This window comes from Alligator mississippiensis, chromosome 1 (assembly GCF_030867095.1).
Source record: "Alligator mississippiensis isolate rAllMis1 chromosome 1, rAllMis1, whole genome shotgun sequence".
Classification (NCBI taxonomy): domain Eukaryota; kingdom Metazoa; phylum Chordata; order Crocodylia; family Alligatoridae; genus Alligator; species Alligator mississippiensis.
Genome location: NC_081824.1, coordinates 484,622,179 through 484,763,240, shown reverse-complemented (window position 1 = coordinate 484,763,240; position 141,062 = coordinate 484,622,179). Strand labels below are relative to the sequence as shown.

At 52.3% G+C, this 141,062-nt stretch overlaps 5 protein-coding genes, 1 long non-coding RNA gene and 1 pseudogene across 7 annotated transcripts; 2 read left to right on the top strand and 5 right to left on the bottom strand.

The window, feature by feature from the left end:
* Positions 1-34,305: 34,305 nt before the first annotated feature.
* On the bottom strand, positions 34,306-35,370 carry LOC132249305 (pre-rRNA-processing protein TSR1 homolog). Its single transcript, XM_059724032.1, has 3 exons — positions 35,184-35,370; positions 34,734-34,808; positions 34,306-34,605 (listed from the first exon to the last, which is right to left on the bottom strand). The coding sequence occupies exons 1-3, from the start codon at positions 35,320-35,322 to the stop codon at positions 34,427-34,429; spliced, it is 393 nt and encodes a 130-aa protein (XP_059580015.1). The 5' UTR covers positions 35,323-35,370; the 3' UTR covers positions 34,306-34,426.
* A 14,277-nt stretch (positions 35,371-49,647) lies between these two features.
* LOC132249310 (uncharacterized) lies at positions 49,648-51,939 on the top strand. The gene is made up of 2 exons (XR_009460722.1): positions 49,648-50,358; positions 51,382-51,939. It is a non-coding gene; the product is annotated as an uncharacterized LOC132249310 (long non-coding RNA).
* LOC132249307 (delta-1-pyrroline-5-carboxylate synthase-like) lies at positions 51,720-80,298 on the bottom strand. The gene is made up of 16 exons (XM_059724041.1): positions 79,893-80,298; positions 74,178-74,301; positions 72,200-72,322; positions 70,055-70,278; positions 69,350-69,499; positions 69,141-69,245; positions 67,752-67,910; positions 67,201-67,291; positions 63,494-63,642; positions 60,216-60,360; positions 57,305-57,378; positions 56,446-56,545; positions 54,913-55,133; positions 53,842-53,979; positions 53,510-53,705; positions 51,720-53,348 (listed from the first exon to the last, which is right to left on the bottom strand). The coding sequence occupies exons 2-16, from the start codon at positions 74,278-74,280 to the stop codon at positions 52,954-52,956; spliced, it is 2,373 nt and encodes a 790-aa protein (XP_059580024.1). The 5' UTR covers positions 74,281-74,301; positions 79,893-80,298; the 3' UTR covers positions 51,720-52,953.
* Positions 80,299-85,713: 5,415 nt separating this feature from the next.
* LOC132249635 (zinc finger protein 585A-like) lies at positions 85,714-115,749 on the bottom strand (annotated as a pseudogene).
* On the bottom strand, positions 98,494-104,331 carry LOC132249302 (zinc finger protein 446-like). 2 transcript variants are annotated; one of them, XM_059724015.1, is made up of 4 exons: positions 103,653-104,331; positions 103,346-103,556; positions 99,483-99,655; positions 98,494-99,048 (listed from the first exon to the last, which is right to left on the bottom strand). In XM_059724015.1, exons 1-4 carry the CDS (start codon positions 104,004-104,006, stop codon positions 98,830-98,832), a joined length of 957 nt encoding a protein of 318 aa, XP_059579998.1. In that variant the 5' UTR covers positions 104,007-104,331; the 3' UTR covers positions 98,494-98,829. The 2 variants fall into 2 exon arrangements, with proteins under 2 accessions (XP_059579998.1, XP_059580008.1); XM_059724025.1 differs by having other exon boundaries at positions 103,451-103,556; positions 103,653-104,326.
* A 917-nt stretch (positions 115,750-116,666) lies between the features above and the next one.
* On the bottom strand, positions 116,667-127,043 carry LOC132249634 (uncharacterized). The gene is made up of 5 exons (XM_059725208.1): positions 126,740-127,043; positions 122,920-123,197; positions 120,859-120,985; positions 119,532-119,648; positions 116,667-116,740 (listed from the first exon to the last, which is right to left on the bottom strand). The coding sequence occupies exons 1-5, from the start codon at positions 127,041-127,043 to the stop codon at positions 116,667-116,669; spliced, it is 900 nt and encodes a 299-aa protein (XP_059581191.1).
* Positions 127,044-127,861: 818 nt separating this feature from the next.
* On the top strand, positions 127,862-133,368 carry LOC132249298 (zinc finger protein 883-like). Its single transcript, XM_059723984.1, has 2 exons — positions 127,862-128,260; positions 130,961-133,368. The coding sequence occupies exons 1-2, from the start codon at positions 128,110-128,112 to the stop codon at positions 132,664-132,666; spliced, it is 1,857 nt and encodes a 618-aa protein (XP_059579967.1). The 5' UTR covers positions 127,862-128,109; the 3' UTR covers positions 132,667-133,368.
* Positions 133,369-141,062: the final 7,694 nt, after the last annotated feature.

Here is a 141,062-nt window from a genome sequence, read left to right as displayed (position 1 = left end):
AATTTGTGGGCGGGTGCGGGCTCTTTATGGAATGGCTACGAGCACGGTGCTGGTGAGGGGCTTCCTGGGGCTTCCGCTGGCTTCTTCACTTTTCAGTCCATCCAGGAAGAGCACGCACCAACTGCTGAAACTTCCTTAGCCTGACGAAGGGTTTTTGAACCTGAAAGCTTGCTTAATAATTGTTTTCCAACTCTTTGGGTTGGTCTAATAAAAGAGATCAGATTCCCCCAAGGAACCTTGTCTGCCTATGTCCTCAGACCAACACGGCTACAACCTACACTCCTGCAACACCATCAACGAACACTTTCAGTGAAAAACCAAATTGCAAAAAACACAACACCCAAACGAATATATTACATTAGATCTTGTATTTTGATTCCAAAGTGAAAACCTTTACTTGGAAAATGCCCCAGATTTTATTTAAACTCAATTTAAAAAAAAAATGCCATTTTGTTATTCTGGATCTGAGGAAGCAGCAGGAAGACTCTTTGGCCTCATTAAGTCTTTATTGTAACAACTGATCCCTGAACCAAAATGGCTGACTGACCTCTTCCTGTGGGTGACATCAGCCTTTAATAAAAGAGTTAACCCTAACTGCATCCCCCTTTCTCAAGGGAAAACCTGATACACAGTTACAAAAGGAACCTAAACAAAGCAGAAACATTGGTAAGTCTATTTGTTTAGACCAAACTACTTGACAGGTCTAATCTCTTTGGTCGAACTGACGCACGTCCAGACCTAACGGGATAAAGAGGTGCGATTTGGTGGAGATGGTCTCGATTCCTATGGAGAAGATCACTAGTTTTCTCCACCCAGTAGGCACGAGGGGTGTCTGCCCTAGCCTGGATGGTGTCTTGGGCCCCTGGATCTGGGATCCAAACTTCTTGCTGAGTGGAAAGAGCAGGTACATGTCCTGAAGCATGCCGGGTGTCATAGTTCTGTCTATGCTGCTCCTTTATCTGTTTCTTTCTCATGAAATGCCTGTGGATAGACAAGTGATGGCACCAAGTCATTGATTATACTTGGAAGGGTTGTACAGAGTTGACAACTCATAAGCAACTCAGGTGGACTCCTCCCGTGCTCTAATGGTGTTAAACGGTAGATCAAGAGTTCCTTGTAGACATCTTCCCTCTTCTGGAGCAAATTCTCCACAGTCGACACCACATGCTCTGTTTCTCTGTTACTTCAGGGGAAATATGGACTGCTGGTGACATGCTGAAAGTTTCACTGGGCTGCAAACTGCTTAAACCTGGATCCAGAAAATTGTTGGCCATTATGAGCTCTTAAAACTGAAGGTATGCCATGGCATGCAAACATGCTCTTCAATGCCATTATCACTCTCTCTGTTGTGGTGCGCTGTAATTGTGCCATCTCCAAGTAACGGGAATAATAATCAAAAGCAATGAGGTAAACAGAACCCTTCCAGGTGAATAAATCAGCTGCCAACATCTACCAAGGAGCGTGCCTTGGACTGCAGGAGGTTGGAAAACACAGCTCTAGACATTGAATTGTCCAAGCTAATGACTTGTATTAGTCCATTTGGATGTTACCGGTTTAAACAGCTACCTTTCCAAATTTCCTTAGCATATACAATCATAGAAGTCGGGTTGGCAGGGACCTTGTAGATCTTCAAGTCCGACCGCCTGCCTGGGCAGGAGGGAAACTGGGCTCAAGTGACCCCAGCCAGGTAGGCATCAAGCCGCTTCTTAAAGACCCCCAGGGTAGCAGCCAGCACCGCTTCGCTTGGAAGTTGGTCCCAGATCCTAGCCGCCCTGACTCTGAAGTGGTTCCTACGCATGTCTAATCTAAACCTGCTATCCAACAACTTGTGGCCCTTATTCCTTGTTATCCCGGGGGCCACTGGGGGAAACTAGGTCTCCCCCAAACCTTTCTGGTCCCCTCTAGTGAGTGTATAGATGGTCACCAGGTCCCCACTCAGACTTCTCTTGTGAAGGCTGAACAGGTAAAGGTCCCGTAGCCTCTCATTCTAGGGCCTGCCCTGCTGTCCCTGGATCATGCAGGTGGCCTCCTCTGGACCCTCTCAATGTTGTCCACATCCCTCTTCAAGTGGGGTGCCCAGAACTGGACACAGTACTCCAGCTGCGGCCTGACCAGTGTCGCGTAGAGGGGGAGGATCACCTCCTTGGCCCTACTTGAGATGCACCTGTGGTTGCACAATAAGGTCCAGTTGGCCCTGTCGACCATGACCTCACATTGTCGGCCCATGTTCATCTTGGAGTCAGTGATGACTCCAAGATCCCTTTTCGAGAAGGGAGTTTCCCATCTTACAAGTGTGCTGCCAGTTACTACTGCCCAAGTGCAGCACCCTGCTCTTGTCTGTAATGAAACACATCCTGTTTTTGTTAGCCCACCCTCAACCTATCCAGGTCTTGCTGCAGTCTTTCCCTCCCTACTAGTGTGCCCACCTCACCCCAAATTTTGGTATCATCAGCAAATTTGAACAGGTTGCTTTTCACCCCATCGTCCAAATTGCTAATAAAGGTATTGAACAGTGCAGGCCCAAGGACCAAGCCCTTGGGGACTCCGCTGCCCACTTCCCCCAAGGTCGAATATGACCTGCCCACCACCACCCTCTGAGTATGACCCCTCAGCCAATTTGCAATCCATCTGACTATGTAGGCATCAATGCCACAGTCACCTAGTTTTTGAATGAGGATGGGGTGGCAGACAGTGTCGAAGGCCTTGCTGAAGTCCAGAAAGACTACATCCACAGCGACACCTGCCTCCAATGCTTTTGTGACCTGATCGTGAAAGGCAATCAGGTTGGTCTGACATGACCTGCCCCTAATGAAACCGTGCTGGTTGCCCCTGAGCATGAATTTGTTCAGTTTCAGATGTCACAGATATTTCATAGATTTCATAGATATTAGGGCTGGAAGGGACCTTGGAAGATCATCGAGTCCAGTCCTCTGCCCCAGGGGCAGGAAGTCAGCAGGGGTCATAGGATCCTAGTAAGATTCATAGATTCATAGATGTTAGGGTCGGAAGGGAACTCAATCGATCGAGTCCGACCCCCTGCACAGGCAGGAAAGAGTGCTGGGTCTAGATGACCCCAGCTACATGCCTATCCAACCTCTTCTTGAAGACCCCCAGGGTAGGGGAGAGCACCACCTCCCTTGGGAGCCCGTTCCAGACCTTGGCCACTCGAACCGTGAAGAAGTTCTTCCTAATGTCCCGTCTAAATCTGCTCTCTGCTAGCTTGTGGCCATTATTTCTTGTAACGCCCGGGGGCGGCTTGGTGAATAAAACCTCACCAATTCCCTTCTGTGCCCCCGTGATGAACTTATAGGCAGCCACAAGGTCGCCTCTCAACCTTCTCTTGCGGAGGCTGAAGAGGTCCAGGTGCCCCGTCTCTCCTCGTAGGGCTTGGCCTGCAAACCCTTAACCATACGAGTGGCCCTTCACTGGACCCTCTCCAGGTTATCCACATCCCTCTTGAAGTGCGGCGCCCAAAACTGCACGCAGTACTCTAACTGCGATCTGACCAGCTCCCGATAGAGGAGAAGTATCACCTCCTTGTATCTGTTCGTCATGTATCTGCCGATGCACGATAAAGTGCCATTGGCTTTTCTGATGACTTCATCACACTCCCGACTCATGTTCAACTTGGAGTCCACTAGGACTCCAAGATCCCTTTCCACCTCTGTGCCACCCAGCAGGCCATTTCCTAGGCTGTAGGTGTGCTGGACATTTTTCCTCCCTAGATGCAGCACTTTGCATTTCTCCTTGTTGAATTGCATTCTGTTGTTTTCCACCCACTTGTCCAACCTGTCCAGGTCTGCTTGCAGCTGTTCCCTGCCCTCTGGCGTGTCCACTTCTCCCCACAGTTTTGTGTCATCCGCAAACTTGGATAGAGTACACTTCACTCCCTCGTCCAAGTCGCTGATGAAGACATTGAAGAGTATCGGTCCAAGGACCGAGCCCTGCGGGACCCCACTGCCCACACCCTTCCAGGTTGATACAGACCCACCCATCCACTACGACTCTCTTGGATAAACATCCAAATGTCTCTTGAAGGTGTTATAAGCAGGAGCTTGATCAACCTCTAGTGGCAGTCTATTCCAGACCTTGGAAGCCTCTTGTTCTGGCCACACCTTCAAAATGTGGACATGATCATCTTGTTTTTTCTTATCTGGCTAGTGTATCTCAAAGTCTATGGGTCCCACTTGACGTATAACTTTGTAAGGTCCCTGCCGTTGTGCAGGTAGTATACTCACCTGGTCGGGTAACAAAATTAACACTCTGAACCCCACCTTGAATTTCCTGTCATGAGCTCTTCTGTTATAATGGGTTACTTGTCTCTTTTGGGCTTTGCTCATATTTTCTTAAAGCTTCTCTCCTCACCACCTCTAGGTGCTCCCTTAACTATACCACGTATTGGATCCAATTCTTATCTTTCCTTTGCTGTTCTTCCCAGCCTTCTTTAATCCAATCTAGTAGTCCCTGCGGTTGATGTCCATACAACACTTTGAAGGGGAAAAATCCTGTTGAGGCTTGGGGAGCTTCTCATACCGCAAATAACAAAGGCAGCAACATGCGGTCCTATTTTTGTGCGCTCTCTACCACAACACTTTTTAGCATATGTTTAAATGTTCTGTTACATCGCCCCACTAGCCCATCGGTTTGTGGGTGGTAAATGGCAGTCTTTAGGTATCTAATTCCCAAGGTCTTACTCACCCCCTCAAACACTTAGGATATAAAATTTGTCCCTTGATCCATCAACAGCTCTTTAGGGACTCTCACCCTGGCAAATATTTTTAGCAGTTTTCCTGCCACCCTTGGGGCTGACACTGTTCGCATTGGCACAGCTCAGGAGATCTTATGGCATAGTCTAGTAAGACTAAGCTATATTGGTGCCCAGCACCACTTCTGGGCAGTGGCCCAATGATATCTATTGCCACCCATTCAAACGGATGATTAGGGGTCGCTCTATGGCATGCGGGGCACGAAGCACAGTAATTCGCTACTTCGCATAGTAATCCCATCCAAAAAAAATCTTTCATGAATATGGGCTTCCATTTTGACCCTCTCCAGGTGTCCACCCATAGGGAGTTCATGGGCAACCTTCAATAGGGCCATCCTGTAGCGCCGGGGTACCAGCAGCTGTACTGTCTCCTCTCCCTTGGTTTTCCACTGCTCAACTCTATAGAGGAGATCATGCCTCACCTCGACTCTTCAGGTTGTCTTCATCACCTCCAGATGCAATATTCCACTGTTGCGTTGAGCCAGATGTTCCTGAAAGGCATACCGGAAACCTTCCTCCTGGCTCTGCGCCAATCAAAAATGGCCTTCGTCACATAGTTGGGCGATGTCTATCTCCTGCTTTTCCTCTTCCTTATGTGGGAGAAGTTCACTCTCCGCGATGAACCCTTCAACCATGGGTGTTGGGCTGTGGTTATGAGGTGCCCCTACCTGCCTTTTGCTGGGTTGGTAAGTGGCCTGGCATTTCCTGGGGACTCCCACACCACCAAGACCAAAATCTTCCAAACTGTCTCTCTTTCTGGTTTCTCTCTCCTGACGGGTGTGGCCATGGGAGGGCTTTCTCATCTCTTCATTCTGTCTTTTCCAAACTACCACTGTCAATAACTCTGGCCAGTCATAACCTGTCATCAGTGGATAGGGTGAGTGCTCCCTTGCCCCTACTAGTATCTGGTGGGGTTTATCGCCCACATGCAAAGTGACCCACACTCTGTCATTCTGTAGGAACTCCCTGCACCAACATCGAGAGGATATCTGATGGATTACCTCTCTCTCTTTTCTTGGTAACGTGTCTCTCTGCACTACCATCTAGGATGACCCTGTGTCTAACACAGCCCACACCCACTGTCCTTCTATTCTCACGCCTGTCATGAGTGGAGGTTGTTCTTCTCTCGTTTAAGTGTCAACCCTTGCTCCATAGCCACAAACCCCTTCTGGCATTGTTTGTTGGTTTTACAAGGCTCTGGCCACCGTCTCTAGTAGTATCTGGTGTCTTACTATTTCATCTTGCAATCCCTGTACTGCCTGTCCCATTAGCTGTAATATCTTTTGCTGCATCCTCAGCTCCGAGGCTAATCCCGATGTCTCTTTTCCTGATTTCTCTTTGGGCCCAAGGATTCTGTCTTGTGGTCGGGTTTCTCACTGTCTCCAGTTACACACTGCCATAGGAAGTGTCGCTGCCAATGCACCATTGTGACAGGGGTCCATCCCTGAGCCTGTCGAATGGAGGTCTGACCCTCTGTGTCTGGGCTACCCACCCACCTATCTCCCCTGCCACACCTTGGTGGAACAATATTGATGATGTTACTCAGGTGGGAGGCTGCCCATTTAATACCCCCAATAGCCGAGGCACCGGGGGGTGCATACACAGAGGGTGATGGGACACCAGTGCCAGGGGTCTCAGCACCACAGGGGCACAGAGACAAGGGATGATTGGACCCCAGCACCAGGGGGCATGGAGAGAGGGGGTGATTGGACCTCAGCACCAGGGGGCACAGCATCAGGTGGCGCAGAGACAGGGGGAAGACCCCAGTGCCAAGAGGCACAGCAACAGAGTGAGCTGACACAATGCCCTAGGATGCAGTTTAACATTGGTATCACCTGCGAGGCATGGGCCACCATGCAGAGGAGGTTTGGAGCAGTGGACAGTAACCCCTAGTACTGGAGTATTAAATGGGCAGCCTCCCACCTGAGTAACATCACAATTATTGTGCCATCAAGGCATGGCAGGAAGGATAGGTGGGTGGGTAGCCCAGAGACCGAGGGTCAGGCTTCCGTTAGACAGGCTCAAGGATGCACCCTTGTCACAGGAAGCCTATTGAAACTTGATTGACTAAAACTCGGTTGCTGGGTTCGGGAATGCTGAGGCAAGAGACTGAGTCAGAGTGGGTATGGGTGACATTTGAACAACGGTTCAGGGTTCATCACAACATCCAGACCGTTGGAACCCTGACCACAAATGCTGTTATAGTTGTCCCGGGATGACTGGTGGAAGTCCTCCCCACCACGTTTCTGAACACTCCAAGTAATCAATCCCCTTAAGTCTGTTAAAAGACTACAGTAAGGTCTGAAAGTCATGCTAAGCTGAGGCTTATTCACAACAGGGAAAATACAAAACACTGATGCTGACTTCACAGTGCAAGCATAGCTAGGCCATCTGAGAAGAAACTGTTAGGGTAACAATATGGATTTTGGATGTTGGGGTAACGATATGAATTTTGGGGAGTACTGAGTGTGCAGCTAAATGAAGGCTTTTTCCTGTGTCTCAGCAAAAGCTTCTGGTCACAAGACTGGATGATATACTAAAAGGTAACCTCAGCAAAAGCTGTTAGTTACAAGGCTAGCTGATATATTAAAAGCAACTAACTTAGGTAATGCTTAAGTAAGTGGATTTTTAACAGTGGGGGTAGGGTGCAAAGTGCATGATGTTTTAAGCAACTAGTGCCAGGAGACAAAAGCAGAGATACAGCCTTGGAGATGGGGAAGTCAGCAAGAAAACCAGCAAGAGACAACGAGAAATGCAAGTGCCCGGAAGAAGATGGGGGTCAAAATCTTACGCATGCTCTCTTAGCAGAGAGGCATGCAAATGAATGAAATGCCTGGGCAATTCCATATTAAGGAAGCAAACAGTAAGCAAAGGTGGAGCTTGAGATAGGAGGAGAAATGGGTAGAACCATAGGAGGGACGAGGACAGAATAAACGTTAAGATGTATGAACCAAGGTGTATAAATCTTTATCCATGTGGGCACAAATGATACGGCTTGGAGTGCTCCCAGCTGGGTCATGAAGTGCTACAGCGATTTGGGAGCGGGGCTAAAGGGTCTGGGGGCACAGGTGGTGTTTTCTTTGATCCTCCTAGTCTTAGGCTACAGGCGGAGGAGGGAGAGGAGGATTGAGATAGTGAACCAAAGACTGTGGTGCTGGTGTCATCACGAAGGCTTTGGCTTCCATGATCACAGTCCACTCTTTGGTGAGAGAGGCAGTGGACTGCTGGGAAGGGACAGCCTCCACCTCTCTCTGCTGGGGAGGAGCGTCTTCTCAGCCAGACTGGCGGACCTGCTCCACCGGCGTTTAAACTGAGTCTGCTGGCGGATGGGGGGAATACTGCCACTGCTGGCCTGCTGAGCAACCCTTGCAAAGCCAGCAGGTCAAGGCACTTAAGGGAGTCCACCCCTGCCCCAGCCCTAGAGCGAGCTGTGGGCAAGGCAAGGGCCCCAAAAGAGGGACACTTGCCCACCTGTACACAAATGCCAGGAGCTCGGGAAATAAACAGGAGGAACTTGTCCTCCTGCTTAACACAAACAACTATGATGTCATAGGAATAACGGAGACCTGGTGGGACTCCAGCCATGACTGGACCACAGGTATAGATGGATATACCCTGTACAGGAGGGATTGAGTGGACAAAAGGGGTGGGGTTGTAGCTCTCTCTGTCAAAGAGAGTTACGTGACGTTGTAAGCCAACATTGGCACCCAAGGTGGACAACGGGAGACCCTCTGGGTTAAAATCCATGGGGAACATGGCACAGGGGACACAATGGTGGGAGTCTAATATAAACCTCCAACCCAGGATCAAGAGATTGACCAGGAGTTTGCCAGGGAATTGGCTGAGGCCACATGCTTCCAGTGCATGGTTGTCGTGGGAGACTTCAACTACCCAGACATCTCGTGGAAAGAGCGCACGGCCAAATCCGGGTGGTCACAAAGCTTTCTATCATGCGTGGATGAGCTCTATCTGATGCAAGACGTCTACAGACCAATGAGAGGTAACGTGCTGCTCGATTTGGTTCTGGCAATGGGGGACAACTTAATCAGTGACCTAATGATTGAAGGGAAGTTGGGCGAGAGTGACCATGAACTGATCACCTTCACCATCTGCCATAAAGCCGGCAAGTCATTCAGCAATACAGAAGACCTCGACTTCAGGAAAGCTGACTTTGACAAGCTCAGGAGGTTTGTGAGGGAGGCTCTGAAGGGCCACAACCCAAAGGGGAGGAGAGTTAAGGGTGGGTGGTTGCTCTTCAAAGGAGTGATCTTGGATGCACAAGCAAAGTCTATCCCAAGTCGGAGGAAAGGCAACAAAAGGGCACAGCATTCCCCTTGGCTCTCCAGGGAACTAGCAGACCCTCTGCATCTAAAAAGACAGACCTACAAAGGATGGCGTACTGGATCCACCTCCAAGGAGGAATAGTCTGCTCTGGTCCTGACCTGCAGGGAGTGAACCAGGAAAGCCAAGGCTGCGACGGAACTCAAACTACATACAAGTATCAAGGACAATAAAAAGTCCTTTTTTTAAGATATGTGGGGAGCTGTAGGAAAAGCAAGGGCAACATTGGACCCCTGCTGAACCAGATGGGACAACTGACAACCAGCACCCCGGAAAAAGCCAACTGGCCAAAAGGATCTTTCACCAGTCCCATGGGACACCCATGGATGAGGGAGATTTCTTACCCCCTATCAATGCTGACCTTGTGAAGGAACACCTTGAGAGGCTCGACACCTTCAAGTCAGCCTGCCCTGACAGTTTACACACCAGGGTACTAAAAGAGCTGGCTAACATCATAGCTCAGCCCCTGGCATGGGTCTTCAAGAACTCCTGACACTCTGGTGAAGTGCCCAATGATTGGAAGAAGACCAATGTGGTGCCTATCTTCAAGAAAGGGAGGAAAGTGGATCTGGCAAACCATAGGCCCATCAGCCTGACCTCTATCTTGGGGAAGGTCTTAGAAAAGATTATCAAAGAGGCCATCCTTAACAGACTGGCCGACGGCAACATCCTGAGGGATCACCAGCATGGGTTTGTTGCGAGTAGGTCCTGCTTGACCAATCTCATTTCCTTCTATGACCAGGTGACCTATCACCAGGACAAAGGAGAAGAGATTGATGTTGTATATCCTGTCTTTAAAAAAAGCCTTCATTCTGGTATCCCATGATCATCTCTTAGTAAAACTGGTTAAGTGTGTCCTCGGCCACACCATAATCTGCTGGCTGGGGAATTGGCTGCGTGGTCGGACCCAGGGGGTGGTGGTTGATGGAAGACAATTGTTGTGGTGCCCTGTGACCAGTGGGGTCCCCCAAGGCTCTGTCCTGGGGCCTATACTATTTAACATCTTCATTAATGATGTGGACATTGGCATCAGAAGTGGATTGGCCAAGTTTGCCGATGATGCCAATTGAGGTAAAGTGTCCACACCTGAGGACAGGGGGGCATTCCAGGCTGACCTTGACAGGCTCAGGAAATGGGTGGACGAGAGCCTGATGGTGTATAACACTAAAAAAATGCAAGGTTCTCCACCTTGGGAGGAAAAACCTGCAGCATCCTTATAGGCTCGGCAGTGCTATGCCGGCTAGCACCACACACGAAAGGGACTTGGGGTTGGGGGGGGATAATGATTGACCACAAGATGAACGTGAGCCTGCAATAGATGTTAGGGTCGGAAGGGACCTCAATAGATCATCGAGTCCGACCCCCTGCATAGGCACGGAAGAGTGCTGGGTCTAGATGACCCCAGCTAGATGCGTATCTAACCTCCTCTTGAAGACCCCCAGGGTAGGGGAGAGCACCGCCTCCCTTGGGAGCCCGTTCCAGACCTGGCCACTCAAACTGTGAAGAAGTTCTTCCTAATGTCCAATCTAAATCTGCTCTCTGCTAGCTTGTGGCCATTATTTCTTGTAAGCCCCGGGGGCGCCTTGGTGAATAAGAACTCACCAATTCCCTTCTGCGCCCCCGTGATGAACTTATGAGGATCAGGACTGAGAGAGTGGTTTTCTTGTGAGAAATATGCCCCCACCGGTAACTGGGTATTTCTGTCTTTGATGGATTTCCGGTGTGCATTCATTCTGGTGCGCAGTTGTTGCTTGGTCTCTCCTATGTATTTTCTGTCAGGGCATTTGGTGCATTGGATGAGATATATTACATTTCTGGAGGTGCAGCTGTAAGATCCTGGGATGCTGATGGCTCTGTTGTGAGGTGTATTGATAGCGGAGGTGGTGGAGATGTGTTGGCAGGTTTTGCATTTCTTGTCGTGGCACGGTCTGGATCCTTTTGGTGTGTTCTGGGCCTGAGGAAGTTTGCTTCTGGTTATGAGGTTAGCGAGGTTCGGTGCTTGTTTGAAGGCTAGGATGGGTGGCTGGGGTTGGGGGCCTGCCACCCTGAGCCCTGGTTGGCCAGTTCGCAAGCCAGGGAGGGACTGCTGGAGAGGATAAAGCAGCAGCTGAACTGGCCTGGCAGGGATGCTGACAGTGACCCTGGGGAATGATGCAGGAGGCCGAAGAAGAGCCGGGGTGAACTGACCCAGCAGAAGGAGCAGAGAGACCCCTCTGAAGAGCCTTGAAAGCCTGAAGGAGCAGGACCTGCAAGCAGCAGTGGGACCCTCATCAGCACGGTGTGCGGCCGGCAGGAGAGGCTGGCTCTGCTCCATACGGGGAAGAGAGTCCCTACACCTCCCACAGCGCTTGTGCACCTGCTCTGATCCCTTCAATTGGAGAGGGGTAGCTCTTGGAGTACCGCCCGGGTTACACTATTATTCTTGTTTTGTCAATAAAGCATAAAACTCTGCCTGGACTTTAGGAAGCCCACCATAAAACTCTGGGAGTCTGGAATTTAGGAAGGCCTTCCACGCTGTCTCTCACCCCGTCATCATTAAAAAATTAGGCGTCTGTGGTGTCGACGCCTACACAGTCAGGTGGGTCACAAATTGTCTGGAGAGCCTCACCCAGAGAGTGGTGGTGGACGGGTCTTTTTCGACCTGGAGGGATGTGGGCAGTGGGGTTCCCCAGGGCTCTGTCCTCAGGCCCGCACTGTTCAACATCTTCATCAGTGATTTGGACGACAGGGTAAAAACCACCTTGTTCAAGTTCGCAGATGACACTAAGATGGGGGAGAAGTGGGCATGAGGAACAGGCTACAGCTATATCTGGACAGGTTACAGGGGTGGGAGGATGAGAACAGGATGGGTTTCAACACTGACAAGTGGAGGGTGCTGCACCTGGGGAGGAAGACCCAGCAGCACACCTACAGGCTGGGGAAACTCCCTTCTTGTCAGTGCAGAGGCAGAAAAGGATCTTGGAGTCATTGATTCGAAAATGAACATGGGCCGACAGTGTGGGGTTGCAGTCAGGAAGGCCAACCACACCTTGTCGTGCATCCACAGATGCATCACGAACAGGTCCAGGGAGGTGATCCTCCCCCTCTATGCGACACTGGTCAGGCCGCAGGTGGAGTACTGCGTCCAGTTCTGGGAACCGCACTTAAGGAGAGATGTGGACAGCATGGAGAGGGTCCAGAGGAGGTCACCCACATGGTCAGGGGGCAGCAGGGCACGCCATAGAGAGCACTGATGTGGCTTCTCCCCTGGATGGATGTAATGGTGCCACGCCAGGTGGGAGGATTGGGTGAAGCTCATCCCACACTCAGAGCACGTATGTAGCTTCTCTCCTGTGTGGATACGCTCCTGCTGGGCTGGTGGCAGGCATGAGTGAAACTCTTCCCACACAGAGAGCAATGATGTGGCTTCTCCCCTGTGTGGATGTGCTGGTGCTGGGCCAGGGTGGAAAGTCAATGTCTGGTGCAGGGAATGAGCCCATGGAGCTTTCCTCTGCTAATGAATCCCAGGCAGCCTCCACATCACAGACAGCTGCACTGGGGAAAGGCCTTGGCACGAACCTGCACACGGACTCTGGGCTGAGCCTCGGGCTTCGTGACACTCGGGGCCCCAGAGAGGAAATGGCACAGGGGAGATTCTGGTGCAAGCAGTGGGGGGTTCACTTCCCCCCACAACATGAAATCTCCTGAATCCCACCCACTCCACCAACCCACTTCATGCAGTCTGAGCCCAAAGTTACACACGTCTGGTGCTCCAGGTCAACTGGACAAGGAGACACCAGGGACAGCCCTAGCCTCTCTCTTGTCCAACAAGAATGGCTTCAGGGGCAAAAATCCCAAAAGTGAGAGATTGTGCTCATGATGGGCGAAGATAACTAGGGCAGAAGAGCCTAAAAATTAGTCCTGGGTAAGGCCCAAAAACGACAGCCTCCTGGGACTAGTTAGTGTGGTGGAGCTACTTGTGGCAGGGCAGTCTCTACAAAATGCCACGTTGCCACCCCTGAGAACAGCAAATGCAGAGCACCTGAAAACCTTGGCTCTCACTGCCTTGTGAGTTACTTTTGGCTGGGAAAAGGATTGGGGGAGCCTGACCCAACAGAAAACCCCTGGTGAAAGCCAAAGAGCTGAGATGCATGGCAGGGTACACGTTGCAGCAGCTGTCACTTGAAGTAGAAAAGATTGCTAAAAAAGCAGCCTCTCAAGCTGCAAAGAGAGGAATCTGTGAAGGAGCTCCAGCAGGGCCAGGGCCAGGGCCAGGGCCAGTGCCAGGGCCAGGGCCAGGGCCAAGCCAGCCACAGTATCAAAAGTGATCCCATGACAGGAACTAACTTAAAGGGGGTTAAGCCCTTCCCTTTTCTGCCTTTGTGTTTTCCACGATGTGGACCAGCAGTGAATCCTCAAGAAGTTCCCTTGGTACAAAGAAGATTCGAACTTCACTGCGTTCTGCAGTCATTGTCTTGCTTGCGCGGCTGTGTTTGTATACCGTTATTGCTGTAAGTGGCTGTGGTGTTAATTATGCTACACAAGGAAATGTAAGCACAAGTTCTGGATGGGTTCTGGAATATCTGCAAAGTGGCTACAGAAAATGGTACATCCCTGGAGTATGGCCTCATGGGCCTCAAACTTATCAGTCACGCCGAAGATCGAGAAGGGCGGATTGACCTTTTGTTTGGATTCTCATCCTTTTGTTGGTTTCCTTTTGACCCTTATCTATGATGGCACAAGCAATACATTTGAAACAAGAATGAAAGCTTTGCCCAGAGTATAAAAGGAGCAGAATTCCCGAGAACATGTCTGCTCCAAAAAAGCTCTGATCACGGGATGTTTCTCTGCCATCTTAAATATCAAAGAAAACCATCATTTGAGTACTGGAAGAGCTTAGAAAACTCACTTATAATTATCACTGGTGAAAAACTGTTCAGCTGGTAAGGAACTTGAGGATTAGACAATTTGGCATGAGAAATTTATTGAAGCAGTGGACAAACAAAGGAAGAGGGTGTTGTGTGCATGCTCTTACTCTGGGGAGTTGCGGTGCGGTCGTGCAATTTCTACGTGAACAGTGGAAAAGCCAGAAACAAACATCTCCCACGCCCAGCGGAGGACACGAGGCCGGCACCACCAAACACCTCTGCTTTAACGTCTAAAGGAGCCATGTGTCAGGTTGTATTGCAGGGAAGAACTTGTAATAATTTCTATTAAAGTTTTCTTGTTATTAAATCAGCAAGGGGCCATGTCAAACATTGGGGGTCTTGGCAAAAAAATACTACTGAGAGTTTCTACACTTTCAATTTAAGGGGGTGGAACAACACCCGTCTGCACACATGACAGCACAAGCTATTTGAGGTCAGCACCCTGAAATGGCAGCACAGGGCAGGTCTGCAGTTTCCAGGCTCCCTTTCACCCTGGGCATGGAGCATTTGTGAGAGGGGAGTCGGGTGGAGGGGACAGCCACAACTCACCTGGCAGCACGTCCTCCGACCTCGAGATTGCCCCACTGTCCTGATCACCACAGACCCAGAGCTCCACCTGTCCTCACTGGATGCGGCAGATCAAGTCAGGTTGGGGACCTTGATACCCTGTTTGGGCAGTGGTTAGAGAGAGTTTATCCACTGGTCCTGGATGCAGAATACGCAAGTGAAATTTGATGAATGGAGCCAATGAAATCAAGGATTAGACTAAGGACTTGAAGGACAAGGGAGGACGGACATTTAGGATGAAGGGAAGGCATAGCAGGGGGAAGAGGATGGCCCTTTTAATCCAGGTAGTGGACGTATGGTCATAGGAAAGCAAACACCAGTGCAATTCCAGGCAAATGAGTGGAAATCAGTTTGGACAGGACACACTAGGCAAGAGAGGGAGGAAATCAGAATAACTGCATAAGGAACAGCTGTTAATGCATTTTAAGGCACAATGAATGTCAAATGATATGATCATGGTGAGAAGGCAAAGGGAAATCATATTATCAAGGTTGAAGACTCCAGGGAAGGCGGCTGGATCAAGTGGAGGAGGAATATATACAAGTATGAGATGTGAGAGGTCTGATCATGGACAGAGCAGTAGGGAGCAAAGGGATTTAAGCCACCGGCCAAAAGTTCAGTTTCATAGTTGGTAGGGTTGGAAGGGACCTGAGTAGATCATCAGGTCTGACCCCCTGCCATTACAGGAATGAATGCTGGGGTCAAACGACCCCCGCTAGGTGATTATCTAGCCTCATTTTCAAGATCCCCAGGGTCAGGGCTAGCACTACTTACCTTGGAAGTTGGTTCTGTCACAACCCAAAGTTGTGGTTTTTGTTTGTGTGTGCGCTTCGGCACCGCTAAATTATTTTCCCACTGATTGTCGCTTTCTTTGCACGGTAGAGTTCTCTGCTGCAAGGGAGAACTCTAGTGGAACGGGGGATTTCCCGCCAAATTACAGCTTCTTTGCAGGGTGCATTTCTTTTGCATACTAGTGATACACGCTGCAAAGGAGTTCCCGCCATTTGTATTCGGATTCGCACCACATTATTGGCCAATTCCAAATGTAGGCACACGTGGCGGCTAGCTATTGGCTTGCTAGCCGTACAAAAGGCTTGGGTAGCTTCCGCCCAAGTCGGAGGAGGGAGGAAGAAAGAGAGACTCTGTGTGAAGATCTCCAAGCGCTGCAGACCCTCGCGGACCCAACGCGCCTCCCCTAAGCAGGCAATAGAGGCAATAGAACCGAGCCTACGGAGCTTTCGCTTCTCGCCTCTCCCCGTCACCAATCGCAATCCCAGACGTATCCCTTTCCTGTAAACTTCGAACCTGCGGAGCCTAAGCAACTCCGGGGAACCCTTCGAACCCCGAACCGTACCCGCGGAGCCTAAACAACTCCTTGGGAGCAATCGAATTGTCGTGGTCCTCTAGTGAGGGTCTAAGCGGGAGCTGTGCCTGGAAACCTGTCCAGCCTACGCCAATACCATCTTTGGGTGTAAGTAAACAATCTTTTCAATCAACCATTACGCCTCCGTAACTAATTCTAGCTCGCGCGTACCAAACCACCCCGCGGTTCTCTCCAGCCCCGCATGCCCGGGCTGCTGGCCACAGCCCACGTGCACGAAGACGGGCCCGGCTCGCCCCCGGCCCGCACAGGTTCCAGCTCCAAGAAGCCCTGGCAGTGAAGTAGCGCCTCCTGATGTCTAGCCTGCACTGACTCAGTCAACTTGTGGCCATTATTCCTCGTTACTCCCAGTAGTGCTCGGGGGAACAGGAACTCTCCCGTTGTCTACTGGTCCCCCTTCGCCAATTTGTAGACGGCCACCAGATCCCCCTTCAGCCTTCTCTTGCGGAGGCTGAACAGGTTCAGGTCCCGTAGCCTCTCCTCGTAGGGCCTGCCCTGCTGCCCCCGATCATGCGGGTGGCCTCCTCTGGACTCTCTCCATGATGTCCTCACCCCTCCTGAAGTGCAACGCCCAGAACTGGACGCAGTACTCCAGCTGCGGCCTGACCAGTGTCGCATAGAGGGGGAAGATCACCTCCTTGGACCTGCTTGAGATGCATCTGTGGATGCACGACAAGGTGCGATTAGCCTTCTTGACCACGTTCCTACATTGGTAGCCAGTGTTCATTTCGGCATCAATAATGACTCCAAGATCATTTTCTGCCTCTGCACTGACGAGAAGGGAGTTCCCAGCCTGTAGGTATGCTGCTGGTTCCTCCTCCCTATGTGCAGTACCTTGCACTTGTCTGTGCTGAATCCCATCCCGTTCTCATCCCCCCACCCCTGTAACCTGTCTAGATCTAGTTGCAGCCTGTCCCTCTACTCCAGCATGCCCACTTCTCCCCACATCTTAGCGTCATCCGCAAATTTGAACAACGTTCTTTTCACCCCCCGTCCAAGTCGGTGATGAAGATGTTGAACGGTGTGGGTCCAACGACCGAGCCCTGGAGGACCCCACTGCCCACATCCCTCCAGGGCCATAACGACCCATCCATCTCCACTCTGTGTGCAGCCCTCCAGCCAACTAGTGACCCATCAGACTATGTAGGCATCAACGCCACGGTCACCTCATTTCTTAATGAGAATGGGGTGAGAGACTGTTAAAACCAGGGAGAAGACAACACCACTTCAGAGCACACCTGTCCCACGTGTGCCCACCTTCGGGCCCTGGAGGTGGCCGATACACTGCCACAGCCTCAAACACCTCCTGGAACTGCAGGCACAAGCGTTACAGCATCAGTGTTTCCTGCCCTGCTGCCTCAGCCCCCACGGCCCTGTCTGCACTCACTCTGCACTACAGCCCTTTGCACGCTTAGCCAGGACAGCCAGGGGTGCGCTACTCAGCTGACACATGACATGCAGGGATCCTGGTTTTCTGTTTAAAAATTGCAAATTCTCTCATTAAAAAAAAAACAATTGCTCCCAACTCATAGCCCGCCCACCACAGCGGTGGTCCGTGACCATGGAGCCAGTGATCAGGGACTGCCAACAGGAGCCATTTCCAAGCAGTTTGCAGGCAGGAGTGCAAGCCCCCTGCAAGGGCGCACCCGTGTTTGCGCCAGCGTTGGCACAAGGCGGGCAAGCAGAAGCCAGGTCTGATTCTTTGGCAAGGGAGAAGGGAAGACACGTCACTCTACATTAATGGTAAGGACGTGGCGGGCTGCCAGGGACCCGGCCCCAGGGATGCTGCCTGCCTGGGGCTCCTCTGAGTCCTCCAACCACACAGAGCCCGCATGCAGGTTAAGCCACCCTCCCCCTATCTGTGGGGGCTGCCTGGCAGGGCCTCTGTGGGCTGTGGGGGGAGTGGGGAGCGGGAGTTCCCTCGCCTGTCCCATGTGTGCCCACCTTCGGGCCCTGGAGTGGCAGGTGAGGGAGCTCCAGGCGGAGCTCACTGGGCTGAGGGGAATCAGAGCTGCCGAGGAAAAAATTGACAGATATTTCCGTTCTCTGCAGGGTCAAGTACCTACTGGAGAGGCACCCCGGGAGGGACCCGACGCAGCAGTATAACGGACCGTTACCACCAGGGCCAGGGCTACTTGTGCTCCCGCAGTGTTGACCCCCGCAGTACACCTGGGGAACAGGTACAAGGCCCTGGCAGCATGGGAGGAGGAAGCAGGGGAGGATGACTCCAGAGCAGCCGATGTGGCTTCATGCACGGCACAGAGTGAGCGGTGCTGGAACACCCACAGGAAGAGATGCTGGGTCCTCGTCTGGGCAACTCCCTCCTGAGCGGTACGGAGGGACCCACCTGTCACCCGGATCCCATGGCACATGTGATTTGCTGCTTGCCTGGATTCAGGACATCACGGCCATGATCCCAGACCTCATCCGGCCCTCTGATCACTACCCCTTGGTCCTCATCCATGTGGGCATGCATGACGCGGCCGGGAGTTGTCCGGACCACGTCATGAAAAACTACAAGGCTCTGGGGGACAAGCTTAGGGAGACAGGAGCACACGTGGTTTTGTCATCTGTTCTTCTGGAGACCAGACATGGACGGTGCCATGAGGCCTGCGTCGGAGAGGTCAACCGGTGACTTTAGAGCTGGAGTTACCGGGCAGCTTTGCATTCCTCGACCATGGCCAACCCTTCTGCGCAGCAAACATGCTAGGGTGGGTCAGGCTAAATCTCTCCCTGAAAGGTAAGCATGCATTTCTCTTCCAGGTTGGCTGATGTTCTATGGCAAGCTTTCAACCTATGTTCATCAGGGGATGGGGATGCAGGAGTACAGGAGGACACTTTGACGTCAAGGCGGAGGAACACCCTTCTCCACACAGGAGCTGAAAGGGATCTTGGGAGTCAGTACAGACTCCAAGATGAACATCGGGCGACAGTGTGGGGAAGCGGTCAGTAAGGCTAACTGGACCTTGTTGTGCATCCACAGATGCATCTCAAGCAGGTCCAGGGAGGTGATCCCTCCCCTGTATGCAGCGCTGGTCAGGCCACAGTTGGAGTACTGCGTCCAGTTCTGGGCACCGCACTTCAAGGAGGGATGTGGCTAACCTTGAGAGGGTCCAGAGAAGGGCCACTCGCATGGTGAAGGGGGAGCAAGGCAGACCCTACTAAGACAGACTAAATGGCCTGAATCTGTTCAGCCTGCTCAGGAGAAGACTGAGAGGAGATCTGGTGGCCCTCTATAAACTCACCAGTGGGGACCAGTGGAAAATAGGTGAGGCTCTGCTGCCCTGGGCTCCACCTGGGATAACAAGGAACAACAGCCACAAATTGATTGAGAGTAGGTTCAGGCTTGATATCAGGAGGTCATGAGGAGAAGACACTTGAAAAACAAGGAGAACATGACAGCACTTCAGAGCTCACATGGCTGCAGGGAGAGGCAAGAACCAGAGCTTTACCCAGGGAAATGAGGGCTTGGTAGTTCCTCAGCATCTGCTCCCGGTAAAGCCCCTTTTCCTCCTCTTCCAGCAGCTCCCACTCCTCCCGTGTGAAATACGCTGCCACGTCCTCGAACACCTCCCGGAGGTGGAGGTACAAGCGTTACAGCACCAGTGTCTCCTGCCCCCGTGGCCTTGTCTGCACTCACTCTACTACAAGTATTTGCACCTTAGCCATGGATGCAGCTGTGGACATAGGCGCTCGTGTGTGGGCCTCAGCCCAGCTCAACACGCTCCATTTCCTCGGCCCTTGGAGGCAGCCCAGGCAGCACATTTAGAGGCAGGGAGCCCAGCTCCAGGGACTCTGACCCGGCCTTCCCGTGCCAGCACCTCTGGCTCTCTGCATCCCGGAGCGCACGCCTGCTAATGCAGCCTGGGGGGTTTGCAACTGTCACCAGAGACATCTCACTCTTCAGGTCTCTCTGCTCCCCAAACTCTTGACAGCACCCCTGGCTCCTCCTGGGCTCTGCCCCAGCTGCACTTCCACCCCCACCTCCAGCTGGTGCCCTGCTCACCTCCATGCTCTCCCCCTGCTTCACCAGCCTGCCCTGCCCCTCCTGCAGCTGGCCCGGCCCAGGCGTCAGGGAGCCAGTGTGTCCCCATCTCCCTTGGGAGGGTCTGTGCAGCTCCAGGTTAACAGGCCCTTCCTCGGGAGGCTGCTGATCCGCTCTGCTCAGGTCCCGGCACCAGCGGGTGGAAGAGAGTGCACAGGTGAGCCCTGGGGTGGGGGCACAGGGAAAGCCCTGATCGGCTCCTGGACTGGCCTGGGATGAAGGGAGCTGGAGACTTCAGTGTGTGGAAGAAGGGAGACTCATGATCCCACAGCTCTTGCTAACAGACCTCCACAGGCACGAGGCTGGAGATGAGCCCCAAGATCTGACTCCAAGATCCCTTTCTGCCTCCGTGCTCTCCAGAAGGGAGTTTCCCATCTTATAAGTGTGCTGCTGGTTACTACTGCCCAAGTGCAGCACTCTGCACTTGTCCATATTGAAACACATCCTGTTTTTGCTAGCCCACCCCTGCAACCTATCCAGGTCTTCCTGCAGTCTTTCCCTCCCTAGTAGCTTGCCCACCTCACCCCAAATTTTGGTATCATCAGGAAATTTAAGCAGGTTGCTTTTCACCCCATCATCCAAATCACTGATAAAGATATTGAACATTCCGGGCCCAAGGACCAAGCCCTGGGGGTCTCCACTTCCCACTTCCCCCCAGATCCAATAAGACCCACCCACCACCGCTCTCTGAGTACGACCCTTCAGCCAATTTGCAATCCATTTGAATGTGTAGGCATCAGTGCCACAGTCACCTAGTTTTTTAATGAGGATGGGGTGGGAGACAGTGTCAAAGGCCTTGCTGAAGTCCAGAAAGACTACATCCGCGGCGGCACCTGCATCCAATGCTTTTGTGACCTGATCATAAAAGGCAATCAGGTCGGTCTGACATGACCTGCCCCTAATGAAACCGTGCTGGTTGCCCTTGAGCATCATCCCCGATGCTGGCCCATCACAGATGTGCTCCTTGCTGGGCACATCTCAAAGAATTTCCCCAGGATTGAGGTAAGACTGACGGGCCTATAGTTGCCTGGTTCCTCCCTGCTCCGTTTTTTAAAGATGCGGACCATGTTATCAAAACCATTCAGAAGCTTTACATTGTCTGGAATATCTGGAAACCATTCAGAAGGAAGATACAGCTCTGTGAAAAGGATTAGTTAGCTGTTGCCTGGATCAATAGGCCAGTGGACCTCGAGGAGCCCAAGGACTGCATTCCAGGGTCCTTCCCGGTACCCCTCAGACAGCACTGTTCAGGGACGCCTGACTTCGCTGAACTTCATGGAAAGAGAAGCTTGCTGTGTATCAGGCATCAGAGGGGACTGACAATAAGTTGCCGATGTGTATTGCTTTTGTCTGTCATTGTTTGCTTTGTTACTACACGTAGTTGTGTTTTTAAGTCAATAAACCTTTCTTACCTTTCTACCCCCAACCACACTCTCAGTTTCCAAACCCTCCGCAGGCAGCTGGGACATGAATTGGCATCACAAACAGGATTGAGAGGCTCTGGTCTGGCGAGAAAGGGCAAAATGGAGGTAGATGCATGGGCCCCGTTAGTAGCTTTGTTTAAGGAGGTGACAGGGATGGAGAATCCCGGGTTGGATAAGGATAGGTTGAGACCTGCCTGGAGTGACCGGGGAACTGTACCCAATCATTGGGCTAGTTTTGCTGCTGCTGCCTGGGGGAAACTAAGGAAGGGGTGCCTGTTGTGGCTGCTGGCAACATGCCTGCGGTTAGTGGCTGAAGAGAATGCCCAGCTCGGGGCAGAAGTCACTCGGCTGAGTAAGGAGTTAAAAGATGTGAGAAATTCCAACAGCGTGGCGTGTGAGGCTGTGCGAGATACGCAGAGCTGCTTGGAAACATTAAAACGGAAGGATGGAAAAATTATGATCCCGGGCATGGCCACTCCTCTCCAGAAGGAAGTGCAGTTAGCACAGGCTGTGGAGCCATCCTCCCACAAGTGTCTGTACAGAGATAAACCAGAAGTTGAGCTCTGGGAAGATCAAAGGGAGGAGACTGATGGAAAGGAGGAGATTTATGACAAGCCTAGTGCTGAAACACCCCGGTATGTTCTTGTCCAGAGGGAGGAACCTAGTCAGGCCTTCCCTGCCCCGAGGAAGAAACACAGCCAAGTGTTTCCCATGGTGATAACTCATTCAAGGGTGCAAGGAGAGAATCCCCAAGTTGAGCTGCCTTCCTTTCCCTGTGCAAAGATTAAAAATGCACAAAAGCAGCAGAAGTCCAAGCCAGGAGAGCCAGTAATAAACTGGCTAGTTCAAATGTTTAGTGAAGAAGCATTTGCAATTTGAGTAAATAGAGCTGAAGCTGCAAAAATGGTTCTGTGCCCTGAGCTCCAGTTACATCAGTTTGCAAAAAGTAATGAAAATGCTAGTTTGTTTTCTGCTGCGCTCCAAGCCACTGCAGCCAGTTATGGTAATATGGAAGAAGAGCTTAACCCTGCCTCTCAGGTATGGGTCAATTTAGAGGCCAAAAGGGCAAGACCAAAAGCAGAGCCTTTTGTGCCACCAACAGTGTCCCCGGAGAGATTCTCTGCCCTGAGAGCAAAACTGTCAACATTTCCCCAGGCACATGCAGGGCCGCCACCTGTTACCCCGCCTGGTCACATGGTCTACAGAGTGCGGCCAGCCCAACCCCCAAAGAAAGGAGTCAAAATGGGGGTAGTAGGAAGCCAAAGACTGGTATCTAAAGTTAATATTAGCCCCTTAATTCGGATACCTGTACAAATTCAATTAAGTAAAAAGTCAATTGACACGCTATTAGACACAGGTGCCCAGATTTGCATTTTAGATTCTGCAGATTAGAAAGGGGAGAAAGGAACCCCTTATCAAGTAAATGGAGTCAGAGGCATCAGACGACCAGGACATCTAGTCCGAGCAACCTCCGTGTCACCTAATGGCTCTAAAGTAACAGCGGCCACAGTAATACTTAAAGGGAGACCAAGCTTACTGGGACTCAATGTACTAAGAGGACAGCGGTTTGCCCTTGAACAAGAGAATCGGCAGTATGGGTGCGCAGTGCCTCACCAAGAACCAGAAGAAATGGCTATAACAGCTGCAACTCGATGTAAGTGATCCCACTAACCCTGCCTCCCATGAAAGGAGTACACAGACCCCAGTATCAAACTCTCCCCCAAAGACACCCAACCTATCCAGTGCATCATAAGATGCAGTTCAAAGATGAGTACTATTCGAACCCAGTCTCTGTATAACAATCCAGCGTGGCCAGCGAACAACCTGAATGGAGGGTGGTGGTTGACTGTTGACTTTCAAGCTTTAAATACTAATACTGACCCCTTGATGGCTGCCATCCCATCACTACCAGCCTTGACAGAAAGCATCCAGTGTTATAAGCCTGCATGAATAGAATCCATTAATATGAAAGACATGTCACGACCCTACGTGTTTGTAGCTGTAAAAGTTGCCACAAGGATAACGTTCGCCGGCGCCTCAGCGAGAGCTACAACCCAGGACACTTGTGCAGCACTGGAAATTCTGCTAGCTGTGTATCACCACCCAAAGAACTACAGAGTGATAATGGCCCTCACTTCCGCAATCATCTTGTGTATAACTGGACCACAAAACATAGCACGTAATGGACGTATCACATCCCATCCCATCCGCAGTTTAACGAATTAGTACAATAAGCCAATGGCATCCTCAAATGCAATTTGCGGGTAGCCACTGGCCCGGCTATTAAAGACTGAAATTTGCACCTGGATCAAGCTATCAATTGAGCCAATACCTGACCCTGTTCGGGAGGTAGCCCCATGCAACAGACCTTTAGATTGGGTGGTCCCCGTGAGCCGGCAGTAGAGCGACCTAGAGGTAGTAACCCGAAAAAGGTCCAGGCAGGAGATCAGGTAGTAGTAAAGCATCCTCAAGGAAATAAATGGGAAGGGACACTATTAGCAAAAGGCATGCATAATATATGGTGAGTATTTAAGTCAAATTTATCTAACAGGAGCCAAGCTCCTTGTTGTCTTGTTCCCACAGATTGGATCTGTCCACAAGTGCAGCCATAACCATTTCTAATTGAGCCTGCCACTAAAAATGAGTCCTGCTCTGTCACCGGTCTGAACTGACTGGCACCATGAAGTGGTGTACTGTTATAAACGTACTCGTTTTCTTAATGGCTTGTTGGGTTTCCTGGGTAGGGCGTGTCTACTACCCTTCTTATTACCCAGATATTAATGAACTTGCTCCTGAAGACCTCAAGGAGTGGCCTGACCCTGAAGACCATCCCCCGGAAATGCATTCAGATGGCCTTCACGTGGTCCAGCTGCAGTATCCATACTGGAAGAAACCCGCCACCCCGGAGCAAGTGAAGTCCTGGTCTCCGAGTAGAAAAAACAGGATAGTTGACTGGCAAGGTGGTAACTGTCGGTGCACCTGTGGCACCAGTTATTTTCTTAAGTTTATTCCCTACCTGAAGGCTGGATTGGCTAACTGTGGGAGGGGAGGGGATTGTTGTAGCTCTGCTCATTTGGGAGTGTGTTGTTACATATTTCTTGAGGGAAACCCGTTGAGCTCAACGCCCCTGAGTTTGTGTCCCCAATAGTGCATTCTGCACCTGTTCAGCCTCTCGAGCCACTGCATTTATGGGAGGATCTTCCCCCTCCCATTCCTATGGTGACAACACTCTCCAGCGATGGTGTGAGGCCCACCAGGTGGGAGAGTACATTACAGGTTAGAACAAAGTTATTACATAGTTTGTAAATCATACCTATACAGAGGCGTAATAAAATAGTAACCACTTTAATACAGCCAGAAAGAAGGTGTATCCGCAAGTCTCCACCACTTATCCGCATCCTTTTATACCAGTGAGGTTCCCAAAGCAAATCAGTGCTATGATTCTGCCAGAACAATACCGTTTCATTAACCCAATACAGCATAGTACCCATGAGCGATGGTGGGAGCTCTTTTGCTCTCTGGGAGGTGAAGCATAGTTATGGACTCCCAAAGAAGGAAAGATAAATTATCTGGGAGAAAATGGGGTGTTCACTGTGGCAGAAATGCCACCGTCGGTGCCCCTCTCCAGAGACCTGTCTCAGCCAGCCTGGGAGGCGGGTGTTGAATCCCTCAGGGCGGGGATCTCCCACCTGGTCTGCATGACAAAAGCCTGGCGCCTGGGAGGCGGATGCTCTGGTCACCTGGGCAGGGGGGAAAGACCCGGCCCTGCGCGGGCCCAGGTAGCCAGGGATGCTGGGGAGATTGGTCGGCTTGTGGCCAGTATTGGCAGCTTCGATTGGACCGGGCTGCTGAGGTCAGAGAGGTTATTTAAGGGCTCGGTCCAAGAAGAAGGGGCAGTCAGCCATTAGCCATGCGGTCATCCAGGTGAATCTGAGCCTGGCTCTCTCCTCATCACCGCATGCTCCAAGAGTGCCCTGCCTCCAGAGGAAACAACAACCACCTCTGGACGATGAGAGTGAGTAAGCTACTAAAGATCCGATTAGATATTTAGTTTCAGTAACTCAGATGCGTTTAAACGGCTACCTCAGCCACCCTGGTTTGCTCTATGGGATTCCTTTGATATTCCTGTAAGATTTCTATGATACTGCTCTACCTTTTACCCTGTTTCCGCCCTACCCCCTGTAATCAATAAAGTTCTCCTTTGTGACCGGTGTGGGAGACTTATTGAGGGGTGGGTCTAAATTATGCCAAGGAGGCCCCTTAGGTCGGTGGACTAAGGGAGACTTTCCTAATAAGCCCCTGACTTGGGGAAGTGCCCCAAGTGCTTGTATTGGGTCTAGTACCCATTGGACGATCAGGCCTGCGTTCTCCAAGGCGCGCAGAGCCAGAAGTGAGTCCAGAGCCTTGGATGGTGGCAGCGGGACCCCAGGCTAGCGGGTGTGCTCCAGGGAAGGGGTCGGCCGGACGGGAGGCACCCTAAGGGAGGCACTCGGAGCCTGGAAGGTGGGCGGGCGCAGGGAGGTGGGCGGCTCAACGCAGGAGCGCCCCCTACTGGCCCGCCACATTCACTACTATCTCTGGCCATTTCCCCACAGGAAGCCCTGACACCGCCTGTGTATAACTCCACACCCTTGTAGAGGCCACAAGTTAAAATCCCAACCCTCCTAAATGCTTCATTGTTCAGTGCCAGATCAATAGTATGTTCAAACTACTTTTCCAAACTGTTCAGCAAGAGCCCAGGTAGCTGAAGGGTTGCTTAAATAGAAATAGCCAGTCATTTTCCGTTCCATAAGTGCACTTAAGTCCCGCAGATGAAGAGATACTCCAGGTTTTCTTTAAAATGGACTTAACTCTGCTATGAATGTGTAAAACTTGGATACATCCCAGAAAAACACTGAAGGAGTAGCCAATCTCCGACAGGCGGTAGGGCTGCTCACTAGGGGAGGCATGCTCAAAAAAAACCAAAAAAGTTAGAGCACACTGACAAATTGCTAACTGATGTAAGATTAGAGACAGCCCGTCTTGCCCAAGTCATGATAGACGCTGCTTTTAAAGCAGACAAAAATCAAACTTAGAGTACTGCTTGTGCGCAAGTTCAATTATCATTGAATATACATTTTTCCCAGATAATAAACAACATTCAAAATAGAGAATAGCCCCCTGGTTTAGAAAATCATGAAATGCCTGCAACATTTAGAGAGAGAGACCCCTATCAAAGTACCTAGATTACCACTTGAGAAGACTGTAATAAAAGAAAATGTCCATTCCTACTGCAGAAAGTAAAAGAGGAAAGCTGAACCACTCCTTACTTGCTAAACACGGAGGTAGGAGGGAGATGCTTTTGAGACTGGAATCTGCATCGCCCCATATGGAAAATAGTTACCCCCGATGGCCCTCAGTATGTAGCACAGTCCCCCTTAGTTCAAATTAGTAGCACCTTAATTAAATTAAAAACCCTATAGAGAAGCTAGCCTCTCAGCCCAACTAACATAACCTGCATATACGAGTTTCCTAATGTGTCATATATAACAATAGGGCAACGTGTTTGTTAAAAAAAAACAAGTCATTTCCTGCATAAAAATGGTACCACCTAAACTTTGTGCAATTCGTGTTGCTTAAGAGCTAAAAGTGGAGCCGTTGCTCTACTGCAATTAAGTTACTGTACTATTACTCTAAAATAGCCAGAAACTTCCTCTGAAACTATACCTCTCAACTTTACGATACCCACTTCATGGGTATCAGATGTAGACATGCCACAGTTAGAAAACAAAAATGAAGTAAAAAATTCACTGCAAAGCCTTGAGGCAAAGTCTCGGCAAGGCACTCAGCTCTCTTTGCTCGAGAGGGTGGGCAAATCATCAGTCTAGCTGTCAACATGCCCCAGCCATGTAAATAGTATGATGTAATCTGTCCTATTTGTGTGTCACCAAGTGTCAACTCAACTATGTGGCTAACCATCTTAAGCATCATACTATTCTGTATTGCCCTAGTGGCAACAGCTAAATACTGTTCTAACCGTTGTTGTCATAAATCTGTTCATGCTATGCAAGTTACATTTATAAATCCCTTCCCATTTCCCTGATGTAGAGCATGTAGCTTTAGCATTTAAATTGTAGCCATCATAGTGCTTCAGCAAGCAAGGGGTGGAGTGTGACAGCTGAAATTATGTCTTTGCTTGCTAAAGGCTCTATGAAAATTAGATTAATTAAATTAAATAAGTGTTTTTCTGTTTTTGTTCGATATTAAGCTATATGTTGTTGCTAAAAGCCTAATTAAAGTTTAAAATGTAGTGAAGCCTTGTATAAAGTAAGGCCTAGTAAATTTAGCAAAGCCTTAAAGTAGTAAAGCCCTGTGGCGTAGCTAAAATTACCTTATCAAAAGAATACAAAGCTTGTACTGCTATTAGTCAGTCTAAAGACAATTAAAGTAAAAGAAATCTAAGTAGTTGTACGTTATCAAAACCATTCAGAAGCTTTAAACTGGCTAAAATATCTGAAAACCAGTCAGAAGAAAGATACAGCTCTGTAAAAAAAATTAGTTAGCTGTTGCCTAAATTAGTGGACCTGTTAACCTCAAGGAGCCCAAAGACTGTATTCCAAGGTCCTTCCCGGTGCCCTTCGGACAGTGATGTTCAGGGACGCCTGACTTCGGTGAACTTTGTAAAAAGAAAAGCTTGCTGTGTATCAAGCATCAGAGGGGACTGCCGATAAGTTGCCGGCGTGAATTGCTTTTGCCTGTCATTGTTTGCTTTGTTACTAAGCATAGATGTGTTTTTGTTAAGTCAATAAACCTTTCTTACCTTTCTGCCCCCGACCATACTCTTAATCCACAAACCCTCTGCAGGTGGCTGGGACAGTGGGGCTGGGGCAGTGCGGTGGCTGGACTCCGCTTCCTGGCAGCCCTGGCAGTGGCTCCTTCCAGCTGACACTGCCAGTGATGTGGGAAGGGCCACGCTGTTCCTAGGGGTGCCTAAGACCTCAGTCAGATGCAGAGACCGACTGGCTGTGGCTGTTGTGCCCCAGCTCAAGTCTGGGATCGTGCCCGGTATGCAAAGGCCAATAAAGATACCAGGGGTGAAAATACAAAGAAGGTTTATTGCTAGCAATGAAAGGTGCGAGCGGAATAATTTCACGTAACAAGCACACCAGATCACTATTTCTAAGCATCTTTTATACAGGAGTTTTTGAGCCTTCATAAGCATGCTTGTTTGCTGATTGGTTATAAGTGAGTGACACAAGAAGTTCTTTACTGAGCATGTCTCTATACCTGTGTTTTAGCCATGTATCTCATTTACATACATGTGTGTTTCATTAGCATACTTCTTCCCCACCTAGGGGTGTGATTTTTAGTATTTTAATGAGCCCTTTAACCCAGTACCCTGCTTCTGCTTTTGTTTTCAAGCCCCCTTTATCTAGGACTGTCTCCTCCTTATCATTGCAGGTGGGCATTCGTCACATAACATTCTCTTCTGCTTCGTCTTCGGGTAGTGCTTTCTAGGTCACTCCTTACATGGCCATGGTGCACAGAGCTGTAGCTGCCACAACTCGGACGGTGCGCTCATTGAAGATCAGCCATGGAATCACAGACAAGGAGGGTTGAAGCGACCTCCGGAGGTCACATCTAGTCCGACCCCCTGCTCAAAGCAGGACCAGCCCAAACTACATCATATCAGCCCAGGTTTTGTCTACCCAGGTCTTCAAAACCTACAAGGATGGAGACTCCACCACCTCTCTGGGGAGCCTGTTCCAGTGCCTCACCACCCACCTCATGAGACAAATTGTCCTAATACTAACCCGAACTTCCCTTGATGCAACTTGAGAGCATTTCTCCTTGCTCTGTCACTTGCCACCACTCAGAACAGTCCATGCTCTTTGGAAGCACCCTTCAGGGAGCTGAAAGCTGTTATTAAATCCCCTCTCAAACTGGTATTTTCCAAATGAACTAAACCCAATTCCCTCAGCCTCTTCTCATGAGTCCAGTTCCCGAACTCCCTCACTATTGCCGTTGCCCTCCATTGCCCTCTGTCTAATCTGTTCACATCCTTTCTGTTTTGGGTGGCCTGACACTGAATGCAGTACTCCCGCTGTGGCCTCCCCAGTGCTGAATAGAGGGGAAGAATCACTACCCAACCAATGAGCAACACACCTACCAATGCAGCCTGGGATGCCATTACCCTTTTGTGCAACAAGGGCTCACTGCTGGCTCCTGTTCAGCTTCTGGTCCCCTGTCCCCCCAGATCCTTTTCTGCAGAGCTGCTGCCCAGCCCGCCACCCCCAGCGTGTCCTGGTGTGTGGGATTGCTCTGTCCTTGGTGCAGGACTTTGCACTTGTCCATGTTGAAACTCATGAAATTGCTTTTTTCACAGATTCATAGATGTAGGGTCAGAAGGGACCTTGAAGATCTTCTAGTCCAACCCCCTGCCCTGTGCAGGAGAGAAAACCAGGTCCAAATGACCCCAGCTAGGTAATCGTCAAGCCCTCTCTTAAACACCCCAAGGTAGAAGCCAGCAACACTTCCCTTGGAAGTTAGTTCCAGATCTTAGCCGCCCCGACTGTGAAGTAGCGCCTCCTGATGTCTAGTCTGAACCTACTGTCTAACAACTTCTGGTCATTATTCCTTGTTACTCTGGGAGGAGCTCGGGGGAACAAGGTCTCTACCAAACCCCACTGGCCCCCCTAGTAAGTTTATAGATGGCCACCAGGTCCCGCCGCAGGCTTCTCTTGTGCAGGCTGAACAGGTTCAGGTCCCATAACCTGTCCTCGTAGGGTCTGCCCAAACCTCCAATTTGTCCAATTGACCCAATCCTCCAATTTGTCTAGCTCACTCTGAACATTAGCACTACCCTCCAGCATATCTACTACTCCCTCAGCTTGGGCCGAAACATGAATTTGCACGAGAGTTTGCACAGGGGGGACATGAAGGGGCTACCCATGAGCACTCAGTCCTGAGTTGCGCCCGGCTGCCACATGTACAGCACAGCATACCCCTGGCAACCAAAGCCTGCCCCACACTAAGGAAAGCCATCCAGCATTGGACATCAGGTAAAGGGGACATGGCACCAACCCTCCCCTGCTCCACACCCTGAGGAAGGCAGGTAGCTGGGGATCCCCCTACGGACAGTGGTTTAAGCCTGCCTCTTAAACCACAGCAGCAGCAGCAGCAGCAACAGCTGGTGAGCCCCACGTGGAGGCACTAACACCCGCCTGGTCTCCTACTTACACACACACCCAGGCAGCCACGTGAACAGGGTCACAGATGGAGCCCTGCACTCCAGGCTGCGGGGGATACCTGGCACGTCTGCTGGGATCAGAGGCACGGGCACTCCCACTTGTGGGATGTGCAGCTGGTGGAGACCCTGGGGGGCCGGGTGCAGGAGTTACAAGAGGAAGGGCACAAGGTGTGCTTCATCACGGAACACCAGGCTGAAATTGATGCTTTCTGCCGGGCGCTGCACCTGGAGAAGAATGCCGGGCTGAACAGCGGGCTTCAACAAGGTGCCCCAACAGATAGTGGGTGAAAACTGGTCACGTCACGACTAAAACCAGGATGTGCATAAATTGCCCCACCAATAATCCTGCACACCAGCTACCAAGCCCTCACACCATCAACAGATGATGCATCTAAGCAGAAACAACCAACCCCAGCAAGAAAACAATGGAGGGTGATAGTAGGGTGGGAGACTCCCTGCTGCGGGGCACAGAGGGTGCCGTCTGCCATCCAGGCCCCTCTGCTCGAGAGCTCTGCTGCCTTCCAGCAGCCAGGATTAGAGGTGTTACGGCAAGACTCCCTAAACTGGTCCGCCCTAGTGACCACTACCCCATGCTCCTTGTCCTTGGGGGCACCAACGACATGCTGAGAAGTAGCCCTGGGAGGATCATGGGAGACTACAAGACCATGGGGGTGAAGCTCAAGGACCTTCACCCTCCTTAAGCTGCCGTGCAGTGTCTGGGGATGGTGCACACTGCTGGGCCCAGCTGGGCCCTCCCAGTGCTGGCTGGGCAGGGGCAGCGGGGCCTGTCCTGTCATCTTCGGTCAGTTCCAGTTCGTACACTACAGGGACGGTCCGAGTCAGAGCCCAACAACCCTCCTAACCGTGTCCAACAAGGGGTAACACGGGAGTGAGAGTGCAGATCGTCAGGCCCTGGCCCTGGGAGAGTGGTTCACTTGCGATACAAACGTTCATTGCTGAGGCACAGCCCTGTCTAGCTGCTGTGGGACACATTTCCCAACTCAGGCGGAGCAGAATTGGGCTGCTGCCATCCAGGGCTGCACTCAATTTGCTGTGCACAAATAAACTCTGAAACAATATACCCCAGAGGTTTTTGCTCCAGGGCGCACGTTCAAAGAGCGTGCCCAGGAGCAAAAATCTATGGATCAACAAGCCCCAGACTTCCTTTGTGTGCATTGATTGCACACACAGACACACCTGCACTTATGTCAGCTGATCTCACCAGCAAATCCGCATGTCTGTGGTGGAGGGAAAGGCCGCTCCCAGGGTCAGGGAAAACCTCAGCAACACGCTGACCTTATCTAAAGATGATGAGATTTGGGGAGGGGCATTGGTATGAAGCCTTTCTTTTCAAATATCCTGGACTAGGCAAGGCGCAATAGGAAAGGTTCGGACTGTGTGATTCACGTGGGGACCTTGATCTCACCTTCATCATTGCAATGTGTAATGGAGGTAGGAGCCGTGGCCCGCTGGGCACCTGCACCAGGTACGAGTGCCCTGACGGCCCCTGCCTGCTGCTGCTGCCACTGCATACCGGGGCTGCGCGTCATGGGGGGAATGTGGGGCGTCCCTACACCCCTACCCTCCCTCAGCCGCACACTGCCCAGCCCAGCTCCCTGCTGCCAATGCTGGCCTCCCCCCCGCCCCCGCCCCGGTGCAGGCTCCACACTGCCACCAGTCCCAGCCGCATGCTCTGCAGTCCTGCTCAGCGGCAGCCCCTGCCGCTTCCCTACCTGCTTCTTGGAGCCAGCAAGAGACTGGGAAGCAGAGCAGGGCCCCAGGGCCCCCACCTGGAAGCCACCTGATACCAAAGACTGGGACCCACCGTCATAGACATGATGTCTCAGAGGAAAGAGCGGGTCCTAAAGGATTCAAGGAGGGAGCACACAGAACAGAAAACAGCCAGGACGTACCTCTGAGAAGGGATCTGCCATCCATGGGGTGAAAGAGGGGAGCGCTTCCCTTAGTCACCGCACCACTCCTCTTGCCCTCCAGTCTCCCTGTGCCTTGCAGCGCTCAGCACCCTCCTGCTCTCTCCATCCAGGGGACCTGCCTCCCCATGCCCCACCCCAGCCCCTCTGCCAAAGGCTCAGCTCCCCACTGCTGCCTCTGCTCCTGGCCATGGCCAGCTCAGAGCTCTCATGTCCCGCTCCTGTCCCAGGGGAACAGAGTCCTGCAACTGCCTCTGGTGCAAAGGCTGTGCTATGTGGGCCCTTGTCTCTGACATCTGCCCCCAGTATCTGGGCATGGGGTATGTTGTTTATGCCCGCCTTGCTTGCTCCCTGACTTCGGGGCAGCCTCAGGCAACTATCTCAATAGGAGCCACAGCATGCAGCCCAGCTACCTGTGTGAACACACTCCCCTGCCTTCCACACACTGGAACAGCTCAGGCACTGCCAGGGAGGAAGGTCTCCCTCCCTGCAATCCTCCCTCCCTTCGGGGAGTGGCAGTAGGGCCAGACTCCCAGCCATGGGCCAGTCCCCTGGGCATGCAGGGGTCCCGTGGGCAGCTGAGCAGCAGTATACGTCCCGAGGATCATCATGAGTCAAATGGCTGTGGCACATTCAGGAAGGCCTCAGTACTCTGAGTGGGAGATTACAATGTGCTGCACTTCACCAGGAGAATATTTTTATACTTCCAGAGGGGAAGTAGACCTGCCACCAGCTGCACCGCCTTCACCCCTCCAACCACACTGCACTCATGTAAGGGACTCTACTGCCTCCTGCCCAGGGTTCATTCAACACGGCAGGGTCCTGGCTGCGCAGCGGGACAGGGGAGTGAAGCCAAGGTATAAAAATATGAAACTCAGAGGAGAGCGAGAGCCAACCCCGACTCTGAACCCCTAACTCAAAGTGGGGAGTGGGCACCGGCAGTCGGGGTAATCAGTCATTTGTCTGTCTGCCCTGCAGGAGACCCCACAGCTGGTGCGGGAGGGGATGAAGCTGCTGACTGAGCCCACGGCCGGCCGGGGTAGGGGTGGCAGCTGTGCTCTCCCCGGGATCCCAGCAGATGCACCGGAGATGAGGGACATCTGCATCATGCTGCGTGGAGGAAATGTGGGCCTGGGCTCCCTGGCCTGGCTCATCGGAGCTTGGGCAAAGAAGCTGCAGGAAACGAGTGGCCTGTGGAGCCACCTGCCCCAGGGAGGGGACACAGGGCCAGGGCATCTCTGCGCTGCTGCTGTTTGTACCAGGGAAGCTCCAGCTACTCGTAAACCAGAGGCCACTCAGCACAAAAGGGCTTGGCTTTTGAGGAAGCAGGGGGAGCTCTTCCCTGCAGGGCGTGCACAACCTGTAATGCCGCAGCCCTGCTCTGCCCTGTCCGTCCAAAGTAGGCCAAAGCAGGGGACGGAGCCAGAGAGCTCTGGCAGCCAGGCCCGTGCACAGCCCATGCCTACAGAGCTTGGAGACCAGCCAGCTCCCCTACAATGAGAGCCTGGGCTCCGGCAGGATAGAGCCAGCTGGGGCTCCTTCCTAACATATCAAGAAAACAGGAGGACGCACAGGTGCCCTGGTGCAATCTGTGGGGTTTCAAACTTCCCAAGGAGAGAGCAAGCACAGCCTGCAAAGTCCAGAAGCTGCCACACCTGAGAACACAACAGCCACCTCCCAAAAATAAGCCAAGCACTAGGACCTCTGTAGGCTGCACCGTATATTTGCCATTGAAATAGATACAACAGAGGCTGCAGCAGCGTGGGAAGGCACTACGCTAACACACGCCTGCACCCAGGAGACTCCTCGGGAATCCTGGACGCGGGTTCCGAAGAGCTACTCCGTGTCCACCTCTGGCACGGGGGCAGGCTCCTCGTTTCTCACCCACGCCACCGGCTCTGGCACATACGGGTCATACGTCCACTTGGGAAAGACGCGTTTGTACAGGTTCATCAGCACCGTGTCCTGGGACTTCAGCTGTCCATCAAAGTGGCACTTCATGTGGCCATGGGTCCCTAGGCAAAGGGAGCAAGCAGGGCTGTGGGCAGCTCTCCCAGGTTAGGGAGGGGTTTGCTGGGCGTGAGCGGGTCCAGCCCACACCATGGAAGGAAAGCAGAGCAACCCACCTCCAAGCTTCCCTTACCTAGTGGCTCCTTGATGTGTGCCCTGTGGCCCCATTTTGTTCTCAGCTCAACAGGCTTAAACCACAGCACATCCTCTGTAGATCGAAGACAAGATGCATGCGAGACAGGCCAGGCCGCGGGCATATGCTGCCCATCTGGCTAGCTCGAGCTGTCACCCTACAGCAGCTATGGGTACAGAGTGCACACCAGGCATCCCGCTGCAAACTGACCATGGCTGCAGCAGGGATGGGCATGTTTGAAGTGCAAAAGCCTGCCAGCAGGCAGTGGGGGGAGACTACGGGACTGCCTGGGACATGCCAACATGAGCGGGACAGACCACCCCGACCTCTAGCCCTGCAGCACAGGGTTTCAGAGGCCCAGCTGTCTGCAATCATGAACTGGACTTCCCTGTGGAAGCTGCAGGGCTCCCAGACCCACGGACTGCCCTGCCCCACCTGTGAGTACCGTACCTCTGGTAAAGAACATGTACCGCACGACTGCCGTCTTGCTGAAAATTTTGAAGGGGTGACCGCTAAGCACCAGCCTCTTGATGATGAGCCTGTCTGGGTCCACCGCCAGCAAAGAGCCTGTGGCCAGGAGGTCGTGCATCCCTGCCCCAGGCAGAGGTGTTAGACAATCTGCACATACATGGAGCTGGAAATATAGAGAGTTACATATATTTAGAGCTGGGGTGGAAATATATAGACAGGTAGACATATAAAGCTGGAGATATTGAGCGCTGCAGTTATTCAGAGCTGGAGCTATACAGAGTCCTGGATACAGGACTCCTCTGTACAGGAGTTGGAGCTATTCCAAGGTGAAGATATTAATAGCTGGAGATATTCAGAGCTGGAAATATAGATAGATGGAAATATTTAGACCTGGAGATATTCAGAGCTGGAGATATTCACAGAGGTAGATACATACAGATGTAGATATATGAAGATAGAGCTATACAGAGCTGAAGATATAAACTGACCTGGACACATATATACAGGTAGATATATGAAGCTGGAGCTCTTCAAAGATGGAGATATGCAGAGAGGTAGATACATAGAGATGTAGATATATGAAGCTGTAGATAAACACAGCTGAAGATATACCGAGCTGGATATAGATATACAATATATATGTACATACAAACACAATACATACACACACACACACTATATACACACACACAATCTATCTATCTATCTATCTATCTATCTATCTATCTATCTATCTAAAGACACACTCTCTCTCTATACATACACACACACAAACACTCTCTCTCTATATATATATGTACACACACACACTATACACACACACGCACACACTATATATATATATTTATACAGATTATACAGACACACAGATAGATTTATGTAGCTGGAGATATTCAGAGCTGGACATACTGACAGCTGGAGATATTCAGAGCTCGAGATATTGAGAGAGGTAGATATATAGGAATGTAGATATAGGAACCTGCACTTATACAGAACTTCAGATATTTAGACCTGGAGATATTAAGAGACACAGAGATTCAGAGCTGGAGATATATAGAGATGCAGCTATATGAAACTGGAGATAGTCACAGCTGGAGATATTCCGAGCTGGATATATGGATAGCTGGAGATAGGTAGACATGGAGATATTCACAGGGGTAGACATATAGAGATGCGGATAGATGAAGCTGGAGATATTGATATCTGGAGAGATGCAGAGCTCAAGATATTGAGAGCTGGAGATATTGAGAGCTGGAAGGATTTAGAACAGGAGATATTCAGAGCTGGACATATTCAGAGACGTAGATATATAGAGATGTCGATATTTCAAGCTGGAGATATGCAGAGCTGAAAATATACTGAGCTGCATATATATATATATATATATACACAGGTCTTTATATATGAAGCTGGATCTATTCAGAGCTGGAGATCTTCAGAGCTCCAGATATTTAGACCTGGAGATATTCAGGAAGGTAGATATAGAGAGATGTAGATCAATGAAGCTGGAGATGTGCAGAGCTGGAGATATATAGACAGGTAGATACATAAAGCTGGAGCCATTCAGAACTGGAGATCTTGATAGCTGGAGATATTTAGACCTTGAGATATGCAGAGCGGGAGATATTCAGAGAGGTAGATATATAAATGTGTAGAGGTATGAACCTGGAGATAATCAGAGCTGGAGATATATAGAGATGTAGACATATGAAGCAGGAGATACCTAGATCTGGACATATGTAGAGATGTTGACATATGAAGCTGGAGTTATTCAAAGCTGGAGATATTCAGCGAGGTACAGATATAGAGATGTAGATCTATGAAGCTGGAGATATGAAGAGGTGGAAATATATAGACAGGTAGACTTATAAAGCTGGAGACACTGAGCGCTGCAGTTATTCAGAGCTGGAGCTATACAGAGTTGGAGATATTCTGAGGTGAAGATATTAATAGCTGGAGATATTCAGAGGTGGAAATATTGATAGATGGAAATATTCAGAGCTGGAGATATTCAGAAGTGGAGACATTCAGAGAGGTAGATCCATAGAGATGCAGATATATGAAGCTAGATATCTACAAAGCTGAAGATATACTGACCTGGATATATATATATATATATATATATATATATATATATATATACACACACAGGTAGATATATGAATCTGGAGCTCTTCAAAGATTCATAGATTCATACATTCATAGATGTTAGGGTCGGAATGAACCTTAATAGATCATCAAGTCCAACCCCCTGAATAAGCAGGAAAGAGTGCTGGGTCTAGATGACCCCAGCTAGATGCTCACCTAACCTCCTCTTGAAGACCCCCAGGGTAGGGGAGAGCGCCACCTCCCTTGGGAACCCGTTCCAGACCTTGGCCACTCGAACCGTGAAGAAGTTCTTCCTAATGTCCAATCTAAATCTGCTCTCTGCTAGCTTGTGGCCATTGTTTCTTGTAACCCCCGGGGGCGGCTTGGTGAATAAATCCTCACCAATTCCCTTCTGTGCCCCCGTGATGAACTTATAGGCAGCCACAAGTTCGCCTCTCAACCTTCTCTTTCGGAGGCAGAAAAGGTCCAGTATCTCTAGTCTTTCCTCGTAGGGCTTGGTCTGCAGGCCCTTAACCATAGGAGTGGCCCTTCTCTGGACCCTCTCCAGGTTATCCCCATCCTTCTTGAAGTGCGACGCCCAGAATTGCACGCTGTACTCCAACTGCGGTCTGACCAGCGCCCGATAGAGGGGAAGTATCACCTCCTTGGACCTGTTCGTCATGCATCTGCTGATGCACGATAAAGTGCCATTGGCTTTTCTGATGGCTTCGTCACACTGCCGGCTCATGTTCATCTTGGAGTCCACTAGGACTCCAAGATCCCTTTCCACCTCTGTGCTACCCAGCAGGTCAGTTCCTAGGCTGTAGGTGTGCTGGACATTTTTCCTCCCTAGGTGCAGCACTTTGCATTTGTCCTTGTTGAACTGCATCCTGTTGTTTTCTGCCCACTTGTCCAACCTATCCAGGTCTGCCTGCAGTTGTTCTCTGCCCTCCGGCATGTCCACTTCTCCCCATAGCTTTGTGTCATCTGCAAACTTGGACAGAGTACAATTCACTCCCTCGTCCAAGTCACTGATGAAGACATTAAAGAGTATCGGTCCAAGGACCGAGCCCTGCGGGACCCCACTGCCCACACCCTTCCAGGTCGAAATCGACCCATCTACCACGACTCTTTGGGTGCCACCCTCCAGCCAATTCGCCACCCGCCGGACTGTGTAGTCATCCCAGTCACAGCCTCTTAACTTGTTCACCAGTATGGGGTGGGATACCGTATCGAAGGCCTTCCTGAAGTCTAAGTATACGACATCCACCCCTCCTCCTGTGTCCAGGCGTTTCGTAACCTGGTCATAGAAGGAGACTAGATTGGTCAGGCACGATCTGCCTGCCACGAACCCGTGCTGGTTTCCCCTCAGCATAATTTGTCCTGCTGGGCTCTCGCAAATGTGAGCCTTGATAATTTTTTCAAAGACTTTACCAAGGATGGAGGTGAGACTGACTGGCCTATAGTTGCCCGGGTCCTCCTTCCTCCCCTTTTTGAAAATGGGGACCACGTTAGCCCTTTTCCAGTCCTCCGGGACTTGGCCCGTGCGCCACGAGCGTTCGAATATTCCCGCCAGTGGCTCTGCAATGATGTCGGCCAGTGCCTTCAGCACCCTCGGATGGAGCTCATCCGGGCCTGCCGACTTAAAAGCATCCAGTTCTTCCAAGTGCCTCTGCACCATCTCAGGGTCTACGCATGGCAGTCTGGCGCCTTGCTGCTGCCTCTCCACAACCCCAGTGAGAGACTTGTCGTGCCCCTCGCTTAGGAACACTGAGGCAAAGAACTCGTTGAGGAGTTCAGCCTTGTCCCCCCTGTCTGTCACCAATTGTTTCTGCCCATTTAGCAGGGGTCCTATTCCTCCCTGGGTCTTCCTTTTACTCCCTATATATCTAAAAAACAATTTCTTGTTGTCTTTTACTTGGGATGCCATCCTCAGCTCCATGGTAGCTTTGGCCCGTCTAACTGCCTCCCTACAAGCACGAGCAGAGGAGGTATATTCATCTTTGGTGATCTCTCCCTGTTTCCACTTTTTATGTGCTCCCCTTTTGGCCCTTAGGCTGCCCTGGATTTCTGTGGTCAGCCAGGGAAGCCTCCTGGCCCCTTGCCCTCTTTTTCCTCGCTCGGGGATCGTCTTGCTTTGTGCCCGAAGGATAGTTTCCTTAAGGCACAGCCACCCTTCTTGGGCTCCCATCCCTTTAAAACTCAAAAAGATGGAGATATGCAGTGAGGTAGTTACATAGAGATGCAGAAATACAAAGCTGTAGATAAACACAGCTGAAGATATACCGAGCTGGATATATATACACAATATATATATATACACAACCACACTACACACACACACACACACACACACACACACTATATACACAAACACACACTCTCTCTATATACACACACACACACTCTCTCTCTCTCTCTCTATATATATATACACACATACACACAGATAGATTTATGTAGCTGGAGAAATTCAGAGCTGGACATACTGACAGCTGGAGACATTCAGAGCTCGAGATATTCAGAGAGGTAGATACATAGACACGTAGCTATATGAAGCTAGATATATACAGAGCTGAAGATATACTGACCTGGACATATATATACAGGGAGATATATGAAGCTGGAGCTCTTCAAAGATGGAGATATGCAGAGAGGTAGATACATAGAAATGTAGATATATGAAGCTGTAGATAAACTAGGCTGAAGTTATACCGAGCTGGATATATATACGCAATATATATATACACACAAACACAATACACACACACACACACACTATATACATATATATATATATATATACACACACACACACAGTCTCTATACACTATCTATCTATCTGTCTATCTATCTATCTATCTATCTATCTAAAGTCACACTCTCTCTCTAAATACACACACACACACACTCTATATATGTACACACACACACTATATATATATACACACATATATACACACACACTATATATATATATATATATATATACACACACATATACACACACACTGTACATACACACAGACACACATACACACAGATAGATTTATGTAGCTGGAGATATTCAGAGCTGGACATACTGACAGCTGGAGAGATTCGGAGCTCGAGATATTGAGGGAGGTAGATATATAGGAATGTAGATATAGGAACCTGCAGTTATACAGAACTTCAGATATTTAGACCTGGAGATATTAAGAGATACAGAGATTCAGAGCTGCAGATATATGGAGATGCAGCTATATGAAACTGGAGATAGTCACAGCTGGAGATTTTCAGAGCTGGATATATGGAGAGCTGGAGATAGGTAGACATGGAGATATTCACAGGGGTAGACATATAGAGATGCAGAGAGATGAAGCTGGAGATATTGATATCTGGAGAGATGCAGAGCTCAAGATATTGAGAGCTGGAGATCTTGAGAGCTGGAAGGATTTAGAAGAGGAGATATTCAGAGCTGGACATATTCAGAGAAGAAGATATATAGAGATGTCGATATTTCAAGCTGGAGATAAGCAGAGCTGAAAATAGACAGAGCTGGCTGGATATATATCTACAGGTGGATATAGGAAGCTGGAGATATTCAGAGATGTAAATATAGAGAGAGGTAGATATATGAAACTGGAGATAGTCACAGCTGGAGAAATCCAGTGCTGGAGATTCACAGAGAGGTAGACATACAGAGATTGACATATATGAAGCTGGAGACATACACAGCTGGAAATATAGAGATCTAGAAATCTATTGAGCTAGAGATGTTTAGAGCTGGTGTTATACAGAGCTGGAGGGATGCAGACCTGCACATACATGGAGCTGGGAATATAGAGAGTTACATATATTTACAGCTGGACATATCTGGGGCTGGGGAGATATCTAGATGGAGATAGCAGGATATGGAGATATAGCGAGGTAGACCTATTTAGAGGTAGAGATAGAGCAAGCTAGAGACCTACAGAGATGGAGATATATGGAGCTGGATATACATGGAGATGGAGATATACAGAGGTAGACAAATATGGAGCGGAAGATATATGGAGATGCAGATATACAGCGCTGTAGATAGACGGAGCTGGAGGTTGCAGAGAGGAAAGTGCTCAGCGCCTCAGCCAGGCACAGGGAGGGAGACTACAAAGTCTGTGGCATGTGCGGCCCCAGTACCCTGCCAGCCCACGTGCAGCTCATTGTTTTGGGAGGGTGCTGCCAGCAGGAGAGGCAAGAGCTGGCAAGACTGGATGTGTTAGCGCTAGAGCAGGGCACGTGGTGATGTGCATCCAGGCACAAGCTCAGCGTCCGCTCAGCGTGTCAAAGCAGAAAGACCTACTCACCTGTTGCCCCTGGGGCCTTGGCTGCTTCCCAGGGACGGGTGCAGGCCCCGCACACCCGTCTGACTGCCCAGAGAGACTCTTGTAGACACGACACGACACGTCCCGGGGGCCGTTCTGCCCCAAGTCCCACTCCTGTCACGCTGCGGCCCCTCGCTGAGACGCTGGCTCCAAGGACAGGGGCACGAGGAGGAGCCTGCCAGAAAGGGCACACCCTCCTTAGACACTTTCACGCGAGTGAAAACGCACGCACCGCTTACCGCACCGCACTGGAGGAAATGACGCCCGTGGGCCGGCCCAGCACATTCCCATGAAGAGTGTTGAAAGAAATCCCCACACAAAATGACCAGTTTCCCACATAAAAGCCATCACGTGCCGTCAAGAAAGGCTTCCAAATGCCCACGCCATTTCCCTCACACACCAGAAACGCATAGGCCGACATTTCCCCAATCCCCACACAATTTTCCACATGTCCCGCAACACGCCAGTCGCATAAAAACGTTCCTAAATCCCCCTACAATATATATACAGATATATGGAGCAGTAGATATATAGAGATGTAGACATATGAATCTGGAGTTATATAAAGCTCAACATATGTAGAGATGTAGATATATGAAGCTGGAGCTATACAGAGCTGAAGATATACTGAGCTGCATATAGATATATAGAGGTCTATATATATGAAGCTGGATCTATTCATAGCTGGAGATCTTCAGAGCTCCAGATATTGACACCTGGAGATATTCAGGAAGGGAGATATATAGAGATGTAGATCTATGAAGCTGGAGATGTGCAGAGCTGGACATATATAGACAGGTAGATACAGAAAGCTGGAGCTATTCAGAGCTGGAGATATTGCTAGCTGGAGATATTTAGACCTTGAGATATGCAGAGCTGGAGATATTCAGAGAGGTAGATATAGAAATATGTAGAGGTATGAATCTGGAGATATGTAGAGCTGTAGAAATAGAGAGATGTAGACATATGAAGCAGGAGATATTCAGAGCTGGAGATATATAGAGATGTAGACATATGAAGCAGGAGATACCTAGATCTGGACATATGTAGAGATGTCGACATATGAAGCTGGAGTCATTCAAAGCTGGAGATATTCAGCGAGGTACAGATATAGAGATGTAGATATATGAAGCTGGAGATATGAAGAGGTGGAAATATATAGACAGGTAGACATAGAAAGCTGGAGATATTGAGCGCTGCAGTTATTCAGAGCTCGATCTATACAGAGTTGGAGATATTCCGAGGTGAAGATATTAATAGCTGGAGATATTCAGAGGTGGAAATATTGATAGATGGAAATATTCAGAGCTGGAGATATTCAGAGAGGTAGATACATAGAGATGTAGATATATGAAGCTAGATATATACAGAGCTGAAGATATACTGACCTGGATACAGATATACAGGTAGATATATGAAGCTGGAGCTCTTCAAAGATGGAGATATGCAGAGAGGTAGATACATAGAGATGTAGATATATGAAGCTGTAGATAAACACAGCTGAAGATATACTGAGCTGGATATATATACACAATATATATATGTATACAAACACAATACACACGCACACACACACACTATATACACACGCGCACACACACACACACTATACACACACACACACACACAGAGTCTCTATACACTATCTATCTATCTATCTATCTATCTATCTATAGACACATTCTCTCCCTATATACACACACACACACACTCTCTCTCTATATATATGTACACACACACACACTTGTCATATTGAATGAAATAGTTTGAATGTTTGTAATGGTTGCCCATTAGCCAGTTTCAGGAAGAAGATAAGATGTATCTCCTTATCTAAGTCATTGTTTTTGGACTACATGCGAAAAGTCCTGACTTCGCTTAAAGTTTTAACTTTTGAATTATCTTTAGAAGTCTTTTACAAAGAGAGTAAATATCCTGAGTTCCAAGAGATCAAACCCTAGAGCCTTTTGACCAGATTGGTAAGAAAAGGGCACTTGCAGTGGTATGGAAGTTCCCCAAAGTAAAATGATTAACAAAAGAAACTAATTACTAAGCAAAAGAATCTGTTGAGTGAGATACGAGCCCAAATTTGGGGGTAATGACAGGCTTGAGTAGGAGTGGCCCAAGACGGCAGCTCGCTCAATAAAAACTGTAACTTACTGTCTCAATTTGGAGGTAACTTCACTTGCAGAACAACGAAGGAAGAATCGCAAGTGTAGGCCGGATCAGACTGATCACCTGAACCAACCTCTCCGTGAACACAAATTTCTTAGTTCATGCTGAAGCTGCAGAGCGCCCGAAAGGGACTGAAAGAAGGGGACTTAGTTCTAGCACTACTGAGGCCAGCCCATTGAATTGTATTGCTGAGGCGAGCCCATTGAACCGTACTACTGAGGCCAACCCATTAAATTGTACTACTGAGGAATGAAACCGTATTTTGGTATTTGGCTTCTCGGAATTCTAGGATTGTAAGTATATTATGAAAAATAATAGTATTGATTCAAATTTAACTTTTAGTTGTAATTGTAGTTGTTTTCGTAATACTAATTCTTATAGCATTGTTTGGGAAGGAAGTGCATTCGGAGCATTGTTTCTGATATATGTAGTTATTGTGTTTTTAATGTTTGTGGTGTTTCTTAAAGCTAAGCAGTGTTATATACGTAGCAAAGAGTTTTAAAATAAAATTGTGTTGTATAAATTAAGTGTGTAATCATTGTGAAATCGTGCAATCAGCTAACTACTTCCCCAGCCAGTGCATCAAAACGAATCAGTAAATTGTGTGGGATTTTCTCTATTCCATAACCCACTAGAGACAACACTATACACACACACTATATATATACACATATACACACACTATACATATACATACACACATACACACAGATAGATTTATGTAGCTGGAGATATTCAGAGCTGGACATAGTGACAGCTGGAGACATTCAGAGCTCGAGATATTGAGAGAGGTAGATAAATAGGAATGTAGATATAGGAGCCTGCACTTATACAGAACTTCAGATATTTAGACCTGGAGATATTAAGAGATACAGAGATTCAGAGCTGGAGATATATGGAAATGCAGCTATATGAAACTGGAGATAGTCACAGCTGGAGATATTCAGAACTGGAAATATGGAGAGCTGGAGATAGGTAGACATGGAGACATTCACAGGGGTAGACATATAGAGATGCAGATAGATGAAGCTGGAGATCTTGATATCTGGAGAGATGCAGAGCTCAAGATATTGAGAGCTGGAGATCTTGAGAGCTGGAAGGATTTAGAAGAGGAGATATTCAGAGCTGGACATATTCAGAGAAGTAGATATATAGAGATGTCAATATTTCAAGCTGGAGATATGCAGAGCTGAAAATATACAGAGCTGGATATACATCTACAGGTGGATATATGAAGCTGGAGATATTCACAGATGTCAATATATAGAGAGGTAGATATATGAAACTGGAGATAGTCACAGCTGGAGATATTCAGTGCTGGAGAGACGCACAGCGGTAGACATATAGAGATTGACATAGATGAAGCTGGAGACATACACAGCTGGAAATATAGAGATCTAGAAATATATTGAGCTAGAGATGTTTAGAGCTGGTGTTATACAGAGCTGGAGGTATGAAGACCATATATCTTGACTTCAAAAAAGCCTTTGATCTGGTTTCCCACGCTCACCTCTTAGAGAAGCTGGCCAATTGACGCCTTGGGTCCTCCACGATCCACTGGCTGGAAAATTGGCTCCGGGGTCAGACCCAGAGGGTACTAATTGATGGAAGTCACTCATCGTGGTGTCCTGTGACCAGTGGGGTCCCCCAAGGCTCTGTCCTTGGACCCATACTGTTCAACATCTTCATTAATGATGTGGACACTGGAGTCAGAAGCGGACTGGCCAAGTTCGCCGATGACACCAAACTTTGGGGCAAAGCATCCACACCAGAAGACAGGTGGGCGATCCAGGCTGACCTGGACAGGCTCAGCAAGTGGGCGGACGAGAATCTGATGGTGTTCAACGCTGATAAATGCAAGGTTCTCCACCTTGGGAAGAAAAACCCGCAGCATCCTTATAGGCTCGGCAGTGCTATGTTGGCTAGCACTATGGAAGAAAGAGACTTGGGGGTCATCATTGACCACAAGATGAACATGAGCCTGCAGTGCGATGCTGCGGATAGTAAATCGACCAAAACGTTGGCTTGCATCCACAGATGCTTCTCAAGCAAATCCCGGGACGTCATTCTCCCCCTGTACTCGGCCTTAGTGAGGCCGCAGCTGGAGTACTGCGTCCAGTTTTGGGCTCCACAATTCAAAAAGGCTGTGGAGAAGCTTGAGAGAGTCCAGAGAAGAGCCACACGCATGATCAGAGGTCAGGGAAGCAGACCCTACGATGACAGGCTGAGAGCCCTGGGGCTCTTTAGCCTGGAAAAGCGCAGGCTCAGGGGTGATCTGATGGCCACCTACAAGTTTATCAGGGGTGACCACCAGTATCTGGGGGAACGTTTGTTCACCAGAGCGCCACAAGGGATGACGAGGTCGAATGGTCACAAACTACTACAAGATCATTTCAGGCTGGACATAAGGAAGAATTTCTTTACTGTCCGAGCCCCCAAGGTCTGGAACAGCCTGCCACCGGAGGTGGTTCAAGCGCCTTCATTGAACACCTTCAAGAACAAACTGGATGCTTAACTTGCTGGGATCCTGTGACCCCAGCTGACGTCCTGCCCTTTGGGCGGGGGCTGGACTCGATGATCTTCCGAGGTCCCTTCCAGCCCGAATGTCTATGACATCTATGACGCTCACCCCCCACAACCGCCACGAGCCCGCCCACGTGCCCGCACAGCCCCGCTCGCCGGCCCCGCTGCAGACGACACTCCCCCCGCCCCCGGCACCCCGGACGCGGCCCCCCCGCGCCCCCCGCCGTGGCACGAGACCGGGCTGGGCCTGGCGCCTCGGCGGGCGGGCGGGCAGGCGGGAGCGGCGACAGGGCGCAGGCGCGGGGCGAGCGGCCGGGCGGCGGCACCGCGCACAAAGCCGCTCGCGGCACTGCTGCCTCCCTGCGCTCTGTCCGGGCCGGCAACAGCTGCAATGCGCGCCGTGCCCACAGGAGAGCAGCACTGAGCCGTGCTCAGGAGCCGCCCGCCCCTCCCCGCTGCAGTGCCCGGCCTCAGCCACCGCGGGGCAGCACCGAGCGCGCTCTCGTTCTCCGCCTTCCAGCCCCGGCTGCGGCGCCGGGGGAAGCGCAGCACGGCGGCCCCGACAGCAGCGTGTCCTTGTTCACGCCCCCGCCTCCCCGCCCCAGTACTGTCCAGGGCCGCACACCGTACCTAGGGGATATGTTGAAATCCAGCCATTAATATCTAGCAATATGCAGACGTACTGCTGTGTGAACACCTCCATCCATTTCCCTGTTGGGGAGATGGACGGCCACAGACAGACACTAGTAGGATGGCTACGTTGGTTATGGGGTGTATTCTGCACGCACACGCACACGCACACATCCCTGTCACAGCCCCGGGCGGGAGGCGTGTTTGCCCGTCGCCGTGCTCACGCTGCGGCCCCCGGCTCCCACCCCATCAGGGCACGCGCCGGCCGCGGAGAACGGCGCCGCTGCGGATCAGAGTCGGACTCCGGACACCCAACCATCCTCGACAGCCAATCCCAATCCGAACAAGGGGGGCGAGCTCCTGGACCCGCCTCCTCAGACAGAGACCAATCAGAGCGAAGCAGGGCGGAGCTTTTACCCTCAGCTGGACCTGCAGCCACTGTCCTCTGCCCGTGGAAGGTGGTTCAGCAAGGGGCCCGCGGGCAGCACTGGGCTGGAAGCGGGGCTCTTGGGTGCGGGCCTCCTGCTCCAGCAGCCCCTCGCCCTCCCGCACAAGCCCAGTGCTCCGCCAGCAGAACGGGCCTTCAGCGCGTGGACCAATCGGCACACAGAAGAGTGCACCCCTCGCCCCAATCCCAGCAGCCAAGCAGACGGTGGAGGAAAAGGGCACAGGCCCAGCTGCAGCACCTGCTTGAGGAGCACCCTGGGACGCAGGCTCCCGGCCCCGGGCAGTCGCAGGGGCACCGGGACTGGAGTCCAAGGCTCAGCCTCCAGCACCTTGCACCGTAGGGAAGCCCGCAGCCAGGGGAGAGGCACACAAACAGGAGTGGTTGTGGTTGTGCTGGGCAGACCGGGCCGGTCGCCGGTCTGCCCAGCAGCGGGACGTGGGCTCCGCGCCGCGCCGCGCGGACAGGCAGACCGCTGGTTGGGGCCGGTGCGGATCGCAGTCGGACCAATGGGCACACAGAATCCTGCACATCCCGCCCCCCTTCCCACCATTCCCGGCAGCCAATCAGACTGTGAACAAGGAGGCCGGACTCTTGGTCCCGCCTCCCCCGGCACAAGCCAATCAGAGGGAAGAAGGGCGGCAATGCTGTGACTCCGCCCAAGCGGCCACACCACCCTATCGCCTCACGGCTCCTGTTGGCCAATGGGAACACGAGCCTCCCATCCCTGCCCTGGAGCTCTCCCCAGCCCGGAATCCGTGTCCGTGACTCGTGTGTCCGCCCCGAGCAGCGCGACCCCGCCTGCCCCGGCCCCGGCCCCGGCCCCGGCCGCGGGCACTGCCCGAGTTGCCCCCGAGCAAGCGACCGAGGCCTTGGTCCTTCTTCTCTCGCTGGCTTGATGTCTCGCCTGCCCGAGCTGGAGGCGCGGGGCCCGGAGCCGCTGTCCCTCTCCCTGCCCTCGTCTCTCGGCTGGAATCGCAGGGCAGTAGCACTGGGCAGGGTTTTCTTTTCTCTGCATGTAAAACCCGGCTGCTCCGCGCAGGGTGACGCGCTGGGAGGGCGGCACGGAGCCGGCTTTGTTCCGGCTCTTGCTCTCCGCGCTCCAGCCCCAGGCTGGGTGTCCGCCCGGGTCTCCCCGCCGCAATGCCCGGCGCGGCCACAGGAGGGCGGCTCTGAGCCCGGCTTTTCCTCCGCCTTCACTCGCTGCGTCAGTGCCCCGACAGGACCACGGGAGGGCAGCAGCGAGCGGCGGGTTCGTCTCCCCTCCTCAGCACCGCTGCTCGTGGCTGCAGTGCTCGGGGCGCACCACCGGAGGGCAGCACTGAGCCGGGTTTGTCAGTCCCGAGCGTGGCTGCACCGGACACGTGAGAGCTGCGCTCGCTGCAGACCCTGGTGCGGGACGAGGTTCTCTGCACATGAGCAGCTCTACCGCTATCGCCATCCTGACTGGAGACATGTTACACTCTGTACAATGTACGTTTCTCAACGTCAGTACGCAATGAATAGCACCGTCACTGCAACCCCCGGTCTCAGTGTTATACTATTTTACACCAAGGGTCCCAACCCTCCCACCCAGAACTGAACGGATGCCCTGCGGCGCCTCCTCAACAGCACAAGGTTTCCTTTCTCTTTTTTGTCCACGTTAAAAAACGGAAATCCGGTGCTTTGCAGGTGTTCTCCAGGGAGGTGTCAGCGTCCCCCGAGAAGCAACCGGTCCTTCTTGGGACCCCGTAGAGCACCTCCCGTCACGTGGAGGAGACAGGGAGGCTCCCCGGGCGGGAGGCGCAGAGAAAAGGGGCGCCGGGACAGACACAGCTTCGAGCTTCTGGGGCTGGTCTTGGAGAGCCTGGCCGGCCCCGCGCCCTGGCAGCGCAGTGTCTCGCACGACCCGCCCTGGTCGCCACAACAGCGGACCCGGCCGCGGGCAGAACCAGCCGGAGCGGCGCCGCTGGGGATCGCAGTCCGACCAATCGCTACGCAGAAGCGTGCACACCACCCACCGCTGCCGGGCAGCCAATCAGAATGCGAACGAGGTAAGGGGGGGGGGTTGTTGCCTTGGGCCCGCCCCCTCCTGCAAAAACCAATCAGAGTGAAGCAGGGGGTTGCGGCCCTGACCCCGCCCATGCAGCCACTCTACCCAATCGCTTTACGCCTCAAGGTGGCCAATAGGAACACGAGCCTCCGATCCCGGCCGCGCCGCGAGCTCTTCTCTGGTGGCTGCGAGGCGCAGGGGTCGGGGCACCGCGCCGCGACTAATCAATGGTATTAGTCTCTTATGGAGCAAGGCAGCGCACACCTGCGTTTGCCATCTTCTCCACTTCTCTTTTTGGCAGCAAGCAAAGGGGGTTGACCCCCAAAGGCGACCTGTTTCATGTGATTTGCAGATAAAGCCTCAGGTGGCCGGTTCAACCAGACAGCAAAGACAAGCGACATCTCCCATTAATCCCTTTTCAGCAAGGGAGTCAGCATCCTGGGTGACCAGCTCGGAGGCACTCAACACGCGGTGGGCACAAGAGAACCACTGCAGAAATGAACGGGGGCAGCAGCAGATGTGGGGAACCTGGATATGAAATGACGGGAGAGAGAGGAGAAACAGCGCAGTGGGGAGAGCTGGGCAGTGCCACACCGTAGCTCAGGCTTCAGAGTGTGAAAGGCTGTCAGTGCTCGACCCTTTTGCGAGCAGGGCAGCACCACACCGCAGCTCGGCAAGATGAGCCTGAGAGCAGACAGCGGAGACCTCCCGGCCCTTGCCCGCTACAGGCCCAAATGGTGCGTAAGGGAGAGCTGCGGATGGAGGCCCGTGGACCTTGCCCACAGACAACCCAAATGGCGCCTTAAGGGAGGACTGCAGATGGATGCCCATGGACCTCACCCGCTGCTGACCCAAATGGCACCATAAGGGAAAGGAGCAGAGACTTCCAGGCCTGACTGCTGCCGACCCCCTGGATCACCGGTACTTGACAGAAACTATGAACCAGGCTACTACTACTACTGTTATATCCATTCTGCACCTGTACCATGCAGCTGAACACCAGGCCAACCCCTGATGCTCCATATCACCCTGTAGCTCCACTCCGCCCCTGCTACACCCACAGCAGCCTGGCTGCAACATGCAACAATGCTGCCTCATGCAACCACCCTTTTCCCCCCCACTCCAAATGCTGAGGATCACATTTGAAACATAGTTAGCCATGTTAGTCTTCAGACAAATAGAAGGAAGGGTAGATTTGTACCTTATAGACTAACCAAAATAACTCTATACACACTTGTGCACACACACACACACACACACGTGGGTACCACACTTTAACAGGGTCGTGGTAAATCTTGAGAGTGCAGAAAAGAGCCACACGTATGATCATAGACTTGCACAGCAAGCCATACAAGGAAAGGCGGAGGGACCTGGGGCTCTTCAGCCTAAAGCAGAGAAGGGTGAGAGGGGACTTAGTAGCAGCTTACCGCTACATCGGGGGCTTGGCGAACAACTGTTTACCAGGGCACCCTTGGGGAAAAGTAGGAGTAATGGCCACAAACTCCAGAAGACCGTTTCAGGCTTAACACTAGGAAAAACTTCTTCACAATCAGGGTGTCCAGCTCTGGAATAAACTCTCTCCAGACTGGGTGCCATCACCTACCCTGGACATCTTCAAGAGGAGACTGGATGGTCACCTTGCTGGGGTCACCTGACCCCAGTTGTCCTTCCTGCCTAGTGCAGGGGGCTGGACACGATGATCTTGCGAGGTTCCTTCCAGCCCCTGACAGCTATGAATCTAAGAGAGGATGTTAAAAAATCATAGTTATTTACACAACTTTGTAGAGTTGGAAGAGAATATAGGGCCCCCTCCGCACACAAAAGGCCACAGTAATCCCAGCAGGGATATGGCCCAAAAGACACAGGACTTAGACTTAGCAGTCACTGCCTTTGGCTTCTCAAATTCTCCCTCTTGTTCTAAACTAGTCTCTTGTATTCAAACAGGCAGAGCAATCACAGGCATTGGGCCACCAGATGAAGCCATGACAGACTGGGGCAAGGATCCTACATCTAGTGTTGGAATTTAGATTAAAAGAGGAAACCACATTTGGGATTTCTGCGATTAAGCCCCACTTCCACGGAAGGACATAGCCAATTCGTACAACGTGCGACTCATTTTATGTGAAAAAAGTGACAATGTTAATGAAATGAAAGAAAAAATCGGGAAAAAAAAAATTGCAAGATTGCCGACCTCCAAGTGTTTGCCATTGTTAACTAGGGGAGTCTTCTCTAGAGAAAGTTACAATTTCATTTTAAATAATCACACACTTGAAGACCGAAAATCATTTTGCAAGAACTTTATTTTGAAAAACATGGAGTTAAAATACCATTTCCATTCTCCTGTGGGGATGATAAAGTTTCATATAAAACAATGAACAAAAATATTTGGTACAAATATTCATAAAAGGGTAATGGAATCCACATTTACAGTTGTGAAATTTATCTACATTTATCTGTAATTAAAAGAAATCAAACATTAAAAAGGATCTCTTGGTCAAAGCATTCTGCCGCTGGAACATTTATTCATCGATTTACCTAACATTTAAGTGCAAAGTAAGTGTCAGAACATTCCAGCCCTTCCAAGAGCTGCCAAGATGCTAGGACTGCAGGGAAAGGGAACACGCTCGGCAATACAAAGTCTTCTCAGAAACAAAGCCCTTCAGACCAGGATGAGATGGCCAAGTGCCACAGGAAGATATTAAGAGAAAGGAACAGGTCCACCCCAAAGCAAGTAAAGGTGGTTTACCAAAGGAGCAAGGGAGAGAAAGGGATGCAAAGGGGAGAGTCTCACTGTGCAGCTGGGATGGTCTGAGGACCCAGCTCTGGGAACAGGTGTCTACTTGCAGCCTCTATGTTTGTTGCTACATGGCGCTAACGGCGAGTAGGAGCAGGAACTCTCAGACAGACACAATTGTCTTTTCTTCATTTTACTGCACAGTGTCTAACCCCCCGGGGGAGCCAGAGCAGACAACTCACCTGAGGGCAAGTACAAACTCCTCCCCAGAGGCAGCTCTGGAGCCTGAGCATCCTCAGTAAACCTGTCGCACTCCTGGGCTCTCAGGTGCTGTCAGTCGGTGTTCCTCTGAAGGATGGGGAGGTTCTCATGAAGATATTTCATGCTCCCATGCTCTGAGAAGTCAGACACAACATGATTGTCCCCTCTCAGCAGCCACTTTGTAGTTAATAGTCCCTCGATCCCCACCGGTCCTACAGCTCTCTGGAGCCCAGAGAAATTAAGCACACAACTACAAAGACTCCTGCACAGATGCTGCTGGAACTGCAATGTCTGCAGGATGCCGAGAAAGTCGTTCGAGAGCTTCGCTCTGTAGATCCTGCATAGACACGAGGTAAGCAGAACAGGCAGAACCAAGGACAGGTTGACAAGCATGGGTGTGGGGTAAGTCTGGGGGGAGGAAACAGTGCGAAACAGGGGGCAAAAACAAAGAAGGGACTTGAGTGTGGTTAAGATAAAGACGAGTGACAAACCTCAAGCACAAGAGGGGCCGATCTGGTGGACTAGCACCAGGACATGAAGAGTCGGGACCAAAAGCTTCTGCTTCCAGACACAGCAGAGAAAGGGAATACAAGCAGCACCAGAGAAGGACCGCGATGCACATCACAGCTCAGCAACACCAGGTTCATCTCTAGGCAGAACCTGAGGGTTGGGGGAGCAGGGCCCCAGAAGCCCATTTCTGTATACCATAGCGCTACTGCAAATGCCTCTAACGTCCCAGCCAGACTCCTAAAGGCTAGCAATTGTCCATAGCAAAACAGGCGGTGCTCACTGACCTGCTCCACTCTCAGCATGTCGATGATCTGATCAAACAGTGGGGTTCGCAGCTGGTCCCGGTGAATCAAGAGCGTCTCCAGAGCATTGCAAGCAGCAGGATAGTCACACTTTGAGTCTCTGACTACGGTGCAAGAATGGACAATGGTTACAAGCTGCTCCTTGCACACTCTTTCAAGCCTTCCTAATGAGCAAGCCTGAGTATCATGTACTTATGAACCTATGTCTTAAAACAATACAGACATCTCAGCTGAACTCAAACACAAGAAGCCTCTCCCACCTTACCTATCCTTGTGACCTTCTCAACACTGGCATCTGCGTCCACATATACATGGCAGATCCCTTCACTGTGCCCCATCCCTGGGATCCCTTTAGCTGCTTTCTGGATGTCCCTAACAAGCTGAGATGACCCGCGTGGAATGATCAGATCTATCAGTTTGTCCAAGCGGCAGAGGTCCTCTACTTCCTCTCTGGTATTCACCTGTAATAAATAAGCAGCAGGTTTCTGAGGACTAAAGGAAGCTCACAGGATCTCTGCCTTGAAGCATTCACAAATGGGCTTCACTTACAGCACATGCACACATCTGCCAAATTCCAGACTGGCCTCCAGTACTCACCAGCTGCACTGCATCTTTGACCCCATGGATAGAAAGTGCTTCCTGTGTCAGGTGGTGAAGGATCTGATTGCTATGTGATGCCTCCCTTCCGCCTTTCAGCAATAAACCATTTCCACTGGCAATGGCCAAAGCAGACACCTGCCAAAGGGAGAGAAGGCATGAGCACTACAGAACATCAGCATAATGCAGACACCACCGAGCAAGTACCAGATTCCCCCTGCAGCCATGCTGACCCTGTTGGAGTCATACCGTCTTCCAGGCCACTCTGCCCAGGGAGCTATTTGGACAGACATAGGATGCACACAGCTCCAAAGCTAAATACACTTCATGGACAAGTCTCCAATGTCAAGGTGGTGCTGGCAAAGGGGCTAGCTGTGGATGGATGTCCCACTGCAAGGGGACACCAATGTATCACCAATGATACATTGGTTCCCCTCTGCACCAATCAGTCCTTCTAGCTGCCCGAAATCACTGAAGCTCTCCACGAAAGGAGAAGTCCTGCTTCTACTACAGTGCCTAAACTGCAAGGGTCTTTGTATACACCACAAAATTGGCCTTTAAAGCAGCATAAATGCCCTTTTGCATCGCTTTAATGGCATTGCTGTTTGCACGCTCAGCAGTGTATTCCACTGTAAATGACTTTGTAATGTAGCAAGGTAAAACACCTTTGTGGTGTTTTAGTTTGCTACCTAACAAAGTGCAACAGTGCATGGGACGCTGAAACCCGACCCGTGCACCGTCCCCACCACCTTCTCCCACCACCAGCACACCCAACTGCCCTCCTGCCACCTTGCTGCTCTGCCCCAGGGCCAAGCCAGCCATTCCCAGGTGGCCGCACCCACAGAGGGAAGCACCGGGCCCTGCACTGCTCAGGGGCTTTGTGACCCAGCAGCAGCTGGTGCAGGCAGGCAGGAGGCCAGAACCTCAGTTTAGAGGAGTCCCAGCAAGGGAACCTTTCAGGAAACATTCAGGCACACGGCTGACCACCCCCTGCATCAAGAGAATCCTCCCCGGCTCCTCCCCTGGTAACAACAGGCAGCTGCAGCAGTTCCACGTGCTCTTGCTACGTACCTGTGGGAGGCAGCCTGGGCGGGACTCGAAGATCACCAGCAGGACACCAATGGGCACTGTCACCTGCTCCAATTCCAAGTCCTTTGCTATTTGCGTCCGGTGAATGACACGGCCCATACTGTCCTGCGAGGATGCTGCAATCTGGCGCAGACCAATGGCCAAGCTGTTCAGCTTGGACGTAGACAGACTCAGTCTCTTCATCAAAGGAAGCGCCAGTCTCCCTGGAAGAGGGGAAAGCGATTTAGCCATTCTGAACAAGCACCACATTTGTTGGAGACTAGACTTATGCATTTGGAGGAACCACTAAGTGTGAGCTTTAAAGGACAACAGTGGCTGGTCCTTGGTTCCTTGTAGACGTATCTACCATAGAGGCAGCTAGCTGTTGTTCAAATGTTGCAAAGATGCTCTTGCTAGGGATGCATGTAGGGTCTACCCTGGAAAAACTGAGGGGTCACTGCAGGAGGAGGAGGAGGACAGATATCAAGAAAGTGACACCCGACTCACTGAAGGGCAATGCAGCAACTGTGGCACAAGAGCCAAATACAGAGCTAGGTGTCTAACAGTGACTAGTATAAGGTAGAGAAGCTCAAGAAAAACAGCCATGGGTGAGACGGGCAATAGGAGTACACCCCTACCTTGGCCATGCTTGTTATTGGTGGGTCATTTCCTGGGGGTGAGATTATTTTGGCTCTATCAGTTTAGCAGCGAGTGTGCTCAGCACAGCTGCATGCATAGCTCACGCTCTGAAGGTGAAGTTTAAAGCAAGACACTTTTACTGACATCTCAGACATGACAGGAGAGCTCAATGTTTCTGCCCTTTTTAAAGAATTCCTGATGCTGCTAAAACAATAAACTCGTAGAAAGGCTTTGCTGTGAATGGATACATCCAGGCACAAACCCACTGCTTGCCCCAACCTACACTTTGCACACCTCTGTGCATCCTTCATGAAGGATGCAGGAGTATAATGTAGAAACGATTCATGATGTGAGCACAAGTCACCTGTCCCACATTCAGTCCATCTCAGACTTCTCAGAATAATAACCTGATGCTGATTAAAGGCATTGCACCAGTTGCTTAAAGTAGACTAAGCCTAGTTAGTACACGGATGTTGCTCTTTTTGGAGAGCGTTGCGTCACAGCTGGCTTGGCCACAAGAGATGGAATTCACCTCCATGGGGCACGGCATCCTGTGTTGGCCACCACTGCTAAGGAACATGAGGTGTTCGCCATGTCATGGCATCGCTCTCATGGGGACTTGGAGCACTGTCAGTTTTTGTACGTCACTGTTCAGCACATTACCTGGCTGTGGTGTCCAATGCAGAGAAAGTGTTTCCTACAACTTTCAGAGCTACAGCTGCCTGCACTCAGGGCTTTCAAGGTCTTGGATTTGCTCCTCAGTGGCAGCCAAGAGGAAGGTCATCCCACAGAGCTCATTCCCAAATTCCTCAAGCCCCGAAGCAGAGAACAGTCCCATCTCCCTGCTCTCTTGTGCAGACCCAGATGCACTATGTCAATGTAGCTGGCACATGTTACCTTTGTTCTCAGCTTCTTCCATGTCTTTCTTGTTTGCCAACAGAATTTCTTCTCTCTGGTCTGTCAGTAAGTCAGCAAGATGATAGATAATATCAGCTCTCTAACAGGAATAAAAAAGGGAATTCCTCTTATCATGGTAAACTTGAAGTAGCTCATAGTACTCTGGCTTCTGGTCCCTTCCAGCTCTGAACGGCACATCTTTGGACCTCACAGTTTCCTCCCTGGTTTGGCCCCCAGTTCCCCTCAGAGAGCTGACGGCTCTCAGCTTTCTCTTTGCTAGAAGCGGGACTGTATCACTTACTCTGCCAACTCCATTTCTGGCCTTTGCATCTCTGCCTTTCAGGTCTCTGCCTTCTTTCCCAACCCCAAGAACCTCTCCCTTTAAGACACTCCTATTTGCAGCTATAGCAGCCTTGTTCTTCATGGTGGCTCCCCTTGATCCAACCCAACTGTAATGCTATGGTGCGCTCACTGGAGAACTGCACACAGGGGCACCCTACGGACATTGTGAGAATTCTCTTAGCGGGAGCAGCTGGGGCAGCCCACTCCTAGGTGCGTCTGAGGCATTGCCTACCGACTGTGAGAGTTTGTATTAAAATAGAGCAGTTATTTAGATGATGAAATACATATAAAACACAAGGATTCAAACATGCGTAACTTCCTAACCACAGCTCTGTAGCCCATCCACCATGCCATGCCATGCCCCTTCCCCTCTCCTAATACATTACTAAGTGATGAGCTTGACAGAAAAGCAAGAACACAAGCCCTTTCGAGCAGGGACTCATCTTAACTGTTTCCCAGAAAACATATTGCACATTTGTGGATTCTAGTAAGATCTGAGGTCATGTAGCCCTGTTACCTGTTCAGGTTGTAATGCTGCCAGGGTCCTGCCACCAGCTCGAGCCATTTCAGCCTGCTGTTCTACAGTAGGGCCTATGAAAACAAGAGTGTGCACACTGGATATAATTTTAACTCCAAGTTAGAGCATATACAAAAACTAAAACTCCTCATCACAGTGACCATCCACCAGGCAAGAAAAGATACACTGGCTAAAACCTCTCACCCTTTCTCTCAACGCATGGAAGGGTACACATGCGGTTTCATGTGCACATCCAAGAAGCTGCAACTATACCCATGCAGAAAGTGACATCAAAATCATGCCTAATTATATTCATGTTTAGTGACCTGAGGAAGAATGTCTTGCATTCAAAAGAAAGCTTGTCTATCTCATTTCCCAGCTACATAGTTGGTCCATTAAAAGATGTCACCCTAAGGAATCCTTGCCTCTTAAATATATTCAGGTAAGCTTGGGGACTTGCAAGCAACAGAAAGAGACAGAAAAATATTCCTAGGTAAAGACAGTATCAGAGTGGTAAAAATCTTGTAAACAGACAAAAACCATAAACAAAAACGTTAAGAGCCGGGAGCATATCCACCTTTCCTGATGTGTTCCTCCTCTGACCATCTCCCTGCTCTCTTGTGCAGAGCCAGATACACTATGTCAGTGTAGCTGACCCATGAGGATACCTTTGTTCTCAGCTTCTTCCTCGTCTCCTCTAACCCCACAACCCAATATCTCAGGCTCTTCACAATCCTTTGGCCCTCCCCAAATGATCTCTGTCATTCCAAGTACCTGCAGAGGACTTCTATACTCCCTCCTGTCACTTTTTGGCCTAGGTCTTCATCCACAGTAGTGCAATCTGTTAGCAGTGGTTAGAGTAAGGAGATAGCCTGGACTCCTAAGATCATTCCCAGCACTAGGAGAGGAGTAGGACCAAGTGTACAGTGCAGGAGGTACAAACCACGGGCAGGCCAAGATAGTTTACTCTATTTGGGAAAGAAGTCAGACAAACTAGCATTTGTACCTAAAATGTTTGTCTAACATCTCTTCCTACTACTGAGTTGTTCCATTAAGAAATTGCCAAAACAAATCTAGCTTCTCTCATATTCCTTAAGCCATCACAACTACAAAGACCACTATTAAAATAGGCAAGGCACAACTTTCAGAGCTCAAAAAAGGAATTCTCAGTTAATACAGTATATCTCTTTGGGGCACTGCTGGGATTGGTTCTCAGTCCACTCTCATTCAATTATTTTTAAATCAGCGTCTAGAAATAATACATTCATGTCCAAGGAATGTCTCTCTCTCAGACACATGGGATAGCAAAAAAGAAGGATAAGTCAATACTAAAGAGATCTGATCACCTAAAAGGCAACATATCTTTTTCAAAGACATAGGAACAGAGAACATAGATTGTATCTATAGGAAAAAAGGATTGTAGTCTGAAAAGCAGTGGCTCTGAAAAAGGCTCAGGTGTTGCTGCAGAAGGCAAACTGAACATTCACTCCCAAGCTCAAGGTTTTGGGATAGCCAGCTAACACAATGCTTTGATGTACTATGAGGAGACCGCCAAGTAGGATTAGAAAGAGATCTTGGTCTTACCAATGCCGTGCCAAGGTAACTTTCCAACCCCGTATGGAAGTTCTGGTGTCTCCATCTTATACGGATAAGAGAAAATGGCAGAAGGTCCAGAGAACAGCTACAGAAATGATTTACACTCTACAAAAGTGTGCCTTAAGATGAGAAGTTTAAGGAGTTCAGTTTTTTTAACTCACTAAAGAAAGGTTGAAAGACAATTTAATTATAGCCCATCAGTGGTCATACAAGGAGCATGCAAGGGACTCTATCAGATCATAGGACCATGGGAAAGTAGGGCTGGAAGGAAACTCACAAGGTCATCTGCTCAGGGTAGGATCATCGCTGACTAAACCATCCCAGGCAAGTGTCTGTCCAAAGTACTCTTGAAAACTTCCATGGATAGAGAGTCTACGACTTCTCTAGGCAGCCTATTCCAACTCTTGACCACCTCACAGTCAGAAATTTCCTCTGCTGTAGCTTGAGGCCATTGCCCCAAGTCCTGTCCCCCATGGCCAAAGGGAAAAGCCTATCTCCATCCTCTCAGTAATTGCCCTTCAGGTATTTAAAGACTTATCAAATCCCCCTTCAATCTTCTCTTCTCCTGAGTTTCTTTCAGCCTCTCCTCATAAGTCTCATCTCCCAGGCCCCTGATCATTTTTGTTGCTCAGGATAGGACACACACCTCAGATGCCCTCCGGCCAAGGAAACCAGGGGTCTTGAACCCACAGCCTTAGCCCCAGGAGGCCAGCAGGCACACTGCCGCAGCACAGCTACAGACCCTACAGATGGATACACATCTTTTAAAAATGATCTGCTAGCCTCACAAAGTACATTTTTGTCAGTTTCTTACAGCTATAGATAAAGTTGTAACCCATCTTCATCCCCCTAGGAAGCCTTCCCCAAACCCCAATATCTACAAAGAATGCGAGAAGTGCCATGCCAGCATAGGTGACTGGTGGGGGGGCACGTGCCCCCTGTCCCCTGAGACTGGCCGCCACTGCTGGCTTCTGTGGGCAGTCCTGCTCGCCCCCACCCCACCGCTGCTGCCAGCTTCTGTGGGCAGTCGCTGCTCGCCACCCTGCCACTGACACTGTCACCCACTGTCATCCCCCCCAGTCTCAGGAGGCACCAGTCACCCACATATGCCAGGTCAGACCAACTGTCCATCTAGCCCAGTCGTCTGTTTCTGACAGTGGCAGGAGACAGACAGCATATGTTACAAGGTAGATCTAGAGTGATCCATCCCTTGCCATGCTCTCCCTGGCATCTGCCACCATTGGTTTAGAGATGCCAGAAACCTTCAGCCCTTCACTCAGTCCTCATCTCCAAACTGCCCCGCATACCAGCTTACCTGCAGGTTTCACTTCTGAAAAAAAGGTGCCAACTTTTTTCCCTTCCACAATGTCCGTGATGACGTGGCCAGAGATCTTTGGGGGCGTCCCATTTGCAATGACCACAGAAGTGCCCCCTTGGAGGGCCCACAGAGCGGCCTTTACCTAGAAGGAAGAAAGCAAACACTGGGGGAAAAAAATCTTCATGCCAAGCAAGCATCTTCTTTCAGAGATTATCCCTGCTTCATTGTAGGATTTTAGATTGTAAATCCTTCATGACAGGAACCATCTCCTCACACACCTTTGGGAGCATACAAACACAGTGTAGGAGCTACCACAGGCTAACCCAGGTTGAAAATAGATCATTTATTCCTGCTAAATTTTGTGGGCTGGAATCTAGCCAAGGCCCAGAATAAGAAAGAAATGCCTGACAGCATGCTGACAGAGGCTTTTTGAAGATACAAATCATAATAGTAACTTTTCCTGCACCGCTATTTCGTTGACACACAACAGCAAGCATTGTGCTGAGCGGAAGAGACCGTTTTCCTTCACAAGAGCTCTGCTGGTTTGTCCCCATCGTGTCATGCTCATCCAGGTGTCTGGAGTCCCTTTTTTAACTTTGGGCTTCCACCACTTTTCCTGCCAGCAGAAAGGTCACTGGTGTCTGTTCTCAGCACCGCTGGACATGCCTTTAAGGCATCGCTGCCCAACCAAAAACCAGCAGGTGATTTAATGATGGGCAGCACATCTGTCAAAAGTTCAGCCACATCCTTCCTCCACAATTCTTGGATTTTATCCTCTCATCTTTGGTAATTTGGAACTGTCAATTCTGAAACAGCACATACCGAGGTGATGGCGGTGACAAGGAAGAAGGATGAAGAGCTGACTCTCGAGACTGTCTGCTGCTGTCTGTCCTGTGCCCAGCATAATGACAGCCTGTTCTTGTTTGGTTCCTAGGCACCATCATAGACAATAAACCTGATTTCTATGTCCTTACCTTCCTAAATTACCCCCCTGAAGTCCAGTGACACCAGTGATTTTCTGAGGGTCTCCAGCTTCAGATCTTGAAGGATTGGGTACTGTTTCTATCTCTTTGGTAATGGCTCTTCAAAGTGATTTTAGTTCTTTGATTTCCCTCCCCAATTTACCTCATGTGCTGTACTCCTTTACACCAGTCTCACTGGGGCTGGATCGCTGTCTTGCCTTTCAGCTTCCTTTTGCATGCAAGAATGCGTGTTCTGACATGGCCATACCACATACAGTTTGTTAATCTGAGGCCTTCTATTTTTTTCATTTTTGGGTTCACACCCTTTCCACATGTTTCCTCAGTGTCTATTACTAAGTGCCCTATGCTAGGTGCTATTCAAACATGGAAAAACTGTAAGCTGCTTGGGAAAAGGACTCAACATGTTGAACAGGCAGATGGGTAACAAAAGGAAATGATGAGACAATATTGCTGATCTGGGATAGCAGCCTTAGCCCGCTGCCCGCCCAACTGCTTCTGAGTTCTTGTACACTTCATGTCAAAGGAGAGTTTGAAAGAGGGATGAAAAGGAGGGACCTTTGCAGATATGAACAGGGAACTCTTTGCAGATGGGCGGGGCAGCGTGGGAGTCTCCCGTCCGCAGTTTAGTGGCCAAGCACAAATTCTGATGTCTACGATGTTTAATGCAATTAAACTATGGGTCAACGTTTACTTGAAGCAGCTCATGTGTGATCCTTAATTTTTAAGACAGAATCACCTTTTCCCAGACTCCAAAGCAATCATTTCAACTGGAGAAGTGACTTCTTGACAAAAACTTCCCTATCCTGAGATACCATTGTTTATAAATTATTACCCTGACATGAATCCATTCGCCATCACTTTTTTCCTAAATGGGCTGCAGGCAAGACAATACGAGTATATTTGTAAGTATGTCTGTTCCTATTGCTGTGCATATAAGGAGGAAGCTTTCTCAGACCCTATTCAATCCTTCAGCTACAGTTCCACTTCCTTAGCTCTATAGCTCTCCTCCAGTGCAGATGCACAGGACCCCCCTGGACTGGGAGACTGAGTTTTCCATATGCTCATTACATTACGTTCCCCTTCTACTGCAGGACTCTCATTCCCCCCACCCCCCCAACCCACCTTTAAAAAGTCTCTCACTACTATAGAGAGGTTTATGGATTTTTCGCCACATATACTGACATGTAGGGTGCTCATCTGGCATCCCATAATTTTCTCAGGACATTTCCCTGATCTCAGTTCACTTCATTTCAGCAATAATCCATCCCCACCTTGCCCATTCCTAGGATCTTCGCACTTACTTTTTTTTTCTAGTACTGACAATCCCAGCTGGTGCTTTGGGCAATTTGAGTGCTCCTATGCAATGGACAGTTTTCCACCAGCTCTTCATGCCAGAAGACAGCCACACTTTGCATACAGTGGAATTTATTTTGTTTTAGCTTTCCTATCCCCACAAAGTTACATTTGGGACTTCATTAAATGTAAAACTCCTTTCTCTATACCTCTTCCCATTTGTGCATTTAGATTCTGAAGTTCTCCTGGTCTTATTGAACCTGTATATGCAACTGGAACTATTTAAATAAAGCTACTGAAGAGGCACTGAACTTGAGCCTTCCAGCAGTTGGAAATACTGTAGCTTTTAAGACCTCCTTAGGAACTGGCTCATCCCCATCATGGAGATGCCCCTCCTCACTACATCCATACCAAAGGACACAATGGGTAGGTATGTCTATATGTTCATTAATGAGCTTAGATACTGAGCATTTAGTTTAGTACTTACCTAATGAAGTACTAACTAAATGAGCAGTAACTAGTTACTGCGCAGTAGCACTGGTGCATGTTTTTTGTGGTGCTTACTGCACAAGAGCTTAATAACACTGCACAACAGCGCATTAGCACAGTTTTTGACCAACACACTACTGCGCAGTAAGCTTCTCTTGCAGACACGTCCAATGTTCTGTTTTGCATGGGATTTAAAAACAAATCTCTGCAGGAAAAGGAACACTGGAGATGGGGAAAGTTCCCAAAAAACAATGAAAAGGTCATGTGCACGGTAGCGAAATTAACCTCTCTGTAACGGAACAAATGCGCAGATAAAGGACTAAAATACCCCAGAGTTCCTCTTTCAGAAGCCAGAAATGCGTCTATATACAGGAAGGAGACAGAGAGAATGGGTTAAACTCAATGCAATGTACACGTTTGTTCGAAAACAGACTTAGAGCAAGGCTCAAAGGTAAAGTGCATCTCAGACCATTTCAGAACATTGCTTTTCCCATATGAAAAGCAAGCAACATAGGCTCTAGAGTTTTCTCCTCCCTTGGCTTCCATGCCTCCCATTCCTACCCGGGATTTGGTTCCAAAGGTCACAGACTGCTGGTCTCCCGGGTAAAATATGTCAATAAGCTTCGCATCATCTGACCCCGGGGGGCTGTCAAAGAGTCCTAAAATGCAAATCTATTTGTTAGCTCTGTATATCTTTGGACTCCGTCGTTCAGGGGAACAGAACTGGGAGGGTTAGGGAGCTCTTCTCCATTACAAAGGTATGGGCACTGACCATTTACCACTGCAAGAGGACACCTGTGCAGGTCTCAACAAACCCAGCTCAGGACAAGGTTGTGAGCCTGAACCAGGAGGTGCTTGTCCCCAAAAATGAAGAACTTCAAAGTTAAGCTTAAAAGAAAGAGAACTAAACGCATAAAAAAGAGAAAGACAACATATCTGAAATGATAGCAGGAAGCCTGAGAAGCAGTGATGTTGGCAGCTGCAATGGAGCAAGAGATGACAGAAAATGGGATATGAGCTTGCAGTGTGACAGGCCTGCAACAGAGCAGTATGAAGCTGCACATGGAAAGACATTAGCAAAGTCAGGGAGGGGACAGGCACCACTGCCATGGCCTCCAACAACACAGCAGAGCACCATGTTTCACAGAGGTCTACAGGTGGGAGATAGTTCCAAGAAGAGCAATGAAAGGTCAAGTAATGCCAACCGCTCCAGGGGACACAAGAGCAGAATACACAAACGAGTCTGCTTGAAAAAGAAATGACATTTTAAGTTGACTGACTTCTAGTTTTCTGCCCCTTTAAGCATCTCTTACTGCCATCTCACCAGAAATGCCATAGAAACACCCACTAGAGAATCATTAAAGCAGCACACGCAGGGATATGCACTCTGCATGTATGCATGCAGCCTGTGCTGCAGGACCTTCTCCTTATTCCCTGCTCAGTAGGCAAGTGGAGGATGATGGATGAAGCACAGATCCAGTAAATTCCTGGTTTGTGGTTAGATAAGTTTTGCCTAAATCCACTGAAGTCAATGGAATGACCCTGGTGCAAGTCTGCAGTGACAGAACACATCTGTGCATGCAGAAGCTAACCAGCATGAAGCAAAGGTGAGGGCTGTGCAGGGGGCACTTGTTCAAGGAGGGAGTGCATAATTAGGGCTGGGGTTCTTTCTTGAAATAATCAGTTCGCTAATAGCACCTCCAGCCTCTTTATCTTTCCTCCTCACTTCTCATAAGTGTAAAACTTGATATTGGCCCTTTGCTTAATTTTAGCAAGCACCAACCAGTCGGCACACGTAAAACTAAATTCTTCAGGAGGGAAAGGCATCATGATCTGCTATGGATTTTAGGGTTTTTTTCTGAAAAGACAGTAGAAGGATCAGCAATATGGAGTGGGCTATGGGATACGAGCTACAGCACTCGAGCTGCAAAGCATCTAGAGATGGCAATTCACTCTCCCTTTCTGTAAGGGCCACCAACTGTTGTAACTGGTAGGCTGTTCTTTGTGGGAAGAATATTTTCCTCTTTTGGAAAGTGAACAGCAGGAACCTCTAGTTATTTGACTGAGTGAAGACTGGCTATAAGGAAGCCCAACAGTTAACATGTGGCTTTGGGGCTCTGTGAGACCCTGACACAAACACACGTTTGTCGTTTGAAGGTTACTCTCACCACACTCTAGCCAGCAGGTTAACTGACAACGCCAAAGAAACATGGAAAAGTCCAGGCACAAACCTTTGTTCACTATTCATTGCTTTTGTTTACAGGGCAAGCAAGGACCCCAGCCAGACAGCAACCCAGAAAATCAGACTCAGGGGGCAGAAGCTCAGAGGTTCCACCTGCTGGGGGCTGGGGCAAAGCCCTTGCCAGGTCAGGCTTCATGTTCAGCTGTATTCTCTGCCCAACAGTACTAGTGCTAAATACATACGTATTTTGCACGAGCTGTTTTCTATCACTGATTTTACTACCAATTGCTGTTTGCAGAAGGACTTGCCAAAGGTAAATGCAACTAGTAAACAGGGTGGCACAGCCTGGAGAGCAAAGGGATGATGCGGTTCCACTCAAACACGGGTGCAGGATTGTCAGTAGAAGGAAGCATCCACTGAAAGACTCAGAGAGAATACTGCCACAGCTCATGCCTGAACTGTAACACATTTCATCATCCAAAAGTGAACAGGTTGCAAGTCAGTGCCTAATGGGTCACTGTTTACAACAGAACATGTCACTCAGCCAAAAAACAGTAATTCTGATCAAGGAACTGGAAAATAGAAAGGCACAAGTTCTGAGCATCTGGGAAGGGGTCAAGGATCTCTAAAACTGGCAATGTCTGCAAGCCCCAGGAAGGGTAATGCTTTCTGGAAGAGCAGACTTGTCCAGCCACTCCCCAAATTAAAGTAGATTAGCCTCCGAGTTTCACCAGGGATCCTAAGCATGCACACATCATCAGCCAACAGGTACCCATATCAAATCCACACTTCTAATGAAGCTGGGTAGATAAAAGTGACCAATCACACCTTGGTTATGGAAGAGGGTCTCTGCAAATGTATCATGCCCTCCCTCTCCTGTGCTCTCCTGACCAGGTGATAGGACAGTAGCTATTGGTCAATGTGTCTCAGCACATCAGAGTTTGGGCCCAGGGCTGTGCAATGCTATGCTTGGCACATATACACACCATTGTCACTGTGGTAAAACCTTGCACTGAGCCAAGCTTCAGGAGCCCCAGGATGGAGTTAAAATATGAACAATTATAGAATCACAGAATCGTAGAACACGAGGGCTGGAAAGGACCTCAGGAGGTCATCTAGTCCAACTGCCTGCTCAAAGCAGGACCATCCCCAAGCATCTTATCCTAGCCAAGGCTTTGTCTAGCCAGGTCTTAAAAACCTCCAAGGACAGTAACCACAGTCTCTTTGGGTAGCCTGTTCCAGTGCTGTACTACCCTCCTCATGAGAAAGTTCTTCCTAATATGTAACCTAAACTTCCCTTGCTGCAACTGGAGACCATTGCTCCTTGTTCGGTCATCTGCCCCCACTGAGACCGGTCCAGATCCATCCCCTTTGGAACCACATTGCAGGTAGTTCAAGGCTGCTATTAAACCCCGCCATAATCTTCTCTTCTGCAGACTAAATAAGCTTAGTTACCTCAGCCTCTCCTCACATGTCATGTGCCCCAGCCCCCCAACCGTCTTGTTGCCTTCCGCTGGACTCTCTCCAATGCAGAAGGACAGCTCATATGCTAATGGAGCTACAGCAGGATCCGGTTGGACCCTCAGCCCACTTTTACACTAGTGGCCCAGGCTGTATTTTTTAACCTCAAGTTGGCAGTCAGACATACAGAAGTAATTTCCAACCCATCTAAAATAATTTAACCAATGTTACAGAGAAATCCCAAAACTCTAGAGGGCAAACAGCCCTTTCTTGACTTACTACGTCGTTTCTGAATTTCAATTGCACTGTCCCTGAGATCCAAAGGGGATGACACAGCACTTTGCAAAACATTGTACTTTATCCAGTGCTAGGCTCCACTCATTGGAGAGCTCCACCTAGTCCTAGCCTTGAAGAGTTTACTCTCACAGAGAGCATATACAGACAACAATAAGGATACAATATACAGGCAAAAGTGAAGGAGATTAACATCAGCATGCATCTTGCAGGTTATGACCTCTGTAGGGATTTTACGGGAAAAAACTACTTGTGTAGTCAAAGTTGAAGGACTACGTACCTTCCACGTCCGAGAGAACAATTAGGAGATCGGTCTTCATTTCTACCGCCAGTCGTGCTGCCAAACTATCATTATCCTTCACGCTAATGACCTGGAATGCATTGAGAGGTCAGCAATGCTACCTGGGTGAAGCTAGCAAGCAGAGCCATAGCCATGCCCAACAAAGACAAGCCACATCAGTGCTACCATGCACCTTTGAGAAGCTTTCTCCATGCAGCGCCAAGTTTTCTGGATGCCATCCTTGTTGGTAGGTAACTGAACACACTACTGGCATGCAGCAAGTAACAGCCAAACCACGTCATGCCCATATCTCCGTCCCATCCTTTCTCCCTCACTGAGCCCTGCCAGAAGCCAGCCATGGCAGACCGTGTCCCCTGCTCTGCTGCCCCCATTGTTCTGGTGTGCTCTACGTGTCTCTGTTCAGCCCCAGCATTGCCATGCTTTTCTTTAGTTCTTACATTGCAGCTTTCCCTGCGGAGGTTAGTGAGCCAAGCCTTCATGCTCCAAGCAGGGCCACAGACCGGATCTGCCCCCTGCAATACTTTACCCACATTTACCCCCTGCAGATCACTGTTTGGCTCTGGAGGTGGAACAACAGCGTCATTGGTGTTAATGATGGGGACAATGTTCATTCGCAGCAGCTCGTGCAATGTCCCATTCAGGTTCCGGCGTTTCTGCTCATCATGGAAATCCAGCTTGGTGACTAAGATCTGAAAGGAGGAAAGACTTTCAGCAGGAGCTTTGTGCATGGCCTTTCTGGCAGATTTTTGCCTTACACCCTTCTTTTCTCACCAGGCATTGAAAACTGGCTGATGAGCACTGGGAGGCACCATGCAATGCTGCAGAAGTCTCTGACCAGAAGAACATCTGGGAGTTCTGCTTGCACAACTAGCCAAGTGTTTTTAAATAGAAGAAATTTAATTTTTCTGCATATGAGGACAGAAGACCCATGTGCACACCAGCCAGGACAGAATCCAGCCTATTTCTGCATGGCTGCATTTACTCTGCAGTGCAGGATACTTATTTCATGAGTGAATTTAGCACACCCTACTTCACAGAACATGCAGAAGTCACCTGAGTGACATGGTGCTTTAAAGATCTCAACTACCACAGGGATGTGGTTGATACAAGAACCTAGAGGTGTTTACACAGGCTTGTGCTGTACTTGAGCGTAACCCTTGCAGACTATCCAAGATAAACAGACAAAGCCCACATTCCTATAGTAGTCCAAGCAGTAGTGTACCACTATCTGTTAGAGATGTCCATGGCCAGGTACAGGAAACCCCCGCTTAACGCTGTTTCGCATAGCACTAAGTCACTATAATGCTCATTTTAAATTGATACCTGATTCCACTTAGCGCTCAGCAAGTTTTGTTATAATGCTTATGGTCGCCGTCTTGGGTCATTAAAAACACTTGCGGTCGCTGTTTTGGGTTGTTAAAACTTTCGGTTTTGCTTCACATTAGTTTTGCTTAACGCTCAGTTTTTCAGGAACCAGTGAAGAGTGCTAAACAGGGGTTGCCTGTATATGCAGTGGAGAGGTTTCAGTGAACAGACAGTCCATATTAGACTGTCTAAATGTTCAGTCCATTTTAGAGGGACTCTCCACATGGGTACTCTCCACATTTAGCATGGCAGTCCCAGTTCTGTTTGTGATCCTTAGGTCCTTGCCCTAATCTCATCTCACCAGTTAGAAAACAAATCTAGACACAATGCTATTTCACCCTACTTATAGTAGAGAAGTTGATCTAAGTTACCTTTAGCTGAACAAGCTCTTGTGCCAGCTGTCACTCCCACTGCATTACAACCCTGCACAAGTGGGACTGAAGCAGAGGTCTGGGATGGCAGTAAGTGCAACACAGATACTCTAAGAAGTCAGAGCAATAAAACAGCCTGGAAGGATTGTCAAGATGCATCATGGGATAAGTGCACCTACTCACCTGAGCTGCACAGATGCTGTACTGCGAGAACATGGCCTCATACAAAGCCATCAGTCCACTCTGCCCAGCAGCTGCACAAGCTCGTGCCTCCAGGACCGGGATAGCCTGCGAAGACCAGAGAAGGCCCATCAGTTGGCACACAGGTGGGGACACGAGCAACCTCTGCCTCACATCCCTCCAGAGGCCAGGTGCCTGCCTTCACCATGTACCATGTCCTTCAGCTGGTTCTGCCCAGAGTGCAAGGCCTGTCGCACGCTCTGGGAGAGCAGGATCTCATGGCGCAGTCGCTGCTTGCCAAAAGCCACGGCTCCACTGGTGACAATCATCATCTCTCGGCCCTGGTTCTGAAGCATCGACACCTGCAGGCAGGGAGAAAAGAGGGAGATCAGGCCCAGAACAGGGCAGCTGCCGGCTTGCCAAGATGTCCCTCCCCCACTTCCACCTTACACAGTTTGAGTGTACCACAAGCTCAATGATTTCTGAAGCCCAAAACCACCTGCTTGCCCAGAGAACAGGCGCAAAGTTATCCACATGTCATAGGTCGTGATGCCCTGACCAACATTCACTAGGACTCTAATCCATGGTAATTTTCAATATCCAAAGGGGCACAGAAGATCATCTCTTCCCATTTTAGCAAAGTCCAAAACCTTTCCCCCCTTCCTGATGGTTCCTCCCTCCTCTGCACTGGGCAGAAACTCCCTTGGGGTTTCTGCTTTATCCCCTAGGCTTCCCTTACACATATTAAGGCACAGGCTGTCCCTGCTGCCCCTTCCTCTCTAGTACAGTTTTCAGTTGTGCCCTGTTACAAGAGCAGCAGAAGTTTGTGTGGAAGTTTTGAGGTGTAATTTACAGCTGGAAGGGGAAGCCGACTAACCAGCTTGAGAAGCACAAGTCATTCTTAGTCACTAAGTTACCTGCTCAACAATGGATGCCAGCCGCCCAAGAGCCAATCCACACTCATCTCCACGGGTGACCACAGCACTGCCCAGCTTCACCACGATCCGCTTAGCGTGCTTCAGTTCACTGCGGTGAGCAAACGACTTGCCGTGCGTCCGGCTGAGTGGCACAGTGATGAATGGGATGTTGCTCCAGCAGCGGACAGAGCCATTCTTCAGCACCCAGTTGTGGGCAGGGAGAGCTGTGGTTTCAAAACAACATGGAAGACTAGAGAAAAGCCTGTACTTCTCAGCCACAGAACCCACAATGTGGAGAACCTAGGTATGGACCCCTCCCCTCTCTCACCACCCCTTACATACCAAAAACTTCCCCTTCCCCAAATCTAAGGGGTCCATAGCACACACTCAGGGCTTACCACCCAGCCACTTCAATGCACTCATCCTCCAAATAACTGCTTGAGCGTAAGTCATTCCTAAGCAACATGTTGGCAAGTGAATCTGAGGTACAGATGAGGAGGCTTGTTGAAAAGCTCCTGAGCTGAGTGCCTCTTACATAACTTAGATGGCTTTGGAAACTGCTTTAGCTATAGTGCTTGGTGATGCATGCAACTTGACTCAATAGAAATCAGAAACTGCAGCCAGCTGGGTCAGCCGTTAGATGAGGCTAAGGCAGAAGAGAAGCAGGGAATGGGAGCATTTTTCTCTCTAAAACAGCACTACCCCACTGAGTCAGCACAGTGTTAAGGGGCACTGGAAATACATCAGAGCTAAATGGTGCTGCAACAACAATCCTCACTAGCTGTCGAGTCTGTAAATATCCAGTGGTCCCTTTGCAACAGTCAGGAAATTAAGTCTGAAGTTCTAGCCAAATTTTAACTGGCTGAAGAGAGGAAATGTCATGGTATCCCTGCAGTTTCTGTATTGTAGAACAGGTCTAACTTTAAAATGCCTGGAGAGACCAGGCACAATAATCTAGAAACACTGCTAGTTACAGACTTCATGCTGTGATTTGCAGTATTACCACTGTTGCTCATCTCAGCATAGCGTCTAGTTGCAGTAGGGGGAATCTGTGCCCGCTGCATGGCCTGAGGCTTCTGGTGCATGGAGTCTGCCCAGCAGAGAACAGCAACCAACACACTCAGCCATGCATGCCCAGAGGTAAGAGCCAGGCAGATTACCTCCACGTGTGCATTCAGATTGCGATGAAGAATCTTCACATTTGTACCTATCCACACAATTATAGGCCTCCTGCCCCAGAACCTTATGCTTTGTCTAGGGGGAGCAGAGGCATCAAACTGCCTCACTATGCTTTCTTTTGTCTGGGAGAAAGTTAGGTTGAAGCTACAGAAGAGTTTGATAAAGAGGGAATTCCCTGCCTAACCAGCACATGAGGAGACTTATGATCCCCACTGTCACCTCAGAAAGCACAGAACAAGTACAAGCATTCTTAGAGGCCACATGATTTCTTGGCTGGAGTTGCTAACTGTCTGAATGAAAACAGCGATAGCTGCAGCACCTGGCTGAATTATCATTGGACTGAGGAAGGAAAGCTGCACTGATCTCTTTGGCTGCGATTCATTCCACTGTCCTTCACAGCTGAATGAAGGGAAAACAGTGCATTAACTGCAGTGTGGAGTTAACTGAGGCCCCTGCCAGACATTATATTTAAGGCACAATTAATCAATTAATCACATCATAAAGTGCAACTCAGCCACATGTTCATGCAAGTAATGGTGCAGCAAAAAACAAAACCAACCACAAAACTATTACACACACACACACACACACACACACAAAATGTACAATAATTTTGTGGCATTTCAATTGCACCCCAAAATGAATATGTGGCCAGGTGGACCGCACTATCAGCTGATGGGCAGCAGTATCAGAACCACAACAGAGCTCAAACAGACTGACTGTTGGGGCCTTTGTGGGTGCAGATGGAGCCTGCTGTCCCCCAACCATTGCACTGAGAAGCAGGGCATGCATGGGGTGTGCCCTCTGATCCCCAAAATCACACATCCTGCCACACATGTGGTACAGCAGGAGGCATGATTATTGAGATCACAGATCAGATCCAATCATACCATTAACTAAACATCTGTGAGCACCCCAACTGGCACTGCTAGAAACAAGCCCTAGAATGCTCTCTGAGATACGTACAAGGGCGGGCAATAGCTGCGATGGACCATGGTGAGAAGAGAAGGGACCGTCCAGGGGCGTGGAAGCAGGGGCTCAGAGCAGCTCGACACAGCATCATGAGACACCCACGAGAACTACTGATGCCTACAAAATAAAGCAAGGGAGAGACAGAGAGATTCATTAGTCTTGGTGAACCTGCCTCCCTATCCCTAATAGGGAACCATGTTCAGTCCTGCACACCAACGTATCCCAACTTGCATGCTGTCCTCTGCAGTACACAACATGTTCACAAGTGGGGGAGTGGTTCAGACGCAGACTGGCTGGACGATACGCGCTCAACTCAAGAAGTGAATGAGCAGCACAAGGAAGGGCCAGGGGGGAGGGAACAGGGAGGCAGGAGTGGACTGGGAGCCCTTCCTTTGGATGGAGCAGAGCTGAACAACACTAAGAGAAGAGCTGTGACATGCTGACAAGCTCCTTGTGGCCTAGGACTCAGAACTCCTACTGCGGGTGGGGGCTTCTCAGTTCACATCCTCTGCAGCCTCCCACACCTGGGTCAAGGGCTCTGGGCTTGTGCATTTCTGCCCTACCCCTCAGCCCCCAAATGGTGACCAGCTACATCCCAAGACAGCTCTCCTGAAGGCTGGAACTACCCCAAGGGTATGCGTAGGATCAGAAGAGAGCGTCATAATAACTTTAGGCCAGCTTTTCCCACTTGGGGAGTCAGGGTCCTAAGGGGCCCAGGAAAGTAATTAGGCACTGAAAATACTGCTAGTTTTCACTCCTCTGCTCCCTGCTCACCCCTTCCCGGTCACGGGTTCTGTCACCTTCTCAACACACGCGAGTTGTGCATATTTTGTTACCACTGACATATTTATCCTTTTACGGTACAGTCAGCCTGACCAATCCAGTCTGACCTCCGGCCCAAACAAGCCAACAATCTCAGATGGCACCTTCTGCATCGAGCCCCCAGCATCACCTGTCAGTCTGGTGCAAAGTAAACTGCTCCAAACAGTCTAGGGCAGGGTGGCCACCATGCAGCACAGGTGCCACAAGTGGCATGTGCAGCCTGTGCATGGCACACGGCAAATCAGGGAGGGAGCAGGAAACCGAGCAGATCAGGCAGGGAGCACACAGCAAAGTAGCAGGTTGGGCAGAAGGGGATTCAAGTGACAGTCAGAGAGGGCACAGGGCTCATCTGGGACTTGCTGGCCAGAAAGGTTGGCCCCCACTGATCTAGTGAAAAGCACCTTCACGCTGCCCAGGTACTACAGTGAACGGCATACACTTTCCCGAGAGGAAACACGCCCTCTCCTGGTTCACACATGAGTGCTAGCCAATAGGAGACTGTCCTTGGTGAACAGCAGTGAGACACCCCAGGTCCTGACATACAGGCCGGTGTCAGAGGCAGAGCAGTGGTACCCCTTCCTGAGGCACTGTCCTGGGGCGGTGAATGGAGGCATGGAAAGGCATGTCTTCAAGGCTAGTGTCCCAGTCTGTTCTCCAGCCCCAAACCTGAGTTTCAGCTGTACAAGAGGGTCAGTGCAGAATGGCACTGGCAGAGGAAGGTTATTCCGATTCCCTGAGCTACACCAGAAAAAAAGCATCTGCACCTGAGAGAGCATGACTGACAGACAGACAGAGGGAGGAAGGTTCAGCCACGTGGGAAGGGACCCAGGACAGCTGCTCCAGCCAGCACCCAGGCAGGCACTCTTAGGGTACATAAGGGGAAAGGGAAGGAGAAGCTGCCCTCGTGTCTGAGCATATGTCAGACAAAGCCTGATTACCTCTGGTATTTGCAGTCCTCAGCAATATCTCAATGCACTTTCCATTCTGCACGGGCACCACGCCTGGCCCAACACAGTCATGTCAGGACTGAGGCTGCACGGGCATGCATCACTGCTGCGGACTGCGTAGAGACTCCTGGAGTCCTGACACTGGCAAAACGAACGCCAGCAGCTCCGCTGTAATCAGAAGCATTCTTCCCACTGGTCCCTACCTGCTCTTGCAGATACTGTCCCACTCGGAGTGGAAAGCAAGGGGCAGTACTGTTGCCCTTTATTTTGCAGATGGGGAATGGAGGCACTGAGAGAAGCAAGCATCTTCAAGGCCAGGCATGGAGTCTGGGGAAACAGAGAAGAAGACCTGGGAGTGCCAAGTCTTAAGCCAGCACCGTAATCACAGGATCACCAATCTCCTACACAAAGAACTTCACTGTACTACTCTCCAGCAGCAAAGCAAACCCAATGTCTCTGGAAACCTAGTTTTTCCTGACGTGGAAACTCCACCTTCATGTGGCAGTAGTTTCATTGCACTGAGTTTCCTTGTCTACATTCACAAAATGAAAATAGCACCTACAAACAAGCAAACCTGCATTTATCGCAAACGTCCCAATTGTTTCAGGTGCAGCAAGTAACCTTAAGGGCCACATGCCACCAAAAAAATTAATCCTTTCCTTAAGTGGTTCTCAACCTTTTTAGATGCGAGACACCCTTCCACAAACTTGAGGTACACCTCAGAAAATGCCAGCTTTTAGTTTTCACTCATTATTTGACTGCAGAAAAATAACAGCAAGTCTTCTGCTGAAAAGAACTGAGGAAGACAACAACAGGCCACAACGTTTTTAACACTCTGAATTCCTGGTTGGAATCTCTGGGTTTATCTTCTGAATCATGTTTGAACACCAAACAGCACAGGCGACACCTCGGGGAACACATGGGGACGCGTGCCCCCCCCCCCCAATTTCTGGGGGGTCTGTGGAGCATCCACAAAAGGTGGCTGTGCTGCTGCTGCTCCAGATACTCCTGTGGCCAGACCAGCAGCAGCAGGCGGCAGCCCAATATCAGCAGGCACAGCCTGCTGCAGCTCCCCCCGCGGCCAGAGGCCACCTGAGCACCAGGAACAGAGCGTGGCCAGGTAGCGGCGCCTCATCCCATCTCTGCCGCTGCCTCAGGTGGGATCTGAAGGTGCTGCAAGACAGCAAGATCCATTCCCCAGTTTTAGGGGTTTGGGACTAAAAAAAAAAAGGTTGACAGCCAAATTGTGCCCCCCCCCCCCCCACTTCACTATCAATAGTTACACTGCTAACATTGTGTGGCACCTTGTGACACTTGAAAGGATCTCAAGGCATCCCAACATGCCACACTCCCTTGCCTGAGAATCACTGCCTTGACAGCCTGCTTTACACCAAGAGAAATGAGAAAAGTCAGCTATTAAAGCTAGCTGTATAAACAAAGTTATCATCACCCAAAAACAGGTCTCAGAAGAAAGCTTGATCTGACCTGCAGCTAGTCAATAAAAGTTTGCCCAGGTTTCCTAATGGTTTAAATTGGCCGGAAATGGACAGTGCAGAATAGGAAGCATGCCCCAAACAGACATGTTTCTTTTCCATTAGAGAATTTGCATGGTGAGGTTCTGCAATGCGCTTTCAATTCAAGCATCTCATAGACAAGACTATTCTGCTGCAAGTTAAGCATTATTTCTGTTTATAAATGGGAAAACTGGCAGGAGCGGTTTAAGCAATATGCCTACAATCAAATAGCCAACTGCAGTAGATTTAGGATCAGGCCCCAATCCCTGGTCAATGGTCTTCTATGACCTGCGTGGGACAAGCTTTGACACGGGGGCAAACACCAGTGCCCTCCCTGGCATAGTCAAGCAGTTGAGCTCGCTATCCAGAACGCAGGGCAAAAGCAAGCAGCAACATAGCAAGAGCATCACGTGCAGGTGCCACTCACTGTGTGCCGTGCAGAGGCTTCTGTACCTGACACTTCCGGCTGAAAGCCTGATGAGAAAGATTTCAGACAGAAGCAGCAGCTGCTGTGAAACCAGGAGTTGACACAGACCGAATTTCTGCCAGCTCGGCCGAGGCGTGATGCAACTCAGCAGCCGCCAATCCGAGGTCCTGGCAGCACAAGCCACATCCCTTCCAGCAGCACAGACAGAGCTACCCTGCGGCTGACGTAACGTCAGGCCCAGCTCTTCCCTGTGGCTGCAGGAGCACGTACACCTCTCCGCCCAGCTGATGTAACTCTGCTCCACGTTGCAGCACAAAATCCAGAGTTTTAAGGTTGCTGTGTCAGTAAGAACTTTGTGCATGGCAGCCCTGGTGCCACGGGCAGTCCTGGTCCCACAACTCCGGCACAAGCACCCTGCTCCACACCCAGCTTCCCTTGACCTTCATGCTCTTCATTTTCAGACCCGCTGAGCCACTGATGGTGGCAGTTGCGTGCAGCTCCCTCCGTGCTTTCAAGGGTAGTGTGGTCTTTGAATCCACCCTTAGCCCAGCTCTCTCCTTTTTGATTGCATCCAGATCCAGCCCCTATCCTGTTCCACAAGAGGGGAGGCAGTTTGTCCTATTTACTCCCCTCTGCCCTTCTGTTTGTACTCCACTTGGCACAGTAAAGGGGAAAGCACGCTTTGATTCTGTAGTTAAAAGCATTTGTCATGTCTTCTCTTCAGAGACATCCAAGTCAAGCTGCTGCCTCAGCCTGACTTGCATCACACCCAGATGGCCCCGGTTCACTCCCATTTTGCCTCACCCCAAGTCTCACAGTGTGATTCTAGACCAAATCAAAGGCTTGTTTGTCCTTCCAAAAAGCAAGGCCTTAGGGGACTCGGTCAAAACGCTAGCTTCCTCACTCCTGTGGCTGGAAACAATTCCGAATCCTTGAAATTCATTCTTTGAAACACCGGAGCAAATACAGAGACTCCAAAAAGAGATGTACTCTTGTAACTTGGAGGCTCCAATTCACATTTGCATGTCTGAGGCTGGCAGACTCACTCTCCACTTCTAAATGGGACAGTATCTCCAAACTGGTGGGGGAAAATAGAAACCAAGCACAGGGACATCTATCCTTAGATAAAAACTGCAGCCATTCATTTTCCCAGCATCAGGGCTAAAGAAACCTACTGAGTCCCCATGCACTAACTCAGGGGCGGGCAATTATTTGGGCTGCAGGGCCACCTAGGGAGTTTGGGTAAACTGTCATGGGCCAGGTCCCCCTGGCAACAGCTCACCCAAACTCCCTAAGTGGCCCTGCAGCCCAAATAATTACCTGCCACCGATCCAAGGGCAGAGAGAACAAAGGTTAGGGGAAGCTAACCTTTGTCCCCCCCTGCTCCCTGTACCTCCCCCCACCCCGAGTCTCTGGCACACAGCTGGGCCAATGTTGTCCTGTATTCCCACATGCTACTTTGGGCCACGTGGGCACAGCTGGCACAGTTCCTGCCTGACCTGGTCATGTACCGGGGACTTAGGGCGGGGGATCGGGTGCAGAGAGAAGGGGTAAACAGAGTGTGCCACCGGCCCAGCCAGGCCCGGATAACCCACAGCTCCAGTCCTTCTCCCTGCATCCCCTCCCCTGCCCAAAGTCTCTGGCACATGGCCAGGCCAGTGCCATGCTGTACCACTTTGGGCCCAGGTGCCACTTCGGGGCATGTGGGTGCATCTGACATGGTTCCCATCTGACCTGGCCACTTGCTGAGGGCTTGGGGTTGGGCAGGAGCTGCACCAGCCACTCCAGCTGGGCCCACATGGTGCAGCCCAAAGCTGTGAGGGAACACAGCGTGGCATCATGTTAGCAACGCCTACACCCCTACCAGGTCCTGACCCGGCAGAGTCTGGATAACCCGCAGCTCCTGAGCCTCTTCCCCCCGCGCCCTCACCCCTGCCAGTGGAGAGTGACGTTTGCTGGGGCCGGGCTCTCTGGTCTGTGAACAGCCTCAGGCTTGGAGCAGCAAGCAGGCAGCCTCGATGGGCAGGAGCCTGGCCAGGGGCTCAGTGTCCCCTGCCTGGGAGTGTGCACTGGGGGCTGGAGGGCAGGGAAGGGCAGGCCAATGGGAAGGGGAATGGCTGGTGCTGCTGTAGCCGGTTGGCAGGGGGAAGGGAAAAGAGTGAGAAGCACGGAAAGCCAGGGCAGCCATGGGCCAGATACAATTCTCCTTCAGAGGAGCAGTCATAGGCTGGATAAAGTCATTTGGAGGGCCAGATCTGGCCCACAGGCCATACGTTGCCCACCCCTGCACTAACTGCATTGGCACTGTGCACACAGAATAAAAGTGCTCCCAAAAGAGTTTGCAACCAAAGACTTAGGCAGGGCAAGTACAAGACAAATGGGATCGGGCTGGAAAACCAGAGAGCAGATAAAATGTTGCCTAATAACTAGATCCTTGTTTTGATTTAGACACACCGTGACCAAGTCATAACTCTCCTTTCTTTAACTTCATTTATTAATTAATCTAATTTATTTTCAAAGATACAGCCATGGGCCAAATTTGGCTGTGGCGCCCTGGGATTGATGGCGCCCTCGGACTGACCAAAAGTGCTGTTTGTGGAGCCAGTCTGGCAGTCGCTGCACGTGGCACCATGTCAGCCCAGCCCTGTGCACTTGTTCCAGGGCCAGATCAGGTCTCGGAGACCGTCCCTATGCACCGGAGACAGCGTGCAGAGACAGTCCAGCGCATGCTGCGTGTGGCACACAGGGCTGAATGCACTGAAGTACTGGAGGCAGTATCACAACACTCAAGAAGGCTAGGTTTTGTTTTATGAATCTGAATAAGAGATGTACGTTTGACTATAATGGCTACTCACGGGACTAATTGCATGATATCTTTTGACCATTTGTGCCTTGTTTGTTGTAGTTTTTTAAACTTAATACATAATCTAGCAAATCAGTGAACATAACAACTGGAGAACTGGAACTGAAGAATAATGTGCGTTGTGTTTTGTGTGATGATGTGCCTCACCGCCTGTGCCACAACACCTGCACTCCACTTCTCAGCATATAGATCTGCCCCTGGGCACGGCCACGGCCACCTCACACAGCATGCGCCCAATGCCAGCTCTATGTACAAGCCCAGGAACGGTGCTGGTGCATACCGTGTGCAGCAGGCAGGGTTGGTTCAGGACACACATTACATGAAGTTGCCCAGCCCTGCACACTGGCTCTGATGTGTGGAGCTGGCCTGGGGGTTCAATCCGGGCTGTGGACCAGCCCCACGCTCTGTGGGCCAGATGAGTTTGACCCTGCCTTAGCCCAAGTCGTATTCCACTCTCCTCTTCCCTTCAGTCTCCAGCCAGACATGACACAGCTGTCAGTGTTCAGCTTTTGTGTTTAATAGCTCTCCTCTCTGCAGGCTACCTCAGCGATTCTTGACACAACCTGACGCAGAACACTTCAACGCCTCCATTCAAACACAATTCCACATACCGACAGCTTCCACTACAGAAGCTGCATCTAGCAACTAACTGAAAAGACTGTTTCTTTTTCTTGTCAGCCAGCAGAAGAAATGTCCCTTCTTGGGGCGGGAGGAGCAATCAAAGGAGAACTAAGTCAAAGGGCTGAGTTTTGCACTCATGATCAACAAACCCTTTTGAGAAGCTCCCACAGGGAGCCAAGATTTTCACAGGAGCTTGACCTGTCTCCTGTGCTCAGGGCTGTCCCTAGCGGGGCGTGAACTGGAGCAACTGCCCCGGGCCCTGTGCTTTGGGGGGCCCCGCGAAGCCAGGCCGGCTGTATGTCTGGCCGCTTGCCACCCTCCCTCCTCCCCTGCCATGTCCAGGCCCCACACAGGCTGATTTCTCCCAGGCCCCACAACCTGCTACGGTCATCGCTGCCTGTGCTAGCAGACAGATGCATTAGACAGCACCCAGGGAGATTTAAACTGAAGGGCAGTCTAACACTGAAGGTGGTTAAGCACTTGAGCAGATTACCTAGAGAGGCTGTGCAGTCTTCTTCAGTGGAAGTTTAAGTGCAGGTCAGAATAACGCTTGGCTGGATGGATTAGACAGGGATGTTCCTGCCAAAAGCAGCAGGCTGGACTGGGTGACCTCCTGAGGTTCCTTCTGGCCCTGTTCTTCTAGGACTGTCCTGGTCCTCTGGAGCTGTAGTGGAAGGTCAGCCATGGAGAGAGGCAGCTTAAAACCAGTCGCAGGAAGGGACTTTGACTATAGTAAGAAACCTTTCCAGGGACAAATCAGTAAAGCTAACCCAAACTGAGGTTTTAGTAGATAAGGTTGTGAGAAAATGGATAAACTAAACAGTAACAAATCACCAGGACTCAGGACCTTAGGGTGAATGCCACTGAAGGGGCTCAGATCAGAAACTACCAAACTCCTAACTGTAGCATGCCTCCTATCACAAAAAACAGCCTTGCTATCAAAGGATTGGGGGATTGCCAATGTGACTCTGATATTTAAAAGAAGCTCTAGAAAAGAGCCAGGAAACTTCAGGGCTGTGAATCTAACTCAGGAAGTTAGTACAGAGTAAAACAGGGTGCAAAGCATTGCAAGTTATACCATACTAAGGCCCATTTGGTGCAGAGCACCTCCCCGGCCCACTCTGCCCTCCCAGGCTGAGTCCAAACTGCTGGGCCACGGAGGTGGCTCCTGCCCAGTGCCAGTCCTGCCAGACTGCAGCCTGGTGCCCTGCTGTGGGCAGAGAGATCTCTGGAGGGGCTTGTGACCCCCCATGCCCTCCTGACATCACCCATGCCTTCACACCCCCTGCCCCACACACAGTCCCCCCTTCCCCACATACTGGGGGGCAGGTTGGGACTGAGGGGCACTGACAGGGATGGGAGAGGTGGGGGGCTGCAAGTCAGGAGTGAGGGCAATGGCATGGGGCAGGGAGGACGGACCACACAGCTGCAGCTGGACCTGTGTCTTGGTGAGCAAAGGGGGCAGGGGAAGCCCTGATTCTCTATGATAAAAAAACCCAAAATCAAATGCCAAAATTTATAGATGTTTATAGGTTTGGGATTTGGGGAATCTTCTTCTCAGTACTCCTAAATTGCACATTTAAAGACATGGAAGGTGGAGTGTACCTCCACACAAGATTGGACAGGCAACTCTTCAACCTGTCACAAATTAAGGCAGACTAAAGTTAGAAAGGTGCTTATCAGGGAGTTTCTATTTACTGATGATGCTGCCCTTACAGTCCACGACAAAGACCTACTTCAACAACTCATGAACTGCCTCTCAAGAGCTTGTCAGGCATTTGCTCTCACCATCAGCATAAAGAAAACCACTGTACTAGGACAGGGAAGATCCATCAATCATCATTGATGAGAACCAGCTAGCAGTAGTCCAAGAGTTCGGCTACCTAGGCTTCATAGTGACCACCAACCTTTCACTGGATGAAGAACTTCATGTTCGCATCGGAAAGGCTGGCACCACCTTCAGCAGACCAACTAAAAGAACCTGCAACAACCCAAAGCTTATCATCAAGACCAAAATGCTAGTGTACAAGGCTTGCATATTCAGCACTCGTGTATGTGGGGGGGAACATGGACAGCTCAAGCACTTCAAGAGAAAAAGTAAAACAGCTTCAACCTGCGCTGCTTACACTGCATACTCAACATCAAATGGCAAGATAAAGTTACCAATGCAGAGGTTCTTCAAACAGCAAATTTACCAAGCATGACAGCTTTACTCAAACACAGACAACTGAACTAGCTAGGCCATCGAAGAAGATCGGAAGATGGACGCATACCCAAGGACATGCTACACGGGGAATTACCGGAGGCAACAACAGGATACCCCAAGCTTCGCTACAAAGACACGTGCAAGCGAGATATGAAGGCATCTGGGATCGATCCTGACCAATGGGAAACCTTGGCAAGCGATCGTAACAAGTGGTGTCGTCTCCACCAGGGCATCAAAGTCCACAACAGAAATTGGCTCCAACAGCTTGAAAAGAGCCCGTAGGAGGCAAGCAGCTCCCAAACCGCCCAACCATGACATGTTGCAGGGGTGTAGGTTGTAGCCGTGTTGGTCTAAGGACATAGGCAGACAAGGTTCCTTGGGTGAATTTGATATCTTTGGTCTAATAAAAGATATCAAATTCACCCAGGGAACCTTGTCTGCCTACAACCATGACATGTACATTTGTAATCACTGCCACAGAGCATGCAAATCTCGGACTGGACTATTCAGTCACATGAAACACTGCAAACCATCTACGTCACAGTCTGCAATATCCACCATCTCCCATAGACGAAAGGATGCCAAAGTGGCGTTTCATTTGAATCACAGAAAAACATGTATTTGGGTTTTTTTAATCAGTGAATTTTTTGGTTTTTTGTTTGTTTGTTTTCTAAATCAGAGAATTTGGGATTTTTAACAGAGAAAACCAGGATCCCTGGTCATCGCAAACCCAGTCTGTCTAACCTGGTAGTTTACTTCTGGCAAGGGCCCACATCTAGCCCCGAAGGCCAAACCCTGCCTGTCTAAACACCAAGCCAGTCATGCAACATGAGACTGGGAAGGGAGACTTCTATACAAGGAATGTAAGAGCAGCTCACAAAACAAAGCATGCGATTTAATCACTGTTATTCTGGCTTGCCTAAAAGACATCATCAGCTCTTTGAAAATCCAGACAGTTTCAGATGCAGTCTGTTGTGACTGAACTCCACAGCTAACTACCCACAATAGGAAGACCAATTACTTTATTACTGGCTCTAATTTTTTTTTATTTTTCTTTTTGTTTTACATTGAGCTACCCCTTACCTGTGCATCATTATAAAAGTGGTGTGAACAGCATTAACTGAACCCTTTACAGTTCTGTAAACCTCAATTAAATGCTGCTGAATTTCTCCTTTCCAGATTAAAGTTTTTACATCTTGTGATAGCGCACGTTCACTTGGGATCTTTCTGGTTTTCTGTCAATGAGGCAGCAGCAGAGAAAGATGGACCTAGCAAGAGAAGCAACAGGGTGGCTGGAAAACACTGCAATGCCAAAGCCTCTGCCACTACCAGCTCTTCCTCTGCCTGCACCTGTGCAGCTGTGTCCAGGCTTGGTCACCGACCACGGAGGCTTCCACTGAGGTCTGGTCTGGCTTTGCAGGAACTGCAGCCGGCAGGTCCTTGCCGGGGGCAGCCGGGGTGGGGGCGCAGATGGCTTATGGGGTAAGAGGTACCTCCGGGGGAATTCTCTCGGTAATCAGGTAAAGGCGCTGCAGGAGGAGGCAGATGGGTTCACAAAGACCTCCAGCATTAGGGAACATGGGCCAGCCAGAGATGGTCCTGGAAGACGCAGGTACTCTAGAAGGTGGAAGCTGGCAGCTTGTCACCTCTGGCAACAGGCAATGCTCCTCTTCTATGCCTGCAGCTGCCCAGCTGAAGAACCGGTATGAAGCCCTGGCTTCAGATAAAAAGGAGCCCACTCCAGTGGCCGGGGAGGCCAAGCCCTGCTCTCTCCCTTCCCCTGCCAGGGAAAGAGGATTGAGACCACTACCAAGAGGAAGCAATGGGGGTGACGGTTAGCAACTCCCTCCTGCAGGGCACGGAAACATCCATCTGTCGGCCTGACCTCTGGCTGGGGAGGCCGCTGCCTGCCAGGAGCCCACATCTGAGACATCACAAAAACGCTGTTCAGACTCATCTGGCCCCCTGATTACCATCCCATGCTGCTCATCTATGTTGACAGCAATGATACTGCCAGGGACAACCTTGGGCAGATCAAAAAGGGACTACATGGTTTTGGGCACAAGGGTGAAGGGGACGGGCGTCCAGGTGGTTCTCCTCAATCCTTCCAGTCGAGGCTAAAGGCCCAGCTGAACGCAGACGCATCCCAGAGAGAACACGTGGCTGCGTCGAGAGCATTGCTGGCAGGGCTGCGGCTACTTCAACCTTGGGGCGCTGCTCCACAGGGGCTCTGCTAGGAAGAGAGAGGGCATCCACCTCACGAAGCCAGGGAAGAAGAGCATCTTTGCGTACAAGCTTGCTAACCTAGTGAAGAGAGCTTTAAGCCGGGTTTCACAAGGGGGTGAAGCCCAGGGCTCAGTAAAGAGCCCGGGGACCTGGATAAAATGCCCGGACCCAGCAGTAAGCATCATCGCCACCAGCGCCCTCAAGGATCGCATGGCAACCCACCAGACATGACCGAACCACCTTCCTCAGCAGCTTGCTGGAGGGCGAGTTCAGCAGACAGCGGGGACTTCTCCTTGCTGTGGAGCCAAGCCCACAGTGCACCACTCCTCTTGCCCTCCAGTCTGCCTGTGCCCTGCAGCCCTCAGCACCCTCCTGCTCTCTCCATCCAGGGGAGCTGCCTCCCCACGTCCCACCCCAGCCCCTCTGCCAAAGGCTCAGCTCCCCACTGCTGCCTCTGCTCCTGGCCACGGCCAGCTCAGAGCAATCATGTCCCGCTCCTGTCCCAGGGGAACAGAGTCCTGCAACTGCCTCTGGTGCAAAGGCTGTGCTATGTGGGCCCTTGTCTCTGACATCTGCCCCCAGCATCTGGGCATGGGGTCTGTCGCTCAGGCCCGCCTTCCTTGCTCCCTGACTTCGGGGCAGCCTCAGGCAGCTATCTCAGCAGGAGCCCATGTGTGCAGCCCAGCTACCTGTGTGAACACGCTCCCCTGCCTTCTGCACATGGGAACAGCTCAGGCACTGCCAGGGAGGAAGGTCTCCCTCCCTGCAATCCTCCCTCCCTTTGGGGAGCGGCGGTAGGGCCAGACTCCCAGCAAGGGGCCAGTCCCCTAGGCATGCAGGGGTCCCTTGGGCAGCTGTGCAGCAGTATACGTCCCGAGGATCATCATGAGTCAAATGGCTGTGGCACATTCAGGAAGGCCTCAGTACTCTGAGTGGGAGATTACAATGTGCTGCACTTCACCAGGAGAATATTTTTATACTTCCAGGGGGGAGGGAGGACCTGCCACCAGCTGCACCGCCTTCACCCCTCCTACCGCACTGCACTCACGTAAGGGACTCTACTGCCTCCTGCCCAGGGTTCATTCAACACGGCAGGGTCCTGGCTGCACAGCGGGACAGGGGAGTGAAGCCCTGAGTGGGACCAATTCCTGCTCCTCAGGGTTAGCAACAAGCTCTGTGTAACAGTGAATCCTGTGAAAGAGAAGGGTCTGGAAGTCACAGAGAGATCTGCCCTGGAAAGGCCTGAGGGTTCCCGCGGCACAGCTCTGCAGAGGACACAGACACCAACCACAAGGTACCATGTTCAGTTCAGGAGCTTTGCTAGCAGGGCTGTCATGAGAGAATGGGAAGGAGGGAGGGAGGGAGGGAGGGAGGGAAGAGTGTCGGGGTGACAGTATTTGGATCTTGGGGAGCATTGGATTTGCAGCTGAATAAAAGGCAATAACCCGTGGCTTAGCAGAGCTGCTGACCAGAAGGCAGAATGGTATGTTAAAAGTAACACTGCAAGACACTTAGGCAAGCATTATCCTCACGACAGAGTACTGTTGTACGATATATAGCTCACTGTGTACAAGAAACAAGATGTAGACCTCTAGCTATCATGAGGAGATAAAGCACAAGCAAGACCTTGGAAATGGTGAAGACATCAGCAAGAAACTTCAAGTGACGGAGAGAAGCAGAGGTCAGGGTTTAGGCAAGTGCTCATAGCAAAAAGACATGTAAATGAGTGACATGCAAAGGCAACTGCGTGCCAGTGAAGTAAGCCGTAAACAAAGGCGGAGCTTAAGGTGGGAAGGACTAAGGGTGCAGCGAAGGAGAGACAAAGGTGGGGTAAACGTTAATGAGCATCAACCAAGGTATATAAATATGAAACAAAATCATATTCACTGCAGCTCCCCTGTTTATTGAAGCTGGCCCGAAGCTGTCTCCACTTGGAATAAAGCAGTTGACAAGCAATTTGTGCATCGATCCACTGCCTCCCTAGTTTGGGGCATTGCGTAGAGTCAGGTCTAACAAACAGCTCAGGGGGTGGCAGTAGCAGCTCCTGGCGGACCCTACTGGGCATGCGCAGGTCTGGGAAAGGGGTGATGTGGGGATGAGGAAAGGCGAGGTCAGGGAGGAGGGTAGGGAATGCTGCCCAGCCAGAAATGCACTGCTCCCTGCAACTCAGGGGCTCATATGCCAGAAGCCCTGGACCAGGAGGAAGGAGAAAGCTGGGAGGCAGCCACGGAAAGTCCCTGGGTGTCATTTCACGCCAGCTGTCTTGGGGAGGGCACCCTACCGTTAAGACACGTCTTCCCCTGCGAGTACTATTTGCTTTTAGAGAAGGATGGGGAATGCACAGGCTCCAAGGCTGATGCAAGATCATTTCCTCCTCTTCTCCTTGCCCCGCATGGAGGCTGACTTCTACCTGAGGTGTTTCTTCTTAGACTCTCCCCACAATCAATTCTTGTGGGCCAGCCTCTGGGCTCTGGATTCCCACTGTACCCTACAAGGGGCACAGCCTGAACAAAATCTTTCTGCACTCCACCGGCATGGGGGTGCTTGACTGAATGCAGCACTGGTGGGTGCTGAGCAGGCAGACATCTCCAAGCCCTTCCTGCACTGCTGGCAGAACTAGGGATGCTTCTGGGTGTGCATGTGCTGATTCCAGGAGGGGTGGGAGAGATGGGTGAAGCTTTTCCAATACTCAGGGCACCCATGTAGCTTCTCCCCTGTGTAGATGCACTGGTGTTCGGCACAACCTGGAGGAGTAGGCGAAGCTCTGCCTACACTAAGAGCAATGACGCGGCTTCTCTTCTTTGTGGATGCGCTGGTGCTGGGCTAGGTAGGAGGATCGCGCAAAGCTCTTCCCACACACAGAGCACTGATATGGTTTCTCCCCTGTGTGGATGCGCTTGTGCTTGGCAAGATAGGAGGAATGAATGAAGTTCTTCCCACACTCAGAGCACTGATATGGCTTCTCTCCTGTGTGGATGCGCTTGTGCACGGTCAAGGACGAGGACGAGGTGAAACTCTTCCCACACTCAGAGCACTGATGTGGCTTCTTTCTCGTGTGGATCAGCTGATGCTGGACCAGGCTGTAGGATGAGGTGAAATTCTTCCCAAACACAGAGCACTGATGTGGCTTCTCCCCTATGTGGATCAGCTGATGCCGGACCAGGGCAGACCAGGTGAAACTCTTCCCACACACAGAGCACTGATGTGGCTTCTCCCCTGTGTGGATGCGCTGGTGCTTGGTCAGGGAGGAGGATTGGGTGAAGCTCTTCCCACACACAGAGCACTGATGTGGCTTCTCCCCCGTGTGCATGCGCTGGTGCTTGGTCAGGGAGGAGGATTGAGTGAAGCTCTTCCCACACACAGAGCAGTGATGTGGCTTCTCCCCTGTGTGGACCAGCTGATGCCGGACCAGCTCGGAGGACCAGGTGAAACTCTTCCCACACACAGAGCACTGATGTGGCTTCTCCCCTATGTGGATCAGCTGATGCCGGACCAGGGAAGAAGACCAGGTGAAACTCTTCCCACACACAGAGCACTGATGTGGCTTCTCCCCAGTGTGGATGCGCTGGTGCACAGTCAGGGAGGAGGATTGAGTGAAGCTCTTCCCACACACAGAGCACTGATGTGGCTTCTCCCCTATGTGGATCAGCTGATGCCGGACCAGGGCAGAAGACCAGGTGAAACTCTTCCCACACTCAGAGCACTGATGTGGCTGCTCCCCTGTGTGGATGCGCTGGTGCTTGGTCAGGGAGAAGGATTGGGTGAAGTGCTTCCCACACTCAGAGGACTGATGTGGCTTCTCTGCCTCGTGGATCAGCTGATGCTGGGCCAGGTAGGAGGACCAGGTGAAACTCTTCCCACACACAGAGCACTTATTTGGCTTCTCCCCGGTGCAGATGCCCTGGTGCTGGGTCAGGTTGCCATAATGGGTGAAGTGCTTCCCACACTCAGAGGACTGACGTGGCTTCGCCTGCTCGTGGATCAGTTGATGCCGGGCCAGGTGGGAGGGGTAGGTGAAACTCTTCCCACACACAGAGCAGCGAAGTGGCTTCTCCCCAGTGTGGATGCGCTGGTGCACATTCAAGGAGGAGGATTGGGTGAAGCTCTTCCCACACACAGAGCAGTGATGTGGCTTCTCCCCAGTGTGGATGCGCTGGTGCACATTCAGGTTGCAGGATTGGGCGAAGCTCATCCCACATTCAGAGCACTTATGTGGCTTCTCCCCCGTGTGGGTAAGCTGGTGTCGAGCCAGTTTGGACAAGGAGATGAAGCTCTTCTCACACACAGAGCAAGGATGACGCTTCTCCCTTGCGTGTATGCACCTGTGCCTGGCTAGACTGGAGGGCTGCCTGAAGCTCTTCCCACACCTTGTGCAGCCGTGTGGCTGCTGCATCCTCTGCACAGAGAGGCTGGTCAAGCTCTTCCCACACTTGGTGCTAACATGGGGCTTCTCCCCAGCATGCTTTATCTTCTGCAGAGCCAGGCGCAAGGGGCAGCTAAAACTTTTCCTGCACTCAGGGCAGGAGTGGTCTCTCCCCCTGCGCTTGGTGGTGGGCTCCTGCTTCCCTCTGAGGCCCCCCACACTGCCTTGGTTTGCATGCAGTGTCTCTCTCCAGTGGACCTTTCCTTTCTGCCTCTTCTGGTGTCTCAGCATGACATATTCATCCCTGCACCCTGGGCTCTTTCGGGCTTCTTTCCCTTCTTCACTCCAATGCCCAACTAGAGATGGGACCTCATTCGCTGCTACATTCTCCTGCTTTGGGGGCATCCCCTGGCCCTTGTGCCACTGGTCCTTCACTGGTCTCAGGGAATCCACCTCACCCATACTCCCCAGGGAAGCCCATGCTGGCTCCAGCTTTCCAGGCCCTTCCTCAGGACCCTGCTCCTCGGTTCTGCTCAGCAACCAGGCATGTCCTGCATGGGAGGAAGAAACACCAGATTAGTCCCTGCCCTGCTGCCAAGGGGCAAGCACTGCTACTCCTTCTGCTGGGATGGGCCTCAGAGCAGGACTGGACCTTGGCACTTGTGTTTCCTCAAGAAAACTAGGTGTTTTTGCCAAAATCCCAAGTGACAGTGGTGCGGAGTGCCAGGTCCCTGTGCCAGTCTCATCTTCTCTACTCGGTGGAGTTAGGAGTCAGATTCTCAGGGTTTCTGGCCCAGCTCTCAGCCCCATCCCCCTAGTCCCTCCTGCAAGAAAAACGTGGGACATGTGCGTTTTGACTGTACCCGAATGGCTTCATGTTTTAAGAGGCAGAGGATGAGACCAGAGGGATCTGCTCAAAGGAAAAATGAGGCTTTCAAAGGGCTGCTGTATCCCACAGCACTGGTGGGTCCAGGGGCGGATGGTGCTGAGCCCTCCACCTGACTGGGCTGACACGCTCCACATGCCCCAGTGCTTTGGTGAGACCCATCTGCAATGCTTGTCCTTGATCTCTGGCAGTCCTGAAAGCAGCATCTGGTACAAGGGTGAACAGCCTCGGGGTGCATGTCCAGGACTTGTCACCAGTCAGGAGCATGTGCTGAGCACTGCCTTACACAGCTTGGTAGCAAAACCCATCACGTTTCATGCATTATCCCTCCAAGAAATGTTCTGGGAGTGGAGGATTGAGAGCAGTGATCTGCTTCCTACCTGTTTCAGGGGCAATGTCTGGTGCAGGGACTGAGCCCATGGAGCTTTCCTCTGCTAATGAATCCCAGGCAGCCTCCACATCACAGACAGCTGCACTGGGACAAAGGCCTTGGCACGAACCCGCACACGGACTCTGGGCTGAGCCTCAGGCTTCGTGACACTCGGGGCCCCAGAGAGGAAACATCACAAGGGGAGAATCTGGTGCAAGCAGTGGGGGGTTCACTTCACCCCACAACATGTCATCTTCTGAATCCCACCCACCCCACCCACCCACTTCATGCAGCCTGAGACCAGGGTTACACACGTCCCGTGCTCCAGGTCAACCAGACCAGGAGACACCAGGGACAGCCCCAGCCTCTCTCTTGTCCAACAAGAATGGCTGGGGGTGAAAAAGCCCAGAAGTGAGAGGCTGTGCCCATGAGGAGTGAAGATAACCAGGGCAGAAGAACCGAAAGATTAGTCCTGACTAAGTCCTCATAACTACACCCTCCTAGGACTAGTTAGTGCGGTGGAGCTACTTGTGGCAGGGCAGTCTCTACGAAATGCCACGTTGCCACCCCTCAAAAAGGTGAGTGCAGAGCACCTGAAAACCTTGGCTCCCACTGCCTTGTGGGTTACTCTTGGCTGGGAAACAGATAGGGGGAGCCTGCCCCAACAGAAAACCCCTGGTGAAAGCTAAGGAAGGAAAGTGTGTGGCAGGGTACACCTTGCAGCAGCTGTCACTTGAAGCAGAAAAGATTGCTAAAAAAGCAGCCTCTCAAGCTGCAAAGACAGGAATCTGTGAAGGAGCTCCAGCAGGGCCAGGGCCAATCACAGCATCAAAAATGATCCAATGACAGGAACAAACTTAAAGGGGGCTAAGCCCTTCCCTTTTCTGTCTGTGTTTTCCAGGATGTGGACCAGCAGTGAATCATCACGAAGTTCACTTGGTACAAAGAAGAGTTGAGCTTCACTGCGTTCTGCAGTCATTGTCTTGTTTGCGCGGCTGTGTTTGTGTACCGTTATTGCTGTAAGTGGCTGTGGTGTTAACTATGCTAGACAAGGAAATGTAAGCACAACTTCTGGATGGGTTCTGGAATATCTGCAAAGTGGCTACAGAAAATGGTACCCCCCTGGAGCATGGCCTCCTGGGCCTCAAACATATCAGTCATGCCAAAGATCGAGAAGAGCGGATTGACTGATTTTTTGTATTCTCATCCTTTTCTTGGTTTCCTTTGGACCCTAATCTACAATGGCACAAGCAATACACTTGAACCAACAAGGAAAGCATTGCCCACTGTATAAAAGGGGCAGAATTCCCCAAAAAAGTCTGGTCCCACAAAGCTCTGACCATGGGATGTTCCTCTGATCTAAAAAGCCATCTTAAATATCAAAGAAAACCGTCAACTTCAGTACTGGAAGAGCTTAAAAAACTAACCCATAATTATCACTGATGAAAAACTGTTTGGCTGGTAAGGAACTTCAGGATTAGACAATTTGGCATGAGGAAGTTATTAAAGTAATGGACAAACAAAGGAAGAGGGTGCTGTGTGCATGCTCTTACTCTGGGGAGTTGGGGGCGATCGTGCATTTCTACGTGAACAGTGGGAAAGCCAGAAACAAGCATCTCCCACGCCCGGCAGAGGTCATGATGCCAGCACCACCAAAAACCACTGCTGTAATGTCTAAAGGAGCCATGTGTCAGGTTGTATTGCAGGGAGGAACTTGTAATAATTACTATTAAAGGTAACTTGATATTAAATGAGACAAGAGGCCATGTCTATTCTTGGGGGTCTTTGGCAAAAAGACTAAGAGTTTCCACAGTTTGAATTTCACGGGGTGGAACAACACCCGTCTGCACACATGACAGCACAAGCTATTTGAGGTCAGCACCCTGAAATGGCAGCACAGGGCAGGTCTGCAGTTTCCAGGCTCCCTTTCACCCTGGGCATGGAGCATTTGTGAGAGGGGAGTCGGCTGGAGGGGACAGCCACAACTCACCTGGCAGCACGTCCTCCGACCTCGAGATTGCCCCACGGTCCTCATCACAACAGACCCAGAGTTCGACCTGTCCTCCCTGGATGCGGCAGATCAGTTCAGGGGCAGGGCCTCGATATCCTGTTTGGGCAGTGGTTAGAGAGTTTAACCATTGGTACTAAATGCAGAACAAGCAACTGAAATTTGGGGAATGGAGCCAATGAACTCAAGGATTAGACTAAGGACTTGAAGGACAAGGGAAGACGGACATTTAGGATGAAAGGGAAGGCATAGCAGGGGGAAGAGGATGGTCCTTTTCAACCAGGTATTGGACATGTGGTCATAGGAAGCAAACACCAGTGCAATTCCAGGCAAATGAGTGGAAATGAGTTTGGACAGGACACACTAGGCAAGAGAGGGAGGAAATCAGAATAACTGCATAAGGAACAGCTGTTAGTGCATTTTTAGGCACAATCAATGGCAAATGATATGGTCATGGTGAGAAGGCAAAGGGAAATCCTGTTATCAAGGAGGAAGACTCCAGGGAAGGTGGCTGGATCAAATGGAGGAGGAATATATACAAGTATGAGATGTGAGAGGTCTCATCATGGACAGAGCAGTGGGGAGCAAAGGGATTTAAGCCACCGGCCAAAAGTTCATAGTTTCATAGTTGGTAGGGTTGGCAGGGACCTGAGTACATCATCACGTCCGACCCCCTGCCACATGCAACAATGAATGCTGGAGTCAAACGACCCCAGCTGGGTGATTATCCAGCCTCCTTTAGAAGATCCCCAGGGTCAGGCGGAGCACCACTTTCCTTTGAAGTTGGTACCAGCTCCAAGGCGCCCTGGCAGTGAAGTAGCACCTCCTGATGTCTAGCCTGAATCTACTCTCAGTCAACTTATGGCCGTTATTCCTCGTTACTCCCTGTAGTGCTCGGGGGGAACAGGGACTCTCCCATTGTCTCCGGGTCCCCTTTCCTCAGTCTGTAGACAGCCATTAGATCCCCCTTCAGCCTTCTCTTGTGGAGGCTGAACAGGTTCAGGTCTCATCGCCTCTCCTTGTAGGGTCTGCCCTGCTGCCCCCGATCATGCGCGTGGACTCATTGGGACCCTCTCCAGGTCATCCAGACCCCTCTTGAAGTGTGGCACCCAGAACTAGACGCAATACTCCAACTGTGGCCTGACCAGTCTCGCACAGATGGGGAGGATCACCTCCTTGCCCCTGCTCGAGATACATCTGTGCATGCATGACAAGGTGCAGTTAGCCTCCCTGACTGAGTCCCCACATTGGTGGCCTATATTCATTTGGGCATCAATAATGACTCCAAAATCCTTTTCTGCCTCTGCACTGACGAGAAGGGAGTTCCCAGCCTGTAGGTATGATGCTGGTTCTTCCTCCCTACATGCAGCACCTTGCACTTGTCAGTATTGAATCCCATCCTGCTCTCATCCACCCACCCCTGTAACCTGTCTAGATCTAGTTGCAGCCTGTCACTCTACTCCAGCGTGCCCACTTCTCCCCACATATTAGCGTCATCCACGAAGTTGAACAACGTTCTTTTCACCCCCCGTCCAAGTCGGTGATGAAGATGTTGAACAGTGCGGGTCCGAGGACCGAGCCCTGGGGGACCCCACTGCCCACATCTCTCCAGGTCCATAACGACCCGTCCACCTCCACTCTCTGTGTGCAGCCCTCCAGCCAATGAGTGACCCATCTGACTGTGTAGGCATCAACGCCACAGTCACCTAATTTCTTAATGAGAATGGGGTGAGAGACTGTTAAAACAAGGGAGAAGACAACACTAATTCAGAGCACACATGGCTCCAGGGCAAAGCAAGAGCCAGAGCTTTACCCAGGAAAATGAGGGCTTGGTAGTTCCTCAGCATCTGGTCCCGGTAAAGCCCCTTGTCTTCCTCTTCCAGCAGCTCCCACTGCTCCCGTGTGAAATCCACTGCCACGTCCTCGAACACCTCCCAGAGCTGCAGGCACAAGCGTTACAGCATCAGTGTCTCCTGCCTCGCTGCCCCCACAGCCCTGTCTGCACTTACTGCGCACTACTGCGCTTTGCACACTTAGCCAGGACAGCCAGGGGTATGCTACTCTGCTGACACGGCATGCAGGGATCCTGGTATTCTCTGTTTAAAAACTGCAAATTCTCTCATAAAAAAAAAACCAAAAAACACCAATTGCTCCCAACGCATAGCCCCCCCACTGCTGCGATGGCCCGTGACCAGGGAGTCAATGAGCAGGGACTGCCAACAGGAGCCATTTCCAAGCATTTTGCAGGCAGGAGTGCAAACCCCTGCAAAGACACGCCAGCGTTTGCGCCGGCATTGGCGCAAGGCGGGCAAGCAGAAGCCAAGTCCGATTCTTTGGCAGGGGACACAGGAAGACACGTCACTCTACATTAATGGTAAGGCCGTGATGGGCTGCCAGGGACCCGGCCCCAGGGATGCTGCCTGCCCGGGGCTCCTCTGAGTCCTCCACCCACACAGAGCCCGCAGGCAGGTTAAGCCACCCTCCCCCTATCTGTGGGGGCTGCCTGGCAGGGCCTCTGTGGGCTGTGGGGGAAGTGGGGAGCGGGAGTTCCCTTGCCTGTCCCACGTGTGCCCACCTTCGGGCCCTGGAGGGGCAGATGAGGGAGCTCCAGGCGGAGCTCAACGGGCTGAGGGGAATCAGAGCTGCCGAGGACAAAATTCACAGGTATTTCTGTTCTCTGCAGGGTCAAGTACCTAGTGGAGAGGCACCCCGGGAGGGATCCAACCCAGCAGTATCACGGACCATTACCACCAGGGCCAGGGCTACTTGTGCTCCCGCAGTGTCGACCCGCGCAGTACACCTGGGGAAAAGGTACGAGGCCCTGGCAGCATGGGAGGAGGAGGCAGGGGAGGATGACTCCAGAGCAGCCGATGTGGCTCCACACACGGCGCAGACTCAGCGATGCCGGAACACCCACAGGAAGAGACGCCGGGTCCTCGTCTGGGCAACTCCTTCCTGAGCGGAACGGAGGGACCCACCTGTCGCCCGGATCCCATGGCACGTGCGATTTGCTGCTTGCCTGGATTCAGGACATCACGGCCATGATCCCAGACCTCATCCGGCCCTGTGATCACTCCCCCTTCGTCCTCATCCATGTGAACATGCATGACGCGGCCGGGAGTTGTCCGGACCGCGTCATGAAAAACTACAAGGCTCTGGGCGACAAGCTTAGGGAGACAGGAGCACAGGTGGTTTTCTCATCTATTCTTCCCGTGAGCAGACATGGAAGCTGCCACGAGGCTTGCATTGGAGAGGTCAACTGGCAGCTTCGGAGCTGGTGTTACTGGGCAGCTTTGGATTCCTCGAACATGGCTTGCGCTTCCACACAGGAGAAATATTAGGGCAGAGCAGGCTAAATCTCTCCCTGACAGGTAAGCATGCATTTCTCTTCCAGGTTGACTGATCTTGTACAGCGAGCTTTAAACCTAGGTTCGTCGGTGGATGCGGATGCAGAGGTACAGGAGGACACTTCGACATCAAGGCGGAGGAACACCCTTCTCAACACAGCGGCTGAAAGGGATCTTGCAGTCAGAATTGATTCCAGGATGGACGTGAGCCGCAAACGCGTGGAAGCAGTCAGTAAGGCTAACCGCACCTTGTTGTGCATCCACAGATGCATCTCAAGCAGGTCCAGGGAGATGATCCCTCCCCCTCTATGCAGCGCTGGTCAGGCCACAGATGGAGTACTGCGTCCAGTTCTGGGCGCCGCACTTCGAGGAGGGATGTGGCTAACCTTGAAAGGGTCCAGAGGAGGGCCACTCGCATGATCAGGGGGAGCAGGGCAGGCCCTACTAAGACAGACTAAAGCTCCTTAATCTATTGCTGGCCACCCCATGGATTGCAGGTTCCCGATGTTCTCCTTCTTCAGGCTGGGCTGTCCTTGTGGGTGCCACATGGTTTGGTGGTCCACGGCTTCCCCCGCCCTCATCTTCCCCTCCCCCCGACAAGGCTAGTTTAAAGCCCGCCAGAGTAGATCCGCCAACCTAGAACACACGCTTACCTTTGGGGGACAGGTGAAGCCCATCCCACAGCTAAGCATGTGTTCTCTTCTAGGTTGGCAGATCTCCTCCGGCAGGCTTTCAACTAGCCTCACTGGGGGGAGGGGAAGATGAGGGTGGGGGAAGCCATGGACCACCAAACCATGTGGCACCCACAAGGACAGCCCAGCCTGAAGAAGGAGAACATCAGGAACCTGCAAGCCATGGGACGGCCAGCACTACAGCACAGGTAAGCAATAAGGGGCCCTTTGGGCATCAGAGCCAGGAGGCAAAAAGGCACCAGTCACAGGCTCAAGTGCCTATACACTAATGCTAGGAGCATGGGGAGCAAGCAGGATGAACTAGAGCTCCTGCTTGCACAAAACACCTACGACTTAGTAGGGCTAACAGAAACCTGGTGGGATTCGTCCCACGACTGGGCGGTACATATTGAGGGTTACAGGCTGTACAAAGGACAGGGTGGGGAAGAGAGGAGGAGGGGTTGTGCTCTATGTCAATGAGCGATATACATCGACCCTCATCAAGACGGAATCGAAGGAGGAGAAAGTAGAACGATTGTGGGTTAGGTTACATGGGGGGCAAGGAGAAAGGGATTTGGTGGTAGGGGTCTGCTACAGACCCCCAAACCAAGGGGTAGAACTAGATGCGGGGCTCCTGAGGCAGCTCTCAGAGACCATAAACACTAGGGAGCTGGTAGTCATGGGGGACCTAAACTACCCAGACATCTGCTGGGAGACACAGACGGCAAAGTCCCACCGTTCACACAGGCTCCTATCCTGCGTACAGGACCTCCACCTGACACAGGAGGTACACGGTCCCACCAGGGGGAATGCCTTCCTGGACCTGGTATTGGCAATGGGGGATGACATGGTAGGGGACCTACAGACTGGTAGTCACCTGGGGGACAGTGATCAACAAATAATAGAATTCATCATAAGACGTCGAGTGGGTAAGGTAACTAGTAGGGTGAAAGTGCTAGACTTTAGGAAAGCTGATTTCAATGAACTCAGGCGATTAGTCAAGGACGCACTGCAGAGTAGGAGTTTTGAAGAGATGGGAGCCCAGGAAGGGTGGCTGTGCCTTAAGGAAATGATCCTTCGGGCACAGAGGGAGACGATCCCGAAGCGAGGAAAAAGAGGGAAAGGGGCCAGGAGGCTTCCTTGGCTGACCAGAGAAATCCAGGGCATCCTGCGGACTAAAAGGGGAGCATATAAAAAGTGGAAACGGGGAGAGATTACCAAAGAGGAGTATACCTCCTCTGCTCGCGCTTGTAGGGAGGCAGTTAGACGGGACAAAGCTATCATGGAGCTGAGGATGGCATCCCAAGATAAAGATAACAAAAAATTGTTTTTTAGATATATAGGGAGTAAAAGGAAGTCCCAGGGAGGAATAGGACCCCTGCTAAATGGGCAGAAGCAATTGGTGACGGACAGGGGGGACAAGGCTGACCTCCTCAACGAGTTCTTTGCCTCAGTGTTCCTAAGTGAGGGGCATGACAAGGCTCTCACTGGGGTTGTAGAGAGGCAGCAGCAAGGCGCCAGACTGCCATGCGTAGACCCTGAGATGCTTGGTGGCACGGGAGTGGAAAGGGATCTTGGAGTCCCAGTGGACTCCAAGATGAACATGAGTCGGCAGTGTGACGAAGCCATCAGAAAAGCCAATGGCACTTTATCGCGCATCAGCAGATGCATGACGAGCAGATCCAAGGAGGTGATACTTCCCCTCTATCGGGCGCCAGTCACACTGCAGTTGGAGTACTGCGTGCAATTTTGGACGCCGCACTTCAAGAGAGACGTGCATAACCTGGAGAGGGTCCAGAGAAGGGCCACTCGTATGGTTAAGGGCTTGCAGGCCAAGACCTACGAGGAGAGACTGGGGCACCTGGACCTTTCCAGCCTCCGCAAGAGAAGGTTGAGAGGCGATCTTGTGGCTGCCTATAAGTTCATCACGGGGGCACAGAAGGTGAATAAAACCTCACCAATTCCCAAGGCGCCCCCGGGGGTTACAAGAAATAATGGCCACATTATCTAGCAGAGAGCAGATTTAGACTGGACATTAGGAAGAACTTCTTCACCGTCAGAGTGGCCAAGGTCTGGAACAGGCTCCCAAGGGAGGTGGTGCTCTCCCCTACCCTGGAGGTCTTCAAGGAGGAGGTTGGACAGTTGTCTGGCTGGGGTATTGTGTTCCCAGCACTCGTTTCTGCCCAGGCCAGGAGGTCGGACTTGACGATCTATTCAGGTCCCTTCCGACCTTAGATACTATGAAACTTTTTCATCTAGAAAATGAATAGGATGAACAGACTGGGGTTGAAATATCACATCTCTTGTTGAGAGAGAGGTGTAGTAAATGCCAATTCTTCAATGAATGGAGAACAGTTACTTAGTCGTAGCCACTCCATGAAAGAGGTAAGGAAAATGTTAGTGCAGCCAGAATCAAAAGGACAACCAACATGAGTGATAACCAGCAGGTTTTTAGAAGCGGGCAAAAATCCTCTAACATTTTCAAGATAACTGCAGAAAAAAAAACAGAAATCTCTTTGGTCTGTGCTCAGCTAAAAAAAGCATTTGCGCACTTCCCTAAGCCAATCCTCTGGAGGAAACAGAGGGAAAAGAAAGCACCAGGAAAGCAAACCGACCCAGGAAGAGGTAAGTTCCTCAACCTTGCACACAAGACACAACAAGCCCCGGTAATACAGATATTCTGGAAAGGAAAATTGGTTTTCACTACGCCCTGCACCAAGGAGGACTACAGGAGGAGGACAAGAAAACCTGTGAGAATGGGAGAGCGAGCTTGAGAGCACACATCTCAAAGGAAACAGAGTACAGCCACAGTCTCTGATCTCTGGAGATGAGGATGACAGGAAGGACGGGGAGAGAAGCGTCCAGTGATTCCTTGCTACAGGTACCAGGGCTCCATCACGTGTACGTAGGTCACTAGGAAGGAGTCAAGGAAATGCATAATCCATGTCATGTAGAAGAAAAGACTACAACATCCAATAACTCCAGGGGGTCCTACCCAGAGGAGGAGAAAAGGGATTTAGACAGCACTGAACTGAGCACGCTCAGATTGTTGAATGGGATTGAACAGGAGACACTACGAAACCGGGCGAAAAATCACAATAATTCTCCAAGGACCGTCTGTGAATGAATTTGTAGGCGGTGATGGAGAAGATGTGCACAGGCTGAGAAGGCAAAGGGGGATCATTCGCCAAGAAGGAGCTGAATGTCAGTACCAGGAGCTACAGGAATGGGGAAGACTCCAGTGAAGGTGACTGGATCAGAGGAGGGAGCAGATTTCAACATGAAATGCCAGAGACATCAGATCACTGACAGAGCAGTCAGGAGGAAGAGTATTTAAGACACCTGCCAAAAGCTTATGAGAATGAGATGCTTGAAAACCAGGGAGAAGACAACACTACTTCAGAGCTCACATGGCTGCAGGGAGAGGCAAGAACCAGAGCTTTACCCAGGGAAAGGAGGGCTTGGTAGTTCCTCAGCATCTGGTCCCAGTAAAGCCCCTTGTCCTCCTCTTCCAGCAGCTCCCACTCCTCCCGTGTGAAGTACACTGCCACGTCCTCAAACACCTCCGAGAGCTGCAGGTGCAAGCGTTACAGCATCAGTGTCTCCTGCCCCCGCTGCCCCCAGCCCTGTCTGCACTCACTCTACTACAAGCATTTGCACCTTAGCCATGGATGCAGCTGTGGACATAGGAGCTTGTGTGTCAGCCTCAGCCCAGCTCAACACGCTCCATTTCCTCGGCCCTTGGAGGCAGCCCAGGCAGCACATTTAGAGGCAGGGAGCCCAGCTCCAGGGACTCTGACCAGGCCTTCCCGTGCCAGCATCCCTGGCTCTCTGCACCTGGGAGTGCGCGCCTGCTAATGCAGCTTGGGGGGTTTGCAACTGTCACCAGAGACATCTCACTCTTCAGGTCTCTCTGCTCCCCAAAATCTTGACAGCACCCCTGGCTCCTCCTGGGCTCTTCCCCAGCTGCACTCCCACCCCCACCTCCAGCTGGTGCCCTGCTCACCTCCATGCTCTGCCCCTGCTTCGCCGGCCTGCCCTGCCCCTCCTGCAGCTGGCCCGGCCCAGGTGTCAGGGAGCCGCTCTGTCCCCGTCTCCCTGGGGAGGGTCTCTGCGGCTCCAGGTTTACAGGCCCTTCCTCTGGAGGCTGCTGATCCGCTCTGCTCAGGGTCCCAGCACCTGCGGGTGGGAAGAGAGTGCACAGGTGAGCCCTGGGGTGGTGGCAGGAGGAAAGCCCTGCTCGTCCCCTGCACTGGCCTGGGGCGAAGGGAGCTGGAGGCTGCAGTGTGTGGAAGAGGGGGGAGAAGGGAGACTCATGATCCCACAGCTCTCGCTAACAGACCTTCACAGGCACGAGGATGGAGATGAGCCCCAAGCACTGTCCCAGGGAAGGTGGTAATCACAGCGCCTTGTCCGAGCCGGCAGGGACATCGCTCCTGGGGAAGAAGCTGCCGTGATGTTGGCGCTGTGTCACATTCACATTTTCAGGGGGCAAAGAGGGGAAATGCACAGTACAGTCATGTGAAATGCTTCCAGGAGCACTGGGAGAACAACAGCCATGGATCTGTTGGAGCACGGACCCACCGAGCAGCTCTGGCAGAGATCTGTGCACTGAGGGACGGGGCCTCCTGCCTCTGGCAACAGGAAACCCACCGCTCCTCACCTTGCCTGGGGAAGGGTGTGGATCTGGGGCACCCACCTGGGGACCCTCCACGTGCTGACAGCTCCCAGGTCTCCCCTGTCCCGGAGGATCTGCAGCAGGACGGAGGTCTGGGTGAACTGCACCTGGACCACCTCAAAGTCACTAGGCAATTTCACATCCCCATCACCTGCACCAGCCTCAGCCCAAGGGTGACAAGGAGGCCTGCACCGGCCTCGTATTGATTGATATTATTACAACACGGATCTTTAGCACAACAATGAGATCACCGATTGTGACCATGGCAGCACGGCAAGAGCCAACAGCCGTAAAGCGTCTGTGTGCAGGGAGCTGCACACCGGCGAGGAACATCCAGCACCTTCAACCAGCCAGACAGTCTACAGCCCTTTCCCACCTGCGCCACAGGGCTTTTTCATCTTGTGGCCCCGTCCCAGGCAGCAGCCGGCATTAGAGCCTCTCCCCCCGAGCACAGGACAGCCACTCAGGCACCCAGACCCATGCCCAGGCCTGTCTCCAATAACTCCCTTGTCCCTGGCTCCTTGGGCTCATTCAAGAGCCACCAGCTACTGTCTGCTCTGCTCCGCTCGCTGTCCCTCTTTGCAATACTTGTTTGGAGCCTGCGACCCCACTCCCAGCCCTGCTTTCTTTAGCCTGCTTTCTATTACAGACCTCCCATCCAAAGTCCTGAGCTTGACCAGGAGTTTGCCCAGGAACTGGCTGAGATAGCTTGCTCCAGGACCATGGTTGTCATGGGTGACTTCAATTACCCGGACATCTCGTGGGAGGATCGCTCAGCAACATCTGAGCGGTCGCAAAGCTTCCTCTCGTGCGTGGATGACCTCTACCTGACTCAAGAAGTCTATGGGCCAACAAGAGGCAAAGCACTGCTCGACCTGGTGCTGGCTACGGGGGATGACCTAGTCGGCGACCTAGTGATCGATGGGAAGCTGGGTGACAGCGACCACGACCTGATCACCTTCACCATCCGCCGAAAAGCTGGCAAGTCAGTCAGCAACACGCAAGTCCTTGACTTCAGGAAAGCCGACTTTGACAAGCTCAGGAGGCTTGTCAGTGAGGCCCTAAGGGACCGTGACCACAGGGAGAGGGAAGTTCAAGACGAGTGGTTGCTCCTCAAGGGAGCGATCCTCCATGCACAAACTAAGTCTATTCCATCTCGGAGGAAAGGCAGCAAGAGGGCACAGCAGCCCCCCTGGCTCTCCAGGGACCTAGCAGACCTCCTGAGGCTAAAAAGAAAGGCCTACAAAGGATGGAGGATGGGACTCGCCTCCAAGGAAGATTATTCTGCACTGGTCCGGTCCTGTAGGGAGCTGACCAGGAAAGCCAAGACTGCAACTGAACTCCAGCTAGCTTTGAGCATCAAGGACAATAAAAAGTCCTTTTTCAGATATGTGGGGAGCTGGAGGAAAAGCAGGGGCAACACTGGACCCCTGCTGAACCAGATGGGGCAACTGACAACTGATGCCCAGGAAAAAGCCAACCTATTAAATAGGTACTTTGCATCAGTCTTTCATCAGCCCCATGGGACGCCCGTGCCAGCTACAGGGCCGGGAAGTCCGGGTGAGGGTGATCCCCTGCCTTCCATTGATGCTGACTTCGTGAAGGAACATCTTGAGAAGCTGGATACCTTCAAGTCAGCCGGCCCTGACAATCTTCACCCCAGGGTACTCGAGGAGCTGGCGAGCATCATAGCCCAGCCTCTAGCACGGATCTCTGGAAACTCTTGGCGCTCTGGTGTAGTGCCCGAAGACTGGAAGAAGGCCAACGTGGTGCCTATCTTCAAGAAAGGGAGGAAAGTGGATCTGGCTAACTATAGGCCCATCAGCCTGACTTCTATCCCAGGGAAGAACTTAGAAAAGTTTATTAAAGAGGCCATCCTTAACGGACTGGCCAATGTCAACATCTTAAGGGATACCCTGCACGGGTTTGTTGCGGGTAGGTCTTGCTTGACCAATCTCATTTCCTTCTACGACCAGGTGACCTATCACCTGGACAAGGGAGAAGAGATTGATGTCATATATCTTGACTTCAAAAAAGCCTTCGATCTGGTTTCCCATGATCACCTCTTGGAGAAACTGGCCAATTGTTGCCTTGGTTCCTCCACAATCCACGGGCTGGAAAATTGGCTCCGGGGTTGGACCCAGAGGGTAGTAATTGATAGAAGTCACTCATCATGGTGACCAGTGGGGTCCCCCAAGGCTCTGTCCTTGGACCCATACTGTTCAACATCTTCATTAATGATGTGGACACTGGAGTCAGAAGCGGGCTGGCCAAGTTCACTGATGACACCAAACTTTGGGGCAAAGCATCCACACCAGAAGACAGGCGGGTGATCCAGGCTGACCTGGACAGGCTCAGCAAGTGGGCGGACAAGAATCTGATGGTGTTCAACACCGATAAATGCAAGGTTCTCCACCTTGGGAAGAAAAACCTGCAGCATCCTTATAGGCTCGGCAGTGCTATGTTGGCTAGCACTATGGAAGAAAGAGACTTGGGGGTCATCACTGACCACAAGATGAACATGAGCCTGCAATGCGATGCTGCGGCTAGTAAAGCGACCAAAACGCTGGCTTGCATCCATAGATGCTTCTCAAGCAAATCCTGCGACGTCATTCTCCCCCTGTATTCGGCCTTGGTGAGGCAGCAGCTGGAGTACTGCGTCCAGTTTTGGGCTCCACAATTCAAAAAGGATGTGGAGAAGCTTGAGAGAGTCCAGAGAAGAGCCACGCGCATGATCAGAGGTCAGGGAAGCAGACCCTACGATGACAGGCTGAGAGCCCTGGGGCTCTTTAGCCTGGAAAAGCGCAGGCTCAGGGGTGATCTGATGGCCACCTACAAGTTTATCAGGGGTGACCACCAGTATCTGGGGGAACGTTTGTTCACCAGAGCGCCCCAAGGGATGATGAGGTCGAATGGTCACAAAGTACTACAAGATAGTTTCAGGCTGGACATAAGGAAGAATTTCTTTACTGTCCGAGCCCCCAAGGTCTGGAACAGCCTGCCACCGGAGGTGGTTCAAGCGCCTTCATTGAACACCTTCAAGATGAAACTGGATGCTTATCTTGCTGGGATCCTATGACCCCAGCTGACTTCCTGCCCTTTGGGCAGGGGGCTGGACTCGATGATCTTCCGAGGTCCCTTCCAGCCCGAATGTCTATGAAATCTATGAAATCAAAAAGGCGGGTAAGGACCTGGCTCCGGGTTGGGCGGGGGCTCCTCTTCGGGGACATGGGGCAGTTCATCCTCGGGCCCTGGGGTTTCCCGCTCTCCTGCCTCCTCCAGACACCTGTCCTCACCATGGGCATTTGGCTGCTGCCCCCAGGAATCACCAGGCTCCGTCAGGGCCCGCGGGGGCTGCATCTGGTCCGACGACCCCTCCTCGACCTTCACACGCGCCGTGACCTGGGGACGAGACACGTGTCACTGGGGAGCTGGGATCTGGGGGGGAACATCCCCCGACACGTGGAGGTGCAGATGGCACCAAACAAAGGCTCTCACCTGGAGCTTCTCATCCTCCGCCTGCCCCAGCTGAAACCCCTCGGCCAGGGCCACGGCCTGGGCACATGTCTCCACGTGACACCCGCACACCCAGCTCCGCATCTCCGGAGACAGGATGGCCAGGAACTGCTCCAGCACCACCAGCTCCAGCATCTGCTCCTTGCTGCGGTGCTGGGGCTCCAGCCAGCGCCGGCACAGCTCCCGCAGGCGGCTGCAAATCTTCCCTGGGCCCTCGGCTTCCCGGTAGCGCAGGCCACGGAAGAGCTGGCGCCAGGGCTCTGGGGTGGGGAGCTCATCCCGCGCTGCCAGCTGTGGGGTCGCGGAGGGCAGCTCGGCCTCGCAAGGGGGCTGCATGGCCTGCGTCGCGTCCTGCCCCCACAGCTCTCGGTGCTGGACCGGCTCCGGTCTGGACGACACGAGGCACTAATGCACCCTCAGCCCCCGCTGAGTCCTGCTCATCCAGCTCCTGCCGGGCAGGGGAGGCCCACAGCTGCCACGGGCTCCCCAGGAGCGGTCTCCCCGGCCGGGCCCGGGCTGTGGGCCGTGTGCGGGTGGGAGACCTCCCCCCCGGCCCCGGCCGCGCTGCAGGGAGGTGCGAGCCCCGGCCCGGGCCCGGCCCTGCGCGGCGGGGACCGCGTGTTCCGGGCCGGGGACGCTGGTGAGGGGCGGCCTCAAGGCCCGAGCGGGACGGCCGAGCGCGGGCACACGGCTCCCGAGCGCGGGGGGCGGGGGCGGCACCGGCCCGGGGGAGCCGCGGGAAGGCGGGCGGGCGGGGCACACGCAAGATGGCGGTGGCGACGGGAAACGGCCGACGCACACGTGCCCTTGTCTCGCCAGGCGGGGGGCGGGGCCTGGGTCTCCCCAGGGTGCTTTGCGGCGGGGCGGGGCGAGCTCTTCCCCCCTCGGGTGTGGACTGCAGACTGTTCTGTCTGATTTGCATATGCAAATCTCCCCGCGCAGTGATTGGAGGAATGGGCAGAGCCCCGCCCCACCGGCGCCCGGGCTCCGTGCGCATCGCGGCCGCCCCGCCCCGCCCCCCGGGCCCCGCCCCCGGGATTGCCCCACCCCCCGTAGAGCCGCGTGTGAGCGGCGGGGGCGTGTGTCAGTCCGTTCCCCCGCCGCCCCGAGCGCCGCTGACCGCAGCGGCGGGTCGTGCCGCGCTCCCGGGGCAGGGCTGGGCTGAGCCCTCCCCCCCACACCGACCCACCCGGGGCAGGGGCAGGGGCAGGGGCAGGGGCAGACAGACGAGCCCGGAGCAGCCCTGGACCCGCCCGACTCCTCGTGCTCGTCTCACGCCGCTCCGCGGTCTGCCCGGGCCGGGAGCTCAGGACCCAGCGCTGCAGCAGCGTCCGTTCCCTGCCCTCGCACCGCCCGCTGGGACCGGTGCTGCGCGTGCAGGTGTGCCAGCAGTGACACGCACGTGGCACACGCAGCGTGCCGGGGGGCGCGTGTGAACTGCAGCGTGCGGGTGTGAGCCGGGCCGGGCCGGGCCGAGCCGAGCCGGGAACAGGCCCCAGCGGAAGGGGCTGCGCCCTGGAGCCCAGGGGAGCGGGGCTGGCGGCAGTAGAGGCAGGCAGGTGCAGCAGCGCAGGGGGAGCCGGGGACCACGTCCGTCCACGGCTACATGAGGACTAGGGCAGAGGCACACCGGTTTTGCACACTTGGATGGACCCAGAGGGGCTGGACTTTCATTCTCAATTCCCTCTGTGCAAAAAGGAAGTTGATTCCCTACCTACACGGACTTGTTACCATCGTTCATTTCCCCTGTGCCGGATGAAGGGCGTGAGAGCCCAAAAGCTTCCTGAAAAAGACACTTTTTGTGCGCTTTCTTAGGTATCATCTCCGAACCAAGAGTCCTCGATTTTTGTGTAACGCGGCGGTACTCCACGAGGTACCCCTCTCCAACTGAAGGGATCAGAGCAGGTGCACAAGCGCTGTGGGAGGTGTAGGGACTCTCCTCCCCCCACAGAGCAGAGCCAGACCACCGCTGGGGACTTAACATATACCTTTTAACACGCATCATCGGGGGTAAAGTGGACCCCACAATGCCCCAGGGGGGCAGGATTCAACAAAGGTTGGACACTTACAGTCATTGGCAAAAGACAGGGTTAACAAAATAGGTTCAAATGACCCCAGCTAGGTAATCGTGAAGCCCTCTCCTAAAGACCCCAGGGTAGGAGCCAGCACCACTGCCCTCGGAAGTTGGTTCCAGATCCTAGCCGCCCCGACAGTGAAGTAGCGCCTCCGCGTGTCTCGCCTGAACCTACCCCTTACAACTCCTAGCCATTGTTCCTTGTTACTCCAGGAGGAGCTCGGGGGAACAAGGTCTCTCCCAAACCCCACTGGTTCCCGCCAGTAAGTTTATAGATGGCCACCAGGTCCCGTCTCAGGCTTCTCTTGTGCAGCCTGAACAGGTTCAGGTCCTGTCGCCTGTCCTTGTAGGATCTGCCCATTTCTCCAATTGACCCAATCCTCCAATTTAGAGTGGTCTAGCTCACTCTGAACCCTAGCACTACCCCCCAGCGTATCTACTACTCCCTCAGGTTGGGCTAGCACATGAGTTTGCACAGGAGTTTGCACAGGGGGGACATGAAGGGGCTACCCATGAGCACTCAGTCCTGAGTTGGCCCCCAACTGCCCAATGCACAGCACAGCACCGCACAGCACACCCCTGGCAACCAAAGCCCGCCACACTCTTAGGAAAGCCGTCCAGCATTGGACATCAGGTAAAGGGGACAAGGGACCAACCCTCCCCTGCTCCATGAAGGGACCCTGGGAATCCCCTGGCCACCGGGGAAGCCAGGTAGCTAGGGGATCCCGCTACCGTTCGAGCCTGCCTCTTAAACCGCAGCAGCAGCAGCAGCAGCAGCAGCTGGTGAGCCCACGTGGAGGCACTAACACCCGCCTGGTCTCCTACTTACACACACACCCAGGCAGTCACGTGACCAGGGTCACAGATGGAGCCCTGCACTCCAGGCTGCGGGGGATACCTGGCACGTCTGCTGGGATCAGAGGCACGGGCACTCCCACTTGTGGGATGTGCAGCTGGTGGAGGCCCTGGGGCCGGGTGCAGGAGCTACAAGAGGAGGCGCACAGGCTGTGATGCGTCAGGGAACACCACGCAGAAATTGATGCTTACTGCCAGGCGCTGCACCTGGAGAAGAAGGTAGGGCTGAAGAGCGGACCTCAGCAAAGGGCCCCAATGGTTGGACACTGCTCACTTAGCGACTAAAGCCACAACGTGCATAAATTGCCCCACCAATAATCCTGCACACCAGCTACCAAGCCCTCACACCATCGACAGATGATGCATCTGAACTGGAACAACCGACCCCAGCAAGGAAACAATGTAGGGTGATCGGAGGGTGGAAGATTCGGAGGGTGATCGGAGGGTGGGAGACTCCCTGGTGCGGGGCACAGAGGGTGCCATTTCCATCCAGACCCCTCTGCTCGCGAGCTCTGCTGCCTTCCAGCAGCCAGGATCAGAGATGTTACACCAAGACTCCCTAAACTGGTCCGCCCTAGTGACCACAACCCATGCTCCTTGTCCTGGTGGGCACCAACGACATGCTGAGAAGTAGCCCTGGGAGGACCCTGGGACACCACAAGCGCCCTCAACCTCCTTCATCTGCCGTGCAGTGTGTGGGGCTGGTGCACACTGCTGGGCCCAGCTGGGCCCTCCCAGTGCTGGCTGGGCAGGGGCAGCGGGGCCTGTCCTGTCACCTTTGGTCAGTTCCAGTTCGCACACTACAGGGAGGGCCTGGGTCAGAGCCCAACAACCCTCCTAACCATGTCCCTCGTGGGGTAACATGGGAGGTTTTCCCCTGGGCTGGGGAAAAGCTCAGCAACACACTGACCTTATCTAAAGAGGAGGAGATTTGGGGAGGGGCATTGGTATGAAGCCTTACTTTTCCAATGTCCTGGACTAGGCAAGGCGCGATAGGAAACGTTCGGGCTGTGTGTTCACGTGGGCACCTTGATCTCACCTTCACCATTGCAACGTGCAATGGAGGTAGGAGCCGTGGCCCGCTGGGCACCTGCACCAGGCACGAGTGCCCTGACAGCCCCTGGCTACTGCTGCTGCTGCTGCCGCCACTGCGTACCGGGGCTGCGCATTATGGGGGGTATGTGGGGGGTCCCCACACCCCCACCCTCCCTCACACCCGCACATTGCCCAGCCCAGCTCCCTGCTGCCAATGCCCCCGCCCCCGCCCCCCGGTGCAGGCTCTGCACTGCCACCAGTCCCAGCCCCATGCTCTGCAGTCCTGCTCAGTGGCAGCCCCTGCCGCTTCCCTACCTGCTTCTTGGAGCCAGCAAGAGACCGGGAAGCAGAGCAGGGCCCCAGGGCCCCCACGTGGAAGCGGTGCTGGCAGGGCCGGGCCCATCCACCCACAAGGGTGGGAGCGACATGCAATAAGGGATCTTTGGGCTTTGTGTACATGTGGGCACATCGCTCTCACCCTCATGGGTGCAAAGCCTGGGCGGGGCACTGTGCGGGCCACGCCCCGATCCCACCTTTGTCGCCATGTGCGGCGGCGATTCCGATCTCATTCCCGTCGCCATGTTAGAGCCGGGGGCGAGCCAGGCCCGTCTTCGTTGCACACGGGCTGTGGCCGGCAGCCCAGGCACACGGGGCTCGAGAGAACCGCAGGGCGGTTTAGCGCACGCGAGTTAGAATTAGTTACGGAGGCGTAATGGTTGATTGAAAAGATTGTTTACTTACACCCAAAGATGGTATTAGTGTAGGCTGGACAGGTGTCCAGGCACAGCTCCCGCTTGGATCCTCACTGGAGGAACACGAGAAATCGATTGCTCCCACGGAGTGGTTCAGGCTCCGCAGGACTGGTTCGGTTAGGTTCGAAAAGTTTCCCCGGAGTTACTTAGGCTCCGCGGGTCCGAAGTTACAGGAAAGGGGTACGTCTAGGATTGCGCTCGGCGACAGGGAGAGGCGAGAAGCGAAAGCTCCGTAGACTCGGTTCTATTGCCTCTATTGCCTGCTTAGGGGAGGCGCGTCGGGTCCGCGAGGGTCCGCAGCGCTTGGAGATCTTCACACAGAATCTCTCTCGTCCTCCCTCCTCCGGCTTGGGCAGAAACTACCCAAGCCTTTTGTACGGCTAGCAAGCCAATCGCTATCCAACACGTGTGCCTACATTCAGAATGGGCCAATAATGTGGCGCGAATCCTAATACAAATGGTGGGAACTTCTTTGCAGCGTGTATCACTATGATGCAAAAGAAATGCACCCTGAAAAGAAGCTGTAATCTGGCGGGAAATCCCCCGTTGCACTAGCGTTCTCCCTTGCAGCAGAGAACTCTTCCGTGCAAAGAAAGCGACAAATTTGGCGAGAAATAATTTAGTGGTGCCGAAGCGCACACACAAACAAAGCCCCACCGACCCCCCCGGTGCAGGCTCCGCACTGCCACCAGTCCCAGCCCCGTGCTCTGCAGTCCTGCTCAGCAGCAGCCCCTGCTGCTTCCCTACCTGCTTCTTGAAGCCAGGAAGAGACCGGGAAGCAGAGCAGGGCCCCGGGGCCCCCACCTGGAAGCGGTGCTGGCAGGGCCGGGCCCTTCCACCCACAGGGGTGGGAGCGACGTGCAATAAGGGATCTTTAGGTTTTGTGTACACATGAGCAGGTCGCTCTCACACTCATGGGTGCAAGGTCTGGGCGGGGCACATATACCCCTGACAGGTTGTCTGCATACCACTGCTGGTACCAAAGACTGGCACCCACCATCACACAGACGATGTCCCAGAGGAAAGAGCAGGTCCTGAAGGACTCAAGAATGCAGAGTACAAAGCAGAAACCAGCCAGGACGTACCTCCGAGAAGGGATCTGCCATCCATGGGGTGAAAGAGGGGAGCGCTTCCCTTAGTCACTGCACCACTCCTCTTACCCTCCAGTCTCCCTGTGCCCTGCAGCCCTCAGCACCCTCCTGCTCTCTCCATCCAGGGGAGCTGCCTCCCCACATCCCACCCCAGCCCCTCTGCCAAAGGCTCAGGTCCCCACTGCTGCCTCTGCTCCTGGCCACGGCCAGCTCAGAGCAATCATGTCCCGCTCCTGTCCCAGGGGAACAGAGTCCTGCAACTGCCTCTGGTGCAAAGGCTGTGCTATGTGGGCCCTTGTCTCTGACATCTGCCCCCAGCATCTGGGCATGGGGTCTGTTGCTCAGGCCCGCCTTCCTTGCTCCCTGACTTTGGGGCAGCCTCAGGCAGCTATCTCAGCAGCAGCCCATGTGTGCAGCCCAGCTACCTGTGTGAACACGCTCCCCTGCCTTCTGCACACGGGAACAGCTCAGGCACTGCCAGGAAGGAAGGTCTCCCTCCCTGCAATCCTCCCTCCCTTCGGGGAGCAGTGGTAGGGCCAGACTCCCAGCCAGGGGCCAGTCCCCTGGGCATGCAGGGGTCCCTTGGGCAGCTGAGCAGCAGTATACGTCCCGAGGATCATCATGCAGTCAAATGGCTGTGGCACTTTCAGGAAGGCCTCAGTACTCTGAGTAGGAGATTACAACGTGCTGCACTTCACCAGGAGAATATTTTTATACTTCCAGAGGGGAGGTAGACCTGCCACCAGCTGCACCGCCTTCACCCCTCCTACCACACTGCACTCACGTAAGGGACTCTACTGCCTCCTGCCCAGGTTCATTCAACACAGCAGGGTCCTGGCTGCACAGCGGGACAGGGAGGTGAAGTCCTGAGTGGGACCAACTCCTGCTCCTGAGGCTTAGCAACAAGCTCTGCGTAACAGTGAATTATCTGAAAGAGAAGGGTCTGGGAAGTCACAGAGAGATCTGCCCTGGAAAGGCCTGAGGGTTCCCGCGGCACAGCTCTGCAGGGGACACAGACACCAACCGCAAGGTACCATGTTCAGTCCAGGAGCTTTGCTAGCAGGGATGTCATGAGAGAATGCAAGGAAGGGAGGGAGGGAAGAGTGTCGGGGTGACAGTATTTGGATTTTGGGGAAGCACTGGATTTGCAGCTGAATAAAAGGCAATAACCCGTGGCTTAGCAGAGCTGCTGACCAGAAGGCAGAATGGTATGGTAAAAGTAACACTGCAAGACACTTAGGCAAGCATTTTCCTCACGACAGAGTACTGTTGTACGATATATAGTTCACGGTGTACAAGAAACAAGATGTAGACCTCTAGCTATCATGAGGAGATAAAGCACAAGCAAGACCTTGGAGATGGTGAAGACATCAGCAGGAAACTTCAAGTGACGGAGAGGAGCAGAGGTCAGGGTTTTAGGCATGCGCTCATAGCAAAAAGACATGTAAATGAGTGACATGCAAAGACAACTGCACGCTAATAAAGTAAGCCGTAAACAAAGGCGGAGTTTAAGGTGGGAAGGACTAAGGGTGCAGCGAAGGAGAGACAAAGGTGGGGTAAACGTTAATGAGCATCAACCAAGGTATATAAATATGAAACGAAATCATATTCACTGCAGCTCCCCTGTTTATTGAAGGTGGCCCGAAGCTGTCTCCACTTGGAATAAAGCAGTTGACAAGCAATTTGTGCATCGATCCACTGCCTCCCTAGTTTTGGGCATTGCATAGAGTCGGGTCTAACAAACAGCTCAGGGGGTGGCAGTAGCAGCTCCTGGCGGACCCTACTGGGCATGCGCAGGTCTGGGAGAGGGGTGATGTGGGGATGAGGAAAGGCGAGGTCAGGGAGGAGGGTAGGGAATGCTGCCCAGCCAGAAATGCACTCCTCCCTTCAACTCAGGGGCTCATATGCCAGAAGCCCTGGACCAGGAGGAAGGAGAAAGCTGGGAGGCAGCCACGGAAAGTCCCTGGGTGTCATTTCACGCCAGCTGTCTTGGGGAGGGCACCCTACCGTTAAGGCACTTCTTCCCCTGGGAGTACTATTTGCTTTTAGAGAAGGATGGGGAATGCACAGGCTCCAAGGCTGATGCAAGATCATTTCCTCCTCTTCTCCTTTCCCCGCATGGGGGCTGACTTCTACATGAGGTGTTTCTTCTTAGCCCCTCCCCACAATCAATCCTTGTGGGCCAGCCTCTGGGATCTGCACTCCCATTGTTCCCTACAAGGGGCACAGCCTGAGCAAAATCTTTCTGCACTCCACCGGCATGGGGGTGCTTGTCCGAATGCAGCACTGGTGACTACTGAGCAGGCAGACATCTCCAAGCCCTTCCTGCACTGCTGGCAGAATTAGGGATGCTTCTGGGTGTGCATGTGCTGATTCCAGGAGGGGTGGGAGAGATGGGTGAAGCTTTTCCAATACTCAGGGCTCCCATATAGCTTCTCCCCTGTGTAGATGCACTGGTGTTCGGCATAACCTGGAGGAGTAGGTGAAGCTCTCCGTACACTAAGAGCAATGATGCGGCTTCTCTTCTTTGTGGATGCGCTGGTGCTGGGCCAGGTGGGAGGATCGCACGAAGCTCTTTCCACACACAGCACTGATACGGCTTCTCTCCTGTGTGGATGCTCTTGTGCTTGGCAAGATAGGAGGAATGAATGAAGCTCTTCCCACACTCAGAGCACTGATGTGCCTTCTGTCCCATGTGTATCAGCTAATGCCAGACCAGGGTAGAAGACCAGGTGAAACTCTTCACACACACAGAGGACTGATGTGGCTTCTCCCCAGTGTGGATATGCTGGTGCGCGGTCAGGGAGGAGGATTGGGCAAACCTCTTACCACACTCAGAGCAGCGATGTGGCTTCTCCCCAGTGTGGATGCGCTGGTGCACGGTCAGGGAAGAGGACCAGGTGAAACTCTTCCCACAAACAGAGCACTGATGTGGCTTCTCCCCGGTGCAGATGCCCTCGTCCTGGGTCACGTTGGCATAATGGTGGAAGCACTTCCCACACCCAGAGGACTGATGTGGCTTCTCCCGCTCGTGGATCAGTTGATGCCGGGCCAGGTGGGAGGGGTAGGTGAAACTCTTCCCACACACAGAACAGTGATATGGCTTCTCCCCTGTGTGGATGCGCTGGTGCTTGCTCAGGTAGCAGGACTGGGCAAAGCTCATCCCACATTCAGAGCACTTATGTGGCTTCTCCCGTGTGTGGATAAGTTGGTGTCGAGCCAGTTTGGACAAGGAGATGAAGCTCTTCCCACACACAGAGCAAGGATAACGCTTCTCCCTTGCGTGCATGCACCTGTGTCTGGCCAGGCTGGAGGGCTGCCTGAAGCTCTTCCCACACCTTGTGCAGCCGTGTGGCTGCTCCCTCCTCTGCACAGAGAGGCTGGTCAAGCTCTTCCCACACGTGGCACGTACATGGGACTTCTCCGCAGCATGCTTTATCTTGTGCAGAGCCAAGAGTGAGGGGCAGCTAAAACTCTTCCTGCACTCAGGGCAGGAGTGGGCTCTCCCCCTGCGCTTGGCGGTGGGCTCCTGCTTCCCTCTGAGACCCCCCACACTGCCTTGGTTTGCATGCAGTGTCTCTCTCCAGTGCGCCTTTCCTTTCTGACTCTTCTGGTGTCTCAGCATGACATATTCATCCCTGCACCTTGGGCTGTTTCGGGCTTCTTTCCCTTCTTCACTCCAATGCCCAACTAGAGATGGGATCACATTCACTGCTACATTCTCCTGCTTTGGGGCATCCCGTGACCCTTGTGACACTGGTCCTTCGATGGCCTCAGTGAAGCCACCTCACCCATACTCCCCAGGGAAGCCCATGGTGGCTCCAGCTTTCCAGGCCCTTCCTCAGGACCCTGCTCCTCGGTTCTGCTCAGCAACCAGGCATGTCCTGCATGGGAGGAAGAAACACCAGATTAGTCCCTGCCCTGCTGCCAAGGGGCAAGCACTGCTATTCCCTGTGCTGGGATGGGCCTCAGAGCAGGACTGGACCTTGGCACTTGTGTTTCCTCAAGAAAACTAGGTGTTTCTGCCAAAATCCCAAGTGACAGGGGTGCGGAGTGCCAGGTCCCTGTGCCAGGCTCATCTTCTCTACTCGGTGGAGTTAGGAGTCAGATTCTCAAGGTTTCTGGCCCAGCTCTCAGCCCCATCACCCTAGGCCCTCCTGCAAGAAAAACGTGGGACATGTGCATTTTGACTGTACCCGAATGGCTTCATGTTTTAAGAGGCAGAGGATGAGACCAGAGGGATCTGCTCAAAGGAAAAATGAGGCTCTGAAAGGGCTGCTGTATCCCACAGCACTGGTGGGTCCCGGGGCGGATGGTGCTGAGCCCTCCACCTGACTGGGCTGACACGCTCCACATGCCCCAGTGCTTTGGTGAGACCCATCTGCAATGCTTGCCCTTGATCTCTGGCAGTCCTGAAAGCAGCATCTGGTACAAGGGTGAACAGCCTCGGGGTGCATGTCCAGGACTTGTCACCAGTCAGGAGCGTGTGCTGAGCACTGCCTTCCACTGCTTGGTAGCAAAACCCATCACATTTCATGCATTATCCCTCCAAGAAATGTTCTGGGAGTGGAGGATTGAGAGCAGTGATCTGCTTCCTACCTGTTCCAGGGGCAATGTCTGGTGCAGGGAATGAGTCCATGGAGCTTTCCTCTGCTAATGAATCCCAGGCAGCCTCCACATCACAGACAGCTGCGGTGGGACAAAGGCCTTGGCACGAACCCGCACACGGACTCTGGGCTGAGCCTCAGGCTTCGTGACACTCAGGGCCCCAGAGAGGAAACATCACAAGGGGAGAATCTGGTGCAAACAGCGGGGGGTTCATTTCCCCCCACAACATGACATCTTCTGAATCCCACCCACCCCACCCACCCACTTCATGCAGCCTGAGCCCAGGATTACACACATCCCGTGCTCGAGGGCAACCAGACAAGGAGACACCAGGGACAGCCCCAGCCTCTCTCTTGTCCAACGAGAATGGCTTTGGAGGCAATAATCCCAGAAGTGAGAGGCTGTGCCCATGAGGGTGAAGATAACCAGGGCAGAAGAGCCTAAAGATTTGTTCTGTTTAAGTCCTCATAACTACACTCTCCTAGGACTAGTTAGTGCGGTGGAGCTACTTGTGGCAAGGGAGTCTCGACGAAATGCCGCTTTGCCACCCCTGAGAAAGGCGAGTGCAGAGCGCCTGAAAACCTTGGCTCCCACTGCCTTGTGGGTTACTCTTGACTGGGAAAAGGATAGAGGGAGCCTACCCCAACAGAAAACCCCTGGTGAAAGCCAAGGAGGTGAGATGCATGGCAGGGTACACCTGGCAGCAGCTGTCACTTGAAGCAGAAAAGATTGTTGAGAAAGCAGTCTTTCAAGCTGCAAAGAGAGGAATCTGTGAAGGAGCTCCAGCAGGGCCAGGGCCAGACACAGTGTCAAAAATGATCCAATGACAAACTTAACAGGGGTTAAGCCCTTCCCTTTTCTGTCTGTGTTTTCCAGGATCTGGACCAGCAGTGAATCATCAAGAAGTTCACTTGGTACAAAAGAGTCGAGCTTCACTGCATTCTGCATAGTCATTGTCTTGCTTGCGCGGCTGTGTTTGTGTACCGTCGTTGCTGTAAGTGGCTGTGGTGTTAACTATGCTACACAAGGAAATGTAAGCACAAGTTCTGGATGGGTTCTGGAATATTTGCAAAGTGGCTACAGAAAATGGTACATCCCTGGAGCATGGCCTCATGGGTCTCAAACATATCAGTGACGCCAAAGATTGAGAAGAGCAGATTGACCGATTTTTTGTATTCTCATCCTTTTGTTGGTTTCCAGGGACTGCCAACAGGAGCCATTTCCAAGCAGTTTGCAGGCAGGAGTGCAAGCCCCTGCAAGGGCGCACCAGTGTTTGCACCAGCATTGGTACGAGGCGGGCAAGCAGAAGCCAAGTCCGATTCTTCGGCAGGGGACACAGGAAGACACGTCACTCTACATTAATGGTAAAGCCGTGATGGGCTGCCAGGGACCTGGCCCCAGGGATGCTGCCTGCCTGGGGCTCCTCTGAGTCCTCCACCCACACAGAGCCCGCATGCAGGTTAAGCCACCCTCCCCCCATCTGTGGGGGCTGCCTGGCAGGGCCTCTGTGCGCTGTGGGGGGAGTGGGGAGCGGGAGTTCCCTCGCCTGTCCCATGTGTGCCCACCTTCGGGCCCTGGAGGGGCAGGTGAGGGAGCTCCAGGCGGAGCTCAACGGGCTGAGGGGAATCAGAGCTGCCGAGGACAAAATTGACAGGTATTTCCATTCTCTGCAGGGTCAAGTACCTAGTGGAGAGGCACCCCGGGAGGGACCCGATGCAGCAGTATCACGGACCGTTACCACCAGGGCCAGGGCTACTTGTGCTCCCGCAGTGTCGACCCGCGCAGTACACCTGGGGAACAGGTACAAGGCCCTGGCAGCATGGGAGGAGGAGGCAGGGGAGGATGACTCCAGAGCAGCCGATGTGGCTCCACGCATGGCGCAGACTCAGCGATGCCGGAACACCCACAGGAAGAGACGCCGGGTCCTCGTCTGGGCAACTCCCTCCTGAGCAGAACCGAGTGACCCACCTGTCGCCCGGATCCCATGGCACGTGCGATTTGCTGCTTGCCTGGATTCAGGACATCACGGCCGTGATCCCAGACCTCATCCGGCCCTCTGATCACTCCCCCTTCGTCCTTATCCATGTGAACATGCATGACACGGCCGGGAGTTGTCCGGACCGCGTCATGAAAAACTACAAGGCTCTGGGCGACAAGCTTAGGGAGACAGGAGCACAGGTGGTTTTCTCATCTGTTCTTCTGGTGAGCAGACATGGAAGCTGCCACGAGGCCTGCATCGGAGAGGTCAATCGGCAGCTTCGGACCTGGTGTTACCGGGCAGCTTTGGATTCCTCGACCACGGCTCGCACTTTCACACAGGAGATATACTAGGGGAGGTCAGGCTAAATCTCTCCCTGAAAGGTAAGCATGCATTTCTCTTCCAGGTTGGCTGATTTTCTAAAGCGAGCTTTAAACCTAGGTTCGTCAGTGGATGGGGATGCAGAGGTACAGGAGGACACTTCGACATCAAGGCGGAGGAACACCCTTCTCAACACAGCGGCTGAAAGGGATCTCGCCCAAAGATGTCTCCACTTGGAATAAAGCTGTTGACGAGCAATGCGTGCATCGATCCATTTCCTCCCTACTTGTTGGGCATCGCATAGAGGCAGGGTCTAACAAAGAGCAGGTACCAAGTGCTGCACAGGTCTGCAGAGGCTGAAAAGCAAAACAGGTAAAAAAGGCTAATAGGGTGGCAGTAGCAGCTCCTGGCAGACTCCACTGGGCATGGGCAGGTCTGGGAGAGGGCTGATGTGCTGGTGAGGAAAGGCGAGGTCAGGGAGGAGGGTAGGGAATGCTTTCTCAGCCATAAATGAACTCCTCCCTGCAACTCAGGGGCTCATATGCCAGAAGCCCTGGACCAGGAGGAAGGAGAAAGCTGGGAGGCAGCCAAGGAATGTCCCTGGGTGTCATTTGAAGACAGCGGTCTGGGGGAGGTCACCCTATCATTAAGGCACTTCTTCCCCTGGGACTACTATCTGCTTTTAATTCATGATGGGGAATGCATAGGCTCCAAGCCTGATACAAAGATCATCTCCTCATCACATGGAGAAGACGCATCAAACACTATCTGGCACAGGGAAACGTGGCTCAGGACCATACAACCCCCACCAACAAAAGAAGAGAGCGACGGCAGCGGAGAAGAGGACCAGACAAGTGGTATGGAGGACAGCCACAGTGACAACAGCAGCAGCAGCGGGTCTTCCAGTGGAAGCTGCAGTGACAATGAAAAAAAGACCAGTTGAGCACAGTACCTGACCCCAGAAACGGCGCATGAGTAGGTGTGAAGGGAGGGCTGGTTGGAGAGACCAGAAAGGACTGGGTGCATTTTGTGTGTTGTGTGCGTGGCTTGACATTGTAATGGGTACGGGTGGCCAGCGGGCCTTTGTACGGGTGCGCAGGTGCACAGGAGTGTGGGTGCAAGGGTGCAGGGGTTTTTTTTTCTGTAACAGGATCGGTTTAGATACATATAACCATATATAGAGAGAGAAATATATTTTTACAAAAAAAAAAAATCTCATCTCCCCTTCGTTGGGGCTGATCTCTGCCTGAGGTGTTTCTTCTTACCCTTTCCCCACAATCAAAACTTGCGGGTGAGTGTCTGGGTTATGGACTCCCACTGTGCCCTACAAGGGACAAAGCCTGGGGGAACTCTTTGTTCAGGTCACCAGCATGGGGGTGCTTGTCTGAATGCACCACTGGTGGGTGCTGAGCAGACAGACATCTCCCAGGGCTTCCTGCACGGCTGGCAGAATTAGAGATGCTTCTGGGTGTGGATGTGCTGATACTGGGACAGGTGGGAGAGATGGGGGAAGTTTTTCCAATACTCAGAGCACTGATGTGGCTTCTCCCCTGTGTGGATGAGCTGGTGTCGGGTCAGGTGGGAGGATTGGGTGAAACTCTTGCCACACTCAGAACAGCGACGTGGCTTCTCCCCTGTGTGGAGGGCCTGGTGCAGGGTAAGGGTGGAGGACTGAGCAAAACTCTTCCCACACACAGAACAACGATGTGGCTTCTCCCGTGTGTGCATGCACCTGTGCCTGGCCAGGCTGCAGGGCTGCCTGAAGCTCATCCCACACTTTGTGCAGCAGTGTGGTTGCTGCCTCTTCTGCACACACCGGTGCTGGGACAACTTTTGCCAGCTGATGAAGTTCTTCCTGCACTTGTTGCAGCGGTGCGTCTTCCTCCCCAAGTGCATCCGACGGTGCTGAACCAGGGAGAAGAAATGGGTGAAGGTCTTACCACATGTGACACAGCAGTACTGACGCTTCTTCCTGTGCACATGTTGTTTTTTGAGCAGCTCCAAGCTGCGCACAAAGCTCTTCCCCCTTTTGGTGAAGCGGTGGGGGAGCTGTCCAGAATGGACCTGGTGGTGAGCAGCCAGGGTCGAGAGGCACGTAAAGCGCTTCCCACACGTGGCACATACATGGGGCTTCTTCCTAGCACGTCTTATCTTGTGCAGAGCCAGGCGCGAGGGGCAACTAAAGCTTTTCCTGCACTGAGGGCAGGAGTGGCCTCTCCCCCTGGGCTCGGTAGCGAGCTCCTGCCTCACTACCAGCTCCTCCACACTGCCCTGGTTTGCATGCAGTGTCTCTCTCCAGTGCGCCTTTCCTTTCGTTCTCTTCTGGTGTCTCAGCATGACATATTCATCCCTGCACCTTGGGCTGTTTCGGGCTTGTTCCCCTTCTTCACTCCAACGCCCAACTACAGATGGCACCTCATTCACTGCTACATTCTCCTGCTTTTGGGGCATCCCCTGGCCCTTGTGCCACTGGTCCTTCGCTGGGCTCAGGGAATCCACCTCACCCATACTCCCCAGGGAAGCCCATGGTGGCTCCAGCTTTCCAGGCCCTTCCTCAGGACCCTGCTCCTCGGTTCTGCTCAGCAACCAGGCATGTCCTGCATGGGAGGAAGAAACACCAGATTAGTCCCTGCCCCGCTGCCAAGGGGCAAGCACTGCTATTCCCTGTGCTGGGATGGGCCTCAGAGCAGGACAGGACTTGGCACTTGTGTTTTCTCTAGAAAACTAGGTATTTCTGCCAAAGGCCCAAGTGCCGGCGGTGAGGCAGTGCCAGGTCCCTGTGCCAGTTTCATCTTCCCTACTCGGTGGGGTTAAGCTGCACACTCACAAGGGTTTCTGGCCCAGCTCTCAGCCCCATCATCTCAGGCCCTATTAAATTACTATTTAATTACTATTAAACTTTACCTGATACTAAATGGGCAAGGGGCCATGTCAATCCTTGCGGGTCTTTGGCAAAAAGACTACTGACTCTTTGAATTTCAGGGCGTGGAACAACACCTGTCTGCACACGTGACAACACAAGCTATTTGAGGTCAGCACCCTGAAATGGCAGCGCAGGACAGGTCTCCAGTTTACAGGCTCCCTTTCACCCTGGGCACAACGCATTTTTGATAGGGGAGCTGGGTGGAGGGGACAGCCAGAACTCACCTGACAGCAGGTCCTCCGACCTCAAGATTGCCCCACAGTACACATCATCACAGACCCAGAGCTCGACCTGTTCTCGCTGGATGCGGCAGATCAAGTCAGGTGTGGGACCTCGATATCCTGCTTGGGCAGTGGTTAAAGAGAGTTTATTCACTGGTACTGTATTCAGAATAAGTAATTGAAATTTGATGAATGGAGGCAATGAACTCAAGGATTATACTAAGGACTTGAAGGACAAGGGAGAATGGACATTTAGGATGAAAGGGAAGTCATAGCAGGGGGAAGAGGATGGTCCATTTCATCCAGGTACTGGACATATGGTCATAGGAAAGCAAACACCAGTGCAATTCCAGGCAAATGAGTGGAAATGAGTTTCAACAGGACACACTAGGCAGGAGAGGGAGGAAATCAGAATAACTGCCCAAGGAATGGCTGTTAGTGCATTTTGAGGCACAATGAATGGCAAATGATATGATCATTGTGAGAAGGCAAAGGGAAATCATGTTATTAAGGGGAAAGACTCCAGGGAAGGCAGCTGGATAAAATGAAGGAGGAATATATACAAGTATGAGGTCTGAGAGGTCTGTTCATGGACAGAGCAGTGGGGAGCAAAGGGATTTAATCCCCCGCCCAAACGTTCATGAGGATGAAAGTGTTAATACCAGGAAGAAGGCAGAAAAGGATCTTGGAGTCAGTATTGATGCCAAAATGAACATGGGGCGACAGTGTGGGGACACGGTCAGGCCACAGTTGGAGTATTGCATCTAGTTCAGGGCGCCGCACTTCAGGAGGGATGTGGACAGCATGGAGGGGGTCCAGAGGAGGCCATTCACATGATCGGGGGGCAGCAGGGCAGGCCCTACGAAGAGAGGCGACGGGACCTGAACCTGTTCAGCCTCCACAAGAGAAGGCTGAGACGGGATCTGGTGGATGCCTATAAACTTGCCAAGGGGAACCAGCAGGCCATGGAAGAGTCCCTGTTCCCCCGAGCACTACCGGGGTAAGAAGGAACAACAGCCATAAGCTGACTGAGAGTAGATTCAAGCTAGACATTGGGAGGCGCTACTTCACTGTCAGGGCGGCGAGGAGCTGGAACCAACTTCCAAGGGAAGTGGTGCTCGCTGCAACCCTCAGGGCCTTCGAAAGAAGGCTAGGCAATTGCCTAGCCGGGGTCGTGTTATCCCAGCATCCCCCCTGGCATGGGCGGGAAAGTCGGATGTGATGATCTGCTTAGGACCCTTCCGACCCGACCAGCTACGAAACTATGAAGATGACAACAACACTGCAGAGCTCACATGGCTCGAGGGCAAAGCAAGAACCAGAGCTTTACCGAGGGAAACGAGGGCTTGGTAGTTCCTCAGCATCTGGTCCCGGTAAAGCCCCTTGTCCTCCTCTTCCAGCAGCTCCCACTCCTCCTGTATGAAATACACTGCCACGTCCTCAAACACCTCCCGCAGCTGCAGGCACAAGCGTTACAGCATCAGTGTCTCCTGCCCCGCTGCCCCCAGCCCCCACGGCCCTGTCTGCACGCACTCTGCACTACAGCCCTTTGCACGCTTAGCCAGGACAGACAGGGGTACGCTACTCAGCTGACACGTGACATGCAGGGATCCTGGTTTTGTCTGTTTGAAAACTGCAAGCTCTCTCATAAAAGAAAAAAAAATTGCTCCCAACCCATAGTCCCCCAGCCCTGCTGCTGCCCCACACTCCCCCATAGCCCCCTGGCCCTGCTGCGGACTCGCTCCCTATGTACAGCCCTGCTGGCACTGCTGGTCCCCTCAGTCCTCACCCACAGCACTCTGCCCAGCCCAGCCCTGCCTGCTCCGCGGCACCCTGGCCGTGGCTGCAGCCTGAGGGAGGTGCTGACTAGTGCAGCACAGCCCACGGGGTGGTAGGGAGGGCTGCCAGCTGCGGGCTCAGGCTCCCGGTCCTGCTGCCCGCCTCCTGAGGCCTCCATGGCAGAGAGCAGGACGCGGCGTGGCAGGACAGAGCAGGGTGGGACAGCTTGGTGGTGGTGCCACGAGCCGAGTGCCACCATGGCAAGGAGCCCTTGCCCACAGCGGGGGTTGTGGCGCAGACTTGTGCTTCCCGCTTTTGCTGCGTGGGCAGGGGGTGAATCACCATGGCGGTGCTTGGATCGCAGCAGCAGCATCTACCTTCCCTGCCTGGCCCCACTGAGTCCTCACCAGCCAGGACACACCATTAATGACCTCCACCTCCTCCTGGCAAAGGAGGGCCAATTCAGTGTCCTATGGGGCACGGACATGTCCTGGCTACCACGCAGCCCATTCTCACCAAGGCACCAGGCCTTGCAACGGAGCCTGATGCAAACACTGCTCCCTCCTCAATGCACACCACATCGTCACTGAGCCACGCAACATGGATCGTGGCATCAGAGGGTCATCCTCCTGGGCCCCTACTGTTCTTATAGGGCATCCCCTGCTTACAGTGCCCCGCTGCTGTCTACACTGCCAGATGGTGCAATCCCTCCAGGAAAGACTGAATCAACCCCGCTCCAACATCTGGTCCAGGAAGAGACAAAGGCTTGTGGCAGGACACTTTCACCTCCCTGGACTTCCCAGTGCTGGCCTCAGAGCAGCTGTCCTTACACCCAACACTGCAACACAAACCTGAACATGGAGTTGTGCAACCAGAAATCAAATGCAGGCTGGGTTGTGTTATGCACGGTCCACACAGGGACTGTGCAGTCTTCTCCGATTAACCGGATTAGCTGCTGTGTCCCCTTTGTGTGGGGGGGTCTTGGCTTGCATCCCCTCTCCCAGCACTGTCCCCCTTCCCACCACGCTGCCCCTCTGCACTTGGTATCCAAAAGACTCTCTCTATTCAATAGTCTGGTCTGTGCATACCCTTCAATTCAAACCTATCAAATGAGTGTGGAATCGAAAAAACCTGTGCTGCGCCTTTGATTCAGGTCATTTGTAAGCTGCAAATCCATCCCGGCTTCTGCCTCCCCTCACACTAACACACATAATCAGCAGCCAGGTGTGCAGCTCACTCCTGCCAAACTGATGGGCTGGGGGGACCCTGCTGGCATCGGCTGCAGAGACCCTCTGTGCTCCCCAGTCCTAGGCAGCGGGAGAGGCCTTGCTGGGCTCAGCTGTAGAGACCGCTGCCCCGGGCTCCCTGGTGCTGGCTGGCTGTCACGGCGTACCCAGAGGGGCTCTTCCCTGGTGCCTCAGCTCTTAAAATGTCCCATTTCAGGGGTTCTCAACCCTTCGTGTGTCAGGACCCATTTGTATACACCCATGGCCAGTCCCAACCCAGTGCCCCTCACTCCCAACCCGCTGCCCCCCACCCCCAGGGCCCAGCAGCCCAGGCTGTGGGGCAGGCAATGGGTGTGTTGGGCCGGGGGAGCCCCAAGCAGTCTTACAGGCTGCAACTCTGCCAGCCTGAAAACGAAAAGCAAGGTTTCCGGTCTGGACGACACGAGGCACTTCTGCACCCTCAGCCCCTCCTGGGTCCTGCTCCTGCAGCTCCCGCCGGGAAGGGGAAGCCCACGGCTGCCACGGGCTCCAGCTTTGGGTCCGACCTCGCACCCGGCTGGGACCGCGGCGGCGCCGCGAGGACAAGGCCGGGACCCCAGGTGCCCCCCCCCGCGCGGGGCCCGCCCCCCCCACAGCCCGGGGCGGCCCCGGCCGGGACGAGCGGCTGCGGCGGAAGCGCACGCGGACCCGGCCCCTCCCGCCCGCCCGCCGAGTCCTGCTGCCGGGGGCGGGGCTCTGCCCCTTCCTCCAATCGTTGCACGGGTCGGATTTGCATATGCAAATCGGACACGAGCCGGCCGCTCTGCAGTCTGCACCTGGCGGGAGGAAGGAGACCTAGCCCCGCCCCGGCCGCAAAGCGCCCTGGGAAGAGCCGGGGCCCCGCCCCCCGCAGGAGCGCCGTGCACGCGTGTGCGGACAGCGAGACCCGCCCCACCCTACCCTCCGATGAGCCTCCCCCACGGGCGGGGCGGGGCGGGGCACACAGCACGTGCTGCACGGGCGGGGGCAGCGAGCCAGCGAGCCCCCGGAGCCGGGCGCAGGCGAGGGGTCGGGGGCAGGCCTGGGCGGCTGTCCCGCCTCGGGGGGAGCCTCGAGCGCCGGCTGCTGCCCCGGACGGGCCACGAGATGGAAAAGCCCCGCGGCCCGCTGGGACGGGCTGTGGTCTGTCTGGCGGGTCGCGGTCCCGCGTCTTCCTCGCAGCTCCCCGCACACACACGCTCTACGGCTGTTGGCTCTTGCCGTGCGGCCGCGGTCACACTCGGTGATGTCATTGCCGTGCTAAGGATCCGTGTTGTAATAATATCCACCAATGCGAGGCCGGTGCAGGCCTCCTTGTCCCCCTTGCGCTGCGGCTGGTGCAGGGGAGGGGATGTGGGAGTCCCCGTGACTTCCAGCCGGTCGGTGCCGGTGCCGGTGCCGTCCCCCTGTCGTGCCCCAGCTCGAGTCTGGGATCGTGCCCGGTATGCAAAGGCCAATAAAGATACCAGGGGTGAAAGTACAAAGGTTTACTGCTAGCAATAAAAGGTTACGTGAAATTATTCCGCTCGCACAAGCACACCAGATCACTAATCTAAGCATCTCTTATACAGGAGTTTTTGAGCCTTCATAAGCATACTTGTTTGCTGATTGGTTATGAGTGACGCAAGAAGTTCTTTACTGAGCGTGTCTCTATACCTGTGTTTTAGCCATGTATCTCATTTGCATACATGTGTGTTTCATTAGCATACTTCTTCCCCACCCAGGGGCGTGATTTTTAGTATTCTAATGAGCCCTTTTAACCCAGTTCCCTGTTTTTTCTTTTTGTTTTCAAGCCCCCTTTATCTAGGACTGTCTCCTCCTTATCATTGCAGATGGGCATTCGTCACATAGCATTCTCTTCCGCTTCGTCTTCGGGCACTGCTTTCTAGGTCACTCCTTACATTCCCCCAGGCCTCCGTCCTGCTGCAGCCCCGGGACAGGCAGACCTGGGCGCTGTCGGCACGTGGATGCTTCTCAAGCAAGTGCCCCGGGCCGGGCGCGTCCCCAGATCTCTGCCAGAGCTGCTCGGCGGGTCTGTGCTCCGACACGTCCGGGCTGTTGTTCTCCCAGTGCCCCGGCAGCATTTCACATGTCCGTGCTGTGCGTTTCCCCGCTTCCCCCCTGAAAATGTGAATGTGACAGCACCAACATCGCGGCGGCGTCTCCCCCAGCAGCGATGTCCCTGCCAGCTCGGATGCGGCACTGTGATCTCCACCGGCGCTGGGCTCATCTCCAGCCTCGTGCCTGTGGAGGTCTGTTAGGGAGAGCGGTGGCACGATGAGTCTCCCTTCTCCCCCCTCTTCCACACACTGCAGCCTCCAGCTCCCTTCACCCCAGGCCAGTCCACGGGACGAGCAGGGCTTTCCCCTGCCCCCACCCCAGGGCTCACCTGTGCATTCTCTTCCACCCGCAGGTGCTGGGACCCTGAGCCGAGCGGATCAGCAGCCTCCAGAGGAAGGGCCTGTGAACCTGGAGCCGCAGAGACCCTCCCCAGGGAGACGGGGACAGAGCGGCTCCCTGACACCTGGGCCGGGCCAGCTGCAAGAGGGGCAGGGCAGGCCGGCAAAGCAGGGGCAGAGCATGGAGGTGAGCAGGGCACCAGCTGGAGGTGGGGGTGGGAGTGCAGCTGGGGCAGAGCCCAGGAGGAGCCGGGGTGCTGTCAAGAGTTTGGGGAGCAGAGACCTGAAGAGTGAGACGTCTCTGGTGACAGTTGCAATCCCCCCAGGCTGCATTAGCAGGCGCGCACTCCCGGGTGCAGAGAGCCAGGGGTGCTGGCACGGGAAGGCCTGGGCAGAGTCCCTGGAGCTGGGCTCCCTGCCTCTAAATGTGCTGCCTGGGCTGCCTCCAAGGGCTGAGGAAATGGAGCGTGTTGAGCTGGGCTGAGGCCGACACACGAGCTCCTATGTCCACAGCTGCATCCGTGGCTAAGGTGCAAATACTTGTAGTAGAGCGAGTACAGACAGGGCAGCGGGGGCAGGAGACACTGATGCTGTAACGCTTGTGCCTGCAGCTCCGGAAGGTGTTCGAGGACGTGGCAGTGTATTTCACACGGGAGGAGTGGCATCTGCTGGAAGAGGAAGACAAGGGGCTTTACCAGGACCAGATGCTGAGGAACTACCAAGCCCTCCTTTCCCTGGGTAAAGCTGTGGTTCTTGCCTCTCCCTGCAGCCATGTGAGCTCTGAAGTGTTGTCTTCTCCCTGGTTTTCAAGTGTCTTCTGCTCATGACCTCCTGATATCAAGCCTGAACCTACTCAATCAATTTGTGGCTGTTGTTCCTTGTTATCCCAGGTGGGGCTCGGGGAGCAGAGCTGCACCTGTTTTCCGCTGGTCCCCACTGGTGAGTTCATAGAGGGCCACCAGATCTCCTCTCAGTCTTCTCTTGTGCAAGCTGAATAGATTCAGGCCGTTTAGTCTGTCTTAGTAGGGCCTGCCCTGCTACCCCTTCACCATGTGAGTGGCCCTTCTCTGGACCCTCTCAAGGTTAGCCACATCCCTCTTTGAAGTGCGGCGCCCAGAACTGGACGCAGTACTCCAACTGTGGCCTGACCAGCGCCGCATGGAGGGGAGGATCACCTCCCTGGACCTGCCTGAGATGCATCTGTGCATGCACAACAAGGTCCGGTTAGCCTTACTGACTGTCACCCCATGTTCATCTTGGAGTGTATGTTGACTCCCAAGATCCCTTTCAGCTGCTGTGTTGAGAAGGGTGTTCCTCCGCCTTGACGTCAAAGTGTCCTCCTGTACCTCTGCATCCCCATCCACCGACGAACCTCGGTTGAAAGCTGGCCGTAGAACTTCAGCCAACCTGGAAGAGAAACGCACGCTTACCTTTCAGGGAGAGATTTAGCCTGATCCACCCTAGCATGTTTGCTGCGCAGAAGGGCGGGCCATGGTGGAGGAATGCAAAGCCGCCCGGTAACACCAGCTCCAAGTCACCAGTTGACCTCTTCATCCCCATCCACCGACGAACCTAGGTTTAAAGCTCGCTGTACAAGATCAGTCAACCTGGAAGAGAAATGCATGCTTACTTTTCAGGGAAAGATTTAGCCTGCTCTGCCCTAGCATGTCTCCCGTGTGGAAGTGCGAGCCGTGGTCAAGGAATCCAAACCTGCCAGGTAACACCAGGTCCAAAGCTGCCGGTTGACCTCTCTGATGCAGGCCTTGTGGCACCATCCATGTCTGCTCACCAGAAGAACAGATGAGAAAACCACCTGTGCTCCTGTCTCCGTAAGCGTCATACGTGCCCATATGGATGGGGGTCAAGGGGTAGTGATCAGAGGGCTGGATGAGGTCTGGGATCACGGCCGTGACGTCCTGAATCCAGGCAAACAGCAAATCGCACGTGCCATGGGATCCGGGCGACAGGTGGGTCCCTCCGTTCCGCTCAGGAGGGAGTTGCCCAGACGAGGACCCGGCGTCTCTTCCTGTGGGTTTTCCGGCATCGCTCAGTCTGGGCCGTGCGTGGAGCCACATCGGGTGCTCTGGAGTCATCCTCCCCTGCCTCCTCCTCCCATGCTGCCAGGGCCTCGTACCTGTTCGCCAGGTGTACTGCGGGGGTCAACACTGCAGGAGCACAAATAGCCCTGGCCCTGGTGGTAACGGTCCGTGATACCATTGGGGCGTTGGGTCCCTCCCGGGATGCCTCTCCACTAGGTACTTGACCCTGCAGAGAATGGAAATACTCATCAATTTTGTCCTCGGCAGCTCTGATTCCCCTCAGCCCATTGACCTCCTCCTGGAGCTCCCTCACCTGCCCCTCCAGGGCCCGAAGGTGGGGACACGTGGGACAGGCGAGGGTCACCGTGCACTCCCCGCACAGCCCACAGAGGCCCTGCCAGACATCCTGCCACGTCCTTACCACTACTGTAGAGTGACCTGTCTTCCTCTTTCCCCTGTTGAAGAATCGGACCTGGCTTCTGCTTGCCCACCTTGTGCCAATGCCGGCGCAAACACAGGCGCGCCCTTGCAGGGGGCTTGCACTCCTGCCTGCAAACTGCCTGGAAACGGCTCCTGTTGACAGTCCCTGCTCACTGACTCCCTGCTCACGGGCCATTGCAGGGCTGGGGGGCTATGGGTTTGTTTTTTTTTATGAGAGAATTTGCAATTTTTAAAGAGAAAACCAGGATCCCTGCATGTCATGTGTCAGCTGAGTAACGTACCCCTGGCTGTCCTGGCTAAGTGTGCAAAGCGCTGTAGTGCAGAGTGAGTGCAGACAGGGCTGTGGGGGCAGCGGGGCAGGAGACACTGATGCTGTAACGCCTGTTCCTTCAGCTCCGGGAGGTGTTCCTTAGGCAGTTATTCTCATTTCCTCCCTCTCTTGCCTAGTGTGTCCTGTCCAAACTCATTTCCACTCATTTGCCTGGAATTGCACTGGTGTTTGCTTCCTGTGACCATACATCCACTACCTGGATGAAAAGGACCATCCTCTTCCCCCTGCTATGCCTTCCCTTTCATCCTAAATGTCCATCTTCCCTTGTCCTTCAAGTCCTTAGTCTAATCCTTGAGTTCATTGGCTCCATTCCCCAAATTTCAGTTGCTCATTCTGCATCCAGTACCAATGGTTAAACTCTCTCTAACCACTTCCCAAACAGGATATCGAGGCCCTGCCCCTGAACTGATCTGCCGCATCCAGGGAGGACAGGTGGAGCTCTGGGTCTGTTGTGATGAGGACCGTGGGGCAATCTCGAGGTCGGAGGACGTGCTGCCAGGTGAGTTGTGGCTGTCCCCTCCACCCAACTCCCCTCTCGCAAATGCTCCATGCCCAGGGTGAAAGGGAGCCTGGAAACTGCAGACCTGCCCTGTGCTGCCATTTCAGGGTGTTGACCTCATATAGCTTATGCTGTCGTGTGTGCAGACAGGTGTTGTTCCACCCCCTGAAATTCAAACTATGGAAACTCTCGGTAGTCTTTTTGCCAAAGACCCCCAAGGATAGACATGGCCTCTTGTCTGATTTAATATCAAGTAAACTTTAATAGTAATTTTTACAAGTTCCTCCCTGCATTACAACCTGACACATGGCTCCTTTAGATATTACAGCAGCAGTGTTTGGTGGTGCCAGCCTCGTGTCCTCCGCTGGGTGTGGGAGATGTTTGTTTCTGGCTTTCCTGCTGTTCACGTAGAAATGCACGACCGCGCCCTAACTCCCCAGAGTAAGAGCATGCACACAACACCCTCTTCCTTTGTCCAGTATTTCAGTAACTTGTCTAAATTGTCTAATCCTCAAGTTCCTTACCAGCTGAACAGTTTTTCACCAGTCATAATTATGGGTTAGTTTTCTAAACTCTTCCAGTACTGAAATGATGGTTTTCTTTGATATTTAAGATGGCAGAGAAACATCTCATGGTCAGAGCTTTTTTGGACCAGATGTGTTCTCAGGAATTCTGCCCCTTTTATACAGTCGGCAACACTTTCCTTGTTCTTTCAAGTGTATTGCTTGTGCCATTGTAGATAATCGTCAAAAGGAAACCAACAAAAGGATGAGAATCCAAACAAAAGGTCAGTCCGCCCTTCTCGATCTTTGGCGTGACTGATATGTTTGAGGCCCAGGAGGCCATGCTCCAGGGATGTACCATTTTCTGTAGCCACTTTGCAGATATTCCAGAACCCATCCAGAACTTGTACTTACATTTCCTTGTCTAGCACAGTTAACACCACAGCCACTTACAGCAATAACGGTATACAAACACAGCCGAGCAAGCAAGACAATGACTATGGAGAACGCAGTGAACCTTGAATCTTCTTTGTACCAAGTGAACTTCGTGATGATTCACTGCTGGTCCGCATCCTGGAAAACACAGACAGAAAAGGGAAGGGCTTAACCCCCTTTAAGTTTGTTCCTGTCATTGGATCATTTTTGACACTGTGGCTTGGCCCTGCCCCTGGCCCTGGTCCTGGCCCTGCTGGAGCTCCTTCAGAGATTCCTCTCTTTGCAGGTTGAGAGGCTGCTTTTTTAGCAATATTTTCTACTTCAAGTGACAGCTGCTGCAAGGTGTACCCTGCCACACACTTTCCTTCTTTGGCTTTCACCAGGGGTTTTCTGTTGGGGTAGGCTCCCCCTATCCTTTCCCAGCCAAGAGTAAACCACAAGGCAGTGGGAGCCAAGGTTTTCAGGCACTCTGCACTCCCCTTTCTCAGGGGTGACAACGTGGCATTTCGTAGAGACTGCCGTGCCTCAAGTAGCTCCACCATACTAACTAGTCCTAGGAGGGTGTAGTTATGAGGACTTAGTCAGGACTAATCTTTCGGTTCTTCTGCCCTGGTTATCTTCACCCTCATGGGCACAGCCTCTCACTTCTGGGCTTTTTCACCCCCAGCCATTCTTGTTGGACAAGAGAGAGGCTGGGGCTGTCCCTGGTGTCTCCTGGTCTGGTTGACCTGGAGCACGGGGCGTGTGTAATCCTGGCCTCAGGTTGCATGAAGTGAGTTGGTGGGGTGGGTGGGATTCAGAAGATTTCATGTTGTGGGGGGAAATGAACCCCCCACTGTTTGCACCAGAATCACCCCTTGTGATGTTTCCTCTCTGGGGCCCCGAGTGTTACGAAGCCTGAGGCTCAGCCCAGAGTCCGTGTGCGGGTTCGTGCCAAGGCCTTTGTCCCAGTGCAGCTGTCTGTGATGTGGAGGCTGCCTGGGATTCATTAGCAGAGGAAAGCTCCATGGGCTCATTCCCTGCACCAGACATTGCCCCAGAAACAGGTAGGAAGCAGATCACTGCTCTCAATCCTCCACTGCCAGAACATTTCTTGGAGGGATAATGCATGAACCATGATGGGTTTTGCTACCAAGCAGTGTAAAGCAGTGCTCAGCACACACTCCTGACTGGTGATAAGTCCTGGACATGCACCACGAGGCTGTTCACCCTTGTACCTAGATGCTGCTTTCAGGACTGCCAGAGATCAAGGGCAAGCATTGCAGATGGGTCTCACCAAAGCCCTGGGGTTTCTGGCGTGTGTCAGCCCAGTCAGGTGTAGGGCTCAGCACCATCTGCCCCTGGACGCACCAGTGCTGTGGGATACAGCAGCCCTTTGAGAGCCTCATTTTTCCTTTGATCAGATCCCTCTGGTCTCATCCTCAGCCTGTTAAAACATGAAGCCATTCAGGTACAGTGCAAACGCACATGTCCCACGTGTTTGTTGGAGCAGGGCCTGAGGTGATGGGGCTGAGAGCTGGGCCAGAAACCTTGAGAGTCTGCCTCTTAACCCCACCGAGTAGAGAAGATGAGACTGGCACAGAGACCTGGCACTGCCTTACCCCCAGCACTTGGAATTTGGCAGAAACACCTAGTTTTCTTGAGGAAACACAAGTGCCAAGGTCCAGTCCTGCTCTGAGTCCCATCCCAGCAGAAGGAGTAGCAGTGCTTGCCCCTTGGCAGCAGGGCAGGGACTAATCTGGTGTTTCTTCCTCCCATGCAGGACATGCCTGGTTGCTGAGCAGAACTGAAGAGCCAGCTGCTGAGGAGGGGCCTGGAAAGCTGGAGCCAGCATGGGCTTCCCTGGGGAGTATGGGTGAGGTGGATTCCCTGACCCCAGCAACAGACCAATGGCACAAGGGTCAGGGGATGCTCCAAAAGCAGGAGAATGTAGCAGTGAACAAGGTCCCGTCTCTATTTGGGCATTGGAGTGAAGAAGGGAAACAAGCCCAAAACAGCCCAAGGTCCAGGGATGAATTTGTGGTGCTGAGACACCAGAAGAGGCAGAAAGGAAAGGCCCACTGGAGAGAGACACTGCATGCAAGGCAAGGCAGTATGGGGGGCCTCAGAGGGAAGCAGGAGCCCACCACCAAGCGCAGGGGGAGAGCCCACTCCTGCCCTGAGTGCAGGAAAAGTTTTAGCTGCCCCTCAGTCTTGGCTCTGCACAAGATAAAGCATGCTGGGGAGAAGCCCCATGTTAGCACCAAGTGTGGGAAGAGCTTGACCAGCCTCTCTGTGCAGAGGAGGCAGCAGCCACACGGCTGCACAAGGTGTGGGAAGAGCTTCAGGCAGCCCTCCAGCCTGGCCAGGCACAGGTGCATGCACACAAGGGAGAAGCGTCATCCTTGCTCTGTGTGTGGGAAGAGTTTCACCTGGTCCTCTGACCTGGTCCGTCATCAGCTGATCCACACAGGGGAGAAGCCACATCATTGCTCTGTGTGTGGGAAGAGCTTCGTCCAATCGTGGAACCTGACCAAGCACCAGCGCATCCACACAGGGGAGAAGCCATATCAGTGCTCTGTGTGTCAGAAGAGCTTCACCTACATCTCCAGCCTGAAACAGCACCAGCATATCCACACAGGGGAGAAGCCATTTCAGTGCTCTGTGTGTGGGAAGAGCTTCACCCAGTCCTCCCACCTAGCTGAGCACCAGCGCCTCCACACAGGGGAGAAGCAACATCGCTGTTCTGAGTGTGGGAAGAGCTTCACCCGACCCTCCCACCTGACCCATCACCAGCTCATCCACACAGGGGAGAAGCCACATCAGTGCTCTGTGTGTGGGAAGAGCTTCACCAACCGCTCCGGTCTGACCCGGCACCAGCTCATCCACACAGGGGAGAGGCCACATCAGTGCTCTGTCTGTGGGAAGAGATTCACCCAGCGCTCCCACCTAGCTGAGCACCAGCGCATCCACACAGGGGAGAAGCCACATCAGTGCTCTGTGTGTGGGAAGAGCTTCACCTACATCTCCAGCCTGACACTGCACCAGCGCATCCACACAGGGGAGAAGCCACATCAGTGCTCTGCATGTGGGAAGAGCTTCACCAACCGCTCCAGTCTGACACAGCACCAGCGCATCCACACAGGGGAGAAGCCATATCAGTGCTCTGTGTGTCAGAAGAGCTTCACCTACATCTCCACCCTGAAACAGCACCAGCATATCCACACAGGGGAGAAGCCATTTCAGTGCTCTGTGTGTGGGAAGAGCTTCACCCAGTCCTCCCACCTAGCTGAGCACCAGCGCCTCCACACAGGGGAGAAGCCACATCGCTGTTCTGAGTGTGGGAAGAGCTTCACCCGACCCTCCCACCTGACCCATCACCAGCTCATCCACACAGGGGAGAAACCACATCAGTGCTCTGTGTGTGGGAAGAGCTTCAGCCGATCCTCCCACCTGACCCGGCATCAGCTGATCCACACAGGGAAGTAGCCACATTAGTGCTCTGCATGTGGGAAGTGCTCCACACTGTCCTTCAGGTGGGCCTAGCCCCAGCATGTCTACACAGGGGACAAGCCACATGAGTGCTCTGTGTGTGGGAATAGCTTCCCCCACTCTTCCCATATGGTGCAGCACCAGCTTATCCACAAAAGGGAGAAGCCAGATCAGTGCTATGAGTGTGGGAAGAGCTTCACCCACTCTTCCAAGCTGGCCCAGCAGCAGTGCATCCACAAAGGGGGAGAAGCCACATCATTGCTCTTAGTGGAGGCAGAGCTTCACCTACTCCGGCAGCCTGTGCTGAACACCAGTGCATCTACACAGGGGAGAAACTACATCGGTGCTCTGAGTATTGGAAAAGCTTCCCCCATCTCTCCCACCTGTCCCAGTATCAGCACATCCACACCCAGAAGCATCTCTATTTCTGCCAGCCGTGCAGGAAGCCCTGGGAGATGTCTGCCTGCTCAGCACCCACCAGTGGTGCATTCAGACAAGCACCCTCATGCTGGTGACCTGAACAAAGAGTTCCCCCAGGCTTTGTCCCTTGTAGGGCACAGTGGGAGTCCAGAACCCAGACACTCACCCCCAAGTTTTGATTGTGGGGAAGGGGTAAGAAGAAACACCTCAGGCAGAGATCAGCCCCAACGAAGGGGAGATGAGATTTGTTTTTTGTAAAAATATATTTCTCTCTCTATATATGGTTGTATGTATCTAAACCGATCCTGTTACAGAAAAAAAAAAAACCCTGCACCCTTGCACCCACACTCCTGTGCACCTGAGCACCCGTACAAAGGCCCGCTGGCCACCCGTACCCATTACAATGTCTGAAGCCACGTGCAAAACACACACAATGCACCCAGTCCTTTCTGGTCCCTCCAACCAGCCCTCCTTTCACACCTACTCATGCCCCGTTTCTGGGGTCAGGTACTCTGCTCAACTGGTCTCTTCATTGTCACTGCAGCTTCCACTGGAGGACCCGCTGCTGCTGCTGTTGTCACTGTGGCTGTCCTCCATACCACTTGTCTGGTCCTCTTCTCCGCTGCCGTCGCTCTCTTCTTTTGTTGGTGGGGGTTGTATGGTCCTGAGCCACGTGTCCCTGTGCCAGATAGTGTTTGCTGCGTCTTCTCCATGTGATGAGGAGATGATCTTTGTATCAGGCTTGGAGCCTATGCATTCCCCATCATGAATTAAAAGCAGATAGTAGTCCCAGGGGAAGAAGTGCCTTAATGATAGGGTGACCTCCCCCAGACCGCTGTCTTCAAATGACACCCATGGACTTTCCTTGGCTGCCTCCCAGCTTTCTCCTTCCTCCTGGTCCAGGGCTTCTGGCATATGAGCCCCTGAGTTACAGGGAGGAGTTCATTTATGGCTGAGGAAGCATTCCCTACACTCCTCCCTGACCTCGCCTTTCCTCACCAGCACATCAGCCCTCTCCCAGACCTGCCCATGCCCAGTGGGGTCTGCCAGGAGCTGCTACTGCCACCCTATTAGCCTTTTTTACCTGTTTTGCTTTTCAGCCTCTGCAGACCTGTGCAGCACTTGGTACCTGCTCTTTGTTAGACCCTGCCTCTATGCGATGCCCAGCAAGTAGGGAGAAAATGGATCGATGCACGTATTGCTCGTCAACAGCTTTATTCAAAGTGGAGAGATCTTTGGACCAGCTTTAACAAATTGGGGAGCTGCAGTGAACATTATCTCTTTTCATATCTATATACCTTGATTTTTACTCATTAACATTTACCCCACCTTTGCTCCACCCTTAGTCCTTCCCATCTTAAGCTCCACCTTTGTCTACTGCTTACTTTAATAGCACGCAGTTGCCTTTGCACATCACTCATTTACATGTCTTTTTGCTATGAGCGCATGCTTAAAACCCTGACCTCTGCTTCTCTCCATCACTTGAAGTTTCTTGCTGATGTCTTCACCATCTCCAAGGTCTTGCTTGTGCTTTATCTCCTCATGATAGCTAGAGGTCTACATCTTGTTTCTTGTACACAGTGAGCTATATATCGTAGAACAGTACTGTATCGTGAGGAAAATGCTTGCCTAAGTGTCTTGCAGTGTTACTTTTAACATACCATTCAGCTTTTTGGTCAGCAGCTTTGCTAAGCCTTTTATTCAGCTGCAAATCCAATGCTCCCCAAGATCCAAATACTGTCACCCTGACACTCTTCCCTCCCTCCCTTTTTTGCGTTCTCTCCTGACATCCCTGCTAGCAAAGCTCCTGAACTGAACATGGTACTTTGTGGTTGGTGTCTGTGTACTCTGCAGAGCTGTGCTGTGGGAATCCTCAACCCTTTCCAGGGCAGATCTCTTTCCCACTTCCCAGACCCTTGTCTTTCAGAAGATTCACTGTTACGCAGAGCTTGTTCCTAAGCCTCAGGAGCAGGAGTTGGTCCCACTCAGGGCTCCACTGCCCTGTCCCGCTGTGCAGCCAGGACCCTGCCGTGTTGAATGAACCCTGGGCAGGAGGTAGTAGAGTCCCTTACGTGAGTGCAGTGTTTTAGGAGAGGTGAAGGAGGTGCAGCTGGTGGCAGGTCCTACCTTCCCCCCTGGAAGGGTGGGGAAAGTATAAAAATATTCTCCTGGTGAAATGTAGCACATTGTAATCTCCCACTCAGAGTACTGAGACCTTCCTGAAAGTGCCACAGCCATTTGACTCCATAATAATCCTTGGGACATATACTGCTGCACAGATGCCCAAATCACCCCCGTATCCCTCAGGTAACTGCCCCCTTTCAGGGAGTCTGGCCCTACTACTGCTTCCTCAAGAGAGGGAGGATTGCAGGGAGGGGAGACCTCCCTCCCTGGGAGTCCCTGTGCTGTTCCAGTGTGTGGAAGGAAGGGGAGCACGTTCACACAGAGGTAGGTTTGCTGCACACGTGCTTCTGCTGGGATAGCTGCTTCTGGCTCCTCTGAAGGCAGGCAGCAAGCAAGGCGGGCATGAGCCAGAGACCCCAGGACCAGATGCTGTGGGCAGAGGTCAGAGACAAGAGCCCACATAGCTGAGCCTTTCCACTGGAGGAAGTTGCAGGACTCTGTTCTCCTGGGACAGGAGCAGGACATGAGACTACTGTGCAGGCCTGGCTATGAGTAAAGGCATCAGTGGGGAGCAAAGCCTTTGGCAGAGGGGCTGGGGTGGGACATGGGGAGGCTGCTGAAGTGCCTGGTGTTGCTGCCACTGCCCATGAGTGCCCTTGCCAGCTCCCGTGGATGGAGAGAGCAGGAGGGTGCTGAGGGCAGTTGGGCACAGGGAGACTGGAGGGCAAGAGGAGTGGTGCAGTGACTAAGGGAAGCCCTCCCCTCCTTTGCCCAATGGATGGCAGATCCCTTCTTAGAGCTACATCCCCGCTGTTTTCTCCTCTGTGCTGTCCCTCCTTGACTCCTTCATGACCTGCTGTGTCCTCTGGAACATCATCTCTATGGCAGTGGGTTTTTTTGTTTGTTTTTTTTCCTTAAAAACATTTTATTAGAAAACCAGACTGCAACAAAGGGCTCAAAACGACCTGCAGGGGAAGAGCTGTGACCACGTAGGCGGGCTACCCAGGGCAGGGGAGACATCTTGATCCTGAATGTGAGCCCTGCCCTTTTGCTTGAGGCGGAGCAATGGGGGAGGTGGAGAGGAGAAAGATGCTGAGTTTAAAGGAAGAGGCAGCACGCAGGCGAGCGATGATTATGGAGAGCTTTGGAGCAGCGAGCGAATCATCTAAGGCCTTGAATACCATGTTGTCCACATCCCTCTTCAAGTGGGGTGCCCAGAACTGGACACAGTACTCCAGCTGCGGCCTGACCAGTGTCGCGTAGAGGGGGAGGATCACCTCCTTGGTCCTACTTGAGATGCACCTGTGGTTGCACAATAAGGTCCAGTTGGCCCTGTCGACCATGACCTCGCATTGTCGGCCCATGTTCATCTTGGAGTCAGTGATGACTCCAAGATCCCTTTTCGAGAAGGGAGTTTCCCATCTTACAAGTGTGCTGCCAGTTACTACTGCCCAAGTGCAGCACCCTGCTCTTGTCCGTATTGAAACATATCCTGTTTTTGTTAGCCCACCCTCAACCTATCCAGGTCTTGCTGCAGTCTTTCCCTCCCTACTAGTGTGCCCACCTCACCCCAAATTTTGGTATCATCAGCAAATTTGAACAGGTTGCTTTTCACCCCATCGTCCAAATTGCTAATAAAGATATTGAACAGCGTGGGCCCAAAGACCGAGCCCTGGGGGACTCCGCTGCCCACTTCCCCCCAGGTCGATTATGACCTGCCCACCACCACCCTCTGAGTACAACCCCTCAGCCAATTTGCAATCCATCTGACTATGTAGGCATCAATGCCACAGTCACCTAGTTTTTGAATGAGGATGGGGTGGCAGACAGTGTCAAAGGCCTTGCTGAAGTTCAGAAAGACTACATCCACAGCGACACCTGCCTCCAATGCTTTTGTGACCTGATCGTGAAAGGCAATCAGCTTGGTCTGACATGACCTGCCCCTAATGAAACCGTGCTGGTTGCCCCTGAGCATGAATTTGTTCAGTTTCAGATGTCACAGATATTTCATAGATTTCATAGATATTAGGGCTGGAAGGGACCTTGGAAGATCATCGAGTCCAGTCCTCTGCCCCAGGGGCACGAAGTCAGCAGGGGTCATAAGATCCTAGTAAGATTCATAGATTCATAGATGTTAGGGTCGGAAGGGACCTCAATCGATCGAGTCTGACCCCATGCATAGGCAGGAAAGAGTGCTGGGTCTAGATGACCCCGGCTACATGCCTATCCAACCTCTTCTTGAAGACCCCCAGGGTAGGGGAGAGCACCACCTCCCTTGGGAGCCCAGTCCAGACCTTGGCCACTCGAACTGTGAAGAAGTTCTTCCTAATGTCCTGTCTAAATCTGCTCTCTGCTAGCTTGTGGCCATTATTTCTTGTAACGCCCGGGGGCGCCTTGATGAATAAAACCTCACCAATTCCCTTCTGTGCCCCCGTGATGAACTTATAGGCAGCCACAAGGTTGCCTCTCAACCTTCTCTTGCGGAGGCTGAAGAGGTCCAGGTGCCCCAGTCTCTCCTCGTAGGGCTTGGCCTGCAAGCCCTTAACCATATGAGTGGCCCTTCACTGGACACTCTCCAGGTTATCTGCATCTCTCTTGAAGTGCGGCGCCCAAAACTGCACGCAGTACTCTAACTGCGGTCTGACCAGCTCCCGATAGAGGAGAAGTATCACCTCCTTGGATCTGTTCGTCATGTATCTGCCAATGCACGATAAAGTCCCCTTAGCTTTTCTGATGGCTTCATCACACTGACTACTCATGTTCATCTTGGGGTCCACTAGGACTCCAAGATCCCTTTCCGCTTCCGTGCCACCAAGGAGGTCATTCCCTAGGCAGTAGGTATAGGTATACTGGACATTTTTATTCCCTAGGTGCATCACTTTGCATTTCTCCTTGTTGAATTGCATTCTGTTGTTTTCTGCCCACTTGTCCAACCTGTCCAGGTCTGCTTGCAGCTGTTCCCTGCCCTCCGGCGTGTCCACTTCTCCCCATAGCTTTGTGTCATCTGGAAACTTGGATAGAGTACACTTCACTCCCTCGTCCAAGTCGCTGATGAAGACATTGAAGAGTATCGGTCCAAGGACCGAGCCCTGCGGGACCCCACTGCCCACATCCTTCCAGGTTGATACAGACCCACCCATCCATTACGACTCTCTTGGATAAACATCCAAATGTCTCTTGAAGGTGTTCTAAGTAGGTGCTTGATCTACCTCTAGTGGCAGTCTATTCCAGACCTTGGAAGCCTCTTGTTCTTGCCACATCTTCAAAATGTGGACATGATAATCTTGTTTTTTCTTCTTATCTGGCTAGTGTATCTCAAAGTCTATGGGTCCCACTTGACGTATAACTTTGTAAGGTCCCTGCCGTTGTGCAGGTAGTATACTCACCTGGTCAGGTAACAAAATTAACACTCTGAACCCCACCTTGAATTTCCTGTCATGAGCTCTTCTGTTATAATGGGTTACTTGTCTCTTTTGGGCTTTGCTCATATTTTCTTAAAGCTTCTCTCCTCACCACCTCTAGGTGCTCCCTTAACTATACCACGTATTGGATCCAATTCTTATCTTTCCTTTGCTGTTCTTCCCAGCCTTCTTTAATCCAATCTAGTAGTCCCTGTGGTTGATGTCCATACAACACTTTGAAGGGGAAAAATCCTGTTGAGGCTTGGGGAGCTTCTCATACCGCAAATAACAAAGGCAGCAACATGCGGTCCTATTTTTGTGCGCTCTCTACCACAACACTTTTTAGCATATGTTTAAATGTTCTGTTACATCGCCCCACTAGCCCATCAGTTTGTGGGTGGTAAATGCCAGTCTTTAGGTGTCTAATTCCCAATGGTCTTACTCACCCCCTCAAACACTTAGGATATAAAATTTGTCCCTTGATCCATCAACAGCTCTTTAGGGACTCCCACCCTGGCAAATATTTTTAACAGTTTTCCTGCCACCCTTGGGGCTGACACTGTTCGCATTGGCACAGCTCAGGAGATCTTATGGCATAGTCTAGTAAGACTAAGCTATATTGGTGCCCAGCACCACTTCTGGGCAGTGGCCCAATGATATCTACTGCCACCCGTTCAAACGGATGATTAGGGGTCGCTCTATGGCATGCGGGGCACGAAGCACAGTAATTCGCTACTTCGCATAGTAATCCCATCCAAAAAAAATCTTTCATGAATATGGGCTTCCATTTTGACCCTCTCCAGGTGTCCACCCATAGGGAGTTCATGGGCAACCTTCAATAGGGCCCTCCTGTAGCGCCGGGGTACCAGCAGCTGTACTGTCTCCTCTCCCTTGGTTTTCCACTGCTCAACTCTATAGAGGAGATCATTCCTCACCTCGACTCTTCAGGTTGTCTTCATCACCTCCAGATGCAATATTCCACTGTTGCGTTGAGCCAGATGTTCCTGAAAGGCATAACGGAAACCTTCCTCCTGGCTCTGCGCCAATCTAATATGGCCTTCGTCACATATTCGGGCGATGTCTATCTCCTGCTTTTCCTCTTCCTTATGTGGGAGAAGTTCACTCTCCGCGATGAACCCTTCAACCATGGGTGTTGGGCTGTGGTTATGAGGTGCCCCTACCTGCCTTTTGCTGGGTTGGTAAGTGGCCTGGCATTTCCTGGGGACTCCCACACCACCAGGAGCCCCACCAGGCCACCCATCCCTAGCAGGGTATAGTTTTAGGTCATATCCAAGACCAAAATCTTCCAAACTGTCTCTCTTTCTGGTTTCTCTCTCCTGACGGGTGTGGCCATGGGAGGGCTTTCTCATCTCTTCATTCTGTCTTTTCCAAACTACCACTGTCAATAACTCTGGCCAGTCATAACCTGTCATCAGTGGATAGGGTGAGTGCTCCCTTGCCCCTACTAGCATCTGTTGGGTTTTATCGCCCACCTGCAAAGTGACCCACACTCTGTCATTCTGTAGGAACTCCCTGCACCAACATCGAGAGGATATCTGATGGATTACCTCTCTCTCTTTTCTTGGTAACGTGTCTCTCTGCACTACCATCTAGGATGACCCTGTGTCTAACACAGCCCACACCCACTGTCCTTCTATTCTCACGCCTGTCATGAGTGGAGGTTGTTCTTCTCTCGTTTAAGGGTCAACCCTTGCTCCATAGCCACAAACCCCTTCTGGCATTGTTTGTTGGGTTTACAAGGCTCTGGCCACCGTCTCTAGTAGTAACTGGTGTCTTACTATTTCATCTTGCAATCCCTGTACTGCCTGTCCCATTAGCTGTAATATCTTTTGCTGCATCCTCAGCTCTGAGGCTAATCCCGATGTCTCTTTTCCTGATTTCTCTTTGGGCCCAAGGATTCTCTCTTGCAGCCAGGTTTCTCAATGTCTCCAGTTACACACTGCCATAGGAAGTGTCGCTGCCAATGCACCATTGTGACAGGGGTCCATCCCTGAGCCTGTCTAATGGAGGTCTGACCCTCTGTGTCGGGGCTACCCACCCACCTATCTCCCCTGCCACACCTTGATGGAACAATATTGATGATGTTACTCAGGTGGGGGCTGCCCATTTAATACCCCCAATAGCCGAGGCACCGGGGGGTGCATACACAGAGGGTGATGGGACACCAGTGCATGGAGAGAGGGGGTGATTGGACCTCAGCACCAGGGGGCACAGAACCAGGTGGTGCAGAGACAGGGGGCAGACCCCAGTGCCAAGAGGCACAGCAACAGAGTGAGCTGACACAATGCCCTAGGATGCAGTTTAATATTGGTATCATCTGCGAGGCATGGGCCACCATGCAGAGGAGGTTTGGAGCAGTGGACAGTGACCCCTAGCATTGGAGTATTAAATGGGCAGCTTCCCACCTGAGTAACATCACAATTATAT

Excerpts from the sequence above, each read along its gene's own strand:
- LOC132249305 (XM_059724032.1), bottom strand. The coding sequence starts at position 35,322 with ATGCACGACCTCCTGGCCACAGGCTCTTTGCTGGCGGTGGACCCAGAC. Across the intron at positions 34,809-35,183 it reads GTACATGTTCTTTACCAGAG|AGGATGTGCTGTGGTTTAAG; the intron begins GTACGGTACTCA and ends TTCGATCTACAG. Across the intron at positions 34,606-34,733 it reads ACACATCAAGGAGCCACTAG|GGACCCATGGCCACATGAAG; the intron begins GTAAGGGAAGCT and ends CCCTTTGCCTAG.
- LOC132249307 (XM_059724041.1), bottom strand. The coding sequence starts at position 74,280 with ATGCTTGCTTCTCTCAGTGCCTCCATTCCCCATCTGCAAAATAAAGGG. Across the intron at positions 69,500-70,054 it reads TGGCATCCATTGTTGAGCAG|GTGTCGATGCTTCAGAACCA; the intron begins GTAACTTAGTGA and ends CCCTGCCTGCAG. Across the intron at positions 67,292-67,751 it reads GTGATCTGCAGGGGGTAAAT|GTCATTAGCGTGAAGGATAA; the intron begins GTGGGTAAAGTA and ends AATGCATTCCAG.
- LOC132249298 (XM_059723984.1), top strand. The coding sequence starts at position 128,110 with ATGGTTAAACTCTCTCTAACCACTTCCCAAACAGGATATCGAGGCCCT. Across the intron at positions 128,261-130,960 it reads GTCGGAGGACGTGCTGCCAG|GACATGCCTGGTTGCTGAGC; the intron begins GTGAGTTGTGGC and ends CCTCCCATGCAG.
- LOC132249302 (XM_059724015.1), bottom strand. The coding sequence starts at position 104,006 with ATGCAGCCCCCTTGCGAGGCCGAGCTGCCCTCCGCGACCCCACAGCTG. Across the intron at positions 103,557-103,652 it reads CGGAGGATGAGAAGCTCCAG|GTCACGGCGCGTGTGAAGGT; the intron begins GTGAGAGCCTTT and ends TCTCGTCCCCAG. Across the intron at positions 99,656-103,345 it reads CCCGCCCAACCCGGAGCCAG|GTGCTGGGACCCTGAGCAGA; the intron begins GTCCTTACCCGC and ends TCCCACCCGCAG.
- LOC132249634 (XM_059725208.1), bottom strand. The coding sequence starts at position 127,043 with ATGACTCCAGAGCACCCGATGTGGCTCCACGCACGGCCCAGACTGAGC. Across the intron at positions 123,198-126,739 it reads TTTTCTCATCTGTTCTTCTG|CCGCTCGTCCCGGCCGGGGC; the intron begins GTGAGCAGACAT and ends CTTCCGCCGCAG. Across the intron at positions 120,986-122,919 it reads GGCTGGCAGAGTTGCAGCCT|CTGCGGGAGGTGTTTGAGGA; the intron begins GTAAGACTGCTT and ends TTGTGCCTGCAG.